Below are 110,681 nucleotides of genomic sequence, written 5' to 3' on the forward strand. Positions count from 1 at the left end.
CAAGATTTAATGTGCTTTGATCTTTTTTCCCCTTCCACATTTACAGAATGTCATTGACATTGGCTAAAACTTTAATTTAAATAGCCTTTTTAATATCAGTAATTATTGTAAATTCAGAAAAATCAAAACATTTATAAATATATTTTATATATCAGAGTATAGCATATCTAGATTCAAATAAAACTATATAGTTTTGAAAGGCATTCTGTGCAGCTTCTTCTATATGCTGTAAACTGTTTGAAAAACCTTTGCTATCTTGCATCAGTTTTTTTGGCTTTATTTTTAAGCCAACATACAGGAAAGAAGGGACTCTAGGGTTGGCAGATACTTTCACCTGGGCTGTCAGAGGAGCCCTGCTGCTGCACAGACTTACATTGCTCACTTAACGCCTCTGTCGATGGGTCGGTGGACGTGCAGGGTGCAGCACGTGGAGGTGGGAGCTCAGCCCTACACCTGAATGTTTACATTCCCTTACAAAGGTCCACACCGACCCAGACCGAGCACCTGGGTCTGTAAGTAAATGAGGAGTAAAAAATACCTTTCTTACAACTAACTCGCCTCTGTATACTTAGTGCATTATCAGCTGTGTATTATATTAAACACAGAGCTGTAGTTTACTGATGCTTTACGTTGATGTTTCCTTGCACTGCTCTTTAAAATAATCTATTTCCTCAGAAATGAACTACGTGCATATTGGATGTGTTAAATTTATTAAGCTCATAGATGACTATTTGCAGAGCACCACATTTAATGTAGTATTTTTGTACTGTAATGGAAGCATGCCTTCCTTGGGTTCTTTTCCACATACTGAATTGTATTTATTTACCTGTATTTATAACTGTGCAATTTTTAAATATGTTTTAAAAATAAACTTTGTCTGTGGCTTCAAATATTTCCAAATCTGTTCTCAGTTTGATGATGGTTTTGACTTTAATTACCTGAACTGAAAAGAGGGACCTACTTCTCCAAGTGAAATAAAGGATTTTTAATATGAGGTCTTCTTTCCTACTGTTTATGACATAATAGTGTTTCTCTGGTTAAAAATACAGCCCAGAAGAGGCTTTTTTTCCTTATCAAAAAGATTTTTAATAAACTCATCAAGTTACTCTGAGGTGAGGTTTTGGTTTGTTTGATTAACCTTATATATATATTATTTTTTACTTATTATTTTTTTTATTTTTTTTTTTAATTTTATTTTATTTCAACACATTGGTCAACTATACTTACATCTAGAATTTATACTAGCTGAGGACTGGACCAAAGGAGGTTGCACATACACTCCAAATGAGGAAAATGGAAAGAAGTATATGAGAATTTTTCCTGAGATCATGCAACTTCACACTTCAAAATTAAAGCACAACTAATATTACAAAACAATCTTCTAGGAGACAAAAAAAAGCCAACTATCAGTGATTGGCAGACTTGCAAAGGAAGAGCTTTTTATAGAAGTAAAATAAGCAGAAATCAAGCACATGCTGTAGAATTTGAATGGAAAAACTTCCAAATCTTGTTCTTCATAATGTCATGAAAGTAATTCTTCAGAAAACATATAATTTCCTTTATTCTGATAGTAGGAAGAGCTTTTCTATATAACTATATCCTGCCTAGTGCAACATAGCATGGTGAATGCATAGACTTCAAAGTAAAAAGTCAGATTCGCAGCCTCATCCTGAGTGTTCTTAAAGGTAGGTTACATCATTAGTCAAAGCAACTTCCCACAAACCACCGTGGGAGTTGGCAGTAATTTTAGTTTTGGCTTTCACACAATTTGCTGACAGAATAGATGTGACAGCCTGGTGCTTTTGCTGTATGTGGGACTGGGGGGGAGGAGGGGATACAAAGTTGGGATGGATCTGGAGGCCTGACCCCTTTTATTGCTGCTCAAGCATACCAACAAAGAATAAGCTGGAGTGCCCATTAGTTATGTGCTCTGTAGCAAACACAGACCAGGAGCACAGCACTGCAGTCCCGAAGTTAAAGCAAGAGAGAGGCTGAGAAGAAATCCTACACACAGAACTGCTCAAAAAATCAGTGCGAAGGACACTGGCGAAACAGTCTGAAAATATAATCACCTACTGCACACAGCTGTCAGCCATACACTATCTGTCCTCTGTATTTTTATAGCACTCATTTTTCATCACAGCTGTCAGTGCCTCGCTCACCCGTGTCGTGCTGGTAGCACACCTAAGGGACAGAGGTGTTATTTTCCATTCTAGTGATGGGGAGCAGAGACCAGGGGTGGTACTAGCTTGTCAGTTATCTAATACTGCCTTCCCCAAGCAGTCTGCAAAAGTCAGCGGTCACAACTCTGCACAGAAAATTCTCGCATGAAGTCTGAGCAGAGCCCTAAGTTTTGCCCCTTATCTTGCACAAGGAGCCACATTCCCTCCCCTCTATCAGTTGCTGTAAGTGGTGAGAATACGATGCAGAGTGACTTGTTGTGGTCACAAAGAACAACTGTGATAGAGAAGAACCAAGAGATCATTACTTTTGGACTTTGAGGGTTGAACCATCTTTACCTTTCCTGTCATCACTCAACTCTTCACATGGTCCCTACTTCCATGTCAGAAAATGTCACTCAAAACCTGGTAGGTTCACCTCTTGCATCTCCTCCGGCTCATGGTCCCATGATCCTGTGAAAAGATCAAAGGGTTGCCGTCCATCAGTCTCCTTTTTTGGCCTATTCTTGCATCTACCAAAGATCCCAGTGGTCACGCTGCAATGTGAATCCCTCATGCATGAAGAAAAACAATCCTTTACAGAACAGCAGGTCAAATTCCTAAATGAATATGAGGACTTACAGACCAAGATAAAGCTATAATTAAACAGCAGGAAACAGAGCGCAATGACAGCACTCTTCCATGTGAACATTGCCAACTCTCATATTCAAAGAACTTCAATTGGCTTAAAAGTTGCAAACAAAAAAATTAGCAATGGAAATCCTATATTCTGTTTTGCCACGTTATACCCATTCTGCACTTCGGTTTTTGTTTGTTTCGGGAAGCAGAGAGGATTTTAAGGTTTTTGTTTTTTGCCATCCAGAGAATTGCCACAAGAGATTAAGTCTGTCACAAATCTCTTTGTTTCCCCATGCAGGTTTTTAGGTAAAACACCAAACACGACCACAGAAAGTAAGAAAAGAGGCAGCATCAGAACATAGTCCACTCCTCTTGAGTTTGGACAGGAAAGAAAGAAAGAAAGAAAGAATCCACACAGCCACAAGAAGTGAGAATATTTCTTTTTAATTTAAAACAGTTGCAACAATGTCATTCACAACCTTGCTCATCCCAAATACTCTCCAAAATGTTAACAGTGCTCCAAGCAAACAACTCTGAATGGTGCAAAGTAAACCAGTACAGACACTTCAAGGATACAACAGTAAAACCTCTGAAGAGTGAACAGAAATCAGAAACCGATCTCAGCCATTAAGGTGGACAGGGATAGGAACAGAATGAAAAGTGATGTCCAGTTATGTATTTTGCATAGTCTTTCAATGCATGAAAACAGCAATGGAGATAAAAATGGCTGCTGCCAGGATGAAATACAAAAGGAATGGAGATGCTTCTAAAACAATCTAATAACTCCAGTTGCATCTGCATTCAGAATGTGTGCTACAACTCAGCGGAGGCTGCCTGAGCCAAAGAAACTGATCCTGGTTTCAGTTCCACCAGTGCAAGTCAGAAGTAGTCACTGAGCACAGCAGAATTAGAAGTGATGGGAGTCAAGAACCATCTAGACTTGTTTTTATGTCAGGAGTGGACATCCTGCTCCTCGAGATTCATGATGTTTCTCATGATATCTCATCACAAAACTGAAATGCCTTAACTGCTCATTTAGAAAAGGTGGAAAATCTCTACTTTGGGAAAGAAGAGAAGAATTCCTGAAAGCCCTGAAGAATTTCAGATATTTTCAAGTGCTAGGTTTTAGCACATCTGTAAACCTTTCCCCTGAACTGCTCCCCACACTTCTGACCCACTCACTCATTTCGGCAGGCAGTACATGAGAGTGCTCAACTGAAAAGAACTTCAGAAGCCGAGGTATTACCTCTCACCTGCTGCAGCCAGATAATGCCCTTCCCCTTTTATTTATTGTTTCCAGTTTGTCACCTTTTTAAGTGTGTCTCGTGTCAGCTGAAACCAGTATCAGTCCCACAGCTCTTCCTGTTTTAGGATGCACCAGACAAATGGTTTGCACAAGTCCAAGCTCCACCCTTAATCCTAAGAGACCAGCCACGTTTCCAGTTTAATAATGAACATGATAACAGCTCTGTTGGCTTCCACTTACCCGGAGTCTCTAAGTAAAAAGGTAACAGTCATCAGATCTTGTTAGTTTATAAATAGCCCTTTAAGATTATGAGGCAAGAGGGAAGCTGATGTGTTGAACTCCATTGGGATATAAATAGGTATTCAAAAAAAAAACATAAATAAAAGACATCTTTTTTTTTTTTCCCCACTACCAGAATGATAAAGCACAAATATAGATATATGAATGTTTTGTTCTTTCACTTTAAATTGAAGATGTGACATTTGCTGATCCGATTTTCAAACTTGTCATTTTCTGGTGAGATACACAAATACTCAAAAACCTTGAGGAAGGAAAAAAATTACTGGCAGATTTTATTTTGTCCAGAACTGGTGGCTCAATAATTACAAAGCAGCTGAATCTCACAGGAGCCACTTAATGCGCTATAGCACCATGCTTTTGTGTCAATAAGAGCGCTTAATGGAGGAAGCTTTCCCAGCAATTAGGCACCATTTACAGAATTATTGCACTAGGATTTTTCTCCTCTCTTAAGATCAGAAGCTGAAAAAATACACTTTTTTTTTTTTTTTGGCTCTGCATGTTGTTGTTTTTTTTCCTCCAAATGCTGGAAAAAATAAAATGCCCTGCTCATAACCAGATTTTTAATTTGGGTTCTCTTTTGTAGCTGCTTGAATTTTTCTATTAAACTCGCAGGTACTGCAGAGATTAAAGCTCCCTGTCTCTCATATTCTACAAGGTTTTTTCTTTGTTTTTTTTTTTTTTTTTCTTTTTTTTCTTTGTTTTGACCTTTCCAATTTACTTTGGAGGCTCAGTAAGATTACATGAGGCAACTCCTTCAACCATCTCTAAGCAGTGGCTAATACATTTTGAACTTTTAGTAGTTTTTGGAGTCACAAAAAGTATCACATTCACCGTTGTATTTTTTTCCTAGAATTAATGTTTTCAATGACAATTTAAAAACCCATATATATATAATCTTGCCTGTGCTGCAAACTGAAATAACACCAAAAAAAAAAATAAAACAAAAACAAAAAAGGGACAGGAAAGGCCAGCCCCTACCTACCCACCCTTCATTCCTGCCAGAGATATAAAACCCCTTTTGTGAAGGTGTCTGTAAAAGAGCAGATTATTGGTGTGATCGCAAGTTACAAGAAATCTGAAACATCATGAGAAAGTATTGCCTTTTTTTTTTTTTTGGGGGGGGGGGGGGAATCATTAAATAAATATAACAGAATTTTACTAAGCAATTTTCCCCATTCGCAGATGGAATTAAATACTTAAGCAGCCTTTGGCAGAAAGAAGAATGGCACTGCAAATACTTTGTCAGGGAGTTGATTTCAGCTGGAATGTGAGTGAGCTAGATGCAAATTTCCAGAAAGGAATATAATGGGACAATAACTCCTTCTTTACCTCCTTCATCAGAGAAAAAAAATAAATAAATAAAATAAAATAAAATAATAGGCTTTTCCTGAGAGCACACTATTTAATTTTATAATCAGAAAAAAATTCCTTCTTTTAGCCACTTGTAATCCTGAATCTGTTTGAAGAACTTTCAAAACAAACATTCAAGAGAGGATGAAGAAACCTACCTCTGTGAAAATAAAATCCACTATTTCTCTTTGGCAGAAAATGTACAGGGCACTGACATCTCCGTTAGTTTCTCAGTTTTATGCATCAAAAATGCAAAACGAAACACTACAAGACTGGTGTAACTGTAGCTGGCTTTTCTCACTGTAATGACAATAATCTCAAATAAGACATTTTGCTCTGAAGAACACTCACACACACCCTCCCTCCAACTTTACACGTGATATTTCCGTAAGTGGTCTGCACTCTGGCTGAAAACAGTGACTCCCAGTTACCACAGGTGCAAATATTTCTTCATGGTCTTCAATGGATGCATGGACTGAACACGCAGGAGTTGAGCTGAACTGGTCTGGTTTTGTCCAATTTTGAAAATCCTGTTTTCTCCATATACTAGCTGCAAACTCCACCAGTAATCTGCATGGTCTTAAGGTATCCTTTAAGGTGTATAAATTTAAAACAAGGTACTATACATCACCTGATAGAAATTTTTCCCTCTAATGCTTAAGAAGGCATCAAATAACTGTTTTTAAATAAACTATAAATATCCCATGTTTTCCTTTGCTTTTTGGTAGTCCAAGGGTTAGGGGTCTTTTGTTGGCTTTGATTTTTTTTTTTCTTGGATGCTTTTTTTGGCAGGTTAAAAAGGCTTATGGCTTCTTAAGGCCAGGTAATAGATTTGAGGCCTAACTTGGTATCCTGTGGTAAAAATAAATGTAGCCCTGGTCTTTCGGAGGTCGTTCTGAGGCACAGACTCTAAGGTCATTGTAGATCACCCATCTGAAATGAAAACAAGACTGATTACATTCTGTCTGTATAAAAGTCATCACTTTTCAAGGACTAATCAAATCCAAAGTTCAAAGAACTTAAAATCTAAATGTAGGCATTGCAACAGAAAAAAATGACCTGAGAAACAGCTAAAGCATCTTTACTGGCAATATCAAGAACCAAAAAGGAAGAGGGATGTGTAGAGGAGTATGCAGTTAGAGTTTAAATGAAGGAAAATTATGGATTTCTGATTAAAAAAAAAAAAAAAAAGCATATCAAAATCACAGCCAAGATCATTCCGCAGTACTATCGGTACTAGTGTTAGAACTAGCCTGTAGTCTGATGGGTTTCTATTAATGGGAAGGGAGAGGAAGTTGGGGGAAGCTCAGATAAACAGTCAGGTACAAAAGTGATGCCCCCAAATGAACAAAGATTTGAAATAACAAGGACAGAACATCCACTGGTTCATTTCAACCTAGATCTCAGCCGTATCAGAGTTAACTAATCACATCTATAATCTATAACAATCAGAAACTTCATCTCTTTGGTGGGAAATGTATACATGGTAATAATGTGTTTTGCATGCTATGAATACACATCCTGCTCTGAACAGATGCATGTTTCAAAGAAAACATCTGTACACCCGTGTGTCTCCCTCCACTCATCATCAACTCACCTTCCTTCTTTCTTGAGATGACAAACATAGTGGCCACTCATTGTGGATGTTCCCATGTGGCTGATGAACCCAAACAGCTCGTATCCTGTTTAACAAATACAAAGGGGAGCATAAATCTTATTGCTAGCATTGCAATATGAATCCAGGGGAAACTTTTCTTTCTAATCCTAGAGAAGCACCTGGGCACTCCTAACTCAGACTCTGCATCCCCAAGCACAGTATCTGTTAAGACTGCAGCATATGCTCAGTTTAACTAGTACTCAAATTCACTGTCAAACATCAAAACAATCCAAGCAAAACCCACATACATCTGTGCATGTACAGCAGGGCTGTGATCACAGCCCTGGAAAGAGAAAACAGCAGATTCATTCCCAGTTCACAGAGAGCACCACAGAAAGTGCTGGATATGGAGTTCATTCCGCACACAGATTAGCTATGTGTTTGAGCATGATCACAGATCCCCTATAAGTCAAACAAAAAAAACACGTAAGTTCTAAATTTCATCAGATCATAAAAGGGAGGACAGGAAAGAAACTTCTTCCTTTAATACAAAGGACAATTTTTGTACTTTGAGCCTCTGGAGAACACATCATTGGTTCTTGCTCCCCACCCATTCATGCCATTCACCCAGATTACCACCAAAAGTAAAAGGGTACCTTCTTTCAGGATATTGCATAAGGACAGAGGCCTGGATTTTGGTGGAGAGGGCTTTCTGGAGCCATTTTACAGTATCATGTTGGTTATCAGGATTTCAGGCACTCAGTAAATGGTCTCAGTCTATAAAGGCTAAGTACCACAAAAAATAATTATTCCAAATCTTTATTTTCTTTTTTTTGTTGTTGTTGTTGTTCTTTAATCTAATGATTATCAATCTTTCCCACATCTCCACAAGACTTAAGATTGGATTTTATCACGTTAGAAACAAAGAAATTAATGTTCTTATACAATAATGGCAACCACAGAACCAAAATCAAATTGGATGTTAATATTTTTTTCTAAGACCATTACAGTCAAAACCAGAGGGACAAGCTTAGAACATAAAACAGTTATTAGAATTGGTCACAAATGACCCTTCAATATGATCGCATTACATTGGAACCACTGAGCTATTGTACTCTAGTGCTTTTACACTTAAGTTGCTGTGTGGGTTTTTTTTTGCCTACTTCACAACTTTGACTGCTGTACATTTGCTCCATCTTGTGGTTTATTTAGCAGTCATATGACTGAGAATCTCAAAGAAAAAAACATAGCCCAAAAGAAAACATCAAAGCAGTACAAACAGGATGCTAATTATACCAGCCACATTAGAATAAGAAATTTGGTTGAGGGGATTTTATCAACCCACCCACCCAACCTCACCCCACACCATAGAAGGACAGAAACTCAGGTGGTCTGCAACAGCAGTGTTATCTTTGGGATACTCAGCCTCTGAAGATTTCGACATTCTAGCTTTTCTTTGTCCTTCTATCTTACAGCAACAACAAAAAAGTAAAACTAGGCCAGGAGAGACTTTTATGCCGTGGCAACAAAAAGCTGGGACTCAGGTTATTCAGTGAGTCCAGAGAAAGTTTACTGAGCAAACACAGACCACAGAAATTAGCCCCACAGCATCTGGCTCAGCCCCAGAAGCAGGATTAGAAGTAAGTTGTCTGCAAGAAGTACTTGGGTAGGTGTGATGCAACAACACAATCGCCAACTCTAAGCTGAAGAACTTACTTCCAGGCCCATCTTTGATCCTGGGTCCCTCTGATCCTGTCTCTGCAAGGATATTCGCGTTAGCATGGTTCTCCAGATCCATCACGTCCAAAGCAGGCTCACTCTCTTCTTCAAGTTCAGGGCGGCTGAAGATCCATTCCAGCGCACGCTCCAAATTATTGTTCTGTGAGTCAATCAAACAAAAAAGCAGTCCTTAATACATTCTCTAGAATCATGCTACCACTCAGATACCAGCCTTTGAAACAAATATGGATCATATGCAAAAGCCCTGAAAGCTTCTAAGATACATACTCTACCTCCATGGAAAACAGTATTCAACAAGCACTCTGCAGAAGCTTAATAGATGGAAAAGAAATCTTTCCACAAATATTTCCCATGGTCCCAGATTTCCCATCATGAAGACACATAGTCTTTCGGCATTCTGATTGTTTCTCAACAGATGTTTCACTACATTTTAACATTACATGTATGTAATGCACACTGCCCACCTTCTCCACTTTAACCTAACCAAGTCAGGCATCCCACACTTTGCCAGAATAGTTCTACACGCATTACCCACTAACTCAATTTTTATATGTATTTTTCAGAGCTACCTGAACACGCACACATACAGGGCACATAATATCAGATGAAATCCACATGCTACCACTAACTCAAGGAACTCACTGTTGCCTTCAGCGCTTGAATTGCTAGGTTCCTTTGGAAACCCATGGAAATGATAATGGCAACCATCTCTTCAGGAGGCTGGTTATCCAGCCCAACAGCCCCTAACCCAGCCGCTCCACTGGAAGTGGCTCCTCCAAACGCAGGTACAACCAGTGGCTCAGCAAAGTCTGGAACAATAAAACATTCATCAATTCATCCTTTTGCCCCACTGAACTGGAAAGTCAACAACACACACAAACAAACAGGACCTCAAAGCAGCCTGGAAATCAATGTGCAGTTTATTTCACTTGCCCGGTTGGGACTTAAATGTGTGGAAAGCCTTAAAAAACAACAAGTTGCAACAACTTGGTACATCACAGAAGTGAAACAACTGAAGGAAAGTAGCAAAGGTTGATGTAGAAGCAGTGATGACACCAGAACAGTAGACAATCCGGCTGATGTGCATATAGTTGTAAAATTAACTGATTCCATAGCTGAAATATCCTGCTTAAGCTCAAGTAAAACTCATTCTCCATTTACACAAGCAACACAAGAGTCCACAATGAAATGGGAACTCAACCAAATCAGGAGCTCCCTGGCAAGGGCGTGCTCAGCTATACTCAGTACCAAATCATGGGCTCAAACTTTGTATGGTTGAAACACAGAAAGTGGAGAATATCTAGCTGCCAATTAGGTGTCCATCAGTAGATAGCACAACTTATAAATATGTTGTGAATGCACTAATCTGAGCTAGAGAAGGCTGATATGGCAAAAAAGCATCCACAAAACAGAGCTCTCTGAACTTACGCTTGATCACAAGTCAGCTTTCCCCTCTGCAGCATAGACCTAGCCAAAGGCTGGAAAACAGAGAGCTAGCCCACACCACCAGTGAGGACAAGAGACAGTACTCTTGGTGTAACTTAGGTTTGTTGTTGTCTTCTAGACAGAGGATGCCATATGATGGTCAAGACCTGCATATCCTAGGAGCAGCTTAGGAAAATTCACTCACACCTCCAGGTTTCCTGAGGTGAGGAAGGGGGATGTTGTTTCTCTGTCACACGTTATGACATTTCAACTGCCATGATAGACATACCCAGGAGGTGAGTTTAGTTTGCACCTTCCAGTCACTAACCTGGTTCTTCCATATGTGCAATGATCCAGTTGAAAGCCACTTCAGCACCCAGGTTGCCTGTATAGTACACAGCTTTCCGACATGCTTCCAAAGGAAAACCCATCTCCGCCAGTTGCATAACTGAAGACTCATCAATATCTAGAGCTGCAAGAAAGGACCTTCTAGAATATACAAGTCTAATTTAATCTGTTATACAGTCATTCTTAATGTTATTTGTGGTGATACATATTACTATACATACTGCTAGGATTTGTTTTAGTACTAGTACTTAGGTTAGCAATAAAGCCATACTCATTAGAAAGCAGCCTTGTACAAAGCATTATAGTATTTATTATGATTTATTATGGACTTGGAATCATTTGTCTCACTAACCTACATAGGTCATTAACCTTGACAATTTCCTACAGAATTTCATTTATAAAAGAACTCACCGCTGAATTTTAAGGGGTGAAGTTAGATACTGAGCTTAGCTAGGGAAGGCCATCTAGAGCCATCACAGCTCTCTGAGGAAGGATCTTGCAGGCAAGAGGAACAGTGGCTGCTGGATCTAGCAGTCTCCAGCTGAGCTTCATCTCTGAATTACACAGCCTGACAGCTTCAGCTGAGGTCAGAGTCCAGAGGGAGCCAGGATCAAGCAGCTGTAACCCCCAGAACTGCAAGATCCTGCCGATGAGTGGCATCTTGCAGATGAGCCCTTGGCTCCTGCTCTGGTCTGTTCTGCATTGAACACCTGCAGAAATTCAGCGAGTCTTTCTTCCCAGGAGAGGTGGTACCCACCTCTCTTTAGGTCTCATACCATACCACTCGGACACATTGTCTCTTCTGGGGCTTTTAGCTTAGAGCAGAACTTCTGCTACTGCCTCTGCTGATGCATGGAAAAATCGATTTGTTCTGACAGCACTGCTGATACTATAAAGCACTACAAGGACCTTCTTGGTATTCTCTCTCTCATTAATAAGTTATTATTAGAAGGAGCACAGATAACATTCTGCTTAGAGATAACTGCAGGTAAAAATAAGTTTCCAACACAGTAAATATTAAAGACACCTCACAGATATTCATATTGCACTTCCACTTCCTTCATTCTACAAACCAGACCTGAAATAAGTCTCTGCTAAGATCATAACAACTTCAGTCTGGAAGTACAGCAGATTCATCAATGAAAGTAGCAACCAAGTCTTCTCTTTAGCAAGCAATTATATAAAACATAAAGGAACTTTCAAGCCTAGAGAGGTGCTGTTCAGCATTCAACATAGACAACTGTTAAGTTAAGGCTCTGTCCATAGAATCTGCATCGCATCCTACATATATCCAAACACATGTAATGTTTAAACCTAAAATATCTCCTAGTTCATATAATTAAATGCATGGGTATAAAATAGTAGTGTCTATTTTCTAATAAATGGCTGCATGCGTGAAGCAAAAATATTGTAAAAACATTGCATCCGAGTTAACATCTCCTGGTCTGTTCACAATTGTATTTTATTACACACAGGTACATCAGATTTTATATTCGAGGTTACTGCAGATAGAGTAGCAGCTCATATTCTGGCTACACTTATGCTAGTACAGACTCTTTTATGCAGAAGAGTCCTGCACGCATGCAAGCAAATGATGAACAAATACAGATGTCAGCTGCTACTTAAAGGAAGCATGCAGCCAGAGCTCCATGCATCAGTATGTGTACAAAGAAACCATTAACTGGGCAAAAGCATGGCAATTTAAGCAGATGAAATACCAGTCTCAGAAAAATGAGATACATACACTCCATGAAATGGTTCATCGTACGATCTGAAAAACAAGGGGAAAAAAGGAGGGAAAGCCACATATGAAGGCTAAGTAGATTCATATTGTTCCATATAACAAAAAATCCATGTTTTTTTTTTAAAGTCACAGAAACATTGGACCTCATACAGGCAGAGCATGATCATCTTTATATCCCTGATGTTTTGCCTTGAATTAACAACCTCCCTAGCAACTCAGAATGAGATGCCACTAGTATCATAAACCAGCAGGAATTATACCTGATGGCTAAACTTAAATAAGAACCTGTTCTGTTATAAGGTTCCATCACCCAAACGCGATAAAAACAGGTCAGTCCACTAAAAAGGGCTAAAAAGAATAGGTCATGGTAAGAAACTGCAGATAAGAGTCAAAACTCAAACCTTTAGAGAGCTGACTTTTGACATAGCCTTTGGTCTGGCACACAACCTCAGGTACTAGTTGTCTTTCATGGGGAGGATCAAGAGAACAGATGTCAGTACCTTTCGGATCATCAGGAATGATAATGGGAGGAGCAATGTCTGGAAGTTCCTCTTCTCCTGGTTGGAGACCCGTGGCCCGAAGGTGATTGATATCCAGGAAATCTGGCATGTCTACAGAAACATCTACAAAAACAGAGAAATGGGTTAAGTATATGAAACCACCAAGGACTCTGGTACACAGCTGACAAACAGCTAGGGTAACTTCACATGGGTTAGTTTAATTTGTCATAAAAGAAAAGAAGATTCAATTAGGATCTTCACAGTATAAAATTCAGAATGAAGTAATGTCCTCATACAGGAAAGCATGTATACCTTACAGATTATATTAGATAGAATGAGAAAAGGGAAGTATAAAAGGCACATACCAAGCTTTTTGGGTATCCAGTCAAGGCCAAAGGTGAACTTCTTTATCTGCACAACTAAGTACTCAGGAAATGAAGCAAAACGTGAAGTCCTGGGAAGCACAAGAAATTCAATTCAGTGAAGCAGGGCAACAACATCAAAAGCAGCACAGATTTTAGTACCTCATGCACACTGAGATAAGTAATTCTAGTAATTCTGAGTGAAATGAATAGTGATGAATTTTATAAAATATAAGTGAGAACCTAAATTTCACAGAAAAGTAAGTTTTCAAGTACAGTGAAGTATAGTAGCTTTCTATACATTTATATCCCAAATGTCAGCTGAAAACCTTGCAGATATTCAGCTTGTATGAAAAATACAGCAAACAACTAAAAGTAATATATTAAATTTGCTTGGTCAAGCAATTCTGAAATTGAATGTCAGAAAATAACTTTTCAATGATGTATTGGCTAGAACTTTAGGGCAAATGTTTAAAGCATAGTTTGGACAAAATGGGCTAACAATGGAATGTGCAGTTTTTCATTCTAACAGTAGCATAGACAATGAGGTATCAATCCACCTATAAAGCATTTCATTAAGATAAAGATGTTATTTTTGAATTTTTCATATAAAAATACTATTTAGAAATGCATTATATTCTTATTAAACTACTACGATATTTAACAAAAATAGAGATGACTCGAGGTGAAACAGATATCTGATTTTTGTCAGCTTAATGAAGAGAAAAAAGTTAATCTTGAACACAATGAAACATTATATGTATTGCTGTTCTCCTTCTCCGTGTTCCCATTTTCCTTGTATTTAGTATCCTGAACCTTTCCCCTTATCTTCCATTTACACATGCCATCCTTTCCTCTAGTTCAACTTATTCTGGGTAAAATACAATTAACCCATCCTCAATGAGGCCTTCTTTCCATATTACAGATAGTTGCTTTCTAAATTATTGTTAGCTCTACCCTGCAGTTTTAGTAACTTTATTATCTGCAGCAGAAAATTTTGAATTTTAAACATATTCTTCTTTATCTTTCAATGCTTTTAAATATCCAAGGAATGAGGAAGTGCTAAATCATGGTCAAAGTAAAGAGAGAGAGAGAAACCTCCACAATTTTCTGCTACGATTTTCTCCATACCACGTGCACTTGCCTCACAGCTTTCAATATGAGTGAAGCTGTACACAAAAAGAGGGATGAGGCATTGATATGTTAAGTGATCTAAAAATAGAAGGTATCACAGCAAATCAGTTGCAGAGCTCATTTTTCAACCACTCCTTGCTGCTGATATATAGAAATGGAACCTGATAAGAAACTAAGTCTTGTTAACAAGGAATTCTCCCCCTGCAAATTTCAGTCCTCTGCCTCCCATTCTTTATCATCTCAATGCTTTCTAAGCCCAAGAAGTTCTTGGTTCTTTTATCTACCTAAGTATAGGCACACAAGGTAGTTTTCTTGTTAAGCAATCAAGCTTAACAGATGCAACCATATCCTGTAGCTAACAGATGTGGATGGGTTGAAATCCAGACACATAAAAAACATAGCAACATAATTACAACAGCATTATCAGCATAGCATTTCACAAATTCAAAGACTTCCATTCATCAAAAGAACTTTTTCAAACAAGAAGTAAAACCTTCTCTTGCTTTATCTTGTTTTGTCTCCACACAATGCTATTCAGCATTTTTAGTCAAATGAAGACATCAAGGGACTAAGCACAGAGATCCAGAGTGTCTCTTAACACTCAGTACAGAGCATACTAGCTAATAATTCAATTTTAAAACATGGGCAAACAATTAAGTAATAAGCATTTAAAGTTCAAGCTCTTAAAAACCAACTAATTTCACCTCTTGGAGTTTGACAGTTTAGATCAATTTATTTCCTGCTCGATTGCTCATTACAGCTCTTGTCGAGCTTGATCTGCACATTGCATTGTGAGCCCCAACATTAACACGATCCCAGAGCCCATAAAGCCCTTTGTTTCTCACTGTGCCATGTCCAGGTAGGAAAGTAAGCAAAGAGTACAGGTTTTCATTAGGCACACAGACACTTACTTAACTCCTGCAGATTTTGCTTGAAGGGCACTGCTCCAGAAGTCTTCTACATTGTTCGGTTCAGAAAAAGCCTGCAGACATGCACTAAATGGGATCTTGGCACGGACAAGCTCTGGTGGAGCTCTCCTTGCAGCTTCTGCTTCTCGCCTCTTCAGTTCATATGCAATTAATTCATCTGAGAAATACACATCACATGGAAAGCTAAATGAACATTGTTGTGGTTTTGATGTGCCTCACTGCAGTCTTATCTTTGCAGGTCTTAGAAACAGAAGAACCTACCTACCAGTAAAACTCTTGTGTGGCTCAACAGACATCATTCATTGTTGGGAGAGTTTCCAAATAGTCAGTCAATAGACCTCTTTGTTTCCTTACCTTTGTTTGTTGCTGCTTCCATTGCAACAGGTAACTGCATGATATAGTCCACCCTCTCTGTGTAGCGCACCTTTCTGGACTGGCAGCATTGTGTGCGTTCTTCCACCAGGAACCGGAAGACATCACTGGGGTTTTCTGAACCTACTGGGTTCCTCTGAAAGGAATATTAACATTCACTTTAATGATCATCCCTTAGATGACCAAAGAATCCAAAGACTGATGATAAGCACAAAGACACTAATGTTGCAGCCAGCTCTGACAGCTCAGCTTGTTTCCTATTTCATGCAGAACTCAGAGAAGTTCTTGATGTCTGCATACACAGCAATATCTTGCAGAAAGATACTAATTTGCAGGGTATGCACAGAATGAATGTGACTGAGTCAAAGTAGACAGAAGAAGCTACGAAAGTAACAGGTTATAATAAAGACTGAAATCTCAGGTAAGTAACATAGAACATCCCTTCAGCAGACAGAATTGTTCCTACCGCTCTGAATCTGCATTGAAACAGAACGAGAAACTTGTAGCTCATTATCCAGATAGAAATGTCATACAAAGAATAATTCCTCCTCCTTATTGTTCATGTTAATATCTGTGACCAGGTTTAAAAAAAAAAAAAAAATAGAAAAAAGAAAAAAAGAAGTCTTCTAGCCACCCTGTAATCAGTAATGTGTTTTGTGACGTAGAATGTTACACATTCAAATGTGAATAACTTCATCCAAACTAACACATGAATAAACACCTTTGATTCTTGGGGAAAATAGGAAAATGAGGGAGGAGGGATGGAAAAGAAAGAAGTGCTTTAAATCAAAACTGGCTGTCTTTGTAAATTTCCTTTTCAGAAAGACATAGTTAAAATTCACAGCACTGGTTCTTTTACATGCAGCATTGAGCTGGAACACAGTAGAACTAACATTTTATATTCAGAAATATTCAACTGACAAATATTCACTTCGCCTTCATCAGGAGAGACTTTCTCCTGTAATGACTCAATGATGTACAGCTGGGATTTGTAAAAGGAGTTGGATGTGGTGATTAGTTTGCTCCCAATGTAGACAAAAATTTGCAATAATAATACCACCTAATTCATTATTATTCCAAGACAGACTTTGTTATGGTAAACAAATGGATAGTATGCAATCATAAATGAACAGCAATTTAAGGACAGACACATACATTTATAAATCTTATAGTTTGTTCAAAGATGCTTGACCTTTCTGTATCTCTTGCATCACTAGTCATGCAAGAGTCTGAAGTCATGAGAAAGGAGAATAAAATGAAAAATTGTTTCTAAATCAAAACACATTTAAATTGGTGCCATTTTCTACATATCCAACACTGTAAAGAATATATTAAAAAATGAACTATTCATATAACAACTTGGTCCTCATTGTCTAACACAACCACAGAACAGAAGATTTCCACAGAACATTAAGATTTTCTCACCTCTACGAGATTTATAAGATGTAGAAAAAACTCCTGCGCGTCTTGTTGTCTATTAGAGGAAAATTCTGGGTGGCCTTTACTTATAAAAGCCTTAAACATTCGGGGAGATATTCCATTGTGTTGTGGCTAGAAATAAATGAAAGAAAGAAAGCTTTTAAAGAAGAATTTTTGTTTATTCTTGGACCAAAGATCACTCCACTAGATCTATTTTTGACCCATTTCTATCACTGTAGAAATAATAATTTCAGTTTCATCTAGACTTCCATTTTAATAAAAATGAAAAGGAACCTGAAATGTTATTCGACTGTTTTAGAATATGTTTTCTGACATCTCCTGCATCATTCATTTCATCTGATTTTTCCATGGCATTTGCAAATTAAAACCAATTACTGCAGGTTTCATAGAAGCATAGAATGTTTGCTGAAGGCTAGTAGTTTTCAGAAAGGCTAAAAGTCTACACAGTTTTCTAACATTTGACATTCCTTCAGACCACTGTTTCACTTAAAGCTATGTGGGCATTGAAGCACATTGATAAACCAGCTGGCAGCTTTACTCAGGACAAAACCTTTCCAGAGATCTCTGCAGAGTGAAGCAGAGAGCAACTAATGCATGCAGGATGAATTCCCAGATGGGTTGCAAAGAACAGACATGAATCTGCAATTTGCAGGTGTTAGTTTTGTTGAAGGACCAGGAACATACAGCCTTTGGCCAGAAAACTGTACCATTTATGAAGATCTCTAGCTGCTAAGAGAGTCCTCATTTTCATTTTCACAATCTCTATACCACTGCAAGACGCTTTTTTTTTTTTTTCTCCTTGGAATTGTATCCTCAAGAATACACTAGTCATTATTCCTTTTACATAACACTTTCAAAAAGGTCAGAATCTTTTACTCAGATTTGCCCTCATCCTCCATAAGACCAAATAAATTTCAAGACAGTCCAAGCAAAAGCATAGCCTCTAGGACATACTAAGGGTTGTTCAATATCCAGCCAATCTCAGTCTCTACTACAGTTGCACTATCATTCTGGTATAAAAATAGAAAAAGCAGCATGAAATGGAAGATGCATAAAGCATACACTAGCAGAGCAAAATTTTATTCTTGGTTTCACCAGTGTAAGATAGCCCTAGACTCACTGAAATCAGAAGCAGATGCTCAATTATGTTTTTTTTTGGTTTCTGGCAACATACCAGCAACTTCATTACACTAAGATGCTAGTTAGAGGGTCTCAGAAAGAGAAAGGGTCTCAGTACTGTTTGAACAGAGAGATGTTCTAGGGATTTGTGAATCATGGGTTATTTATCACTTTTGTGTCCTCGACTGCCTTTCAAAGCCAAGACTGAGGAGAGAAATGCATAAAACAGCTCAAATTACTTCACATCAGGCTTTTTTCTATGTTGAAAGCAAGAATACTGCAAGGTGGCACATTTGCCCTGATGTGTAATGCAATGAGTTTGGACTTAAGCCTTGTTTCCATCTATATGCTTTTTACTCAGCCATTTGAGCAGGGAGAAATATGCCACATGTGACAATCTCTAGAAAAGGATCTCACACTGTAAACTCTTTCTACCTCAAGGACAAGAAAAATAATGGAAGAAATGGCAGAGCTCTAAGCAGAAAATTAAGTCCTAGTTGATGACCATTGAAGCTTTCAATCTGTTCTTCATATCAAAGTGGGTCCAAGTGGCTGCCATTCCCCGATAAAGCTCCTGTGGCAAAAAGATTTCAGCTCCCCAGAACCATGAATATTTATAGAATACCTGGCATACTTTCCCCATCAACAGTTGCAAAACAGTTTAGCTAAATATAGACTGTGCTGGACCAATGCAGATCTCACATGAACGCTTTTACAGGCAACAACTCCAAAAAACTTTGGATGAATTCCAAAGACCCAGAAAGCTAAAGAACTTCTTTGCATGTAGGAGGCAAAAAAAGAGGGGGGAGAGAATAAAAATAAAATGAATAATTGATTTTATAGACACAAAACTGAAGCACTTGAAAATGTTGAGGGCCTAAAATCCTCTGCAATCATATTAGTATATTTTAGCTATCTGGATGAGATGATTTTATTTAGCTATCTGGATGAGAAATATCATCTGTATGTATACTGGTATTTCATGGAAGAGCTGGCAGGGCAGGGAAACACCCCCAAGACCACAAAACCTACATTTGTACATCCAGAGTGAGGGAACAGAGGGAACAGCTATATTTATTTTTTCTAAGTAATTCTTCAATACAAAGAATAAAAGGACTAAAAAAATATTCAATAAAAAGAATAAATAAAGGCTAATTCAAATATTGGTAACTGCTAGGATTTGCTTGATAAGGAACTCACCTGATACATACAACTACAATTTTATTAAACTGACCTTATGAATAATACAGATATTCTTAAATAACAACACATGGCTGCTACTAACTACCTGACAGAAATATACTACTTGTCATTAAAATGCATCTCATTGCTACGAGTGACCGCTGGCCTAAACATGCAGATGTAGGTTTATTCTAAGAGTCCTGATCTACCAGCACGTAATTCTTCATTCATATCTTGTATGCGTTTAACAAAGCAGGTCATCAGTGTACAGAATTTAAGGTGAGAAGTCTGAAGGTGAGGAGTCTGTTGAAATTATTCTACTATTTCTTAGTTATAGCGATGCATTGATAGATTATAACTTTATTTACAGGAAACATAGGCCACGTGTGATTGGTTGCACCAAACCAATGACTATCTGTTGTACAAAACAATTGCTTTGAGACATGAAGCTTTCAAATCCTGCAAACTACTGTGTACCAGATGTTCGGTCTTTGTCCAGTATCCCCCTGACATTCTTATTTTAGGAGAATTTCCTTTATCAATAACTGATAGAGGAAGGTAGAGGAAAAAATCTATTTCCATGGAAAACATCATCATGCTTCTGTGACAGAAGCAAACGTGATTGCTATTATCTGTGAAAATATGACTTGGTAAGAGAACTTTTCCTCCATAAAGAAACCTCTTTCCTACAGGCATTATTTTCACTATTTGCTGCTAGCTCACCATTTGTTTCTAAATATCCCATCTATGGAGTCTGCGCTTTGGCTCCACGTGCTGCTTGGAATCACAATAAGAGAGGTTGGCAGGGACACAAACACATTCCAGGCAGTTTTTCTAGCATCACTCTAAAGAAGATATTTCAAAGTAGATAATTTGAATAGTAAAACAAATCTAAACTTCAACAGATTCACTTGGGTAGAGAACACTGACTAAATAACTAGGATTTTCCTCCACGCAGTTATTAATTGGGTGACTGTAGGGAAAACAGGCGAATCCAAATACATCAGTGTTCAAAGTGACAAAATCAGAACTGGTGTTATTCTCACTCTGAAATGTTGAGGGAAATTACACTAACCTGGACAAAGAAAATAATCTTTCCCAGCTCACCACTAAGCTGCTGACAGCTTTTCTTCACAAAAGTAAGAACAGGTACAAAGATTAAAAGGTGAATCAGGCAGTGCCCATGAACCTTGCTGACAAAAATATATCAGTCAGGCCTTGGTCAAAAATTATCCTTACTTTTAAAAAAATCAAAAGACTGTAAGAAAAAGAATATGAGGAGGCTTTCTGGTTATTGTGAAAGTATTCATTGCTGAATGAAGAAAGCATACACAGATAAAGGTGTAGGTGTATGGATGCCACTATGTGCCTTGATGCTTGGCTGCCCAGTGGTTACAGTTTCAATTTATATCCAAAAATCATATCTACTGTTCATTTTCTAGGAGAGACCCCACTGGCATAGGCATGCTTCCACATGTTTTTTGTAACCATAAAATACTCGAAGCAAGCCTCAGTGGATATAGCTCTGCATGACACCTCTTTCACACAAATGAAAGCCTCCAGCACCGCTAAATCTCGCATTACATAGACAGCTTCTCCTAAAATCAGGTGGAATATCGTCAGACACTTCTCAGAAGCACCTCTTCAGTTCTTTATCCTTCTTTCTGCAATTTAGAGAGGACTTAGACGTTTTCTTCTAAATACTCTGGACTCTCTAAATAACATTTTTTTTGTTCCTCAGAAAAGGTAAACCAAAAGGTAAACCTAAGCTCTGCTCTCATTACTGGAGCAGGAGAATGTTATTAGCAGAACCAATGGTAGCTTTAATGCTTTGCACAAATAGTCCCTGACTAATATATTCCTGACAAGAATCCTGCTCATTCCACCTTGCTAAGCATCCCATGCTGGATCCACCCATGCTCTCCAATGCCCAACACCTGTTCCCTTTTCTCAGGGTATCATTTTTACCTAGTTACCAGGCTGCACAAGCTCAGTCAAATACCTTGTGTTCTTCTTTCATCACCTGTTCAATAAGCTCAGATTTCATGGGTGGCTTAGAGTACTGGCCTGAAAGGAGGCCATGTCCCAGTTTAGCCCTGTAGGGAAGAAAATGGGGGGGAAAAAAAGAAAAACATGGGAAAACAGGTAAAGAATAGACAAATTTCTTCTAAGGAAAAAAGAAATACAGTGTCTTTGAACCCCAGAGGAAACATTATCTGTAATTACGCAGACAAGTCTTTGCATTCTACCCTATGCCATTTCTCACTTTCAAGCCCATGTAGACATGCTCTTCAGCCCTGCCATTCAATTATTCAGATTTTATTTAAATTGACCAAGTAAATCACTGAGAAGTGTCACTTACATCTGAGTGTTGAAATCTTGCGTTGGATCAAGAGGGGAGTAGTCATATATTCTTGGAAGGTTTCCCACATACCTGACCAGCAAGAACAAAACAGAACAAAACAAAACAAAAACATTCAAATATCACAGCTAGATTTACTCAGAGGTATACTAACAGATACTCAGTGTTCAGCAGTGATACATCTGCAAGCTCCCTCTGTACTAGGAAGTCAAATTTTGCATCATAGCAATGACTTAATCTGTCCCTGGTGAGTGTTTCTATCGTGGAAGAAATAGTAGTAAAGGAATTATGAAATGGACATTTAAGTTTTGCTTAGAAGCTTCTAGCCAGAGAGAAGGATACAGCAGTGTTGTTCAGTAAGAATTTAAGTTCTATTCCTTGATTGTGAAGTAGCTGCTAGATGAAGTTACTCAAAACTACAGAGAAACAACATACATTTACTTCCTAGTCTTGACCAACACTGCGGAATAAATTCCAAGGTTGTTTTTGTTTGTTTGTTTGTTTTGTGTGTTTGTTTTTGTTGTTTTTTTTTAAAGTCAGGACCTAAACATGTAAAATAATGGTTCTGTTGAGTTTCCTCAGAGAAACAAATGCTAACTCCTGACAATAACCACTGAAGTATATATTATTGTAAACAGTTTGTTGAAAAGTGCAGCATTTTGTAGCATGCTATCTATTACTTCACTTGAAAACAGATGTAATAACAGGCTACATGGTAGGGCCACAGTGAAAGAACACACCTAATTTCTGCCTCGTCCAAAGATCTTCACTGCTCTGTTAATACTGTATGCTTCAGGAAACTCCAAGGACAATGCTGTGGAAAACCACTTCCCTTAGTAAAGTCCATCCTTATGTTTTTCAAAAATGGAGATAGAAAAGCTGTCAATTAGACTCTACTCCATATGGCTAACAAAGTAAACAAACACAAGTTTTCTCCCTCTTCTTCTCCTGAAGGCAGTTGCTACTTGTAAACCTGGGAGGTGTTCCAAAATCTAAAACCTTACTTCCAGAACACACACTACCATAGCTGTGGATGGAAAACGCACCCTGAATTTATTGCAAACCATAGACTGTATACTTTTTATAAATATAAAAGCTTCTCTCCTTGGAGTGATGTGGTCTGTTTTGGTTGGTCAGGAGTATTTCACATTCTTCTGTTTTGCTAATTATGTATGACAGGCAGACCCAAACAAAAACACTGAATCCAAAGCAAGTTCCAATTTCAAAGGCAGATTAGGTTTGGGATTCCAACCTTATCCAGAATAGAACAATACAATCACTAAATCCTCTAACTGGCCACTGAACTGACTGAAAGACCTGCTTGGAGATAAGACATTAAAATACCATTTTGCACAGAAAAAAAAAAAAAAAAAAAAAAAAAAAAGAGATTGGGGAATACAACAAGAGCTAACTTGGAGCTACTTACGCTCTCTGGAACTCTGGGATGCTGAAAATGATTTGCATGACAGCATTGAGGTAGCAGCTATTTCCTAGGTTCTTCATGCCAGTATATCCTGGGCCATACATGGGCTTGAGTTTCACTCCAGATTCCTGAATCACTTCCCATTCTGAGACTCTTGGTTTTATATCATTATCTCTTAGTCCATTCTCTGTCTGAAAAAAACAAGATTTTTTTTTCCTTTTAATTTCTACCACTATTATATCGTTGCTTTCATCATCACCAAATTTGTGATCTAATCTAGATAAGAGCCAAATCATGGGAATAGGAAAATGAAGGTAACTTGTGCGTGTCGGGAAAGAGATCGGGGTCAAAAGTCTAGCAGCTTACTTATCCAATCCTTTGCAGCATCTGAGACTATACCTAAGTTTTGAAGGTTGCTAAATAAAACAGGTTTCCCGGAAAGACCATTGAATAAGAGAGATTTTTTATTCATAACATTGGTAAGGAAATCAGTATAATAAAACCATGTTTTATTAGTTACATGAAGTCTTTTGAAACTGGTTTAACTCTTCTCAGTTGCTTTGTGCTTATTTTTAGTTTTTTCTTCATTTGGACAATGAAATACCTGTCTTTAAAACCATCTTCCATTCAGACTTCTTAGATTATTTAAACAGAACCGGAAGCAACATCCGTCAAGATACAAATTAGTAAAAAGGACTTTTCTACTGCCAGGAACAGGACCCTGTTTGCCCCAGTCTCTTTCTGGTATACCACATTATAATCCATACTCCTACACTTCAGTGAAAGCATGTATTTATTCATTTTTAATGTCTGTATTAACAAGACCTAGACTGAAATTTATAGCTTCACATAAAGACATTTTCAATCACATTTTACTTGTCCATTAATTTATTTTTGCTTGATATTTTTATCTACTTACACAATTAACAGGCTTTCCTCCACTCATTGTAATTAAATATTCAAGATATTATTATCTAATTGAATGGCATTTTTCATCTTGAAGGAAAATGGCACAGAAGAAGAGAAGTGACACATATAAACTGCTGACTACAAAGGAACTTTTTGGAAAGGCAATTCTCAGATTTGAGAATAACGATTCACTCATCCAGACCTCAGAAAATATAACATGGACTGGCTGACTAAACTTTACAAAATTAAATATTATCATAACAGTCGGAAGCAATCACACAAATATAAACTACAAGCATCTTTTTTCTATTTCTTCCTGTCCCCAGCTAGAAGAGAAAAAGAAACCAAGAAGATTCATTTCCTACCACTTGCATCTGCAGCATATCAATCCCAAAGTGTGCCAAATGCTTTGCTATGTGTGGATCTAAAACTGGCTCCTCTTCATCAAAGGAATAGACATCTAGAAAAGCAAAGAGAACAGATGATCTATTGTATCAAATGTTATTCCTTCTCTTTGTTTACTAACATTGCATTCTCGGTACAGGCATGCCTACGCAAGATGCCTAATTCGTATTCTCTGGGTTTGGTTAGGACCAACAGGCAGCTGTATGCATACAGACCCACACAGCTTAGTAAATGTCTTAAATATTTTCAACACAATCACGTCAACTCTTCTTCTTAGAACAAATTAGATGACCTCACAGTATTAAAACCTAAGAATGTTTATAGCAATTACAGTATTTTCCCCCCAAAGTAAGTAAAAAAAATCTGTAGCAAAAAGAATGAACAGGGAACATGAAATTCTCGGATTCATAGACAGTCTACGTTTTGAACATGACAACGAGAGATTCTGATTTTTTATGGAGCTACTAGATACAGGCAATCGCATTAAAACTGAGCATGTAGAGCCCACTGACTACTGCCAGTGGTGTTTCTAGTACAGTTCAAGGAATCCACTGATTTTCTTTTCCTGTGGAGATGCAGGAAAAACTGTGCATGTCTTTATTAGATGAAACTTGGACCGGACTTAGAAGATTAATCTTGTGGTTAGGGAGAAAGGCTGATTTCATTATTGGGGTGTCTGGCTTTATTATATGAAAGATTTAAATTTCAGTTCTAGCTCTAAAATAGGTCCTTATGGCCCATAAACATTTAGGAAGGGCAAAGTTCAAACTGAGGAAGGAAACAATATGTCTAGTGATATTTTCATTATGAAACCAAGTTTAATAAATCCAACAGAGGGACAAAATGGAGATAAAAACTCATTTTTATCATTTACCAAGCAAGACTTGTAATGAAGCTGAGTTTTTACCTACTTGAGTAAAAAACAAAGCTGCAAGCATCATATAAAGATAGGCGTTATAAGACACTCACTAGAATGACTTGAACAGGCCTTCCATCTTCTTTCTCTCTTTTCTACCCTATGGCTCTGTAGTTTATGACCTGCTCTGGTCTCTACTCACACCGAACCCCAGAATCCCTCTACCGGTCTGCCTGCACTCCTCTCAGCCAAGTGTCCTTCACACCCAGCAGAATTTCTCTCAGTAACCTTGCTCCATGTGACTAGATCCAGGCTGACAGAGAAATCTGAACCAGTAGAAAACAGAAATAAACTTAGGAGGAGAGAGCAGGAATCCAGATAAAGGCTGTTCACAGCACAAATACCACCTCTGAAGGGTCATTATTCTGCTCTCTCCTGGCAACTACAGACCTTGGCTTTGCCTCAGCCCATCACATGTGTAAGAATTTAACAAGAAGGCAGTCTCCTCGAGGACTGCTAGTAGGAAACTCAAGCTGAAATGACAGCTTGAGGACTAGTCACCATTCTAAGATCTAAATGCAACTTAAAATTTGGCAGCCCTTAAAAAAACATTAACTCTCTCAAACTGAGGAATGGTGGTTTTGGGTTGTGCTGCTTTCTGCTGATCGGCCATCACACCCTTTATTAACATTGGTCCTCGTGACCCCTCTGGCATGTGTGGGGCTGTAGCTGCCCATCTGCTGGAATTCCACTGCATGGTAGCAAGCGTGCCCAGAAGACATGACACCTCATCCACACACATGAGATCACAACATTCCCATAGTCTCCTGGCGAGGTCATAGAACAGCCAAAATATCCTGTAAAGCTCAAACACCTTACCCAAGCAGGATTACACATCAACTGATCTCAGGTGACTTCTTTCAACATGGAAGCTTTGATTTTGTTTTTCCTCATTTCTGGTGAATGGAGAGAGACATCTGGGACTGCCAACCCAGAGCAACAGAAATGGAACACGTAACGTTAACCTTCCCTCAGGTTCAGCTCGTCTCATATATTTCAGTACTTTCTGCTGTGTAGCCAACTTAAATTCATGAGACAAAAAAAAAATCACATATTTCAAAAAATCAGAGGGCAGCAAATTATAGAAAGAAGACGACAGCCCCCAAACACAGGTCTGTAGTGCTCTCCTGCAAGAGTCTGTATACAAGTCAGCAAGTGTGACACACAAAGACTGATGTCAGAGTAAGAAAGTAAGAGGAATACAAGAAAAAAGCAAGAAAACATAAAAAATCTGAGATAGGCACCACAAAACATTATTAAACAGAGAATAATCATTGTAATTTGTACTGCAGTAAGAAAAAAAAAAAAAAAAAAAAAAAAGTGACCATGCTACCTTTACTTCCTTTGCTTCTCGAGCTCAAGATTTATGCCTGTACTGGCTGCGTGGACATCACACTTTCCTACTTAAAGCATAAAGGGGAATGGTCCATGAAGAAACAAGTTGCACAGGATTCCCCAAAGAAGTATCTGACAATTATTGAGACTGGGATCCACAAAGCACTTCATTCAAGAACCTGTCAGACAGGGCCTGTACTGCTGAACACCTGTTCCAGTGCTCAGAGCAGTTTCAAACACGTTACCTCACAAATACTTCAAATCAAACCTAATGACGCTGTCAAGTGAGCTAGCAGGTAGCACAGACTGCCAAGAAGTACTTAGCCTAGAGAAGAAAACTTGATTTCTGTGCATCCTAGGGTGGAATGCAGAAGTTTGGTTCAATTTCTGACCTGATCCCAGATCTTTTTGTTGACAGAACACTACAAAAGGGGGCTAATGCCCCAGAAATCCCTCACAGTGTATGCGACAGATTTCCCAAGAAAAGACAGGGAGCCGCTCTCCTCTGCTCCCTCTGTGTATAAACAGGGTAGATATAAGCAGAGTACTGGCACCACCTCTTTTTCCTTCTTACTGGTGTGAAAAACAATTAAGTTATGTCAGCAGAGGGACCAACACTTATTACTCCTCTACCATTACCTCTTCACCTCCAGCTCAGGGAAGCAGAAACCAGACAGACTTTACATCACGATCAGCCATGGGGCCTCTTTCCTGAAGCTCATCTGTCATCCAGCCCTATAGAGAGGTTATGATTACCATTGTAATATAGATCAGAGAGAATGATTACTGAAAAGGAAACAAGAAAGGTTGGGGGAGGGAAATCTTTTCTATAGGGACACCAAGTTAACATCATCCAGAAGAACAAAGGTCTGTGGAGAACAGCTGCTGCCCCTTATTCAGAGGGAAAGATGACAGCCTGTCCTTTGTTATCCCAAAGGCCACATGAGAGAAGAAGCAGCTGATCAGTGGGAGGCAGAAGTACAGCAGCTGTAGGAAAGAAGTACTGCTAGTAAAGATGCCAAAAAAAAAAAAAAAAAGAATTGAAACAAACACTAAAGCTTATTGTTTATTTTGTAGATGCAGTTGTAACCTACATCCAGGAAAATCCTAACCACCTTCAGTATTTGAGAGATTCAGATAGGAATCATCTGAGACCAGGTTCACCCAAGAAAAAAATTATTCCATTTGGGAGAGAAGAGAACTAATTTTGCTCAGTGTTTCTGTGGCACAGCTGGTAGAATCTGACTACAGTCTCCTTTTCCTGAAACTGAATAGGACTTAAAGATGAAAAATTCTCAACTGATGTGTGTAAATAAATAAATAAATGGGGAGTTGCTGTTCTAAAAAGCTGTTTTTCATCCATATGGCCACCAGCACTAAAAACCAAACATAATCATGCTGTCTGGTATTCCTTTTTTTTCCCCTCCTTACATCTGCAGCAAAGGGTCTCTTTGCTTATGATTTTTTCTGCTTCTCATGGTTTTATTCCTTGTACTTCTCACACCCCATAACCCTCTCCACAGCAACACTGCAGAATGTCACACAATGAGAATATGCAAACAAGGATACTCCTATAGCTTTTTCCCCCTACCAAGCATGCATCACAGCAGCCTCATGAAGGTTCATTACACTGAACAAAATGTTACCAAATCACAGAACTATAGAACACTTCCCAGTAGATAAAAAAAAAATACATGTTTAAAAAGAATAGACTTTTCTGACTTAAAAATCATTATTCTGTTGTTGTTTCTATGTTATACAAAATTGAACCATTTGCCCTACACTACACAGCAAACTTAGCTGAACTAAAAATATTGTTTCTCAGGACTACACTGGTTCCAAACAACACCCTTCTTCCCAATCTATTATGAATCTACTATTATACAAAACCAAAATAATGTTTATATCAAACACGAAACAGGAAGAGAAGAACAGATTAAAAAAATGCAAGAGCTCTCTCCAAATGGAGTGTGTCGTTCTCGTCAAATTGATCAAGATTCACAAACTCACAGGGCTTCCCTTTCCATATCAATTTAACAAATACTTGCACTGGAGGCACAAACCCAGTTGGTAATAGATTTACACTGTTTGTCTCGTGCAGACAAGACTCCCCATCTCAGAACCTGCCAAGTGGCTGACCTGCTCCATCAGGAGTGATGGTTCCCAACTTCACTGCCAGGGGATAGCCTGTCTCCTTGTAGTGCTCCACTGCATGTCCATTCCCTCCACTGCCATCAAAGAACCACTTCCCACACAACACCGAGCCATCTGTCAGGTTCAGCCACAGATTCTCCCGCAGGTCACATTTTGAGCACTTCCAACCACTGCAAGAGAAACAAGCAAGAAATGAAAGAAATAAGTAAGGCAGAAAACAGTTCTGGATTCTCAGAATGATTCCCAGTTTGACCTGGTAGGACAAACCAAACATACACAGCCAGCGTGGAGCTGTGCAAGAGAATTGCTGGCTGAGTTACTGGCATTAATTTTTATTTATTTATTCATTTTTAACTCTGGACTGTATTAGCCAAAAATGATTAAACCTTGCTATACTCACCTGGGGGGAATTCTAACACCATTGTCTAACTGTACAAGTGTTTTGGCATGTTTAGACGCCTGTAGCTCTTCTTCCCAGGAGTCAGGTTCCTGCTTCCTGTAGGGCGATTTTGCGCTGAGGAGTGCATCACAAGCTATCGTCACCTGGAAGGCAAAGGAAGATCAAACTCAAAACCTAACATGGTTCAGTGACTGGTGAGAACTTGACATCCAGCCTGGTTGCTAACCACATTGAACTGTGTATCAGTAAGACTTTTTATATGTTTGGGTACACCAGTATTTTTCTGGACTGCAGTTATTATTTTAGCAGGGGAGTAAGCGCAACATATAATACATGAATTTCCCTGGGACAAGCTGGCATCATAATAAGAGAAGGAATACAGCAGGTAAAAGGAAATCCAAGAAACGAAGACAAAACAGATTTTTAAAATGCCTGCCTGTATTAGAGTTGGTTAATATCTTTTTGTAAAAAAGAAGCACCATAAGTAAAAAAAAAAAAAAAAAAAAAAAAAAAAAAACACTCCATCCTGATAAGAATAAAATTCCTATCACCATTTGCACACACTCACTGACCAGTGCTGGTAACTCTTCTATGTTTGGCAATGAGATTTCATAGTGATCAGGAAATAGAACAAGTTTTGCTTCATCTTCATATTCAAAGTCATCACCGTTCAGATCACTGTTTGTCTCTAGATCTGGAAAAAAAGATGGGGAATGTTAGCAGATTGTTCCGAGATCAAGGTTCCTAAACTGTGACAGTAGTACTCTATGAGGCATTGCCTGCCTGGCATCAACCTAGAAACTTACACTGTCAGTAGTTTCTTCTGGCTAAAAATATTTGTGAAATCCTGATCTAAACTGAAATCTCACCATCTCACCGTGTGCTGAGGACCAACATTTCCAAATTAATCTGATCCTTAGTCACAATCACAGTTGATCTGGCCCCTTTCCAAGCAGTCTGCTATTACAGACACTTCATTCTGGGAGGCAGCTAACAAAATTTTGCTCACTTTGGACAAAATCAGCATGTAATACTGATGTGCATTTCACCTAGAATCTTGAAACATTGTCACAGTAGCTATGCCTAAAGTGAACAGCAGAAACAACACACCTCTGTTTCAGCACCCCATATTTTTGGGATCACAGACCGGTCTGAAACACACTGCGGCCATCATTCATCTTCCATCTGTGGCCTTTCCTCCCAGGATGTCCATGGATGGAAGTATTCCCACATCTCATCCCTAGCCTCAGACAGCTAAAAGCAAGTGCAGTTTATTTCTTACTGCAGCAAAATAGAGATAACCACCAACCTCACTTAACTCTGGGCTCCTTTCACAGTTTGTACTACAAGCTTGTGTTTTGATGAAGGAGAAAAATCTCAACAGATGCAGTCTGCAACTCTAAGCTCTTGCTTACAAAGCAAAGAAACTGAGCATCTCCATATGGCAACACATCACCAATAAATTTCATGTAATGCCCGTATAGGAAACTTGACTGGGCCAGCATGGCAAAAACAAAAGTGCTGACCACCTCCAAAACACTACAAAGATTTCAACCTGTGCAGGTTCCTCAAAGATAAAAATATGTTGGATGCTGAGGCAGGCTTAAAGGCAGCAATCGCCTCTTCCAGGGCTTGCAGTCACACACGCTTCCCTCTGCCACCAGAGGGAACCTGAGGACAGCTCACATCAGCGAGTAATGGTTATCTCAAGACATGTGTAAGGTCTGCTGGTATTTCCATTTCTTTATGAGACCAACATTAAAAGCTTGTAGTATTTACAATATGCTATACAGGAACAGCAATGATACAGCTGCCTGGATTCAGAATTCAGGCATGCTCTTCAGCTCACCTCACCAGCAACTTCTGCTACTGACCTGACCCGCAGCTGAGCTAGGGATCCAGAGATGAAGGACTGAGTATCCTATTAGCAATCAGCCCCTGCCATCTAAGGACATCGCATACTTAGGAGCATCAGCCTTTTGCTTGCATCGGGAAGAGAAAAAGTTCCTTTTTACCTTTTTAGGCTTCATACCATTCCCATTACTAGAAAAGCAAAACACGATGTCCTGTGAGCGTGGCATTCTGAACGTCTGACACAGCAGACGTTGCGCTTCTTATTTTACAGAAAGATACACACAACATCATACCAATTCCAGGGAAAATAAATAAATAAATAAATAAATGATGAAGATTTAACTTGCAACTCCACTTGTAATGGTGACCACATAAAGCTGGTACACTTCCATTCCACTTACCTACTACTTCTGAAGAAGGATGACAAGGACCGCTAATGATTTTTGGCAATTGTCACTCTGAGGCCAGTTTCTCAGTGTTTATGTCCAGCACGTAAGGGTGGAAAGGACTTCCAAGGTCACACACTCAAAGCTCTTGATACAGCAGACAGCCTCATAAACTAATCCCTTATGTTCACTGTCAGGCAGGCCCCTTAATGATGTCAAGTTGAAAATCCCCAAATAACTACTTACGCTTTCAAATCTTGGCTTGTATGCAGAGAGCCACAGCTGCTAAGTATGGTAAGAAGTTCCACCTGTATTATATTTTCTGTGTCTGTGCAAAGGCCAATGTAGCTAAGAAAGCACGAGCTTAGCTATAATAAAAGCAGATGACCAGTACATTGGGAGGCAGTGGAGCCCACACTAAGTGAGGCTGACCCCATAGCCACTGGGCATCATGCATAGCCTGCAGGACACTTCTAATGTGGATTTTAAAACCAGTGCAGAATTTGACAAAGGAAAAAGAGTAACTGTGGGAAAGAGGAGTGGGGGAATTCTACTTGCAGATTTGAGTGTATTTGACTATAAGATAGTGTAACAATAAAGGCACTAAGTTGGATAAACTTTCAAGTTCTGTGCTTCATACAAGGCTGTTTCTTAGGCAAGGATGATCTTCCAAGATACCCTGTGTGTAGAAGAATCTCTGGGCAACAAAAGGTTCACTCCAGTTCTACGACTGCCACAAGACAACCAAACACTACACTTTCTAAGGAGCTGACAGCTTGGTGGTGAATGTCTACATGACAACATTCCCATTCCAGTAGACGAACAGCTTTACAGAGCCCCGTCAGAGCCCCACTTAAACACTGTGGTCACTAAAGCAGAGTGCCCATAGGTCACAAGTGTTGTGCTGGGAGGCCAGGACAACAGGGAAAGCAAAATAACAGACACGTTAAAACAGAGGCTCGACTGACATTATTTTGGGCAAGCAGTCAGTAGAGTAAATTTACTCCAGCTCCCAGGCGTCATTTCAGTGACAGTGAGAAATGCATTGCTGCTGGGCTGACTGAAAACAGCAGCTGCGGGTGGAAGACGGGGTACTGTAAGCCAACCCACCCGAGGGGAAGGAGTGGACTTGCCCAGATCAGATTTAGACAAGTTACCAACTGATGGCACTAATAATAGGGGCATAAGGAGATTCCAGGCAGGACCTCTAAACAGGATATCCTGTGCGTATGGATGTGTCTGTGTGTATGAAAGGGAACACAAAGGTGAAAATTGAATGAAGATGTTGACTAATGAGACTGCAATTACCTCTGAAAGCCTAGAAAGACAGGAATCTGGGCTTGATCCTGCTCTCACTGAAAGTAATCAACAAATTTGTGTCAACTTGGAAAAGTAGGATTAAGTCTTTAAATCAGTAATTTCTTCCTGAAGCCTCTAAATAATAACGAATTGCAGCAGCACTTTGCAAACTACAAGGTATTCAGTTCATTTGTCTTCAGGCACGTCTGAAACACCAACCTCATCAGACAAACTAACTAAAAATGAAGAAACAGAAGAAATATTTTACAGCCATAGCATTCTCCTTTATATGAAAAGGAAAAGCAAAACATTCTGCTAGAATCATTCCCATTATTCACTGTATGTAAAAACCACATTCATAATGCTTGCTACATCTCCAAAGCATTAATATCTCACTCTTGTTGCAAGATAGAGACCTCGTCCATGGGATTTCTGGTACAGTCATGAGTTAAACAAGCAAAGCTCATCCACCAAAGTTAAAATTCTGGACTACTTTGCTAGCACCATTAGCCTTTTTTAAGCTAGCCTAATTTTCCACAGTTCCACCTAAAACAGCAGACTAAGACTTGATTAGTGTAAGGTATTTGCTCACTGTTTTATACTCAAGCCAGAAGGCAACAGGTTTACTTATGGTCTGATCAGTTTCCCTGTTACTGCTCAGAAGATGGTACAATTTTACTGGGCTAAAATTTAAAAATATTGTCAGGACATACTAAAATCTTCCTAAGATACTTTTTTTTTTTTCCATTCATGAGTTTGTATATATCTATGTGTGTTTACTTACATAAACATAAACCTCTTCAGCAGCTTATAAAACAGAAGCATCCTTACTGAAAACAGGGTCCTGCTATGGCTGCTACGAGAAATTAGAGAGCTAAGTGGAGCTGTGCTCAAACCCAGCGTGGTCACTTTAACAAATGGTCTTTACACTTGGAAACTCCAGCTTTCAGTACTACCACTGCCATTCATGGGCAGGTGCCAGGCAGGAGAGGTTTACATGTTCTCCTGACTCCCTAAGTGAAAGTTTTCCTTCCCGATGCCTTCTCAGAGACCAGCTGCGTGCCATGGATACTCCTCACCAGTGAGGCTCCTCTCATCAGCAATTACCATCCTCACAGATTGCTGACAGAGCTGTTCATTTGAGTATTTGAAAACTGTTTTAATTGATGGTCTAAGTCAGCCCTGACTTTGCTCAAAACAGAGCTCTCGCAAATTGCTGCACTGGCAGATACTGTTATGGTAACTGATCTAGAAGAGGACAGCTGTCTATGGACAAATTTTATGACAGCCACTCTGGCAGCTCTCTTTAGACGATAGTTTGGTGTCTGGCATAGGCCAACAGACACCCACGAAGAATGCACCACAACAAGGCAGAAATGCAGAGATACCATCCTCAGAGTAGGTATCTAGAAACTAGAAGGTGTAACTGGTTGCGTTTTTGGTTGGTTGGTTTTTGGACAGGGGTTGGCTTGGGGAAGGAGGAGAGAGGGGAAGGCACTGCATGCAGATCTGGTTTCTCTGTTCAAAAACCAAGATGTAATAGAGAACAAAATATAAACTATCACTCCTAATTTTCCACTTGATAACTGTGCCAACATTTTCACTGAACCACCCATGCCACCTTCCAGCCCTACCTTTCTGAAGAGCACTTCTTGTCTTTGCATTTTTCAACATCTACTTCTTCTATTATTTAGTTACTCAGTAACACATTAAAAATCACTTTTAGATTTAACCTACTGCCTAATTTTAAATCAAGCAGCACACTATTTCCTCATTTTTCAGTTCATTTCCAGATCATTTACAATCACATTAATTCTTCATAATTAGAAAATTATTAAGGATTCTGCTGATAACTTTCTCCTGTGAGAACGGAGTCTCCGGTCCCTTCAATACAAGGATCTTCCCTCTCATTCCATTCAGCCTTTTGACCAAGATCTTGCAGGGAAGATCACAGTACATTCTGTTAATCAAACTGCTCCTATGTATGTAGTGTCTGACTCTCCTCAACTTTTCTGGCAGACCCATAAGTATTATTTCATTTCAGAAAAAAAAAATAGTGCTTTTTTTCTTATTATATTTATATAATTGTCTATTAATTCTGATCCTTTTCTTTTTGTTCCAGATTGACTAATGGGAAAATCAAGCTTAGCAATTATATTTTTCCTGGTCCCATCATGCTATTTTTGTTTCTCTTTTCCTCAAAACTGGTGTCACATTGACCATATCATGGCCAATTTAAGCAGGAGGTCAAAGCGTCTTCAAACTTCCTAGCCTGGATAGTATTGCAATAAGGACACTCGTCCACGCACCATGATGTAGACAGTCTGCTTCACGTATCACCCCAAATCCTGACAGCTGGCAGCACCTGAGCTGAAGTTACCATACCCACACTGCCTAGCAATACCTAAACAAGCTGGATTGAAGGCAGTTCACACATTTTTATGCACCACATTGTTATGCTTCCTGACCACAACACAGAACTCTCACAACTTACACCCTCCAGCCTCCACCATAAGAAAAACAAACAAACAAACGAAAAACAACAACAATGCACGCACAGACAGTTTGCTACGGATCTTTCAATGTTCAAGGGAAGATGAAGCTTCCAGTGGATTGACCCAAGCAGTCCGTTTCTGTTGCATTTGCTGGACAGCAGCAGTGCTAGAAAGTAATCAATGAGCATCCAAAATATGTTTTCCTAATACTAAGGAGATTGAAAAGGGTTTAATATCCTTAATAGACTTACATCAAAGAGGCTTATTAGAAGCAATGCAACAAATGCCAAAACTGGATTGGCTTTGTACACAAAGCTTAATTCTCTGGGCCTTTGGGGAATTACTCAGATACACCTAGAAACACAGTGATGTTAGAGTTACCACTGAGCATTCTCTATCCTTGCCTCACAGGAAAAACCCAAAATGGCAGGGTACATATATATATGGGCTGATTAGAGCCTCTTTGGTACAGACCACTATCACAGGTGTCCTAGGTCACAATAGGAAAGATAAAACCAAAACATTCTTTTAAGGCAAGAAGACTGGGAGCTCCAAACCAGTGAGGAAAATGTAGTTTAAAAAGAAAAGATGCCGAATTTTGCTAACCATCTCTGCTACTGTCACATGCAAAATGATCAAACTAGCTGACCTCTCTGTGCTTACACTTCCTTTGAGATGAAATGTCCTATGAACAAGGACAGGAATAATTTCTGGATTTTTAAGTATGGCAAAAAAATAAAAATAAAAATAAAAATAAAAATAAAAATAAAAATAAAAATCTGCTAAGCTCTCAAGGATGAGAGCAGAGAGTTGATATAACAACTCTTAGGCAGCAGGGGCTGCAAAGAGGACTGCAGCAGAACAGACAACATGAGATACATTTTCACAACTGCATTAGATTCCAGAAGCACTGGAAAAAAAAAAAAAAATTATAGTTCAGTGGGCTAAATCCCCCCAGTGAACCCACTTTGCCTTCAGAAGTTCACCAGGACCAAGGCAGTTGGAACTGCTGCACCAGATCTATTCAGTGGGAACAAAATGCTCGTGCACATGGATGGAATTTAAGGACTCCTCCAACATGGCACATCATTATGCCATGTACACTGTGTGCCGGCATTCCACAGTGACAGGAGCCTCAAAGAGTTATGCAGTACATCAGCAAGAATAAAGTTAGACCACGTTTTTGCACCTCTTGTTTACGTGTACATTTCTGGTGCTGTACAAACATTGCTGCATTGCAGCCAGCTCTGGTTCTGAACCAATCATTTTATAATCATCCAGTGGTAAGCATTATTTTTGATGTAAAATGACTGTAAATGGCATCTGCAGCCTAACAGTCTCTTCCTACAAAAGAAATTTCATTTGTTTATGACTTATATTAGACTTTTTTGCTCTCTAAGCCCTCCTTGCAAAACTTAGTCCAGACATTAACAACAACAATTTAATCGATCATAATCTGCAAAGGCCTCTTAGGGACACATTCCACAGATCAAAGCAATTCAAATGGGGAACCATGCTACTGTTTCCACTTAGCCATAAGAGCTAGAAATTATAATGAAAACTCTTAACCTCTTCATTACCAGGAGAAAAAAATCACTATTTCCTATTAATACAGAGAGAATAAATAATAGATGAAACAGAAAAGTACCACAAGTAGTGGGAGGAGAGAGAATATAAGCATTGCATCAAATTTCCCTCATCCATATGTATGGAGCCCTCAGGTTTTCTGGGTAATCTGAATCAAAGGATATAAAAGATTACATGTTTCTGTCAAAAGGGGTGTGGTAAGAAAACTGCTTTCCATGAAACAAGGGAATGTAGTTGTGGGCACAATGGAATAAGAACTGTTAAAAGATGCTCATGATGTACGTACTGCAGCATTTACTACAGGATTGACCACAACAATCACTTAAAAGCATTTACCTGTTCTTTGAAACATAAACAACCCTTCCCATGAAAAGTTGTTGAGCAGAAAAATGCCACACTGAAGCCTTGTTGTATCTAAGCATTAAGTATTGATAAACCTTATAAGAAGAGGACATTGTGTGTATATCACAAAGAGAGAAAAGGGACAGAATTGGTCAAAATTGCCTATCAAAACCTATGCTGTTTGTCAGTAAAGGGGCTACTTTAGATTAAAATGTTTCGTTTATGTATACGTACACCCATCGCCAAATATGCACCAGAATTGGTGAGCATTACTTGTCTGAACCACCTTTAAAAACTAGAGCCAAAACAGAAAAAGAAAACCCATTAGGAGCCTCAAAACCAGACACAATGGTGGACAGAACCCAACTACACGCACAGATAGGGTCAGGAAAGGATTGTGCAAAAACAGCTGTTCACAATACCTAAAAATAGCTTAGCATTCCTCCTTTTTGGTAAAGCTCCACCAGATGCCCCCGGTACCTTCTGGAAAGAGAAAGAAACAATTAAAAATGCATCAAGTTAAACGACAGTAAATCAGCAACAACCACATACCATCGTAATTTCTGACATGTGTGTATTTGTTCACAGTCCTTCTATCAAACCATAGCCCTTGTTCAGCAAGAATGCAATTTTTTTTCATTCACGTCTGACAATGGGCCAGCTCAGCACTGCTTACCACCCTCACGGAGTGGGAAAGCACCATCTGAATCCTTCCTTTGCTCTGTTAGCAATTAAGCAGAGTGTGTCTCACCATCCTCATGGGTGACTGCTGTCCTATCAACAAGACAGGGACATCTAGCATCACCCAGACCTCTCAACGCTAGATTCCCTCCAGTATTTCTCAATGACTAAAGCTGAATTAGAGTGAAAAAGAAAAGGTATTATCTGCATAGAAGACTCAGTCTTTCATAACTAATTCCAGTATGACCACTTCAATTTGAATTATTAGCTCAGCTAATTTTCTTCTATTAAAAAAAAAAAAAAAATGCCCTTTCCATCAGGAACTAAGACTGCTTACATCTAAGTCAATCCAAGTCACCACCATGTTTTCTTAGTATTAGATAGCATGGAGGAAGCCTGACAATGCTCAAGCAATTATTTAGAAGGGATTTTTATGTTTATTTTTTTAATTAAACTCCACAGCAAAGAATAGTAATTTCCTCGTGACATTCACTTTCAAGCACTACTTTCCCAATTCAAAAGTTTTCAGACTACTCGGGAAAATGCTAGTGGCTAAGGAAACAAATTAATGCACATGCTTCTTAAGCCATTTTTTAGCAGGCACCATTAAATGAAATCAAATAAGCCTCTGCAACTATAATGCCAACATGCTGTATTATGTAGTGTATGACATTAGTGTAATTGGTGAGGTTGTTAGGTTACTTTTTTGTTTATTTATTTATTTTAAATAATACTGGGATGCAACAGGTGGACAAAAAGCAGCCAAGAATCTGTCAGCCTAGGGAAAGCTCATGTTTGCCTCCCATGCCTTGGTAGGTGAAAGGGTCGCATATTTTGGGTGGTTCCCTTCACCATGTAAATAAAGCATTGACCAAAGCAAAGGCTTGAGTCATCAGCTCAATCCTGTACATCATAGATAATTTTTCCATTCTTACTACCAACTAACAGTCATTGGCTGCACTTCAGAACAAAACGTGTTATTCATATACATGAACCTTAGGGAAAGGGAGTCAGCGATGCAACTCCAGCATTCAAAAAAAAAAATAATAATAATAATAATAATAATTTTAAAAAAAGAAAATCCTCAATGAAGTAAAACAGCAAGCAGAGAACTTTTTTTCTTCATACGACTGGCATTTAACAAGTGGAAAGGAAGTAGCCAAGAATCTATTTTACAAAAGCAGCAGCAAGATACAGAGTAACCTGACTATAAATATATTAAGAATCTATTACACATATTCCCAGGATCACAGCTTCAGAACTAAAAAATGCTTCCAATAGTGAAAATCTCCATTTGAATTCAGATGCCTCCAAGTGGGACGTTGTGAAAATCATTAAGACTAGAGATTTAAAAGAAGAAGAATTCACATGCAGCATTTCTGTTACTGCCAGTCTAACATTTAGCGCTTCTGCTTGGTTTTCCCAAGCTGTTGATTACATCTGAACTAGAACTGCAGGTGTTCAATACTCCTGCAAAACTCAGAAGCCGACAGTGTTTGACTTCACTTCTCCACCTGTCAGAAACTACTGAAAAAGTTCCCCATTCACAAAACAACTTTGTCTTCTAACAGATGTGATCCCAGCAAATGGGAGCTGAGGCAATGCACCAGCAGTGGCATTAAATTCCATTTGCAGTGTTTCTCATACCGGGCGTCAACTGGCCTATTCCACATTTCCTTTGACTGCACCACTGCTAGATTTTTTATTATTTTTATTTATTTTATAACAGGACTGTCCCTGAATAATATCCAGGAACCCATCACTGTAAGAAATTTCATGCTTCTCTGTCCAGTGTTTTCAACAGGGCTGAGGTATTGCTGTAGCACCAAGCTAAAGCTCTGCCCTGTGCTGAATATTACCCAGGCAGACCGATGCAACAGTTACATGCTACGGAAGAGCGGCTAGTTACAAAATTCTGAACAGTTGAATTCTGGAGGAAATAAAGAAAAGGAAAAAACAAGAAATCAATCTTGGTGTTTTAATCAAAATTTTTCTGATGATTCATCAGATGCCTCTGTTGCTGCTCTGCCACTGGCAGATATTCGACCTCTGCTTAAGCCAATAGACTAAAGACCTGGCCCTTGTCCTCTAACTGAATTATGAGGAGATACATGACTGATACTTATTCCAAACACTTTTGGAAGCAAACAAGGATTGCTGCAGCAATGCAGTACATTCTGCAAGGACAATGCCAAGGGAACCACAGGCAAGAATAGCAATCTCCCTAAAAGAACCTTAAGATAGTATAACCAGTGCCTTTGGCTTTACTGTATCACACACTATCAAAAGCTTGGCTTAAAAAACAAAACCACAACAGAGCATGTGCCAGACACTTCATAAAACTGTTCCGGTGAAGGCCTGATGTTTCACATTGCTCAAAGGAAAACGTGCATAGCACATAAGAATCAAACAGCCATGGTAAACAAAATACACAGCTAATGTACGAGGAATCCTATTTATGAGCCTTGTATTAGGTTACAAAGTCTTCACCTGTACAGTATGGTCAAACACTGTTTCTTACTGCATGATCCAGAGTGTCACCACCTTCAAACATAGATGCCAGGCCCCTCTGCTACTCCATCAGTCACAAGGAGAAAAACAGGAACCTCTGAACTATTGAAGGTGTATGCAACACCGAATAACCGTCAGGCTAGCTATTTCGCCAAGTTCTTCAGCCAAATCCTTATCCAGGGAAGGAACCTGAGGCCTCATTTTAACCTTAGTGTACCTTAATATTGAAAATTCCCAGACCAAGTGCTGGAAGAAAGTTACATATAAGCAATGCTGATAGATCTTCTGCTCAGTTTTCTCTAGTCATAGACAGCATGTTTCAAGAGCACAAAATTCACTCAGAACTGTTGCTAAAACTAGACTAGGTGGTCCATAAATTTTAACGGTATGAGGTGAAAATGTAGTGATCAGCCTCACAAGGGAGAACAGTTCTGAAATATAGCAAACATCATTAATAATCTCTGCATGGGAGACATGCAATCCGCCTCTGTAATTCTGATAAAACATGAACAGTTTTCTACAGGAAATAAAATAAGCAGTCAGAGCATTTTACGTAACTCGGGGCCTTCATCACCCAGGGGAAACATTACTGTAGAATGAGAAAACTGAAATATTCTGTCCCACTCAAAGCAGCTATTTTAGGCCCTCTAACTGGCCGGAAGAGACAAGAAGCTATAAGCAAAGCCAGTGCCTTCCATATAGCTCATGTCAGAAGTCATCAATGGCCCTTCAAAGACAAACCACACAAAAACAGATGTTACAGAACACTGGTTATAAATTACTGTTGATACACAGCGATATGGAAGAAGAGCAAACAGGAAGTTTATAAGTGCACATCCATATGTGTGTGGGTGTAGGACTGAACAGCATGCAAGAGCATTAATTTAAGCTAAGCTTAAGATCACAGGCCAGCTCAGGATTAAGGCTCATGATTTAATTGCACAGAGATCTTTGGATGAAAAGACGTTGTGTCACCCTAAGCTAAAAACTTTAAATAAAAAAAAAAAAAAAAAAAAAAAAAAAAAACAGAAGCTTCCAGACAAATCTGAGCTTAAACTGGCCATTTGACATTTCAAAGGCACATTTCTAAAAAGCATTTAGTTACCCACAATATGTATGTAATACCCACACAATACATATGCAATATGTAGAAGCATGTAGTGAAAGATCAGCAAAAGCCAGGCAACTACATGCATCTCTGGGCAACAAGCTGCCTTTAAGATCTGACCCTCTGGGGCTCGTCATTCACCTTAGAATGGAAACAGTAGGATAGTTTGGGATCCAAGCACCTGAATTTGATATTGAGCCCCAAATATGAACAGCTTTACTTCTGTCATTCAAGGTTTGGCCTATGCCTAAAATGCGTTATCTAAACAAGCAAGAGACCCAAGGACTGCCAGGCTAGTTAGTTGGGAAGCACAAGTCTCACCTCTCTCACATGTCGCTTCAGGTGCAAATATACACACTGTCCTGTTTTCCGGTAATGCCTTTCAATGTGTTCCCTTCCAAATCCCAGAAACGTGTTCATGCACACATAGAGACCTCCTTCTGAATCCTAAAAGGAATGACACAAACAGTTACAGCACAGAAGGAACTGAACAGGACAGCAAGGACTCAGCAAGCAGAAAAAGCAGAGAATTGCAAACCCTTCCTGTTATCAGGCGAGCACTGAAAATGTGGCTTTCATACCACGTAATAGCATTTACATTTCCAGCCCTCTAAGAACCTTCCACACCATATCACACACAGAAACCCACTGAAACAGTTTACATTACAATTACTGATTGGTGAGTGTACAAACTGGAGGCCTACAAGTCTGTCCAAAAAAAAAATCCACTTGGTTGTCCAATCCACAGAGATTTGTAGGCATAGAAGTTAATAAAACATAGAAATAAGGACACATTTTTGGTTTTGTTTTTTGGTGGTGCGGGGGCATTTGATTGCAAGAACATTCTGAACCAGAAGTGTGGCAGAGCTGGTAGCGCAGGGATTCAGACACAACTTCTGCTGTTGATCACAATCTTGTCTGAGGGAAACATCTCAAGTGAATTTATAGCTCTTAGAAAGGGCTAACAAGAAAGTCGGCAAGTGTTTTGTGAACACTGGTCAACATCTGTAAGGGATTCTCTCTAGCCATGCAATTAGAGTGCTTGGAGATGAAAGCACTACAAAGGAAACGTAAGGACATATTCCTGGTGCTGCTTACAAACACCAGCACTTCAGTTATAGAGCCTGGCGGGAGTCCCATCACCTTGGGCTCTCCCAAAAGCTGGGTGTTGACTCCGGTTGGTATCAGAGCCTCACTCCATTGTATCACTGCTGCCAGCTCTCTGCTACGTCATTCAAAGCACCAGGAGGACTTTCAGTCACCTGGCTCGCTGGTGTTGGATCAATTTTTCAAGCCCTCTCCAGCTGACATTGTTTTGAATAGGTGGTGCATAACAAAGATTGAGCCTTTCAGAAGCACTGTGACCTTTCTGCTATTGAGAATGTGTTTGTGCTAGTAGATGGTACAGAACATCTCGTGGTAAATTCCCCAAGGAAAACCGGAACTAAATTCACTCATAGGCACCTTGGAGGAAAATAAATAAATAAATTAAAATCAGTATCTCTGGAAGCAAGTCACCAATCGTTCCTAAAAGTCACATTAGGCTTATACATATAAACAGGTATTGACTGAAAACCTTTACAGCAACAACTGCTTTGACAGCTACCTGCCTCCAGTCCTGCGGGCTGCTACAAGCCCCAGAGGGCCAGTCTGGCAGAGCACGGCTGATCCCTTGTCCTTTCCTAGCCAGCACCGGGTACGTACACCTTATTCTCTTCCAGAAAAGGAAGCTGAAGGGCTAGTAATGCTGGTAGTGCTAAGTAGTTCTTACTCATTTAATACCTGGCACAGAGCATCTGGGCCCAACAAGCCTCTCCCCTCCCACTGCTGCCCCAAAGTCAGGCTTGAACGTGCCACTCCAAACCCTATCAGCTCCCCCAGCCCCTTTCAAAAATTAGTACTGAATATTTCCGTGAGACTTAAAGCATCCCTCTGAGACTACAGCCCTCATCCATGAATGAAGTTTTAGCCCAAAGCTTTAGAAAATACCTGTCTGCTTCTCTTAATGTAAAGCCAACAAACAAGTCTCGGCCTTTCAAATTTACCCAAAAGATGAACGTATAACAAATGCTCCTGCCCTTGCTTTGCCTGCCTCAATAGTGCAGGAAGTTGAATTGAGCACTGCAGGATTTAAGTCTGTGATCTGAGGCAGGGGTTTAGGCCATCTGCCATTCAAACCTAACATATACCATGAAGTCACTCATTCAGCATCTAGATACCACAATGATGGGCTCTCTGCACTGGAAATAGTAAGCTGGTCAGCCATCTCGCTTCAGAACTGCGTAAACACTACCTGAGATTTCATTTAAAATAAAATAAAAGTTCATTGAATTTGGAAATATTCATAGCCAAGGCAAATATCTACAATTGGCCAAGAGGAAAAAGAAAAAAAAAAAAAAAAAAAGTTGAAGAAAACTAAAATTCAATGTCTAGTTTTCAAAATAGTCATAAAATGCAATTATATTTAAAATGTAATACATTGATTTTTAAATTCCACGTGTTCATTCACAGATTCATCTACTTCAAGGCCCATTAAATCTTGGCTGTCTGGTTTTATAGACTGTATTCCAAATGCTTTTGTATTATCTCCTCCTGTGAAAAAGTCAAGGATGTGTCCTCTATAAGAGGATCCTATATGTAGCCAGCCTAAAAAAAATATATTCTAATGTCAAATCCACAGTTTCTGGAACATTGTTTTCAATTTTGTTTTCTTGGAGACTACTCTCTCCTTTTCTTCAGGAAACCCACAGGACTGATAAGCTGCCTATGACAACAATGTGACACTTTCAGCAGCTGAGCTAAATGTAGAACCTGCGTAAGCTGGCTGTGGTTACTGACAAAACAGCCCTTTCTCCTGGAGAACGCTGGCAGGCTATTCCCTCGTGAAACTTGGAAAAAAAGATGACAGGATGTGCAAAAGCCTAAAAGGCCACAGGAGAAGAGGGACACAGGTAAGAAAGCGACCTTTGCAGAGTGCTGCGTAAAGGATTAGGCCCCTGTTTGGCACTCAAAGCACACTCGATTGCTATAAGCCAGGCTTTGTGCTGGTGAATTTAGCCCTACTGAAAACACAACCAGTGCTGGAGGAACGATGTTTTACATAGCTGTGGCATGTAAATCCCTGTAACTGACATTTAGCTTAGACATGTGTGAAAGTTCATGCTGGAGAAAGGCTCTAGCCTCTGGTACTGACGACACTCTGTAGGACTTCATACGTGCCCATGGCACCAGATATCAACAGCTTTCAAACACCACTAAACATGATCAGGATTTGAACTAATGACCTGCATCCCATTACCGAACTCTCTGAAATCCATGGTTTAGCAATTTTAGCTCCTGAGGCAGCTTAGACAATAAGGAATTTATAAAAGCACAGTTGGTGTGGTGGCTCTACTGACTCGGCAAGCAGTTACATGCTTGGGCACAACACCTACTGCACAGCCGCTCACTTCAGACCCACTAGGACAACAGCAACAGCAACACTCGCTGTGAAGGTGTCAGAGAAGAGGAAAATGAAAAGAGTAAAATGGAAATTCTACTTCTTCCAAGTCTCCATATCCCAAACACAAAGAATGAAGTTTGTTCACCCTATTGCCTATGAAGTTCCAACCGTGGCAGACTGTGTTCTTCCCTGTCTCCATCAGTGTTTCCCTACAAAAAACACAACTCTGTAGGACTCTTTCAGGCTCTGTTCAGAGTGTCTGTTCATCAGTAATTGCCATAATTAATCTGGCTGTGGCTGCGAGACTCCTGTTGGATAATGGCAATCCAACCTCTAATATATCTGGAACAGTTACAGTAACATTCCTTGCGTACACATGTTGCATCGAGTCCCCCTACAGCACAACTAAATGACACATCTTTCATTTCAGGACAGGCTTAAAAAGAATAACAGAAGTTTCAGTACTGAATATTCATCTAAACATAATAAGTTACAATGAAGAGTAAAAAGAAAGCCTGTCTCTGTCATGCACCAGTACTACCAACATCAAAACAAGGAAAAACAAAGCAGCCAACCCGCTGAACACACTGGCACAGAGAGAGGGCTCCAGCAAAACAAAAAACCCACTTCTGAATTTCCATTTCAATAAATATGGCAACTGCCTTGGGGCTGGGGAGGAGTGTGCTGAAGTCAAGGAATATAGCAAGTGACTTTCAACAGGAATATGGGGTATGAACACTGGCATCAGTCTGCCTGTTAGGCAACTGTCCGCTATCAGCCACAAGTGAGAAGCAAGCAGTGGTGACAAAAGGAAAGCAGAAAGTGAACGATAAGAAGAGAGCAAAGTTGGGCATCTGGTAAAGAGGAGGAGGGAGAAGGAACCAACAATTAGAAAAAATGAACAGAGCAGCACAGACAAACTGAGGCACTGATTGTGAACAAGGAGTGGAGAGGAGCTGTGTACTGCTGGAACTGGGGAAAGATGAGAAAGATGGGAAAAGAGCTGTGTCAGCCAGAAAAAAAGGACCAGAACAATCATCCAGGAGTAGGAAATAAAGAGTAGGGCTTGTAATAACTGGACTTTAAGCTTCAAGCTTGAAAGAAATCTCTCCCCTCTCCACCTTGAAAAAAAGGGAGAAAAATATCTAAGTCATTTTTTTATCCCACTTTGAGAGCAATATGCAAAACACTGACCAGCTTGAAGAAAGTACAAACCAATTCACTGCCTCAATAATTTGGAGGCAGCGAATAACAATAATTTGCAATAAATAATAAGCTACAACTAGGCCATAATCATTTGTCTGGAGTATTCTGTTTGTCTCGGTGTGTTGTAAGCCAGGTATATAAGCCAGGCAGGAGGTGCCCATTTCTAGACAGCTGCACGCAGCATGGTCACAGATGTCTGTTGCATGCTGCAAACTCTCAAAGACTTCAGTTTCAACTACTGTCTGATAAATTCTTTGGGAATTGTCCTAACATTACCATTAGAGTTCCCAAACCACACCAATGTCACCAAAATTCACAAAGGAAGCTGCTGTCAGCAGCAAGGTTTTCCAGCGGAGAGAAGCCAAGTTTTAAGCTGCTCAAAAATACACAATACAGCATCTACATCTAAAGGACCGAGCCATCTACAGAACCAGGCAGCCTGGTCCTGTAGCTCTGTTGGACTCATGACGTGTGCTGCAGCTGTAACCAATGCCCTTTGCGGAGAATGCCTCTGAGCACATCCATCTAGGACACGCGCAGACTGCATGTAAGCTGTTCTTACAATCCTGTTTACATCCTTTTTCTAGCAGTCATCTCCCCCTCTGATGTCTCTGGTCTAAAATGATCAGAGGTCATTGAGACAGGGATCCCATTAAAAGGTGGGATTTTCAGCTGAATACTATACTTCTGTTCAAGCAACAATAAATAAGAGGACAAAAGATTAAGCAAACATAACCTTTCTGTCTCCTGTGTTCTACTGAACAGCACAAAGTCAAGTTCATCTGCCAGAAGAGGAAGAGAGAGAACTGCAGAGAAAGTGAGAGAGAAGAAGCCTTCATCTCAGGAGCATGGATACAGAAAAATAGTCACCAGAAGGGGCTGTGCATCAGGTCTGGAGACTGGGAAGTACAGGATTTCATCTTTCCAATTGTTTGAAAGGGGTATGAAAGGCTATTGCAGCTTCTGGACCAGTCACTGGAGGGAGTGATACTCACACTGGGCCTCACTCGCATTTTGTAGACAGCTTTCCTTCCTGTCTCAATTCCTGTATAAAGAATCAAAGGCTAACTCGAATAGGAGCCTTCATGAAAGAAACGTTTTTTCTAGAAGCTGCCAAAAAAAAAAAAAAAAAAAAAAGGTAATTAACAATTACATTAAAAAGGTATAGTTTCTCATCTTTTGAGACTAGCAAGCTAAGAAGTGTCACTAGTGCTCTCAAGTGCACAGATATTTCCCTTGTGCTTCTGCTGACTTTCCTGGAAACTAACCCTCGTACATTCTATTGGAAATAGGCCAAATCTAAAGATGTGAATTTAGACTTCAGGAAAGCATCAGGCTGAACTTCTCACCCATCTGGTGATCTTCCTACCAATAGTACCTGAGAAGATCATCATGCTAGGGTTAATCCACAAGGCAAAAGTACACTGAATATCCACTTGTAGCTCTCCTGTGCTCACACTTCTGAAATCTCTAAACTAATGACTCTCTCTGTAGCACAAAAACTCCATTGTTCTCAGATCTTCACCCAGGGAAATAAGATTTAAAACTCAAGACAAGAGAACAGTGAGTTAACAGATTTTGAGAACAGTCAGTGAAGAGCCTGCACCCACTAGAACATGCTATTCAGTGAGACTACATTGCTTAAATCCAGACAAGAAGAGACGACCAACAGACTGACAAACAGGTCTGTGAAAGCCTGGTCTTGCAGCCATGTTAAACTTTGCACAGCTCTAAGTATAAGGTTCCCCAGCACCTCATTTTCTTCGGCAGCCTCTACCACAAACACCTCTGGTTCTGAACATCTCACCCCTCCTGGTCCTTCTCATAATTCCCCTCCTAGTCCTTCTCATAATTGCCGGAGAACCTTTCTCTGTAATAATAATGGTTTGTATCATAGTGCTCGTAGATCTGATGGTGTTTAAAAATTGCGTTTCCTTTCAGGGATGGTAATAGTAATCAATATGGAAGAATACTGACGAAACTTGAATATAGAGATGCCGGATAACTGTATGTGCTGCTTTAAAAGATACCTACAAATACTCAGGAAGTTTACTTCTTCAAAGAAGGAAAATAACACAAATAAAGCTTGAAGACAGTCTTATGGCATTAACTGCTGAAATAGATCTGATATTGAAGAAAAGTGACAGAAGAAAACCTTTTGCATTGAGTTAACTGCAGACAGAGGCATGCTCAAGTTAGAAGTGTAACAAGAAGCATATTTGAAACGGCTAAGTGAGAAGGTGTGAGGAAATACCAAGAAATTACAAGAGGAAAACACCTCCCCCATCAAAAATGTAACCTGAAATCAATCTTACCATAGATAATAAAACCCAGAGGACATGTTTTTAAACATTGACTATTTGCTTTAACATTATAGAAAGAATAAAAAAAACACCTGTGTACCATCTTTCAAAAAAAAAAAAAAGAGGCTGGTACATCAACAGGGAGATGCTCACATAGGTCACACAAAGCTGACCTAAGAAAATAAGTCACTGACCAACCCAACACAACACACACAGAGATCAATGCCTTCCTTCAGCCAAGTCAGCAAGCTATCTGTGTCCTTCTCGCACTGTGAAATAAGACTAAAAACAAAGTCTTGATACTTTTAACTTTGTGCATGAATGTATTTTTCCTGAGAAATTACACATTTGCTCTTTATAATTGTCATCCTAGAAACAATATCTAAGTATCTGGTAGAGTTTAAAAAAAAAAAAAAAAAAAAAAGGAAAAAAAAAATCTGAGACAAGTCTTTGGCCCAACTAAGTTGAGGAGCAGTATGTGCTGAAAAGCTGTGGAAAACAACAGAAACTGAGCCCAATTTTACACAATTTTATTTTTACTAGTACTGCACAGGCTCAGTGTAGCCTTTTGCTCAGTGAATGCCTATAATCCATTTTAAACCAAAAGACTCTAATGGCTGAGGGCAACACTTTCACAAATCTGAAATCTCTGCCTAATGAAGTCAAAAGGATAAAACATTTCTGGGAAAAAAAAAATAATAAAAAATAAAAAAAAAAATCACACTGCGACTCCAGCTCCCTTTTGGTTAGGTTTATGCATAGCTTTTGTTAAGCATACCTCGGTCTTGCTCAAGTGTTCCATTTTGTTCATTGTTTATAAACACAGTTTTTGCTGTGTTTGTTGTGGGATCAATTGTTTTAGTTTTTTGATTTGTAGCAGTATTTGACATCCCTTCCTACTGGTAAATGGAAACTTTCTATAAACCATAACGTTCGCCTGAAAGTGACATGAAGCATGTGCTCACCTGAGCAGAAACTTGAAGGAAAGATTGTGGCAGACCGATTCAACCCCCCACCCCGCCCACAGAAAAAAAACTTATTAAGCATATAATGCAATTAGTGCCTGTGCAGAGAGTCTGATTTGGCAGTTTTAATCAGACCGCCTCCTGGTACAGTCAGGGCTGCTGGGCGACACTTGAGATCTGAAGTGCGCGGGTAAAAATAACCTCCGTACAACAAGATGTGATGAACACCAGACAGCTGAGTCACCTTTAAAACCAATTTCGATTTTCTGTGTTAGGAGAGATTATCAAAAAGAGGTGGATAAAAGATTCAAAAATCTGTCGGAAATGTTTCTTTAGTTGAATGTTCCGTAATGTAAACCCCAAGCTTCCCTGAGGTTGCTCCCGATGACTTTGACATCAACATGGAGCGCTCAGTCGCCACTGGGAAACCTCACCTTCACGTGGAGAAGCAATTTTGAATAAAACTTCAGCTCCACTTAAAAAGTGCAATTTTTAAACACGTCTTCCTCACACATCATCAACTATTATCATTTATGAAGGCTGACAGTGGTTTCAACAAAGGGAAAAAAAACAACTTTGGCCCCAAATTTGCCACTGAACGTGTGTGATCTGTGGAGGTGGTGGATGAGTCGCAAGCCAGCTGAACCATGACAGAAAACGAAAGCCTGCCATGCACCACACGCTGACCCAACAGCCGCCGTAGGGGCCTGTGGGGACACACAGTGAGCCCTCAAAGCCCAGTGGTGTGCCTGAAGCAAACCCTGGGCGAGGAATCAAGGAAGGACCTCCTCGGGAGGATTTCCCTGAGGATTTCCAGGTTGACCCTGCACTTTGGAAGCTTTCTCACATCTCAAACGTGAGGATGGAGACAGCGGGCGAGCAAAGCGATCGGCGTTTGCCAGCCAAAACGCCCGAGCGAGGAGGCCGCCCGCTGCCCCTCGCCACCACCTCGCTGTGAGGAAAACGACGGCTCCCGGGGCTGCCCGCGGCCCTGACACAACCCGCGGCCGGTGGCGAGCGGGAAGGGGCTGAGGGGGAGCCGGGGCAGGTGGCGACGGCCGGGGAAGGGACGAGGGAGGGGACCACGGAGCCTGAGGAGGGGCAATGCGGGAGGCCGAGGCCTGGCGAGGGGCAGCGGGGCCGGGCTGGGGCCGGCTGGCCGCAGGGAGCCGGCGGGGGGCAGCTCGGCAGCGGGGCGGGGTGGAGGGGGGGTCGGAGAGGGAAACGGGGAGCGGCGGCTCCGCGCTGCACTCACGGGCGAGTCGTAGGAGAAGGCGCACTCCGTCTTGTAGACCCGGTCCCCTGACTTGGGCACCCGGATCGTGGGCATGTAGGGGACGAGCAGCTCGCCCAGGTCGCCGGCGGCCATCTGCGCGTCGCCACCGCCGCCGCCGAAGAGCGCGGCCCGCTGCATGTTCGCTGCCTGCCGCCGGCCGGCCGAGGGCAATGGAGGCGGAGGGCACCGGGCCGGGGCCGGGGCAGGGCGCGGCGGTGGCGGCGGCAGCAGCGAGAGCCGGGCCCGGGGGAGGAGGGGAGGTGGAGGAGGAGGAGGAGGAGGAGGAGGGAAGCTGCTATTTTTAACCCAATGGCAGCGGCACCAGCTGCGGCGGCACCGGGGGGTCCCCTCGGGCCGGCCCTCGGCCGGGGAGCGCCGCCAGGTGCCTGAGGCGGGGGCCGCCGCCGCTCGTCAGGCGGTGCCGGGGCCCCGGAGCTGTCCGCGGCCCTGACGGGACCGCCCTGAGCCGCGCTGCCCCCCTGCGGGGTCTGCCGGGGAGAGGGGGGGGAAAGGGAGCACTGCCGGGTTCGGGGTTGGGGTGGTTTTCATCAGAAAGCCGTGATTTCCAGGGGGCGGGGATGGAGACTTCACCTCCTGGCGTCCCTGCGGGGAAGCTCGTCATGGGTAGCCTGAAGCAGGTTCCTCTTTGACCAGTAATATAAATTTTTAAGCAAGGAAACGCTATATACATATAAACTGGAACGATTTGTTGATTTCATGTGCCTAAATACAAGGCTTTTGACTTCCAAGTCCCCAGCCTATAATTAACCTTGTCCATCCACTACAGGTTTCTCTCCACATGGACAGCGCACCTCTCACCGCCCCGCTACAGGTGCTGAAGGCGGCAGGTTTGAGCACAGCCCCTGCCAGGAGGTGGTGAGGTTCAGCACAGCCCCTGCCCTCTGTTTGTATTCATCCTGCCCTGCTCATGGTAGGTTAGAGAGGAGGATCTGGTTCTTGGGGTGCTGGCACAGTAAGGATGCTGTAGGACATCTGTGAGAGCACCAGGAGCCAAACCTAGATTCTCTGTATTGAGGGTCAGAGCCCTGAGCTCAGAACGACTAGTTTTTGGTTTGTTGTGTTGCTCCTTGCCTTTCACTTTGAAAGAATACTGATAGGAAGGAAGAATAGCATGAAGCAACTTTGTACAAATATACTTGAAATAGTATCTTTTTTTTTCTCCAAACATTATCCAATAACTATTACACATGCTTGACAGCAGCAGAATTAAAGAAATGGCTGATTCATTTACAATAAAGACATGAATAGTTCTCCACCTGGAGTCCACGTAATACCTAAGGATACACAGACCACTTCCAAGTGATGTGACCTTTTAAAGAAATTTTTAACTCAAAAACAAAAGGTTCAAAAGATTGTTCTAGTAAAATTTCAATTAGCAACAGAATTGAAAAATCATGTGTGCATCCAACTATGAAGAGGCAATTTTTCAAGGAAAAAAAAAAAAAAGAAGCGTTAGGAACTGTGTGAAATACCAAGGGCAAAATATGATCTCAGTGGAAATGGTTTAGACAAGAAAAAAATTTACATCAAAGAACCATACCCATCATTGGATGCTGGATAAAAAAAATAATAAACGGTCACCAGAAAGATTTTACCTGGAAAGGCTTTGTGCTTTTTAATGGTCTCTCTTATAATTAACATAGCATTTATAAACAATGTGAGCCACAATGAGAAATACACGCTAACCTGAAAGATCAATGCAGACAAAAAGGACAAGTCAAAGCATTGATGAGAAATCAATCCAAGTCTTTCTAATGTTTGGCAGTGCTTAGAAGCAGCTAATGAGGCTGTCTTTGTTTAAGATAGCCAGTGAAATACTGTTTAATGTAAATAAATTAGTTTTTAGTTTTAACAGTTTGAAATCACAAGATGATCAGGGTTTCCTAAAGGATTTCGGCTTGTTTCCATTAAAAATTGGACACTGCATACGGACAGATTAGTTCAGGGTTGCAGACTGTAAGATACATTATCCTTCAACCTCTTGAGGTATTTAAAACTAGAGGAATACCTTTGCCATTAGAACCAAAGGAAACACATCCCTCTAGTGGCAAAAGTCTGCCAGATAAAAAGAGCACCGTCTTTATTACCTATATATTTCTTAAAAGTGGTATAGAGGAAAATAGAAAACAACGAAGAAACAAAAACAAACACAAAACAGTAACAAAAAAATCCATGTAGAAACATGTTCTAGAAAGACCATCTTTTCAGTGATCTGCACACATAAAGGTCCAGTTTGGAAGGCGAAAGATGAGTCTAGCTACAGATCATGAGAAAGAAAATACTTGTCTAAAGTGATAGATATAACTCCAACATTCCAAAGACCTAAAGGTATTTTTCTTTCTTCATTTTCCACAAATAATCTGACACAAGGTGCTGTGAAAGAAAGGAAGTCCTACCGTTTCTTGTACCGTTATTTTAAAACTACTAGAAATCACATGATAAAGACTAACCTTACCAACTTCTTTCGCATATACTAGGTCACAGAGGCCATTCTACACCGATGCCCTGGAGAAAAAGGGTAAATGTTGGCCACTGACAAAAGGCATTTTCTCTGATTAGTAACTTCAAAAGCTATGAGACAAACTGTCACACAGTTTCTTTCAAGTTATCAGAATCAATACAAACACTTTTTTTGTGTTTTGTTTTTTATTATTATTATTTCCAACAGTACACAGCAGGATGTATATTCCATAGTTAAGCCACAATTTGCTGGTATGCATTTAAAACTGTGCATACTATCTTCAAACTGTTCAATTGTCAGGTGTGGATTTCATAGAATTGTCAGTAAGATTTTTATCAGGTGTTTCATAATGATACCATGGTCCATCTCCCCTCCGCCTCATCAGTCTGCGTGCCTCCAGCTCCATCACCCTGAAACAAAAAAAGCACCACACACAAATGACGTGAAGTCTCTTGGTTTTGATCAGACTGTTTAACATCTGGGCATTACTGACAGCAGCAATAAGTTTAGCATCTACTGTTTATTCATGCTATTGAAACATAAGTAATACCAAAATATGAAGGGTTCAACTAAAACATAAACTACTAAATCCTTCTATTTCAATTTTTTAGCAAGTCATCTCACAGGAGAGCCATAAAAGTATTTACAGGAGTTCTGTTATAGGTCCTTACTTAGTAAGTCCCAAAAGCAACAACTTGTGAAACTTGGACTTTCTTCTATTACTACAGTTTACTCTGAGTAAGTCTAGAATAAACCTAGAACATCGCTATTGCTGCCCACAAAAATTTCAACAGCAGCAAGGAACACGACCAGTCCTGTAAATTGTGTCATTTAACTTCTCAAGCCACAAGCATTAGCAGAGGCAGAAAGAGCTGTCCATTTCCTGACTCGGAAAATGTACCTATAATTTTATAAATATGAACTGTTCAGGGGAGATACTGCTGTTTTGCCCTTGGATTGTTCCAGTTCTTAATACTGCAAAGGCAGGGATTACAACTTGCAGTGGGACACCAGCCAGTACAGCAAGCACTAGGGTGATGTACAAGCAACCGAGTACACTATGTCAGCATTCAACTCACTGTTAAGCAAAACACAATACTCAGCTACAGTATGTACTAACATTTAAAAACACCCTAACAATACAACATACCTCAGGTCAGTTTTCTTTGCTTCAATATCGAGCAAAGCCATATGCTTCTCATAGTCCTTTTCAGGAGGGTCAAAGAAGTAACGAGCTATCCAGCGACTTATAGGGTGCTGGAAAACACAAAAGCGGAAATTATTCATGTAATTTCCAAGTAGAAATGCCATCGTACTTAAATCATATAACATGTTTCCAATCCTGAAGACACGATCAACACTATTGTTATTGTTAGAATGACAGCACCCGTAACGTTAAAAACATGTTCAACTACTTGTTAGAACAGAACCCTAAAATGTTAGATTTAATTTGCTGTTTCTGTTATCATTTTCTTTCTGTTGAAGGAAAGTTCTTTAAACTGCCACTGTCATCACAGAAGTGGATTCCAAATCTCTTACTGTAATCAGTAACATTTTAAATTATTGCTTCCAAATAAAAGTCATTCTAATAGAACAAAAGGTAAATGGGTTGAAAGAGTCATAACAGTATTGCTGGGTTCAGTTGCTTTCTAAGTAAACCAATAAACTGCTTGCAGTAAGAACACTGAGCTTTCTGATCATAAAAATCTTCAATTCCAAATTTAAGAGCACAAGAGATGGCAGACTTTGAAACAACACTAGCAAGTCATACAGAAGAAAGTAACACCGCTTCAAACTCCAGTTTCTTAAGAGTTGTAGCTCAAAAGCTACAAGCAAAGACAAAAACCGGATACTAAGTATAAAATGTTCTGTATGTGACACAGTCAGACCATTCTTACTATTTAGGAATGTTATAAAAGAATTCTTGGCATATAGCTTCAGCAGTTTACTTGCATAAAGTCAGAAATCATTTACATCTACCTGTGTCAACAACCAGATTTCCTACAGCAACACGCACATTCCATAAAACTGAAGAAAAGCAAGTTTGCCAAAATTACAAATGGACAATTCAAATTCTATTACTCTGATACCCAATGGCAGGGGTGTCTCCGTTCTCACTACCAGACTCCACACAATTTACTCCCAAAACTAGCATCAAGAGGAAAGGCGTCCCTAAAATATCACCCCTTTACACGTTACACTCACCTTGTAGTATTCCCAGTATTCTGGAACATAACCTTCAGGAATCTCTGCAAGTTCAGCTTCACCTGATAAGGAATGATCATTATTACTTCATTTACTTCAAGTATTTCATATGCTGCCTTTCATGTTAAAACAAACAAAAACCAGCAACAACAAAAACCAACACTATTTCATACAGAGAGTACCTAATCCCTTATCTTGAACTCTACTGAGAAAAAATCGACTTCTTATAATTTCCCCAGATATTTCACACATCCAGCTCAGATTTTAAGCCATGCACCAGAAGGGTGAAATGGGCAGCTATAAACAGCTATATAGAAGAAATCATTAAGATCAAGTCCACAGAAATGCCCTTTAAAGTATATGAGATGAAACCATGTTTTTTTCTAATCTGTTTAATTAGTTCCATATTATTACAGTAGATTAAAACAAGTATAGTCAAGCAGAATTTGGATTTTTTTCAAGATAAAAAGTTACAATTGCAGTGTATGCAGCTTTCTTGAAGAAGTATGCAAAACAAAGTAAGAAAGACTCCTTATTTGGATATAGAAGAACTGTTCTTTAAACCTCGCTGATGTCTGAACTACTGAAATATGGAATTTGTCAGTTTTTAAAAATAGAGAAAGTTTTTAGAAAAATCGACAACTACAAAAAGAAAAATACTGAGAATGTCTTGTATGTACTTACACAAAATTACAGTATTTCTGAGACCTATTTCATGGTCTTCCAAAGAGCAAGTCTCAAACATTTGTGTATTTTTTTCTATCCAGCATGCTTAGCTTCCATTTGACCATTTAATGATCATGACTGCGTACTTAGCTTGGTCATGACAGAGCACTCACCAATGAAGACGTTGACATACGTTATGAATAGCGCCACTGGTATCCCTGTCAGAAATATATAGAATCTCTGTAAAAGGAATAAGGAGAAAAAAAATCAGTGTGGAAACTCAGAAGCCTGACAAAATTCATATGAAGTTATTTTGCAAATCCAGTAACACAAAGTAATTCTTAGTTTTGCACTTATAGTTCAGATAGAAACGTTGTATGTAAAGTTACATTGCTGATTAAAATAACTTAATTAACAAACAAATACAGGAACTGTGGTGCTGTATCAGTCCACGGACCCATTTACTTCAGCACTCGATCTCCCAGATAGGTCAGTGTCTGAAGAAGCGTTTCCCTGAATGCCACCTCAGCATCTAATGAGGACTGGCTTCAGCACCTAACTGTAATGAGGCACTAACACCAATGCAATATAACCCAACGTGAATATAACCACTGCTAGCTTCAGTAGCCATGGAAGACAGATAAAGGCAGCCTGAGCGCACAAAGCGAGTACGATCATGTTAGCTGTTACCGAGCATAAGGGGTGCTTCTCACAGGTCGAACTCAGGTCAGGCTTCCTAAGTCTAAATCTCTGCTGTTATTGGTCTAATAATTGAAGGCAAACCCAGTAGAAGAGTAACCTCATATGTTTTAAAGAGGAGGGTGAATTAGAAAGCATTTGCAGGTTATGCATATATGAACACAGACACATAAGAATGCTAATGATGTCCACCTAGTATCTTTTTGCTTCATCAGGCTTTTATGACATAAAACATTATTTTAGAAGGACTGGAAATTCTTGTTTATCTGAATAGCACTAACACATTTCAGATGCTTGACATAAAAAAGGAAAAATACAATTTTAGAGACTCTTAGACACATTCAGAATAACAAATCTGCTTGCATATTAAGCTTGTTTTAAACTCACCAGCAAATTTAGAAATCGAGAATCATAAAAGCTTGTTGCCTTGATAATAAACATTCTCTTCCCATGGCTGCTGTGTCGGACAGGAGCTGAAAATTGAACCAAAGCGTTATGGTTTTTAATCCACTTGTTGGTTGGACCAGGACAGAGACAGCAATGCAAGCAGAGGACAGAAGCGTACAGCAGAGGCCAAGCAGCTGCGAGTTGGTTTTCTGGAGGGTAATGATGCTCCTAACGCTTCCCTCAACTAATTTGTTGTTTAGATAGAAAGAACTTCATACTTTATAGACTGGTTCATCCCTATGTGTACATCCCAACAAACTTATTACCGAGCCCAATTATTTCTGCACAGGACCAATTACAGGATCACAGGATTATTTCTCTTGGAGACCTGTTACCTATAACTTGGCACCACAGACCAGGCGGGGAAGCCCACAGGCGCTTCACCACCCACCACTTCCAACCCCTTGGGCCGGGCCGGGCCGTGCCAAGCGCCCCCCGCAGCCGCTCGCTGTCCCCGCGGCCTCCCGCTCCCCGCTCGGGTCACCTCCGCTCCCCAAGGTCACCTCGCCACCGGTTCCCTCCCCTCCATTTCCCCCGTCCCCGCAGCCCCCGAGGCCCTACCGACGGTGCCGGGCAGGCGGGCGGCCCCAGCGGCCCAGGGGAGCCGAGCGCTGCCCCCCGCCGCCCGCCGCGCTCCCCAGGCAGCGGCCGCCCGCAGCAGCAGGCTCATGGCCGCCATGGCTGGTGCTGGCAGCGGGGCGGGGCCGGCGGGCGGGCGCGAAGCCAGGCGGGCGCCATTTTGAGGAAGGGCAGAGCGCTCCCTGTGCTTCCGGCGCCTTCGTGCGCGACGTCCGCGGCGCCGGGGAAAATGGCGGCGGCCGCCGCGATGGCCGCCCTGAGCCGGCGCCTGAGGGGAGCGCTGCGGCTCGCAGAAGCGCGGCCGGGCCGGGCGGCTGCCGGGCTCCCCGGGTAGGCACTGGGGGGCTGCGGGGCCGCCTGAAGGCGGGGGAGCGGCAGGGAGCCTGGGAAGCTGCCCGTAGGCTTCCTCGCTGGGCAGGGGTGCGGGGGTCCGCGTTCAGGGACCTCCGCTGAGGTGCGGGTTTGTGGGGCGGGGTGAGGGGAAGGAGCCGGTAGGTGTAGGGCTGGGAGCTTCCACCTCTGGTTTTTGCAGCCCTTATTATGCTGTTAGTGTGTGGTTTTCATTCATGCTCCTACTGGGTATTTACTTAAATTCAGTGTACTTAAACACACCTTCTGCTTATACTAGCTATTGACTTAAGCTCACCATTCTGGATGGTGTTGTTCATTTACTTATTCTTTTATTAATTTTAAAATCTGTATTTGTTTTTTGAGTATAAATAAATGATAATTGAGACAAGGGGAACACAACACCCAGATGACACCTTTATGAAGAACTGAACCCACATCTTTTGCCCCTAGACCCTGGTGTTTCTCAGCCTTTAGGGTCGGTGCCTTCATGAACGAAACATTCCCATCTGTCTGGATGTTATTTTTTTTGTGTGTGTAATATAGTGCTGTTACTTTAATCGTTACTCAGATTAACACCAAACCTGTTCCACAAGAACCTGGCAAAAGTTAAGCCCCCCCATCAGTTGAAGTTCCTGCATACTACTCTGTCTCGGAATGGTTTGGAGGAGTTCTTTGATGATCCAAAAAACTGGGGAGAGAAAACAGTAAAGTCTGGTGAGTTATATTCAGTGTTTCTAACAGCAGCCTTTGAGCCACTTCAGCTCAGCTGAAATTTGTCCTATTTGAATTGTAGAAAGCCACGTAACTATGGCTACAAGCATAGCTAAATATCCATAAGGATAGCTTTGCAAGAGGTATTATATTTTTATAACAATGTACTTGTTCTGTTGAATCAGCTGAGACAGAAAAAGCGCACTTTCAGAACAAGCAAACTTTATTAAATTAATATTTATTGACTTTTTTATATACAGGAGATGCATGGAATATAAAACAGTTAAGGGGCAAGAGCAGTGAAGACTTGCACAAACTTTGGTAAGTTTTAGTGAAGTAGCTGCTGTCAGAGCAGGTTTTTGTTGTTTTTTTTTGTTTGTTTGTTTGTTTGTTTGTTTGTTTTTTAAATAAAATGGGTCTGTATTAGCCAGTCAATCTATTCTGCCAGCCAGCTCTGCATACATAAGCGTGCTTTGGCCTTGAAGCAGCCCAAATCCTGATAGTGCTCAAAACGTGGAAGCTGTTCTGCAGATAGTTGTACTGTAGGTATGTCCAGTATGAAGGGTTCAAGTTCAGTACAGAGGTTAAATTTGAACCCTGTGGGGCTTATGTGAATGGCAGAAAAGATTTGATTGGAAGGGGCCTGTGCTGAAGCTAACCCCAAAATTAGGTCAGGCTGCTCAAGTCTGTATCTATTCAGAGTTTGAAAATTTCTGAGACTGGAGATTACGTTGTCACTCAAGGCAACCTTGTGTAGGGGCTAAGCTAGTGAATAATTGCTGGTGTATCTGAAAATTATTTTTGAAATACTGTGCTTTCTGATTTAGGTATGTCCTATTGAAGGAAAAAAACATGCTTTTGACTTTAGAACAAGAATCAAAGAGACAGCAAAAGCCCATGCCAAGTCCAGAACGATTAGAAAAGGTAACTTTTTCATATTAGCTAAAAATTTAAGCAAAATAGCTGAGTGAAAGGTGAAGCATTCTCAAGCTTGTTAAAAAACATTTTTTAGATTATTTCTACTTTTTCAGTGTGAGCACAAACACTGTGCTTAAGTGACACAGGGAATGGCCTCTCCACCTGTTAGTCCACAGCTGTGAGAATACTCATCATGGAACTCACTACATTTGACCTACCATTTTCTTTTAAGCTTTGTCAGAGATCTTCATTGGGGGTCTTAAGTTGTCAGCATCGTGTTTTATTGGCCCATCCTGAAACTGTTTCTTATTTCTAGGTACAAAAATCTATGAAAAACATTGACTTGGTAGTCAAAGAAAGAGAAACTGCTTTGAGACTCTTACAAACTGGCCATGAAAAACCAGTACCTGGCGAGTGGAGAAATGACTTCTTAGGACGCACCTACTGGTACAGAATAGAGAACTTTTCTTTCATATATTTGAAGTTTTCTTATGGTATCTCTATTGATTAGAGCAGAAGATTTTTCTGATCAAGAAAGGGCACATATACTCTATAGAAATAAGTATATTTTCTAGTCATCATTCAAGGGCTTATTGAGTTATTAATTTTTAATGTGGTTGTAATTGCTGCTAAATAATTCTGTGGGTAAACTCAATCTTTAACTGTAACAAAGTTAGTTCTGTGCTGCTGCTAAAATTTCTGCAGTGGGAGAATGGCTGCTGCTGTGGTGATTGTGTAACACATGAAGGAACTAGAGAGTACGGTTCAAGCTGAACTGTCTGGACTTCCCTCGTTATAATACAAAATCCATCTATTGAGGAACCACATGCAGAAACTCAGCTGTACACCCAACAGTAGGTCTGATGCAATCTGAGTGCACTGGAGGCTGCAGATGGGTCTACACAGGCCATCTGTGCAGCCCATATGCAAGAGAAACCCCAATGAGACATAATAGTCCTATATTTAGAGGGCGAGACTTAGGTTGCTCAGGCAGATTTGCACTTGACATGGCACTCAAACACAGGCATTCAGAAAAAAAATGTAGTAGAAACAAAGCTCTCTTCACAGTCTGTTTACAACAGCTCTTGAGAATTCTCTTATGAAAGAGTAATGCTTTTAACTATAACTGGAAAGAATCACTCTCTGTTTTGGGCCCGCTCTTCATATGTTTACAATTCTTAAAGTAAGACTACTTTCTACAGGAAGATGCTGAGCTATGCTTGAAATGTAGAGTTACAAACCAAGCCAGCAGAGCTAAAAGTAGATAGACAAATACAAGTTGTGTGATATACTGATCAGACCATGCTGCCTGTCATCCAAGAAGTCTGGTAGAGTTCAAGAATGGAGATAAAGTATACATCCTAAAATCACTTATAAATCTTTAACAGGTATACATACAAGGAATGGCCGATACCATGGTACCTGAACAAAAAATACAAGAAAAGGAAATTCTTCTACTTACCTCATGTGAATCACTTCATCAGGTAAAATGAACTTTTTGACACGGAACACTTTCATGTCTTCCTCAGTCTTCCTCCTTCCACTGTGTAGGGAAAAGTGTGATCTGTGTTTTTTTTTTTCTGTTCTTATCTTAGTTATTTGGAGATTTCGCTATCTATCACGTTGTCATTTTAAATGTGATTTAAACAATTCCTCCCAGAGACTAGTTTTTATAGCATTCAAAAGCAGAAGACAATAATGAGTCTGCTTTGCAGGCATTTTTACCTATCAAAAGCAAATTAATACTGAAATCATTACACAGTGGGGGCATCTACTTGATTAGGGTGTTGGGCTCATCAAGGAAACTGCCTGGAAACTAACTACGCTTTCTTTATTTCAGGCTCAGACATGAAAAATATTTACGTGCAAGGGTAAGACGACAAAACCTAGAGAAGACAAGGCAGAAGGTCTTACAAATGAAGTTTCCTCATCTTGCTGCAAATTCGCAGAGCCAGTAATATTTTTGAAGAGTGCTGCAAGCACTTAGTTGAGTGTCTTTGCACGACTGGAACACAAAAACAAGTTCTGAAACCAGTGAACAACTTGACTGAGTGTTCTGGACAGTTTTCCATCTTTATTTTATCCCACATTTGGACCTAAAATAAATTTGTGATCTGAAATCAAAGAGCAGCTTTAGTACATAACTCAAAAATTAATCCTACTGATTTTTTTCTAGGAACACTTGAGAAGTAACACTAACCAGCTGTTATGAAAGTGAAACATGTTATGAACAGTGACAAGCAGCCAGATGAAGGCATACAGCATAGGGGTGTTTACCTGCTTTACTTTAACAGATGTATATTGAAACTGGAGAGAAACATGAGAACCTCGAAAGCTCACATACCACACTTTGTTCCCTGATCATCTGAGACAGTTATATGTCAACATAAGTTACGTGTGCATTCTACATAAGTGCAGGGGGAACTGGGCTGTTAGTGAGGTGTGTGCATGCTGGTACTGAGCAAGTGCTGTTAATAAGTGTGGCAGGCTGCTGCAAGGAACTCTTTCCCTAGTTTGAGTTTTGCTTGTTAGAAAGCATTAAATGTTTAACACGTTAGCTTTTAACAATGCAGTCTTAATACCTGTATTTCTAGAGACCAATGACAAATTCAAATACTTGTGCACTGTTTTTTGCAGTGCACAGAATGTTTGTAGGTAGACTGGTAGTAGTCTTCTGTGGAACTAAAGAAGGAGGCAAGGAACTTTTTACTCATCATTACTGCTCTCTTTTGGTGGTAAACATTAAAGCTTTTAACCTTCAAAGGAGATTATTCTACATTGCTACATGAAGTCCCCATTTACACAAATAGTCTCTCAGGAAGCAGGTGTGCTATGCTATATAATCTGATAAGACACCAGAAACTCTAAGGGAACAAAAACTGCATTAGATACATTCATCTCCATCATCTTGACCTGCTCTGCATCACATGAAATACCTTCCTCCTAGACAGAGGCTCTTAACAATGGTGACAAAACCCCAGAACTTGTTTTGCTCTTCGTATGGTACTAAACCACTCACAATTGTTACCATTGCACTGTAATTCTTTTGTTTTATGAGGACAAACAGAATATAAAAATTGACAGTCAAGGAAACGTAAGTGTCTGATGTAGAAGGAAAACTCTGAATTTACAGTCAATTCTCCAAGAGAAACAAAGTAAAAGCCTACTTTATCTCTTCACCTCTAGCTACAAGCTGTCCGATCACTTAGTACTTCACTGATGCCATAGTAACTTCATCCTTGAATGCAAACTTAAGTCTTTCTTCCAGTGTAACAGCGGCAGGTGATTGTATCGTGTTGTAGCTTACTTAAATTTGCCTCCTTTTGAAAGAGAAGCATAGTTTGTCAGCAACTTTGAAAACAACTTTGTCTCAAGAGCCACCTGATTATCATGGTACAACAAAAACAGGTTGTTTTGATAAATTACTTTATTGCTTGGAGGTAACATGAAACTGTTTTCAACTAGAGGCCCCAGCATTACCCACAAGGTCTTTTAGGATACTGAAAACATAGCAGTATTGTTTATATTTTTTAAATTAGTTAAATGCTATTTGGTTTTCCACAGCTTTTAGAGTAAGGAGCAAAACTTCACCGTGTCACAACACAGAACATCATACCGTTGTAAATTTGAGTTGCTTCACAGCATTGCAGAGCTGCATTTTGATAGCCAGTTCCTGCTGAAAAAGTCATCCCACTTCCTCTGCCCGAGTGCACGCTCCCCATGCAAAATGCAGGCACTTACTGACCTCGCTATGAGTCAGCCAGAGCTAAACCAGCAATAAACAAACAGCGACTGCCCCTCTCAGTTACAGCTCACTGAAAAATGTCAAGCCACATCCTGAGGTCTTCTCTGACTATTATTCCCCTAGTCTTGGGGAAAGGCAATTCTCTGCTTCACTTTCCCTGTCTCTAAGAAGTTTTGTTTCTCACCTACAAAGGCATTCAGCATATTATATACATTCTTTAGAAATCTAGTGGAGAGAAATGATTGTTTACTGAAACAAAATTGCTCCGTAATAGAAAATTAGCAACCAGTGCATAATATAACATTCACTAAATGGAATGTAACACTCCATTAGACTGTAAAAGTTTACCCTGAACTGACTGCCCTATAGTAGATTAGTAAATACAAACTTTCCATTTTTAAAACAGAAGAGTAACTGTTTCTCTGCAAGTACTGTCAAAGTTGCTCAAATAAAAAAAGAGCAAGTTTTATTAGGAGAGAAGTAAGCAATTTAAGGCCAAAGTACTAGCAAAGGAAGACTAATATATGAAAGTACGCTAGACATTTTTAATAAATTTGTGCAGGCATTTGTAAGGTTATGCCCTATCTATTAGCTAGCCTGTAAAGCTGTTCCCAGGAAAAGATACTAGAGAAAATAGACATTTATACAAAATTATAAAATGCTCATTATATGAATTATTGCTTTACAAAGGACAAACATCCTTTTTCTATGATAGTACCAATTAGGTTTCTTAAAATTTCTAAAGGTTTGTTAAAAATGGAACTTGAATTATGCAAAAAATCCAATATAAATTTTCTACAAAAGAGTCCATCCCATTCCTGAGTATGCTAAAGCTATAAATCAGAAGAAGCACTGAGGAGGCAGCAGTTTTCACAGTAGGAGGTTCAAGGGCATTTTCTTTCTACGCACTGTTTCCCTCCTTCTTCATATTCTTGTTTAGAAATCCACATCTGTTGAAAAGTACCCTACAAAAACAAAACAGCAACAAAAAAAGAAATTAATGTTAAGTGAAATATTAAATTCTCATAGAAGAAAAAACAAGCAAGCCAAATGATGTAAGAAGAGTGACTCCACATGCTTCATAATCTTTTTCCTTTGACTTTCATAGCACTAGTGATTGAACTAAAGATAGGAAGTTGCAGTAGCAGAAGCTGATTTCAGTTGCCCTTTCTGATACTGCTAAACGAATCCCCACAAACCTTGCCAATACTCAGTAACTCGGACAATGAAGTTCATGCATGTGATGAAGGAACAGGTTTGCAACTTTCATGATATACTCTATGTGTGTCATTTTTTATGTACCATATTTCAGGCCTGCACCTTGCCATTAGAAATAGGAGGCAAATTAAGTTTGGATTATCAGAAACACACAGATAATTATTGCTCCAGTAGCACAAACTCTTCAATGCACACATATGTGGAATTAAGTTTGCGGGTAACAGTGCTGCATAACACAGTAACAGAGGTTTACTAACCAAAGAAGCCAAAATTGAACCGCCAATCCACGAGCTGAATCGCCGCTCCACTGTGGTGTTGTTTGCTATCAATTTCAGGCGCATGCTCTGAATAGAAGAGGAGGTAAAATGAAAGAACAATCAAGTCCAAGGCTGGTGCCCTTTGGTCACATGAGAAGGGCAGCACAAAGAACTTTGTGTGTATACCAATATGCAGGTGGAAAACACCAGTTTTCTTTATCTTGCAGTAGAGCTTATCTGCCCTGTATTTAGAATCCCAGAATAGCCACAATGCAAGAGAACAGGAGTATATCTGGCTTTTATCATGTCTCCCAACAGTGAACAGCAGCAAATGCTCGAGGCTAAAAACATAGCAGGTAAAGAGCAATACTACTCACAGGACTACTTAAAATGTATACTGGGTCCAAAACATCTTAGATGTCATTGACCCCAATTCATTAATCAGTTTTGTACCTGTTCTTTCTTTTTGCTTCCAAAATGCCTTGTAGCAATAAGAGCTTTGAATGTCAACAGATTTGCTCCATGGCTATTATGAGTGAGTACCTAACTACCTTTCCCAGTTTCTCGTAACATTCGTGATTTCACAGCTGCTACAAGTTGAACATCTTTTCTTGAATGTGGATATTCAAGCTCTCAAGAAAACGGAGTAGTATTAATACTTTCTCTGACATCATATGACTCAAGAAATACAAGTATGTTAAACACCAGTTTTTATCTACAAGTAGGTTTAGCTGTCTGTAACACCCAAGAAGAAAAATTTGTGTGACAAAGTGACAAGGCTTCAGACAGAATGACTGAACATGCCTCAAGCTAGCCAGCAACACTTCAGGAGAGAGGCCATCCAGGGAAAGGAAGAGCAACTGTTGCTTACGGACAGTTACAGAACATGGAATCATAATGTCAAATGGTGCAATACATACTTGTGTATTTATGCAGCAGAAAAACAAAGTGATAAATGCAGTGATTATAAGAGGTGTTTTACCGGTGGAGTTTTCTGAGACAGCTCTCTGTTCAATCTATCTGTGAAACTCTGTATTAGAGTGTTTCCTCCTGCTACAATCACGCTGCCATAGAGGCCCTAAAAAGAGTAACGTACGTTAATCCTGAAATCATTCTGAAAACAACTTTCATAGAACATATTATCAACAGCAATAATCCGTCACTTGATATCAACAATATTGCATCTCCCAATCCAATTAATTGTAATCATGTGAAAAATATTTCAAGAGATCTTAATGATGAACTATACAAGGAAGACAGAAGCTGTGTGATTAAGGATTCTAAATGATTTCACAGACTATTTTCTTCTGTACAGAGCCCTACACCTACAGATACCTTCTCTATCCAAGCTGATGGTTTCCTTTCAGCCAGATATTCCAATCACAAAGAAAATGTTTGTGGCACTGGAACAGTTTTCCATCTTATTAATGCTGCAGTTGGTGAACACAAGTCATGGTCTGGCCTACACAGCCAGCCTGACTCTCTATTTAAGAGGAAAAATTTTTGAACTAACCCCCAAGCAGTCCACATCAAATTGGAATCTTTTCAAATTGACACCCAAAAATAGGAAAACACTGTTTTAAGTGTTCTCTAAAACCTCTTCCCTTCCTTCTACTTGCCCCCAACTGTCCCATACGATAGATTATGTTTTAAAAGTACAAGTTTCAAACAGCCCAGAAATCTGAAGATAACAAAGGTATGAGCACAAAATGCTCATCTCATCTGAAGCTAACCCACATTATGCACTACCAGCCACAAAACCCAGACATTAGCTACATACTCCGTGTTTCTACCTATATATAGAAGTCAAGAATCCCAATTTAGCATTTTGTAAAACAAAACGGGAATCCTATATGTTCTTATATACAATTATGTAATACTTAAGAGAATTATTCAAATGTGTTTATCATTTTCCTAGGAAGTCTGTATTTCTTTATCAACCACTTTCTACCTCCCCCCCCAGAACTCTGGTCAGCACAAGAAGCATCTATGCCTTACCCAGTACATCTAACACTTACCGGCCTGATGTCTATATCACACATTCCAACACTCGTTGTGACAACATGGCTCACACCCAGCATCGTGTTACCAGACAGACCCTAGAATTAAAATTAGTAATTCACACATCACCACTTCAAAAGGCCTGATTATTTTATTACTATTTAAAGGCCTGATTTTTTTATTACTATATATTACGTTATTAAAGAGGGACCACATTGTTAGGGAAAGAAAAAATATTTCTATTTTTCCATTCAGCTAGCTCATCACTGCCCATTTTGAACTACATTTCCTCCTTCTCTATCCTGACCCTAATAAAACAACACAGGCAAATTTTACTGCCCCAGGAAGTTAGGAACATCATACAAAAGGAAGCCATGGGATAAACTAGTGATTTAAAGCCTTCCAACTATTACAAATCACAGTTGTTTTACCTTTACATTAGAAGGGTCAAATAATCCCTCAGGGATTTTTAGACGCTCAGCACCAAAGTCACAGTTATAGCCATTAGGGAACTCATAATGAACCGTTGGCATCTGTGCTGCTACCCTGGAGCAGTCAGAAAATGACACATTAAAGTACAGTGCAGAGTACAATGTCACCTAAGTAGCATTATAAACTAAGGTTTCAATGACAGTATTCTGATTCATATGAATTACACTTTTGATAATATTATGATGCCATGCATCTTGGAATATTAAATCAACAATCACCTGTATGTATATTGTATCTCTACTTTCAGAAATAAACAGATTTATCTAATTGGCTTCTGTAATAAAACAAGCTAACAGCAATGAACAAGCAAAGTTCATTGAACAACTGATAATTTTACAAGGACAAAAAAAAAAAAAAAAAAATAGCGACGTACTGTTCATCATAGGTTGAATCTGATACTTGGAGGACAGAAGCTTGGAAGTCCTGAATGACACACTATGGAGATAAGAATTACACGGTTACAAGAACAGTCTATATTTCAATAGAATTTATAGAATCAATACTGTCCTTAACATCTTCCATTTCTTTAAGAGGAAAATCTGATGCACCTGTAAACAGGAGTTCTTCACGAGACTGCCCAGGGGAGTTTTAGAGTTGGAGAAGTGACTTACATTACACATGTAGTTGTGCCAAGATCTAGTGACCTGGGGTAACTTCTCTTTTCTCTTCCAATTTGCTGGTGATCCCTCACGAACTGCCTCCTGAGATTGTAGGGAATATGACCATCAGTTCACCGTTTGAGCTCAGACGAACACTTACTAAAAGAAGTTACCTTCCTACCTTTGAAGCAATCATATATGGAGGAATTATCTCAATATTCATTTCCTGAAACAGTTCTCGGCACTGCATAGTAATAAAGTCTCCCGCAAGTGGTGATTTTACAATACCTAAAAGACAAAAAACAAAAAAAAGAACAAAAACCTGAAGACATCCCATCAACCCGGAATGCACTGAAATCACAATGAACTCTCCCAACAAACTCTTACTTGTCATAAGGTACTGTTGGGTGTGGTTTATTGTTGTTTTTCCCTCCCCCCCCCATATTTAAGGGGATAAATATACATTTAAAAATAATAAAAAAAAAAGTAAAAGCAGAAGCTTGAAAAGCTGACTTAACTTTGATACTGCTGTGCTATTATCCATGAAAGTTTTTACCTTGTTGAAGTACATATCCATCATGCACTGGAATAGCAGTGGTGTGTGTTGCCCCACTATCCAAGATGAGACCTGTGGATCTCCCATTAGCAAAACTAGCCACAAAGATTAAAGAAAATACTGTAATTTTCACCTTAGACAAAAAAGCCATACAATTTGAACATAACCAGGAGTAAGGACTCCGATGTTTCATTACTTGGCTCTACAACTAGACTTGCTGTTTTTCCAGGCACATCACCTCTCTATGAAGTGCACAACCTCATAGAGACAACATTTAGCTTTGACCTGTGAACTAACTTGAGCTTTGGATGCACGAAGATGACAACTAAGCTTACTGCATAGTATTGACTTCAAAGTATATCCAACTCATTTAGATTCTAAAGGTAAAAATCTGTTACTAGTTCAAAATAATTAGGAATATTCATCTTAAGGCTATGGGAACTTGAAGCTCTATATTACTGTACCTAGTAGTCTGGACAACACCATTTCAGTTCTGTAATATTTTTACCAACGGTATACAAGAACCAAAAAAAAAAAAAAAAAAAAAAGAAAAAAAAAAAAAGAATTGCCTCCAAGGACAACAGTCAGAGACTGGGAGAACTTCAAATCAGAGTTCTAAAGTTAAGAAATGGAAGTTGTTTACTTCCTCCCAAGATGTTTATGGAAAAATTAATTTGAAGAAGAAAATTTAGACATGCTGTTAAACTAGGAGTTGCCTAGAATAGCTTTACTGTAACTTTCCAGGGAGGAAAAAAAAGGCAGTGCAAACTTGTAAAGGATACGCTGTTAGAACAGCGGTTTTACACAAGAAAAATGCAGGGATGTTGTAGTGTTCGAACATCAATTCGGTCAGCTTTTCACGCTTTGCTCTAGTATTCCACTAGAAGGAAAAAAAAAAAAAACACAAACATGTAAACAAGAAGAAGGTATGCTCATTGTGCAGATCATTAGAGCACACTAAAAGAATGCTGGCAAGATGAGGAAATAATTAGTAGTTACAGAACATTAATGCTTATCCGGTATCAGTCCTTCAAAGAGCTTTCCAAAATAACTGACATGCCTATTTTACAGGGGGAAACAGTAAATGAAATAACTTGCCCAGCTGAAAAAACAATAAATCTAGGTTTCCCTGTTCTTGAAACATCTTCCTACAGTTCTACTCTACCCGTGATTAAGTCAGGATATATCTCAATCTACACATTACTGAAAAAGTGCATTTTTTCCAAGTCAATAATGAAGGTTAGTACTGTAAGGGAAGTTACAATGGAAGCCTCTATACAGACATCACTGAGCCATCAAACAGGAAACAGCCACTGCAAACTCATCCATACTCCACCACGTACAATCGCCCTCTCAGAGGCAACATGAAGGCAGTTCTGTTTCCCTGTTAATTTAGCGATTTTTAAAGCTATTACAGAGAACGCAAGAAATCACCTCACAATCATCAGCCAGATACGATTCAACACAAGGGAAAAATGAAAGAAAATCCTATTCATAAAGACTTTATTGAAGGTATACAAGACTTTTGCATGCCCAGTCTATCTTACGTCTTCAGATTTCAACATCTGCCCTTTGAACATTGAACGTTACTAACTGACATAAATTGTGTCAATATTTTATTCCTGGAATTTGTATTCATCCACCTCTCTTACCCTACACAACCATTTGCAGAAAGGAAGACAAAAAAATAAAACTTCTCCACTCTACGTATTTATTCTCTGTCGTATAATAAATACTAGATAGAAGACTGAATGCCCTGACAAGTTTTTATTAAGTGTCAAGTACAACATATGACATCCACACATCTTTTTGCTTTTACTTTAGGCAGTAAACTAAGACTTAATTTTTTAATTATTGCAAAATAGTAGTGCATTGAAAGTACTTTCTAACTCATGCCAACTATTTCAAATTGTTGTCTTCTTAAGGTATTTTTAGTAATGCAATTATTTCCCAGAACCTGCAAAGTATTTTTAGATTTGTTGCTTCTGTAATTGAATTTTAACACTTCAAAGCTACCAACCAGTATCAGATTTCTCCAAGACTAACGTTTGTAGATTCAGCAAGAAGATACAGGTAAAACTTCTCAAAATGCAAAGCTGCTTTTACTCACTGGTGCTTCAGACATAAGGACAGGATGCAGACTTGCTTCAGATTTAATATGCATCTTGTAAGTGTGATCCAAAATTGCCTGGAAACTATCCCAGTCTTCAACTGTAATGACATTGAAGCAAGCAGATTAGTTACTTCTAAGTTCTGATCCACTTAATAAATACACAGAGGTTTTCTGATGCCTTTTTCTTTTTTTTGCATGGAGCTCTTCACTCAAAAGCTGTCCTCAGCAGACCTACACCTCCTGTAGCACTTTCTACTTTGAAGAATTCTCTTCCTCTCTGAGCATTACGACTGAAATTCAGAGTTATGATAGAAGTCCACCAACACAACAAACCACCTGCACTTTATTTTGTAAATCCAGTATCCGTTCTTACGGCCTATAGACTCTGTTCACACATATTACAGTAATAAGCTTAAGAAGCATCTCCAAAAAAATAGCCATTTATCAAAGAAGGTGTCTAAATCAAAGCTTAAGAAGAACTCTACAAGTTTTCTCTTAAGACAGGAAAACGCCCAGTATCATATTAGAATTTCCTTAGTGAAAGCAGATCCTTTTCTTTATGGTCCTGTTCTTTAAACCCAAGATTAAAAAAAAAAAAAAAAAAAAAAAAAAAAAGAGTTAACTTGTATAGCATCTGTGTATATGAAAGCTATGACTTTCCGCAGCCTAGCAATGCAACTTCTAAAACAGATAGAAAAGGACAGAGCACCATACTCATTCCATTTTTTAAAGGTGAAATGGCCTCCATATTTTCCCTTGGAACTCTCAGGGCATTGGTGTCTATGTAGTAAGTCGGGCCCCCTTGTTTGCCCTTGTCACCATCTATCTCCATCAGCGTGCTGCCATTGTCCCTTTCCAGCACCACACCAATCGCTGTTGGAAAATCAACCTGCAACGCAAAAGGTAAGCCAGGTATGAAAACGTGTCATGTTCTGCTTGGATTTTTTGCTCAAAGAATTTAGTTAATTTATTGAATACAGTAAGAAATATATATATATTCTGAAAACTCATAACTAATAATGAAGTTCTAAGTCAGTGTTACGCCTCGGCTGAGTCACGCAGCTCCTCACCTTTGGACAGTCCTCGCCTGCATAGCCTGCTCTCACCGTGTACGAGCCGATATCAAAAACAAGAGCGCCGACTTCATCTGAAAAGACCGTCAATGAAGAGGCAGTGAATGGTTATTGCACCCCACCACAGTCCTGCCTTGAGTTTTCCCTGCCCCGTTTTGCTGGCAAGAAAAGAGAAGCGAGCTGAAGCATCTTTCCAGAGGCACAGAGCAAGTTCTGTGCTGGAGACACCAGACAGCCAGCTGAAGGATGCTGAGCGGCTTTAATTGGGGTGAGGACAGGCTGGAGCCGGGACAGCGCTACACCTCAACCATATACAAAAAGGAGGGTGGTTTTAGGAGAAGGGGAGCGCAGTGCCACCCAAACACAGCACCACACGCAGCCTTCGCCTTCTCGGCACGGCGAGGCAGACAGCTCGCACCCCGGGGGCCGGCCAGGACCGCGGAGCAGGGCCCGCAACCACCCCCAGCGCCCCTCAGGGCTCCCTTGACCCCTCAGCGGGGCGCCCCACACACCCCAAAACGCCCCAAGATACCCCAAAACGCCCCAAGATACCCCAAAACGCCCCAAGATACCCCAAAACGCCCCAAGATACCCCAAAACGCCCCAAGATACCCCAAAACGCCCCAAACCCCCAGGGGCCGCCTCTTCTGCCTCAGGAAGCAGCGAGGGGGGGGTCGGGAGGGCTCGGACCGGGCCGCGGCCCCCTGAGGGAGCGGCGGGGGCGGCCTGAGGGGGGCGCCGGGCCGGGGGGTGAGGGGGGGGCTGGGACTCACCGCCCCCGTACACGCCGCCGCTCATGGCTGCCGCTGGGCCCCGCCGCGCCTCGCCTCACCGCGCCGCCCGGCAACAAAAGCGCCCCGGGCCCGCGCCCCGCCCGCCAATGGCAGCGCAGCTCCCGCCCGCCCTGCCCAACGGCCCCGCTCGCTGGCCAATCGGAGGAGGGGGAAGGAGGGGTTTAGGAGAGGGGTAGCCAATCATGAGGAGGGGAAGGGAGGGAAGGGGAGGGCGGTGCGTGAGGGGAGGGAGGGGTAGAGGGGTGCTGAGGGGGCGTTGCTGTGTGAGGGGCGGATGGCAGGTGGGGGGCTTGGCCGCGAGGGGCTGGCTGTGGAGAGGCGCGATGGCTGCTGCCGCTGGCCCTTCACGCTGTCGTAGAATCATTAAATCATTAAACACAGAATCATTAAGTCGGGAAAAGATCTCCAAGATCATCTGGTCCAACCAAAGTCTCCCACTGTACCGTATCACTAAGCACCACGTCCAACCTTGGACACCCCCAGGGATGGTGATGCCACCACTTCTATGGACAACCCGTCCCAACGCCAGGCTTCTCCTTTTGAGAAGAAATGGCTCCTCATTTCCAACCTGAGCCTCCCCTGGTGCAACTTGAGGACACTCCATCAAGTCCCTTCATCAAATCGTTCCTGTGCCTCTCTGTTGGGTGCCCCCACTGGGAATAAAATAAATGTGGGTTTGTTTCTTACATCAGGTGTCTCTTGGTAGCCTAGCCTTACGTTGTTCCCTTTCCTCTCGGGACACTCCTTTGCATGTCAGAGACCTCAGGACAAAAATTAGTGCTAGCAGTCTCACCTCATCTCATGTCTGTAGGTATTTCGGTGCTTCCTACAAAGCTTTGTTTCTAAGTTGTGACCTAGTTTCAATTATATCTTTATTTACACTGAGTTTAATCAGTGAAGTAAGAAGAGAGAGAGAATTAATGTTTGGTGCACCCAGTAGTTTTATTCAGCAGGTTCTGTAAAACTGTTGCGAGTAGAACAAGGACTACAACAAGTATAAGAAGTTTCAGCAAATGTTGTACCAGTGAAGGAGAGAAGCAGGCTAGATGTGTGCGTTTGGACTCCAGCTCCGAAGATACTGTAATTAAAGTTAAACTGATCACCAGCAGTCTTCCCTTGAGTTTTGGCCTGGACCAAAGCACAGAAGAATAGAGAAATCGAAGAAGAATGGACAACCAGTTGGGTGGTTTTATTTTAAGCGTGGTTATGGGACTGTCAGGATGTGGTTGGACATATTAGCTCTCAAGGGTAAGGAGTTTAATTTGACATAGTCTGATTCTCTTTCTTGAATGAAAACTTCATAATTCTATCTTGCAATTAAGAAATGTGTAGTTTTTACATAAGTTATAATACAGTAAAACTACAAAGTACAGATGCTAGTATTAAGAGAATAAATACAAATCTTGCTTTTTCACTACCACATGAAGTCAGTGCACGTTGATTTTGTGTTATGAAAACTTCTAATGTTAATGTGTTATCATGATTTCCAGTATGTGGCACTAATACTCAAGGCAGAGTTGTCTGAGAAGGAGGAGTTAGTTGCAGTTGGGAAAAGCAGTTCAGAAAATTTGGAATTAGAGTTCCAGAGGACCTTGATTTATCTTGTGCTTGTACTTAGGTTTTGTTGTAGCAATGGTTCATCATATTCATACAGTAATTGACACTTTTGACCAGATCTTGCTTTCTCCACAACAGCTGCTTATGATTCATCAGCATGCCAGAAACAAAGACAATCTTGTGCTGCTTTATTTTTCTATAGTATTCAAAACAGAAGAATTCCCAGTGATGCCAGCAGAACGTGTGTGATGGAGTAAAGAGGTGCGTGGCTGCATAAGGCATGGAAAGAGGACATTCCTGTGCTTGACTAATCCTTCCTGCTCCAGTGGCTGCTCAGGACCAATGGTAGGAATTGCAATGTAATACACACTGGACATCACATTGGTATCTAAAAGCCTCAGGTTTTGATAAGCATAAATCTGTGTACAGAACCAAAAGAAAAGCCAAGTCTGTTTACAAGAAGCCCAGAGAATCTGGGGATGGAAATTTAGGCTGTTAACTGCCTTGGTCTTTCTTTTTGCTGTCTTGCATTTTTATAGGAATTTACATCAGTGAAAAGTGTGCAGACCATCATCACTCTGTTTTGATAACATTCGATGTGACTTTGCATCTACTTTACAGCAGTGTGGATAGCCTCACAAAATTTACTGATTTACTGTATGTGACCAATTTAATAACTCTAGAGTTGGACGTTAACATAAATTGTCATCGGGAATAAATGGAAGAATCATTTTAAAAGTCAGGCATGAATTAAGGTACCAAATGTTGATACTTACTATGAAGCAAAAGTTAATTTTATCAGTGGTAGTCAGGAGAACGTGGAACTTCCTGCTTAATGCCCTGAGTGCTTTAAAACTTCATTTAGATGTAATTGTTTCAAGCAAGTGCATTCACCACATACTCACCATGTATAAAGCAATGTAGATAGTGATGTATACAAGAAGCCAAAACTGAACAGAATTATATTTTGTTTCTCAACAAGCTGTAGTTCCCCAGTGGGTTGCTGATGGCCTGGTTTTGAGCAGTACCATACAACTGATGGTGAATCTCCCAGACTGCAGTGCCAACTTTCAGATTGTGGCAGCAAACTGGCTGTGACCATGGTTTATTCATAATGTCTGTCCTTCTTTGTTGATTGCAAAATGCATGTTAAAGGTTTTATTTTTCTTGTTTTCTGAAGAGGTCTTAAATGTTTATGTGAGCTAAAAAAGTATCTGTATATGAAAAAGCAAAACAATCGTTAATACTCATTCACTCAAGAACTTTGTGTGACCTCTTAACTTTCCGCTTTTGTTGCTGAAGTATTTGGGTACTTTGTTAGTTTTATCAACATCCCTGTAAGGAAGGGAAGTATGAGAATAAACATGCTATCATCCTCCTGCAGAGAAAGAGCTAGGACACAAACTAAATGCTATGTCTAACTAACTGGCCTCAACTTTGCCACACTTCACCTTTAGGTTCTTACCTGAGACTGGAATCCAAACACTGAGTTATGTTTCATGTAAAATGTAATACAGACAGACACTTAAAAACTGTGAGAGTGTAGCCGCTGTACCGGATCTTTGGGCTTAACAGTTGAAAATACTGAGGAGAGGAGCTATGTCTGAAGTCTGTTAACTCCAGCAAGGGGGTCACAGGAATATACATGTATGTCCTAGCTCTTTTGGAGCTGTTGTGTCCAACTTGTTCGTTTGCAAAAAAAGACTTCTGACTCACTCTCACTGTAGAACGTGATTGAAGGAAAGGTTGGTGGTGCTTGCTTTTAGTGTACTAAACTTTCCATCACTGATAGATGGCCTGACAATTTTTTTTTTTGAGGGGAAAGGGTAGGAAGAAAAAAAAAAAAAAGAGAGAAGGCATGCTAAGATGCCACCTGATTTTGGCTGGAATAATAGGAGCTAAGATGCACTGGAGAATAGAGGAAAAAATAATATTAGTGCTGCTTTATTCTTCACCAAACTGGAAGACTCTTTCCTTGTTCTCAGCATGGTACAAATTCACAGAGACAGCTTAAATGTGAAGCAACACTCGCCTGGAACTGGTCCTGAGATAAAAGGTCTGCTGTGCTAAGCCAGTTCCAGCCAGAACCAACTTAATTGTACCTGTATTGCCTTTCTCAAATGAGTCCCTTGTGTATGGATGTCTCATTTGGCTCAGATCTGGCAGCACTCTCTGTTTCAGGCTTAGCACTTGGTCTGTATTCACTTTGGATTCTTGCAGGGCTTATTAGCTTGGCAGCTGGGCCAAACCTGAGCTGGCTTAGTACATCTCATCTGCACAAACAAAGCTACTTAAAATTGAGCAGCCAGCTCAGGCTGGTAAACAGCAGATCTTTGTGTCAGCTGAGCCTTACCGTTATATGGGGCATTTTGATCCCCTGGGCAGAGTGGAGGTTTGGATATAACCAAACAGGTAGCTTGGAGTGCAGGTCTCCTGTTTCTTGGGCAGGTGTTCTGTCTTCTGCCTCACAAGGTTCAAATTCCTATTCCCAGTGTCCCAGGAGGGTGCAGGGTTGCCTCACAAGTAGTTTTGAACTATGACACTGTGCAGCTAAGAATCATGGCTTTGTGCAGCCGGAGGTAAGGAATCAAAAAGGAGAGACTGGTAATCAATCTACTCCTTTTCGAGGCAAGGGCCCTATTTCTGCGTATACATTCTTGATTGGGTGAAATAAGGCAGTCCTGGGAGTAAGGCTGTGTGGATGTACCAGTCAAAGATCTCATAGGAGTTAGAGCACTTTCCATGTTACCTTTTTGGAAACAGTTAGGCTTGGATTTTTGGCCTGTTTTATAGAAAGCTTGATTTTCACCTGACATCTGAAAACATTTCTCGTGAGGGGGATCTTCTGGTGTAACCATGTCTGCTCTGTGCTACGTAGGTTCTGTCACCAGAAGAGGGCATAGTCAAAGCAGGGGGCAGAGACTCCAGCAATCAACATCAGTGTGGCAGGTTTTGGAATACAAACCAGGATTGCATTATTTATAATGGGTTTCAGAAAACAAAGTATTAGCTTCATTTTCTAGATCTACGTATTTCATCACAGAGATTATTACAAACTTAATTATTGAACAGTAGTTCAGAGAGGAAAAACTAATAGTTTACTTGCTGAATGGGCATGTTTTCAAGAGTTTATCACTTTTTTTTTCCCCCCTAAATTCATTCAGGTAATTTCTATGACAGGTATGTTATTTATTGTACCAGTCATCCAAACTGACTATACAGAACTACGCGACTGCATAGTCTGATGCAGAATAGTGTGTGCTTTTTTTTTTTTTTTCATACACTGATTTATACAGGGAAGCTGAGGATTGCAGTGCTTTGTCCATTTATTACAGAAAATCTGTATTCGAGGGCAGTCATGCTCCTACAGTTCTAAAGTATCAGCTGCTAAATTACAGATCAGCAGACCCCTGTATTAACATGTTCAATTTTTAAAAGACTTTGGGGTGTTAGATAAAATCTGTGCATTATTTGATGATGTTTATTGAAATTGCTGTAACAGATATGTTCATGGCATTTTTAATAACTATAATGAGAACTCTGATTTTTATATCGTATGCAAATTCTTAGTTCTTTTTTCTTCTGTTTATGTGGTTATCATGGAGCCTGATTCTCCTCTCAGCACTTTTACACTGGCACATTGTACACAGCAGAAAGTACGATAGAATTGTAGCCAAGGGGTGCATCAAGCCCAAGACATCTTTATTGCAAGTGAAATTGAGAGGAATCTGTTTCCAAATGTTGTCAGGAAAAGGTGTGGCACAGTGCAGAACTTGACAAGATCTGCAGATGGTGAGCTTTCCGTGAGCACTGAACGTCAGTTTACGCATGTGGGTATCATTCACATCTACTCCTTTATATGAAAATTAGGTAGGGCTTAGGGCATACTGGCTAGAAGGGTAGTCAGGGATGTTATTTCTGGCAGGATATAAGCAGCATATAAGATCACCATTCCATGACAGTCTTGGTATTTTCTATATTCACTTTTTTCACACCTTTTCATTATAGAGGGATTGGGGTGAGGGGGAGAGAGCTTTATTATCAGTAAGTACTTGTTGGTTGGTTGTAGGTTTTTTTTTTGAACAACCAAGAAAATTAGAAGTGGAAAACTGTCTAGCACTGTGGAATGCTGATAGTAGGGCAAATCTCATGTATTTTTAAACTAGTGCCTTTAGGAAACTGGCCTTATGCTACCTTTTTGACTGCTTCCACAGTTGATAAGGTTGCAGCATAAGCTATATTATATGACAACAGATAATCCACCTAGAGCAGACAGTATGAATATCTCTATCCTAGTAAGAGCTCTGATCAGATTTTGCTTTTTGAGACACAGAAGGATCCAAACATGAAGCACCCAGCTGGAGGAAAACAGACCTTTTAAGCTCTATTGCTCAGAAACTGCTTGTTTTCAGTGGCGTGTTTACATCTACCTAAAAGTTGTAAACACAGTTTCTCCTAGCATATGCCACTGCTTTCATGCTCACAGGTGGAAGCACAGGGAGAGCCAGTCCTAGGTGCTTAAAATATGTATTTATCACTAGTAGTTCGAGGGCTGTATGGATCCTGAGGCTGTGTCAAGGATTAAATGTGTGGCTGGGCTGACTTGGTAGCTGCTGGTTAGTCTAAACTACCAGCTTTGAAAGAAAGCCAGCAGCAATTGCAGGTGTCACCATCACTGGTGGCCTGTATGACCTTTCCCTCTCTTGTGTTGGAATGATCAGATTCGCTGCTGTCCTCTCTTCTTGGAACTTCTCCAGTTTTCCTTCCCTAGGGTTCCCCAGCTAAGGTGGTTGTCACCTCTTGGAATCGTTTGGTGCATAGACCAGTCTCCTGTGACCCCATAAACTGAGTGGCAAAAGTGCAGGACTACAAATGGTGGAACAGGGGAAAAAAAAAGATGGAAGGAGAACAATGAATTACTAGTTTTGAATTCATCTGTGTTAAAGGGCAGACTGTGTCTGTGAATTTCATTAAAACTGAATACTAGTGGGTGCTAACAGCAGTGTATTCATATTCAGATGTTCACATTTTGAGTGTTGGTACTTTCTATTCCTCAGTTTATCTCACTGATTTTCACTGTAATGTTCTGAAGTGGCTGGATTCTGCAACATGAAGCATTTTACAAGCATTTAAATGGTTGGTTCAGAAAGATGATGAAGACTTCTAACTCCCACGGGCTTGAGTGAGCTGATTGTTTCCTAGGACAATCTACTTGGAATAAAATCAGTAATAACTTATCAGATTATTTGTCTTCTTCTTTTTTTTTTTTTTTTTTTTTTTTTTTTAATGTACTGACCAATTTAATTTAATTTTCTAATGTATTGGCAAGTTTTATCAGTGTATGGAGAGGACTGCCCAAGGATTTGCAAACTGGTGTTCTGTCAGGTACTACGTATGTTAGACTTAGCAGCATGGCTGACACACAGTCATGAAATGTGCTTAGGACTCTGTGACTGTGCTTCCTTCCAAAACCCCATTAGAAACCGTTCCCTGACTGCAGCTCTGGGCTGGTGTCTTCCCCTTTTTCCCATTCACTGACTGGATTTGTCCCCATTGTGCTGCCCAGAACATTCACTTGGGCCAATCTCACATGTTGAGTCAAAAGCTAGTTGGTATGGATAAGCTTGGATTTGGACCCTCAAAGAAAAGATTTATGGGAAGCACGGGGTATGCATTGGCCGTCTACATAGTGGTGAACTTTGCCTTCTGTGGTTTATAACTATGAAATAATGCTTCTTCTCCTTGTCAGGAAAATGTAATAGCAAAGGCAGTGCTGTACTGAGCCTTCACTTTGCTCAGATCAAGATATTTCTGTAAATTTTAACCCAGTAGAACATTTGCTAGTATAATGTCAGCATTTTAAATAATTAAAAATGAATTGCATTCAGCAAGTAAATAAAGTACATCTAATGGACCATTATCATCTTTTGAATATCCTTTCTTTTCATTATTGTTTTGTCATAAAGTTCACTCACTTGCAATGGCTCATTCAGCCTTTTTGGAAAATTATCATGGTACAAGTGTACTGTCATCTCCCTGATTGCAGGGGGGGAGCTGAAAATAATGAAAATGAGGCCCATTCTTCTATAATACTTTTCAGTGAAAGCACTGAAATCACTTTTTAAAGGATTTAGGGTCTTTACTCACAAACTGTTTGCCAATTTGTGCAAGGTATCAGCTCATCCATCAAGCCAGTAGTACAGCTAAGAATTTAACTTGAGTCTCCCTAAATCTTAGCTCACTGTCCTGCTCATGAGGACAACCACGGGCCCTGCTGCATATCTGGTCACATTTTCTCTGTGATAGTGATTGTGTATCAGGCTAACACTGATTAGGAACAAGTGGAAAAAGAATGAGTGAAGTTAGTCGCCTTCCCTCTTGTTATTCTGCTTTTACATTCTGGAGCTGGACAAGTTTCAGTCAGATCTCCAGTCTAACCAGCAGAGAGGATCAGACTGATTCATGTCAGCAGTCTTCCCAGGTGCAGAGCAGAGGTGCAGCAATGTCCTGCCTTTGCCACATCTTAGAACTGAGGGCTGTGTCTGTTATGTCCAGAGCAGTTCTGGTAAAGATTTTTCTTTTACATCAACTTCAGTATTTAGTGAAGTAGAGCATATGCTTCTCAGTACAAGTATCAATTCATTTTCAATCTTTTGCACTTAGAAATCCTGTTAAAAATGTGATTTTCTATTTTAGAAATGTGTATGCATGCTTAACATGCTGATTTTTCCTGCCTTTATAGTTTGGTTGCTTGTGGAAGGACCTGGATGTTTTTTTTTGTTTGTTTGTTTTGTTTTGTTTTAACGGAAGCGTTGGTAAAATTTCTTGCCTCCATTCTTGTATGAACAAGCTGGAATTCTAAAGCCTGTCCTCTTCTTCAAAGACACCTAGACTTGAATCCGTCTAAATTTCAATGAGTGCTAATTTTTACTCCAGAAAGTATAAACTAATTGAATTTAGGCAGCTAGGTATAGACATATCCTAGTTGCAGCTGCTAGCTACTTCGATTTGTCTTGTTTCAGGTTTGGAGTAGGGCAGAGTTCAAATATATCTAACATGTTTTCATCAGTTCATCACAAAATTCAGTTGTCATGGTAGAGCCGTTCCCATCCAACTTCTACGTAATAGCTAAGTGGTTAGAGCAGCTACCTCAGTTCACTTACTGCTTCAGCTCTTATTTCATCTCAGAGAAGTGTGCCCTTTCCTTGAGGTTATAAAATGATCTGAGTGCTAACGCTTTCCAGTATGCTCTTTGAAAATTGGTTTGTGTGCATTTAGGAATCCAGAAAGTCTCAAGTCTAAAGAAGAGCGAGCGTAAGGGTGCCTGATCCTGCATTGTAGTTGGTAAGATATTCATACAGGGGTGGAAGATGCTTTCCTTCAATCTTCTATCCAAAATTCCTCCAGTTTTATTTAACATTGTAAAGAAGAGCGGTGCAGATGTTAAAGAATCTCCAAGCAGATTACTTTCTTACCTCAAGATTTTTTTTCCATCTAGCTGTGGAAGGATTAGCCACACCCAAATTTCTCTAGCTCTGTGATGTACACATCGCAGTGATCACAAATTCACTGTGATCATTCTGTGCAAAAATAACAAAATGCCTCTTCATTTATTTTGTGATGCTTGGCTGGAATCAGAGGCATGTCATCTTTAGGCAGAATGTGTTGAATAACACTAAATGTAATTGCTAATGTGTTTATTTCTAATGGCATAAACACAAGATCTCTTGTACAATTTGTACAAATGCATTATTAGGGAAAAATCAGGGTATGAGAGCTAATAGGAGCAAATGCAATAGTAACTACACATAACAGTAAATAAAGTGAAAAGGAATTGTGAAAAATACATCCACTCTTGTCTGAATTCTACTGTGAGCTATTCTAATAGGAAATTTTAACAGAACTGAAAAAGAGAATAAAAAACAGTGTCTGAATTATTAAAGTCACCAGCAACCAATTTGCTTCAATTAAAGACTGGAAGATGTTCCCAATGCTTTGATTAAGAAAAAATTAGAAAGTTTCTTATTCACCTCGGCAGGCATCTTTGCAAAATGGAAGGTCCCTTGTGCTCCTCTGAAGCCATTTAATGCATATATGAGCATGGATTCTCAGAACTATCTATAATGCATATAGTGCTTTCTGCTCTCAGTGGCTTTTTTCCCACTCTCTTTACGTCATTTGCCATTTGTGAGGGTTGCCAGGGTAATGACCAATCATCCCTGGAGAGATGCCTGCTAGTAAGGACAACATAGGCTTTCTCTTTTTTGGTATTCTGCAGTATGTATTCGAGAGCTATTCTAGCATCAAGATTGCAGAACTTTAGTTAGTAGGGAGTGAAAGTTTACAGAGCATGAAATAACAGCTTACAACCATTGAGGTAAGTGAGGATTTTTCTTCTTTTCTCTTTCATTAACATCTCTGTCTGGATTCATTCAAAACACTGAGCATCATTACATTTTTTTCCCTATATGTATAGCTGACTTTGATATTAGTTATAGCAAAGGGGTTTTGCCTGATTTGAACAATGAAATCTTAGTAGTGCTATGTATACAACAGGTCTTGATTTTATTCTTTTTAATTATGACTCTCACAGCCTTTCTTGCCTCTACATTCACCAAAGACATCCAGTCATCCCAAAAATATTTTCAGAAGAATTAATTCAAAACAAACAAATAAAAAAAATCCTATGTGTTGTAATACAAATTACACAGCACTAACTGTGGGTGCCTCTAAGGCAAGTGGGAATTTCTGAATGGTCTGTACTAAATACATCTATGTACACATATAAAACACATAACAGGACACATTAACTGGAAAACTGAAAATCCAGAGTTGAGCCGTGGTCTGTAAGATGTTGAGGATGTTCAACTCTTGTTTTTATTTTTATTTTTCTACTAGACACTTGCAGATTTATAGGCTAACTCTTTGCTCACCTGTGGGCAATAAGAAAATAGAGCCTCCAGACTGCAGGTTTTTTTCTGGTTCTGATGCTACCAGCGGAAGGTGGTGATAAATGCTTCACAGACTGGGTTCAAATCTTGTTGTTTTGCATGTGAGGGCACATGAAAAAAAAAAAATCTGCTTGGAAGTTCCCAGTGACCTTAGAAGCTTCTGTGAAGCATTTGTGTAATCTGAGTAATGACACACATGACTCTAGTGGTTGATTTGGGGTGGTTGTTTTTGTTTGAGTTTTAAACGAACTACACTGAAAGTATCTTGAGTCAAGTGCATGTATGTTGGTGCAGATACCTGTTTGCGTGCTGGCTTCCTGGGAGAAAGGGGCACTTGGAGAGCTTGTAGTGTTTTTCTGTAGAAATATTAAGGTATTGAAGCTCAAAATAGTAATTCTAATCAAAATATCTATTTGCTGCTTAATGTATTCATACCCATACATAGCTGCCATATGCTTTTACCTCCTGACATTCTTACATGTCATGATGGGCACAACATATGTAGTAAACAGAAGAAAGCGTGGATATTCATTTCGCTCTGTTTTGTGCTTATTACAAATACATACAGAGTGTGAGCTTGACTCATGTGGTCCCCCAGTGGAAATATACATTCAGGACATTTCATTTAGCATGATATGTTACAGTTGGTAAATTTTAGATGTTACTAAGGATTCAGATGTGTTTATGGTAGCTTTGTATTACCAAAACAACTGGAGTATAGCAATGAGTCTGTATGTTTGTATATCAGAGAGAAGAAAATTGAGTAACAATTTTAGTCTGAGATGAAAATGATCTTTTCATCAGGCTGTAAAGGAAATACTTTAATTCAGAAAGGAGACCCGTTTCCTCTTTCTAAAATTGTTACTGTTTTTTCTGGCTATCACTTTTAAACAGTTTAAAATGCATAATATGTAAATGGTTACACTGAAAGAAAAATAAATCAGTAAGTCCATAGACAGTGCAATATCATCTCTATCTCTAGTTTAGCAGCATTCCATACAATTCCACCATTTCTTAGTAATCTAGGAAACACAAATATATATTTTTTATTATTCTAGGTAGTATCTTATGACAGAAAAGTGACATGATTACAATTAGATAATGTTAATTAGTGAAGTAGGTTGTCAAATGAGAGATTCAGAGAGAAACCCTTCTGGAGAAGATGGTGGGTACCAAGCCTCAGCTTTTGTCTTTGCCTTTTTCATGTCTATCTGCTTCTCTCTCTGTCTCTCTCTAACTTGAAAATGCTCTGTGACTGTGTTATGCAGAGAACAGCATTCACTTTCAGACAGTGTGATAGAGAGATAGAAGGTGAAAGGCGAAGAAGGGAATAGTCTGTGACGTGAGTTATTCGCATTATCATGTCTTTCAACAACTGAGGCAAGATATTTGTGGCTCTGAGGAGTTGAGTGATGCAGAAGACAGGAAATTCTGCAGCAACAAGTCTGAGAAAACCTGTGGCAAATATGCTGGGAGTAATGAAGGAAAGCCACAAGGGCAGGTGGAACTAGGTGGTTTTACTTGTGCTTGAACTGGAAGCACAGTAAGCTAAGCAATTAGTAGAGAGCTCCAGGAGGCAGGCTGGGAAGAGACCTCATTCCTGGAGCATGCTGATAAAACTGGGGTGCAGGATTTGTGGTGGAAAGCTGGGGACGACAGGCTGAATAGAGCCAGACACTACAGCTTGGGATACTGGATTTACCCACCATACAGTATAGGTGCTATTGAGCCATTTGCCCCTTTTAGTGCCATGTCTATTGCTGGAAGCTTTGGAGAGGTGAATTTCAGTTGTCTCTTCATCTTCTACTTTTGAATACAGAACAAAGAGGAAGAATAATTAACAGCACATTGATTCACTGTTGAAAAGTCAGGCCTCAGACCAGGATGGAAAAAATATGGCACAGGCTAGAAAATGAGTAGATACTTACAAATGGGAAAGCAAATTAGGATGGTAAAAGAAAAGTAGGGCTTATCCTAGAAAGACTGAGACGTGCTGAATAAGTGCAAGAATATCTGAAAACATCCAGTAGCCCAAATTCATCATCCCATGAGAAACAGAAGGCAGAAAATAAACGAAGGCAAATAAATCAGTTGACAATAGTTTCCAAACACAGTGTACAATAATACAAATCATTATTGATAATATGGTATCATTGCAGTGGGTAACTCAGCCTAAACTGTAGCTTTTGCTCTTAGAGCTTAATTATCCTGAGACCTGGTAGATTATTTTTTTTCTGATAGGCATCAGCTATAAATGATCTGTCATTATTATTATTATTATTTAATGAACAGTCTCTCTCTTAAAGAAATGCTGTGAGATTTAATTAATGACTATAGTCATTAATAAGACCATCTGATGAAAAGTTTACTAATTCTTTTTTATTTACCCAAAGCCGTATGGTTCTGCATTTTGTTGCTGTTGTTTGGAATCCAAGTTCTTATTGCATTACCTGGCCCTGGCCATCCACTGCTATGAATAAGCTTCGCTCTATTACTTCTGGGATCTGGTGACATAACTCCAAATTTCTGATGTGAAATCATAAAATGCATGTATTCAGGGCATTAGAGAAATAATTTAATTGTGTGGACTTAGTTAAAGTGGCACCAGAAGGCATAGAAATAGTTACAGGAGAAATGACTGATTTTAAATTGCCATTTACTGGTATTTTTTGAAAGAGAGTGGTTAAAATGTGCTTTATCATCCAAAGCTGCAGGCCAGGACCACGTTCTTACATAGGGACAATAAAGGCATACAAAAGGAAGGTTACTGTTATTTGACCAGAAGTATGCATGGTTAAGAAATTTTGAAATTTAGGATGTCTGACAGTGCTTTTCAAATTCTCTTTTAAATTGCATTTTTAGGTTCACTTTGAACAAACGATTACAGAGGAAGTGTCTTGTGGTTTAAAACAGAAGCGTTTGTCAGAAGACGGGCATCTTTAAGTCTTTTACTAAAAGCTTCTAATTCATACTTCTAGTACTATTTTCAAATGATTTAGCTTGAGTTTCATTGCAAGGCTGTAGGTTTCAGGTTTCAGAGAGACATACGTGCATTCCATACATGAATATAGGATCACCTATTCCAGAATTGTTCTGTATTTACTGTGTGATGCTGGATGAGTTCATTAAACGCTTCAGGGCTCACTTCTCCCATATATAAGCTGGTAGTATTTACCTCATAAGACTATGGATGTTATCTATGATTCTTTGTGTAGGGTTATGAATAGCCATGGTGTTCAGGGCCTAACTACTTAGATATGCGAAGCCTTACACAGCCCTCACAGATCCCCCTGTTCATCTTGTTTTTCTATTGCAGTTACAAGGTCAAGTTGAAATAATCCATATGATTACAAGAGTCTGCATGACAAACTTTCCTGGAGAGCAACATCTGTTATCTGGTGATAACAGTGATTCAAAGGAGCGCTCCGGGAGGAGAGCACTGTCTGTCTCAGATGAGCAGGATGACTCAGTAGTTCACATTTGGAAAGAGAAACGTTTTCCAGGCCTTGCGAACATGGTTCCGTATGCTGTTCCATGCTCTGGTGAAGATCTTGGGCATGATGTGGAGCGAGCGCTCCTGGTGGCCATGATCTTGTCTTCCCCGGCAGCACAAGGGACACTGAAGCAGCCGGCTGCCGCTCGCCCGCTCTGGTTGCTCCTCAGCACGCGGCTCCTGCTGCACGTGCCTGCTGATACGGCCGGGTGAGGGTGCAACATGAAGGGCTCTAACAACTGCCAAAATCCCAGGCCTCGTGTATCCTGATGCAATTTTCCTTCGCAGAAACCATCTTGTGACAGGACAGGACTCTGTGTTCATGGGTGTTTAACAGCTGAAGGTGTAGCTTGGGTTAATGTGTTTAGAGAAATTATACTGTGATGACTCAGAACTATGGATATACACATCAAATCTCACAAGGATTCAAATTTACTTCCCATTTTATCTAAAGTTTTAATCAAATTCAGCCCCAATGTATGATGGTTGACTTTGCTGCGTCAGGCACAGCGGCCTTCAAGCTTCATTGGGATGGCTGAATAGGCCTCCTGCCCTGACGTGCTGCTGCCTTATGGCAGTTCAGCTCTGCTGACACTAAACCAGCTAAATGTGGGTGTTCCACACCAGGCTACTTACACAGAACCTTGTACCTTGCAGACGTTGCCTGCTACAAATAAAACTGCTCATAGGTGCTATGTGGTAACTTTATGTGAAATGCTATAGACCTGAAATACTGTACAGCTTAATTGAGTGCAATTCCTATCGACTTCAATGGGTGTTTTATTCAATTAGGGTCTGCAGAATTTAGATCATTGCCTTTGGCTTACATCATTGCAAATATTATTGATGGTTATAAAGCTTTCAGGGCTCTTTCAGGCTTTTAGTCCGCAAATTGACTGCAATGTGAAAGTCTTGCTTGGGGGTGAGTACTTATATCCATCTCATCTTTCATTTACTTATTCCTGAGTCTTTCTCTGCTATTCCTTTGGGAGTGCTCATATAAAATATGCAATTTAACAAAGAGGGGGAAAGGAAGGTTGTCTCAATATAGCCAGATTCAAATTTCAATTTTGCACATTAGATGTATGCCTTTTTTTTTTTGGCCTAAAATGTAGAAGTGAATCTGATTAATTTTAATTCTCATAGAACAATGAAATTAAGACACGGTAAATTTGGAATAGGTATTGAGGAAAATTAGGTTTCCCAGAGGCAAGGATGGATACAGTGCTTGAAACTTTAAAATTACCTTCCATGAAGCAAGAAAAATTTTAACAAAAAAAAGCAACCTCTGTTGGCAAGAGGAGGAGCTGGATGGTTTAAAATATTTTTTACTCTTCTAATCTGCATGCAATATACTACTACTGCAAACACTATCCCTCAGGACACTGCCTGAATTGCTCCGTGTGAGTAGCACAAGCAGGGCTCATATCACATAGCTGTGACCACGCAGCCTCTGTTTGCCTTAGAAGATAGGCAGTGTGGAAATCCGTATACTGGCTCTGCAGTAGCCACTGAGAGAAATAGGATGCAGTCTCTACTCTTTTTCCATTCATGCTTTGGAGAAAAGTGGTGAATAAGCCTCTTCGTGTACAGTACATGTAACTGCATCTCCGTGCTGATTCTAGATCAGCATGTATAAATATATATATATAACTTAAGTAAATGAAAATAAGAGAGGTTAGTAGAGATGGGCACAAGCAGTTTTAGGAGATGTATTTTTGAAATCTGATTGCATTTCAGGTAATATATTCTTTCTATTGATCTTTCCAAAAGCATCTGCAGAAAGAGATACGAAGTAACAGAACATACACATGAATATTTTTAGGTCTAATTAGTAAAATTTGATAAATGTATCCATGGGAAAAACAATGTGTGTACTGGCTAGAAGAGGTAATTCTGTCTTAGGAGAAATGAAATTGAACTAAAATAAAAAAGTATCCTCCCTATACAAGGCATTTTTTTCGAGCAGAGAGCACAATAAATGTTATCTGTCAGGGAAAGAAACAGGCTGTTTAAATTCAGGCAGCGTAGCATCTTCAGGCAGAAGGGCTATTTTTAACTTCAGATGTAGCTTAATTTAGAAACTGAGCAGTTGAAGTCCCTTTTTTTTCCCTACTCCTCCGACTGGAGATTTTTTATAACGATTGTAGATATCCTTGTGTGAAGATACTGAATAGAATAAAAAATCCATTATCCTGAGCTTCAAGGTCATGAAAATACACAGCTAAAGAAAGCAGCTGTATGGCAATATTGTCACGCGTATACACACAGAGATGAGATTGATGCACTGGTTTGTAAGCATAAGGGCCACTTTGGCAATTTGCCACGAGGTTGCATATAATTTTTATATCCCTTTATGCAAGATTTTACCCAGGTTTGTATTTTATGTAGGAAGTAGTGTAATTGCATATAACCATATACAACACATGGTAGAGAGTAAATTTCAGTGGTTTCTAAGGGAGAAATATTTATGAGGGAAAAACTGGCACTGCTTCCCTGCATTGATTTTTCTGAACCAGCTTCTTCTGTTTGGCTTTGTTTGTAAGTTAATCACAAGAACTAAGAAGCTCATCTTGCCAAGGAAGATATTCACAATTTAGAATTGCAGACTTGACTCTATTAACTGATTACAGGCTTTTTAATGTATTCAGTTTCAGAATATGAAAAAAAATCCTCTCTCAAATGGAAGTACTTCCAAGATGGCTTGTTGCAGTCTTCTTGCATAATTGCATACTCTATGTCACTCAACAGTAATCTACTGAATTTCAATAGCATTTCAGCATAGAACTTGATTCTTGCTGAATTTTATAGTTTACCTCTTCAAGCTCAGCCGAAAGTGATTCTGAAAGCTCTTCTAGTTGCATAATAATAACAAAAAGCAAAGAGAAAGATGTGCCATTGCGACAGAAGTAATTGGGTTATTAATAAGCTGAATGTGACATGGAAAAGTCGTTTCTGTTTCTGAGCATAGTGACACCTTCACCATCAACTCTTAAATACCCACAAGCACACACAACTTCTTAAAGTCCCTGAAATTTTGCTTGAATGTTTGAGCAATTGTTCACATACAGAATAGTTAACATTTTTTGTAGCTACCTAAAATCCTGCAATTATAAATGAAAGCTTCTGCTGCCATTTATTCTTTAGCTTATGACAGTTAAAATTAGAGGGTTTCATTCCATTGTTTTTATACACAGGGTAGCATGATATAATGTAGTAAGAACATCGTAAAACAAGGTAAAAATTTAGAGCTATAGTCATTAATATTCAATGGAGGTTAAAAAGAAATGTCCTCTTCTAAAGCTGGGCTGTTCCTTCCTGCATACATTGGATGGGGATTCTTTCATCTTCCATCAGAGTATTTGTTTCTGCAGAATGCTCCTTTCCCTGGTTACCTTCTATGTGAAAGGAATATAAGAATAAGCATAGAGGCTGATAGAGCTGTTAGGCTCTGCTAAGGGGTTTCCCTAATCCTCTACTGGCCAAACAAATCAGAATTTATGCTGAATTTGGTCTCTGGGAGGTATTTTAATGGTGCTATCAGACTAGGAAATTCAGACTATGACGCACAGCTTGGACTGGGAATTTGAATCAGAGTCTTTCCTGAAAAAGGATTTTCTTTGCAATAAAGCAGATATATTGCACCAATATTTGCTGAAATGTTTCAGCTTTATAGGGAAGATGTTTTTTTTTCACATCAAGGGTTTGATCTGAAGCTTGTAGCTAAAGAAACATTCAGAACACATTATAATTTCTTGTTTTGGGTATCTTGGTATGCTGTCAGGAGACAGGATTCAGTTTGCCTATTAAAGTGGTTTAAAAAAAGACTAAAAGGAGCCATGGAGTTGTCAAGAAAAAGTTGAAATCTTATGGAACTGAGGGTAATATTTTTGTTCTTACAGAAACACAGGATATACTTTAAATAATTTTCCAAATGGCTTTATAAAATCTAATCAGCTTGAAATGATAGATGTCTATTTGTATTTGCTTTGTTTTCATTCAGTCTGTAGCAAAGAGAAAAGCAATTGTTTTGAGAGCAAATGGGATTTCTATTTTCAGCTATTCCTGCTTTTAAATAGCAAAACGCAGCTATGACGAGTGATGGTGACATGTAGGTAAGGCTAACTTTGAAACTTGAGCTTGAAGTAAAGCTAGGGGTTCTAATAGAGCAGCATTAAAATACTCTGGATTATTCTTAGGAGATTTCTGCCATTTTAGGCCAAACTCTTCTGATGAGATTATAATTATAGTCGCAAGTGAGGCTGAACTAGAAAACTGACTTCTTTTGGTTCTGGATCCAGCCTAATGATAATAAGTAGTTCTTATTCAGTCCTTTTCATCCAGAGATCTCTGTGTTTTATAATGAAGGTCAACATCATGGCCTTATTTTACAGAAGTGAAAGCACAGAAAAGCAATTTGAGTACCTAAGATTCACAATTAGATTAGTAACAGACCTAGGAACAGACCCAGATCTTATAACCCTGGTCTGGTCTTGTGTTGTCCCCATTAATCAAACCAAAGCAGTATTTATATTTTTCATCTGAGCATCTGAAACCAGCTTCGTCATGGCTTGGACTTGAATTTCCAGTAGTGTTTCAGGTGGGGGGAATATAATCCAGAAAGGAAATGTAACGAAAAACAAAATAAACAAGGACAAACAGCAACAGAACAACAAAAAATGCCTTTTTTTTTTTTTTTTTCTCTCTACCTTGTGATTTCCTGCAAAATCTCTGTGTAAATGTCCAGGTAGGTTTGTGTCCCAGAAGGATGAGTAATCAGAGCAGGGATTGGGGTACCACCCTGTGAAGGATGACAGAATCCCTTCCATAGGAGGGTGGCTGGATACAATAACCCCAGGGTTCCATGTGGACCTGCTCAGTACCTGTGCAAATTCTTCATCTCTAGAGGGACTGATTTAAAGATATTCTTAAATATGTGTTATTCTGCTGTATATTATGTGCCTTTACCTTGTTACAAATCCTTAGCATGACACGTTTCCCCCTTCTAAAGGCACTGTGGTGGAGCTGGGAATGTTTTCTGCAGCCATTTACTTCTCTGTGACCTCCCTGCGAGGCATTGACATCTGCTCCATGACAAAGCAGGCTTGGTTTCCCTCTGGTGGAAATCTGCAGGCTGGATCCAGACCTGATGTGTCCAGTGGGGTCTGTGAGAGAGGTAGAACCCAGCTGCTGGAGCCTCCTGATTTATATTTGTCCGATCCCAGAACAGTGATTACAGTCGTGATCTCCACCCTTCCTTGCCAATCTATACAGTTTGTGTTTTTATTGGCAGGGAATCACGTGCTTCATGTAGTGGCTGTTCGGTACAACTTTTATTACAATTTTCATGCTTCAAAAAGTTTAATCCTTCTATTTCTCGTGACTTGTTCTTACAGAACTTTGTCACTCAGCACAGAAAACACATTAATGCTTTCCATGCCCGCAAATCACAAGAGGACATGTAGAAGATGAGTTTTTATTAATCAGTATGCTGTCTTCTCAGAAATGGGAAATTGATTTTACCAAACTGTGACAAACTACAAGAAGTAAATGAATTGATATTCAGGTGAAATGCGGGAGACTGTAACAGACATATTATATTTCTGATTAATTATACAAATACACTATGCTATGCCTGTGTAGGGGTTTTCACACACCAGTGTGTAAGCAGTTCACAAACATGTAGGCATCGTTATTCCATGTTATATAGATTGGGACATCCTTCATCTTGGAGAAGACAGTCGTAGATGAGGTACTAAAAATAGGCAGATTTAAGAATGTCTGCTCACTAGAGGGGATGAAAGACCGAGATGTGTTTAGATATGCAAAGAATCAGAAGTATCAGAGCAGGAAAGAGTGTGGTTGAACCAGTTAGTGCACTGATAAAATCTGCTACTTCTAGCTTCAGCAAAATTTGAAAATGTGATAGAAATGGAGCGCAGAAACACAAGGAAGGAGATGTGTAAGTAGCTGTGTTCCTTTTGCCTACCCTTGCATGCCTAACTTAGGTGCCCAGATGAGGAAGCCAGTTTTCTTGGGCTACGGAGAGTTTAAATGCAGAGGAAGTTCTTTCAGAAAGTAATTCAGATTCCACAAATATGGCTCCACCTCTGAGGCACCTCTACAGGAGCCCAACGCGCTTCACTGTCTTTACCAGAGACTTCAGGTAACTAACTGCCTGCCTTAAGCTCCTGAGATAGCTATGAAACAGGCAGTGGTAAAACCCAGTCCCTGTAGGGTCACTGCAAAGACAATTCTGTACCTGGGACTACAAACCTATTATTGACAAGGTATGCTTTGTATGCCATCCCCTTGGGAAAACTCGTATTTCCCCTCAGTCTTCTCTTTCTGGTCTTTGTGTGGCATTCAGGTCCCATGTGTGGAGGCTGAATAGTTTGTCTGAAAGGAAAAGAAAGTCAGTGAAAGAGAGTACCTTAGACCTGCGCGTTGCGTTTGTAACAGAACCTGAAGTCAGGTAGACCCAAGGACCGTTCTCTTCTGTGTTCTCTCCTAGAGATGGGAAGTTATTTCTGTAATCAGGATCGGCTTCTGTAAAGTCCCTGACAGAATCATAAATTGTGCTGTTTAATTCAACAAGATCTATTTTTTTTAAAAAATAGAGAGTTCATAATCAAAGCGGTACTTTTTGTGCTGAATTTGATGTACTAAGAAAGTAACATTTACCTGAAAAGAAATGTAAGTTAAATCTGGCCGTTCATTATTTATGGTTAGAAATATTTTTTTCAAGTGCTCTAACCAATTTTTATTTTTTTTTTTGGCTAAGGCCTAGCTTCCAAAGATCTGTTGAATTCTCTGTCCCTTGCATCTGACTTGCAGCACTATTAACACTTTTCATGTTTCCCTTTTGCACTTGTGTTGCTTTAATACAAGACACGAAGGCATGCTGGTGACAGCTCTATCCCAACAAATCCTGGCAGACAGATGCTACGATTTGATCCTGATACTCACTGTATGTTTTACTTACTGCTGTAATATTTAAAATACAAGCCCTGGCTTTTTTTCCTGTATATATCTGCATAAGAATCCTGTTCTGATTTAATATAGCATTGATAGGAAACTATTTAAACTTAAATAAAACAGGGGGACAATAACATTAATATGTTTCATGGTGCAAAAGAAAGATTTCCTTCTTTTTGGCTGACATGCCACAGGCTCTTGCACGAGCATTCACCATACCTACATGAATGTTCTTCTTAAGAGAAACTTTCTCCTCCTATTAAGTAGCCCTTTATGTAGAAAAGATAAAATTCATCTGATAATGTCATCAGAAAATTTCTCTCCCCCTGGTGCTTATTGATAAACAATGAATTAATCCAAGCCCTTAAAAAGCACACGGCCTATCTCTGTTGGCACTGAACTCTTCTAATGACAGAAAATACGTGCAGATAGAAACCTACTGATTGCACCATTGTTAAGCCTTAATATTTTTTTGAGTGTTTTCTTTAAGTATTTTTTGACCGTGAGGAAAGAATAAATGATGGTAGCTACAAAACTCTGGGTGAGCGGCGTGCTCCCACATCCCCGGTCTCATCGCGTTGTTTCGGGAGCCAGCCATTCCCCTCTTCACATCTGATGTGGGTGCTCCTGCACGGCGGCTTGGAACAAGCCTTTCAGCTGCGTTTAGACATTTAGAAATGTCCCTCTTTGATGTCCGCCCAGCTTTGGGGAGTATTTGGTGTTTTTCATGTGACTCATAACAGGAGGCTTCCTGATATAGCCTTTCAAAGGAACGGGCAAGAGAAGCGCAGTGTGATTCTCCAGGGGACATCAACTTTGATAGTTGAAAGGGACCTTTTCATCTTGGGCTTGAAGAGACAGTGCACCCTACATGCTAAGGAGATTTAAAACATCCTTGTTTAGATTGTTTTGCCTCGGGAGATTGCTGTCTGATAATTAAGAATGAACAAAATCCAAGGTAAATTCTAAGTAGTTAATTGTTCATGGAGGAAAAAAAAAATTACATGAATTTCAGCCATCTGCATGAGATCCCGGGTGCTCAAGGTGTCAAGTGCACTTAGGAAAAAAGTAAGACTGTTAAGGAGGTATTCCTGAATGAAAATATCACTCACAGTTTCTTCAGTAATTATACTCCTGGCTAGCTCGTTGTATTAATGCTTGCCATTTGCATAAGCAATTATTACAACTTCTGTGCACATACAAAGCAAAGTGGATTATACTGCATGTAAAATTTATATGGAATCTAAAGTAAGAAGGTGGGGTGCATCCCATGAATGCCAGGACACACATTAACAGTTTGGTAGTTGTGATCCACATGTCAAATTAATGTTGTGCCCCAGTTATCAGTAACGTTGATGGTAGTGGCAAGTAGTGGGGTTATTCTTGGGACTTGTATTTAGTGTATTTGCTGATACGTTGAGATGAAACTCCCACATAAGAAAATGTTGGGAGGCGTTGCCAATACTGAGGAGAAGTAGGTTGTCATTCAAGAAGAATTAGACTAACTTTTTGACTAGCTTGCTGGTAATTTGATGTAACCAAGTAGCACACAGTGCAAAGCCATACAATTCAGGCTTAATAATAACTTAATAATAACCTGTAAGGTAAGGGTTTATGAACTGGAAGTAACAGAGGAGGAAACAAATTTGAGTATACTTGTCAGTGGAAGATGGATATAACTGGCCAAAGGGGTGTAATTATGGTAGCAAATGCAGTGATTATGGTAGAAATGTATGATGCAATCCTGGAAGGTGAGAGCTTTTTAACAGAGAGAAGGAAGTATTAGTGCCATGTTACAAGGAGTGCTAACTCTAACTCCTTTGACTATTTCTACAGTGGCATTTTATATATTCAGACAAACTGTGCGAGGTGCAAAGAAGAGCTACTAGGAAGAGCAAGGGAACAAAGCTCCATCTTGTGAAGGGAAATTAGAAATGCCTCGTTATACCCAACCAAGCGGAGGTTGCTAGGGAGAAGGATCATTAAATGTGATGAGAGCAAATATTGGTACGTGGATAGGTTCAGTTTCCACGCTCACGGAGTGCGTAGCCTCTGCTGAGATCTCTAGCAAGGCTGCTGGTGGCTGCCTGCTCAGAGGGTTACTGGTGTGATGGGAAGAGCTGACTGGTGTAAAGTCCAAAAGAGCCCAGGACTCCTGTGCGTGGCACTGGCAGGAGGATTGCCACTAAAGCTGTGTTTTCATTAGTACCGCAGAAAGTATTCAGCAGCCTTTAAAGAAAAAAAAAAAAATCATGCAATTTTAAAAACCTTGGCTGCAAATTGGTTGCAAAAGGGAGAGCTCTCCTTCATTTGAGATCTTACTGCAGTTCCTCCCGGTTGGTCCTTTGAACTCATCTCTGGCGGTGCCACTGCCTCACCTCGCCTAATGAGCCGGCTCAGCGCCGCGACAGCCGCTGCCGCTGGCTTGGAGAGCCCCGCAAGTGCGAAGCGCGGTGACATCACGCTACCGAGGGTGTCAGCTATTAGCTGCTAAAAATAGGTGCAGGCAAACACAGAATAGAGAAATCAAATGTCTGTTGAAGCCACTGGTGAATGGGAAGGTGAGGAGGGAGAGCTCGGCTGAGGGGCTTTTTGCTTAACTGCGAGGGCAGCGGCGCTGTGCTGCGATCCCGGCTGCTGTCGCGGATGACGCTTCAGGACTGGTGAGCTGGGGAAGCCCACAGAGACAGGCTCATCCCTGGTGTAATTCCAGCACTGTAATGGTAAGTGAGCTTTTGTGTTGATTTCCCACTGGTTAGGTTATCTGATCTGAGTAATCCGTGTTCTGCGGTTCTTAATGAAAGTGCGGCTATGGGATGCGCAGCGCTAGGATGATGTCAGTGTTACTGCCAATGTAATCACTGCTCTATGCAAAAATGAGGCACGAATCAATATTAATATTGCAAAATGAAGCGTTCGGAGGTTAAGAAAGAAATAACACACAATGCAAACCACATGCAGGCATAAATGCCTGTGCATCCAGTTTCCAAGTTCAGGTAAATATCCTGCTCAGCGTGTGTTCTGGGGATCCTCAGTGCAAGTTTTTCAAGACTACTTGCAACCTTTAGGCCTTGATTACAATCTGTGAGCTAAGACATGCTTAAAGACAGAGGCATGCCTTCTGTTTAATGTTTCTGTGTTTCTGAGAAAAATAGCAAGCAAGGTGTTTCAGATAAAATAAAGCCTAAGCTGCTCCAAATTAAAACCTATCTAATAAAGCACATATAAATACAGGAGCAATATAATGAAAGTTAAGATTAAAGTAAGGCTGGGTGTCTCACAACCTTTGAAAATTGCATCCTGGAGTTTTGATACTCATTAGACCATGAACAGACATGTTCACCTAGGCTCATTAGTGTGGTCAGAGGTTTTCACACCTGAGCTACTCATCGCAGTCTTTTCTGCGCTTCTTAACTTACTGTCTAAGGGCAGAACAGATTTAGAAATATGAAGACTGGGACTCCAGCTGTACACCAGAGATACTCATGCCAAGTTACAAAAGCTAACCCATGGGCCTGAAACTCCCTTGGCCGAAGTATAATCCTCTTCTCATTTGTTTGGAGTCACCTACAACAGCTTCATGGTGATTCACAAACATCAGCATCCACTTGTAAGTAGCTCCAGTCCCTTTTTCAGGGAGAACAGCTTGTTCTCCATCCAGCTTTTGCACCCTGGCCCCCAAACTGCTTGGTGTTCTTATTTGCAGCCGGTACAGAGGCTGAAAACACAAGTCTGCTGATCCTGAGCCTGACTCACGTCTCTGTCAACCACTGGCAGCAACCTTCCCCAGAGGGACCGAGGAGCTTGATGGATGTTGTACTGCGGGTTATCAGAGCGCGTGCTAATGAAGCAACAGATCCATTACAGTATTTATCCATTTTGCAAGATCCAATTACGTGAACTTTGCAAGGAATGGAATAGTTTGATTTTACCCTGTGTTCATCCTGTAATGATGTCTCTAAAAGATATTCCCATCCTATCATTATTTCCTGGTGCCGATTCATCTGTGTTCAAGATTGCTTAGAGCCTGGATTTGATTCTGCTTTGTTTCTGATAATGTTTTTTTTGAAATCTGTTTGATAATTGTCATGGATAAAGCCGAAGAATCCCTGGGTCCTTCACTTGCTCGGTGTGAAATGGAAAGTAGAAGTTCCTTGCTATTACAGATCACAGGCAGGGGACTGACGTCTGATTTATTGTGTTAAATTACATTGTCCCTGTTACGTAGGAATTAGACCGTGATTGTCATAGTCCCTTTTGTCCTTTCAAAATGAGAATTTATGACTTAAATGACTCTCCTCTGTCAGCCACACAATTTTTATGATTATAGTGAATCTTATTTTTAATTGTCTGGATTTTAGTTGCAAGTTTGGTGTTTTGGATGCAGTTTACCGTCATTTTCTTCGGTCTGCAAACAGACCAATAAAAAAGATGGAAGAAATTCTATATTTGGTGGTGGTGGCTGGAGGGTCAAAACAAAATAATACTAATAGACTGTTATTGAAGAATTTTTCCTCTTTGAATGAGTTTGCCTTTTTTTTATTGTTATTATTATTTTAAGAGGACTATTTTTGGCTACTTAAAAGTAACGGGAAGAGTAGTGTCTGAAAGAGATCATCAATAAGGAACAGAAATACAGGGAAGTTTTTAAATCACAAAATAAATTTTTTAGCAAGTGGCTGCCTTCTTGTTTAGCAAGATTTTCTGCTGCATTATATTTTCCTTGCTCTATCCCCCAGAAGGCTGAACATTGCTATCTCCTGCAGACAATGCAGCAACGCCCTTATTTTGTACTAGCAGAAGATTTTTCCATTCACAAGCTGTTTTGGTATTCCAGAGCATCTCACCGCTCTAGCATGCATTTATCTGTATTTAAAGTAATTTTATTCATAAAAAGATTATTCTCTCTTGGTTTGGAGGATGCCGTCAGGGATAAAGGTACATGCAGTAGCACAAATAACTGAGATCTCCTGGCAGACTTTTTGTCTGCTTAACGCTTTCACTGATGGCCTTGATGCTGATAATAATGACCATAGAATAAAATATCCTCTACAAAATATAATTTCCTGTTGGAATGCTGGCAAAGTAATGCTGATGTGACATACACTTACTGCATCATCTTTGGGTGATGGTACCGCATCTTGCATGTTCTTTTCTCAAGGTTATACAAAGATGTCCACACAATATTCTCAGCAAGAGGTAGAACTACCTGGGCCTTAGATTTGATTTTAGCTGAGCCTTCAAACCCTTGTGCTATGCTTTTTGTGTGCACGTGGACCTGATATATATGGAAAGCATCTTAGTTTAAATAGAAGCAACGTAAAAAAACTGAACTGTGTAAATGGATGTGAATGGATTTACCTGCTTTTTTGCAGAAAACCTAAGGAAGAAGGACCTAAACCATCATAAAAATTAGGGTAAAAGTCTTTTGAAAATGCCTGTGGAAGAACGTATTTATCAGTTTTACATATCCCAAGCTAAATCCCAAGGAAATGATGGACAATTCAACAAGGTTTAGTGGTAGACTTGGCAGTGCTAAGCTAACTGTTGGACTTGATGATCTTGGAGGTCTTTTCCAATCAAAGTGATTCTCTGATTCTAAGATATGTGCCTGGAATATATTTAGATCCAATAGCAGGAAGCTGACTTCAGACAGATTCAGACTGGAAATGAAGCACTTGTATTTATTAGCGTGGGTCATTAAGCATTGGCATATCTAGATGACAAACATGGGGTATTTCACGTGCACAATAAATTGAGTGTTTGTCTACATGAGGCTACACACGCAGTCCAAATTAACTAACACTGACAAGTTAAAGGAGCTGATGTAGAATCTGCTTAGGGAATGAAGTTGACTCTTTTGCTGTAAAATGTCAGACTGAAAAATTAGTATAGTCTATCTGGCTGGAAAACAGATGAGGCTACATCATTAGCAATGTCCTGTTTGTGCACAGCAGACAGAGAACAAGAAAAGTTTTTTCTTCTGTTGCATAAGAAGATATTAATGGCAGTGTCTAACCATGAATTTTCACACAATTAGTGTCAAATGTTGGCTCGTCACTGAGACTACTTGCCATAAAATTTCTGACTTCAGAAGAAGGACATCCACATTAAAATGAAATGTGAAGATTGTCTGATGTGTGAGTTTGTGAGACAGAGTCCTTACCCACAGAAACAGTGTTGTCAGCAGCACTGTTTGTTTGAATTAAAGCTGCAGATTGGATCTAGTCATTCATGCTGATCTCAACTTTTATGTAGGACATAAATTGAATACATTACATCTTCTAACACGCCAGGCCAGCACTCTCTGACGCAGATACCAAAGCTGAAGTAAATAGGAGCTGGCAGTGTTTTCCAGCTCGAGGTGTCAGACCATTAGAGATTTCAGGTGCCTAAATGTAAATGCAGTATAAATGTCCAAGTTGGAGGATGGCTCGAGAATATATCCAAAGATATTATTAATCTGAGAACTCCTTCTGGAATCAGCAATTACTGCTGGCACTGGGCCAAGCCAGTGAAGGAGTCTTGTGATGTATTTTAAGAAACGTGAAAGTTCAGTGCCCTGTAACTGCGTCTTAACTACCAGACTCTCAGGAAAAGGCTAAAGAAGGCTTTTTTTTTTTTTTTTTTTTTTTCTTTCTCTCTCTCTAGTCGTTAACTTTGCACTCTTGTGCCTTCCTTCCTCTCTAAGCTTCCTTTTTGTGAAGATGAAACCTAGCGATGCAGTGTTTGCCTACAGGCGTCCTTTTTCCTGTGAACACAGAGAACCCTGAAGAACAAATAAACTTTTTAAGTTGCTGATCCTGCACGTTTGCAAATTCATTGGGAGATTTGGCTCACATATAAGGACAGAAGGATCCAGCTCCTAGGGAATAAACGTCAAAGAACATGAAAAGAAAAGTCTTAGCGGGCACTGGGACTATAAGAACAAAGAGTGCTTCCAAACTGCACTAGTGAAAACCACTGGGAAATGTGGAATAGTCTGACAGAAGCAGCAAGAATCATGGTACTGAGTCAGGCACTGAATCAGAAAAAAAAAAAAAAAAAAAAGGCTTGATCCAAGTGAATTAAAGCCACTTATATTCCTGGAAATGAATTATTTCCTCTTTATCAAAAAGGAAAAAAAGCCAAAGAGGTTAAGAATGTAATTATATGTTGCAGAAAGAATTATATGGCAATTTCTGTCTCCCAGGCTCGCAGTCAGGGTACTAACCAAAACCCTGACATGCTGCCTGACTTTTTGTAGGGAGTCTCAGCAGCACTGCTTGCACTGCCTATTTACTTTTCAGTACTTCCTCTTGGAGGCTTTCTTTTACTTTATGCTCTCAGCAGGCTGTTAGAGGAAGCTCGGGGTATTATTTTGTGTCCAGAATAAACAGAAGGCGCAGTAGTGTCTTCTGTGCATAAGTGCTCTCCTGTCTTTGTGAATTTACAAACACTGTAGAAAAACAAAATGAGCACGGAAATAGTGTTTTGATACACGATCCTTCAAAATTGGTGCTGCGGTCTTGGTCCTTTGCTTTGCCAGGGAGTTCAAGTGTATCAGTTACATAATTTACTATTTATGTCATGAAGGCCTTCAGTGAAGTACTGAAGCCTACGAACCATCTCCCCCCTTTCCTATCTGAGGCTGAGAATATTTTCATTCCATTCATCTCTGCTTGGATGCGGAGTGTCTGTAGAGCGTTGCAGAGTATCTGTTTTCAATGCACGCTGACGTTTTGCCAGTCATATGTCATGAGGGAACGTCCTCCCATCGGTATGAACAATATGACCATGAAAGAAGGCGAACAATAACTGCATTATGTCCTCCAGAAGATGGAGAGAAGTTAGAGGGAATATGTTTTCGTGCACTGTATTTCAGGGCCTTGCTCATCCGTTGCACAACACTGCTGAGTTTGTTTCCTAGCATTTACAAATGAAATTAAATCAAGGTTGTAAAACAGAAAATTGTATTCATATGCTTTGTGGATTGATGATGACAGACAGCAAAAAATGCTAAAAAAAAGAGGTCAGCTGAAATGATTTGATAAAAAACCTAATCACCAATACAACCAAGATGCCAAATAATTAACTTGATTCTGTCCTGTGTACTTACTAAGAGTCTTTTTTTGTGGGTTTTCTTGATGGATGGCAGTTGGTTGGAAATAATTCTATTAAGATTCAGTTATTCGTAAACCTTTATCATTTAATAATGAAAATCAATTTGCTTATGAATGCATTTCGGTTGCTGTACTGAACATCAGCATACCCAGACTCCTGTCCTCCAGCCACTGAAGAGGGTCTCTGTCATTGGTAATTGGCTGAGGAGTAGAAAAGGGCTGGGGCAGTGTCCTACAGACTTTTTTCTGGTTCCCCTGCTATGATGTCCTGATGTAGATGAGACACTGCTACATCACGCAAACCACCAGGTTAAATGAACCAGAATCTAATTAAGGTTAAAAAAACAACCCCAGAAGTTTTATGGGGTTTCAAGTAGCATTATCCCTCCTTATCCAAAAGAAAGAGCTTATTTCTGCTGTTTCCCTTAAGAGAAGAGTTAAAAATGGTCCTGTTAGGGATGAAGGCTGCCCAACAGATAACTAGAAAAAGCAATCTGAGAACGAGCAAGGCCAGCTGGAGCCCAGCCAGCGTGGCTGTGAGCGGTGATCCCCTGGAAGAGAAGTGTGCTGCAGAAGGGGCTGCTCGCTGCCGCTGCAGCGTGGCCCCTCGGGTGCTGCGTAGAGAGCCGGTGGCAGCCTGGCCCAGGACAAAACTAGAGAGTCAAAGACAAAGGAAGGTGAATTGGAGTGAAAGAAGAACAGGAAAGGGGAGCAGTGGGAAAAAGAATTAGCCTTTGTTTTGTGTGCTTGATCATAGAATGGTAGAATGGCTCGGGTTGGAAGGGATCTTAAAGATTGTCTGGCTGCAACCCGCTGCCATGGGCAGGGATGCCAGATCAAACAGCATAGCTCTGTTCCAGTGTTTTGAAGTACATTTTGTCTTAGGACCTGGCTCTCCTGATGCCAATTTAAGTCATCAGTTTAATACACGGTGATGCAAACAAAAGCATCAACCACTTGCTTGTCTACTCGTACAGACAAACATTTATGTTGGATGGTTGCTTTTTAGCACAGGAGTGAACCAACAATGCTAAAATACCATTTGTTTTGCTGTGTCAAAGGAACCGGCTATCACAGTAGCCGCGTCACTAAATCACATTACAACCCTTGGTCTAATGACATTTGTATAGATCTCCAGCTCTCTACGGTTTGTCACTAATCACAGTAGTCTGAAGATAATCATGCAGGGACATTATCCCATTTGATGTTCCTTACCTCTACCTTGGCTAATAGCTTCTAAAATATACACACAAACCAGCATATTCTGGCTTCTCCAATTGCTTTTGCTATCTTTAATTTTCTTTCTTTTAGCAGAATAATTGAGAGATCAATGAGGTTATTGTGCCAGCTCTGTTGCTCAACTCCCCAGCTTCCCATTGCGGTGGGATCTAGCAGGAAACTTCAAGAAATCCAAAGAACAGCCAAGCTCCTTGGCATACTTCATCTCAGAAGCCTACCCTAACAAGGAGAGCTGAACAAGAGTTAGTCTCAAAAGATTAAATATCTTTTAATTACAGCATACCTTGTCCCACTGGACATACTGTTATGGTTCATATTAGCATTGTTGGGTGTTCTTTGTTTCTCTTACTGCTTTAGCAATAGAAAAAAAATAAAAATAAACCTCTTCCTTGCTACAGGTACTTCAAACTGCGGCAAGTTTCATGAAGTGAATGGAATTGTTCAGGATTTTAATCAATGTCACTGCACAGTTCAAACAAATATCTTAAAATCAATGTGTGTTTTTTTTTTTTTTAAGATTCAAAATGTTATATTGGTAATTTTAAACAATTGTAGGGAATATCTTGTTATATTGACCTTGAAAGTGTTGGTAAACAGAAATACAGCATTTGCTTGCTACAGTGGAAAGACTAGAAGCTCAGTCATTTAGTGCTTCATATGGTAATCATCAGGAACACAGCTCCTTTCTTAATGTAGCTGTCAGACTGATGGGTTACAAAAGAAACAGATTCCCAGCTATTCCGTAGTTATAAAAGATCAAATGATCCAGTTTCATCAGACCATCAAAGAGGGAGACTCAAATTCATTGAATACAAATATTTTTTTTTCTGTTTGCTCACTTAGGCTGGTCCTAACCACAGGTTCATAATAAATTTGTAATTAACTCTTGAGCTGTTACTCATTCCAGGATGGCACTGAGCATCAAATAGCTGTCACTTATAAGGCAGCAGAGACATGAATAAAAATGCAACTGCCTTTTTTGAGAACTGCTTTGGGTTCATTAAAAACATACTGACAGGAGATACAATTCTCTCTAAGTGCAGACAGCAACTGATTCTGGCATTTTCCCTATGGATTTTTTTCCAGGGGTATTTGATGTGAGCAAATGCCTCTGAAAGTCAGCTATGGATGCACCAGGATCTTGTCTGAAGTCTTGTCTGCAAAAGGCACCTGTGTGTGTGCTGTGGCTTAGATAAGATGGTATAACTTTGCTGATTCCCAGCCCTTTGTCCCTGTCTGTCTCTCAGCCTCCACCACTTTAAACCAGTCTTTTCTTCTTCGGAGCTGTGGAAACCGTGGTTTTCCAGCTTGCCAAGAAACTAGGGGCTTCTCTGCAGAGGTGCCCCTGAGCTGCGGATTGGCGTTTGGCATGGGCAGGCAGAGTGGGCCAAGGAAAGAAGCAAGAAGCCAGAAAGGAACAAAACCCTTCATTTTCTGAGTTCTTATTCCAAATGTCTTTGAATCAGCAGCTCTGGGCCCTCCCCAGCTCTTGAAGGAATGCCAGTTCAGTACTGTGAGTGAATAAGGTGTGTGCGGGGGCGACTGCTTCTCTGTCACTTGAGAGAAGCTTTATTTTAAAAAATGCCTTTTTTTTTTTTTTTTTTTTTTCCTTTCTTTTGCTGGTATTACAGAGATTTGAATGGGTCAAAGGAGCTGGAAATGGTTTGGTTTAGGGAGGTTTTCTTGTCTGTGGCCTCTCACCCAGGCAAATCCAGCCCAGGTCATTAGTGACTAGAAACAGTTACCATGTTAACACAGGCTGATGGATGATGCAAACTGTGCCCGAGTCCAGTGTCTAGCAAAAAAAGCATCACAGACACCGGTGTTGCTGCTGTCCCTAAGTGACACTCGTGCAAGCACTGGGGATGGGGCCGTGCCAGCAGGCTCATCGGGGCAGCGTGGAGCTGAGACATGCAGCAGCAAGCATCCTCCGCGCCGCGCATCCTTCCCTTCTCTGCGGAGAGAGAATACGAGCCTGCGAAGCTGTCAGGCTGATGCTTTCACCAGCACTAAAATGACACGCAGCAAAAACAGGCAGGCAAAATGAACAAAAGTAAGGAACACCTTGGCTAAGGAACACTGATAGCTCCTGGTAAAAGACACGCAGAAGAGCGCGAATGGTTTCATTCAGAGTTTTGGACTGAAGCCCTACGTATATGAGGAAAATCATTAGCACACAATTAGCAGTTGTGCATGAAAATGGGAATTACTTCTTTATTGTACTCCCTAATTTATTTTATAATTCTTTTATAATTTGTTCTTACTGTTTATTTTTTTTGCATTTTGCTTATTTGGAGTCTCATACAGGTCATTTTCACTCCGCTTAGCTTTAATGTCACTCCTTTATTTGCTCATTTGTTCTGCGGTCTGTAAAGCTCTCGTGGAGGGTAATTTGCTCAGCAGCAAGGGGAGCGGGAAGGCAGGTGGGCTGGCAATCTGAATTCTGATTTTGGCTCTGCCACTGGTTCCTTGGCAAGCTGTGTACGCCACTCCATGCCTTACCTTCCCACAGAAAGAGACTCATAGCTGAAGAACAGTTTACAGTCTTCAACTAAATCACTGCATCCACCAGTGCTATTTACTAAAGGAAAACACAAATGAAAACAAGCATTTTATGCCATGTGCTCCTTGAAGTGTGTATGAGTTCATTAAGCCCAGTAAGCCTCCGTTCTCCATTTTCTGTTCCTAAATTAGACCTAAATATTGACTCATCATTGATGTACACATCCAAACTGCTATAGACATCCCAGCCTTCGAGTTTTATAAAACCTGAAATGATCTAGCTTCTTCAGCCCGTTTAACAGCTGTGATATGCAAGTAGTGAATCCTGGTGACTCGTGGAACGGAGTTAGCATTCAGATCTGAACCAGCGCTGCGGCGAGCAGGTGCTGCTCCCTCCCTCACCATCAGCCTTCTCCCTGTCCTCCCCTTCCCCTGCTCCCGATTTAATTTGGATAAAGTGCCCACCACCAGGGTACAGTAGTTTGTTGAGGGCATAGTTGTATAATTTCATATCATTTGCATTTTTCTTTAAAGCTGTTGCAGTTGACAATAGAAATAGTGTAGTTTCTCTGTCTAGGCCACAGTGGCATTTCCAGCATCATTAATTCGCTGTAACTGAAACCCTTTTGTCTCGGGAACAACTAGGGTTATAGCAACAACGTCGGTGCAGACGCAGGTTAAGGGCCAGTAGCAGCAACATGCTGAAAAGCTTATTAAAAATGGTCTCTGTCTCTCTGTAGACCTGGAAACCCAGCCTCTTATATCAGACATTCTCATTTATGGCCACAAAACTCTTCAGCTACCAAAGATTCTGTAAGTTAAATGGCAAGACTTAAAAATTGCAAGGTTGAGTAATATTCCTGACAACTCACTGTAAGCTCAGCTTCTTAAAGTTCAGGGGAAGGTGAAATACATCTGTATGCAACACTTAACTGCAGGGAAAATTTGCTGCACCGCACCTGGAGCTTACATTTCAAAACTGAAAAATAAATGGCCTTGGCCATCTTAACGCAACTGCAGCTCGGGGAGTTAAATACTTGGTTCATTTCATGATCCCCTCCAAAGCCTTTGCCTGCGTGACACCTGAGAGCTTGCTATTCTGCAGCCTGCAATTAGCAGCTGTGTGCAGGGGGACACTGTTGCATTTATGTACCATGGGCTCTGGCTGTGTCGATGCATTCATTTATTGGCGGCATTGTGTGCATACGCATACTGATAAATGTTACACCTATTATTTTCTAAGAGACTGGGTAGCAGTGGAATGCAAGGATCTCCCATTGTAAATGTGAAAAGGAGTTTGATTTTGTTGTGATTGGAAACTAGCTCATATTTGTACGAATTTCTAAAGCTAATTAATGGACATGATTATGCTTCGTCAGTTGGCTTCCTGTCTTCTTCCACACAGGGGCCAAACACTCTGAACAAACTGAACAAAATGCCACTCTAATACTTCTTTCTTTCTTTTTCCACACACTTTTACTACCCAAATCATTACTGAATATTCTGTTAAGCTCCATTCATGACTTTTCACATCTTCTTTTTTGTCTCCATTTATTCCATTTTATACCTGGAACACAACATTAATGCACATTACACTCTCGCTTGTTGAAGTAAGGGAAAACTCACAAAAAAGTGATCACCTGCTGTTCTGCGTGCAGCTAACCAGTCCTTGTTTGTTCCCTGTTGCACACATCGTGAGATCTTTGGGGAATTATGCTAGGTATAAAGTAAAGTAATTGTAATTTCCAAAACAGGATCTCGAAAATACCATTCATAATAGTCAGAAGTACTGTTTGACTGAAGAGAGTTGGGAGATTTTTCAATCTGAGAGTTAAAAAGGGATCTTCATTGTTTCTGCCCCTCCCATCTGCTGTTCTCTGCAGCTGAAAATGGGGCAGAAAGCCAACATCATGACATTTGAGCAGACAGCAGTTTATGGAAGCGTCTATTACAATTCCACGCCCACACCCTTGGTAGAATGGAGCCTTCTCCCCGGCCATTTCAAGCAGAGCTGCTGCCAGAGTTACAGCTGATTGAGGCTTCATCCCCTGAGTCTGGGATTTGTAGGCACACTCATAAATTTTTCTGTGTAGGTTTTAAATACAGATTCCCCTTCCTCTGCTTGCCTACCCTTCTCTCCCCACCCAAGAAGAAATCAAAAGAATTTCCAAAACATGCCATCAAAGTTTGTCAGCCCTCACGTGCCAGCATTGCTAGTGCTAGGACTGCAGCATCAGAGAACAGAGAGAAACACGGCGATGAATGTGAGCCCTGCCTTTTGCCTCGCTCGGTGATCTTAAACACTGGTGAAACACCTCACAAATTACAGCAAACACGTGAAACCTGCTAGTGATTTCTCAGTTTTGCAGCTGGTCTCAGAAGGGAACAGTATCATTTGAATGGCTGCCTTTTCTAGCCCTTTTTTGTTTGTTTGTTTGTTTGTTTCTCCCCTGTTCTTTCATGATGAGCATTTTCAGCAGTTGTACACGTATCCTTCATCATCTGTCTGAAATAAATATTAATAGATATTTTTCCTAAATACACACATACATCTAGGCCATATGTAAAGCAGCTATGCATATGTATCCACTCTCCTTTCTTCTATTTAAATTGTGTTCAGTGACTGTTCAGTTCTCTCTAAAGGATGAGTCACCTGGCTCATGCTGGAGTCAGGAATCTAGGCTCCAAACCGTAGCTGCAAAATGATCCAACTGTGTATCTTGATCAGTTGTTTTAAAAAAGTAACCAAATCTCTGTCCTCTACATCTGCGTAAATCTCTGTCTTCAGTCTCCTAAATAACAAGAAAAATGTTATTACTGTTTCTCCTTACATTCTTTTTCCTTGTTTTTGTATCTGAATTAAAAAATAGAGAATAAATACGTGAATACAAGAGGAGCTGAGCTATTTTGGATCGAAAGCTCTAGAAACTGAAGTTTACTGTTTCTTGGTAGCACACGGATGCTAATAAAAGAGCAGAGGTGGTACCCTCCCTCCACCCAGTTCAGCAGCGATCCAGGAACCAGTGGCGAGCCCCTTGCGCTGTCGCTGTCCTCATTCATTCTTGGGCTCCTGGAGGGACTGGTGGGACACAGAGGCAGCGTGAACTAAGCTGCCACCTTAGATACATGTCACGGAGAGCATCAGCTGGTGTGCAGAGAGGGCACGGCTCCCTGGTACTGTGAAATGTTGCCCGTATGTAAGCAGTCACTGACAGGGTGACAAAGGATGATCAGTCATGCTCTGGTTGTGCGGCCGAGCAACTGAAGGGGTCTTGATGTGAGTGAACACTACACTCAGTAAGAGTCAAAACAGTAAGTTGTAGGTAAAGCAATGAAACTTTTGCTTTCATATTTAGGCAGACATTGAGGAAGGAATATCTGAAGGTGGACATGTTTTCCCTTCATGATAGAGAAAGCAAAGACAATATGTGTAATCCTTAACAGAGTAATTAAACTTTATCAATAAATCTAGTGAGCTTTCAAGTCCCTGGATCTTCATAAGGCTTGAATAAAGAATATCATGAGATGGCTTACTTGTTAGTAAGGGGTTAATCATTCTAATTCCTAGGTCTGAGAGGAAAGATGGAAATGTAAGAGGAAAAAGATGTGGACTGGCGTCTTACCTGAATAGTAGGGATTGCAGAAGTAGAAGTGCTGTCAGAGATAAACAAAGCATGAGGACAGAGTACATACATACTGTGGGAGAGTTCTGATTTAACCAAGTAAAAAAAAAAAAAGATGAAAGATAAAGACAAATAATTTTGCTATTACAGAGGTGTCAAGAAAGTGGATTGCTACACTGATAAGTTAATTCTGAAGTTGGAAGGGGCATTTTTTTGTTTGTTTGTTTTCCTAAATTCAGTCAAAAGGGTTGTGTGATTCAGTCACACCAGTGGAGGGGATTCCCTCTGGATCTTTATCTCTTCATTACCTGGAGTTTATTGTTGTATTTTTTTTTTTGCTTTAACTTGCCTCTCGAAGAAACATGATTACTTCTTGTACATCCTGAAGTGTTTTGGGAAGGAATTAGATAATGGGCTGAAGAAAGGTGGGGACTTTCTGGAACACGGAAAGTACCAAGCTGATGATGAACTCAGTGTTTTTCTGGAACTGAAAAAAAGACGTACATGGATTGTAGTGGTATTTTTAGCTATTTAGAGTATATGTGTGCCTGTCTGTCTTTTGGTCTCAGGCCCTGCCAAGACTGGGGAGTTTTAGAAATCATCTCATCGCTTCCTAATACCAAATCACAGTGTTTCACAAAAATTCCATCAAAGGGGTGTTTAGGGTGCTGCTGGAGCTTTCTTGGCAGATGGTTTTAGTTCCAGCTGAATCAGCACAATCTCTGAACAGGTTCCCTTCCTCTGCCTTCCCATCCAAGACGTCTCAGACTCATCAGGCAGGTGTCCAAGCAGTGGGGACCTCCAGTAGGGCTTAATTTATCAGAAACTGAATTGCTGTGTTGGCTGTAGTAACTCATAATTCAAAGAGAATGAGTTAGAGAAAGTGATCTAGAGATTGATTTTAAAAACTCATCTGGCACTGTATCTCAACATTTCTTGATCACTGCAGAGCAAATTGATTCCTTTTATAAATTCTGAAATAATACAAAGCATATTGCTGAACTGAACTGGCATAAGGAAAGCTCCATTGGGGTAGCTCCATTTTGCAGAGTAGGGTTTGGCATCTGAAACCAGTGATGAGAAACAAAAATGGATAAAGGCTGGCTGTAAAATATTGCCACTAGCAGGACTGGGGATTTCTGTTGTTTCATTAGGAATTCATAACTTCTTTCTATAATAAATGACTAAGCAGACTTATCAATAGGTGAGATGAGTTTTATAGGGAGAGGCAAATTCTTTTATTTGTACCAGTTTGTCTAAGAAAGGATATTCCTTCTTGCAAACCTTGCTTTGCTTCCAGCCTTGGACCATCACAGCTGCAGCAATGCCACTCCTGCAAGACTGAGTTCCCCTGCTGAGACCCATGTCCTGTGTGCATCATTTTC

At 40.1% G+C, this 110,681-nt stretch overlaps 4 protein-coding genes across 4 annotated transcripts; 1 reads left to right on the forward strand and 3 right to left on the reverse strand.

Annotated features, from left to right (window-relative positions):
- Nucleotides 1–3,226: 3,226 nt before the first annotated feature.
- On the reverse strand, nucleotides 3,227–51,201 carry USP13 (ubiquitin specific peptidase 13). The gene is made up of 21 exons (XM_084292263.1): nucleotides 50,925–51,201; nucleotides 42,075–42,200; nucleotides 37,876–37,936; nucleotides 30,063–30,184; nucleotides 29,491–29,633; nucleotides 29,076–29,260; nucleotides 24,646–24,740; nucleotides 23,375–23,562; nucleotides 21,949–22,020; nucleotides 21,589–21,682; nucleotides 17,271–17,396; nucleotides 15,828–15,981; nucleotides 15,456–15,630; nucleotides 13,414–13,502; nucleotides 13,049–13,171; nucleotides 12,549–12,575; nucleotides 10,785–10,928; nucleotides 9,674–9,840; nucleotides 9,008–9,170; nucleotides 7,292–7,376; nucleotides 3,227–6,627 (listed from the first exon to the last, which is right to left on the reverse strand). Exons 1-21 carry the CDS (start codon nucleotides 51,081–51,083, stop codon nucleotides 6,534–6,536), a joined length of 2,592 nt encoding a protein of 863 aa, XP_084148389.1. The 5' UTR covers nucleotides 51,084–51,201; the 3' UTR covers nucleotides 3,227–6,533.
- A 2,392-nt stretch (nucleotides 51,202–53,593) lies between these two features.
- NDUFB5 (NADH:ubiquinone oxidoreductase subunit B5) lies at nucleotides 53,594–58,165 on the reverse strand. Its single transcript, XM_084291635.1, has 6 exons — nucleotides 58,006–58,165; nucleotides 57,385–57,470; nucleotides 56,472–56,538; nucleotides 55,633–55,694; nucleotides 54,578–54,684; nucleotides 53,594–53,837 (listed from the first exon to the last, which is right to left on the reverse strand). Exons 1-6 carry the CDS (start codon nucleotides 58,121–58,123, stop codon nucleotides 53,717–53,719), a joined length of 561 nt encoding a protein of 186 aa, XP_084147761.1. The 5' UTR covers nucleotides 58,124–58,165; the 3' UTR covers nucleotides 53,594–53,716.
- Nucleotides 58,166–58,236: 71 nt separating this feature from the next.
- MRPL47 (mitochondrial ribosomal protein L47) lies at nucleotides 58,237–62,128 on the forward strand. Its single transcript, XM_084292365.1, has 7 exons — nucleotides 58,237–58,353; nucleotides 58,943–59,088; nucleotides 59,346–59,406; nucleotides 59,913–60,009; nucleotides 60,320–60,450; nucleotides 61,392–61,487; nucleotides 61,844–62,128. Exons 1-7 carry the CDS (start codon nucleotides 58,253–58,255, stop codon nucleotides 61,959–61,961), a joined length of 750 nt encoding a protein of 249 aa, XP_084148491.1. The 5' UTR covers nucleotides 58,237–58,252; the 3' UTR covers nucleotides 61,962–62,128.
- A 1,306-nt stretch (nucleotides 62,129–63,434) lies between these two features.
- ACTL6A (actin like 6A) lies at nucleotides 63,435–72,929 on the reverse strand. The gene is made up of 14 exons (XM_084291655.1): nucleotides 72,831–72,929; nucleotides 72,055–72,131; nucleotides 71,699–71,873; nucleotides 70,982–71,082; nucleotides 69,654–69,751; nucleotides 68,872–68,966; nucleotides 68,497–68,603; nucleotides 68,328–68,417; nucleotides 68,090–68,151; nucleotides 67,656–67,770; nucleotides 67,242–67,322; nucleotides 66,206–66,301; nucleotides 65,224–65,310; nucleotides 63,435–64,713 (listed from the first exon to the last, which is right to left on the reverse strand). The coding sequence occupies exons 1-14, from the start codon at nucleotides 72,853–72,855 to the stop codon at nucleotides 64,633–64,635; spliced, it is 1,290 nt and encodes a 429-aa protein (XP_084147781.1). The 5' UTR covers nucleotides 72,856–72,929; the 3' UTR covers nucleotides 63,435–64,632.
- Between the last annotated feature and the right edge of the window lie 37,752 nt (nucleotides 72,930–110,681).

Source organism: Netta rufina (genome assembly GCF_964035555.1).
Source record: "Netta rufina genome assembly, chromosome: 9".
NCBI lineage: Eukaryota > Metazoa > Chordata > Aves > Anseriformes > Anatidae > Netta > Netta rufina.

Bases quoted from the DNA above. Each gene is read 5' to 3' on its own strand.
- USP13 (XM_084292263.1), bottom strand. From the start codon at position 51,083: ATGCAGCGGGCCGCGCTCTTCGGCGGCGGCGGTGGCGACGCGCAGATG. The intron at 13,172-13,413 runs GTATGTGCCTTT...CTGTTTTTGTAG, and splicing joins CTGGATACCCAAAAAGCTTG to ATGTTTCTGTAGACATGCCA. The intron at 9,841-10,784 runs GTTAGTGACTGG...TTATTGTTCCAG, and splicing joins TGCACATATGGAAGAACCAG to ACTTTGCTGAGCCACTGGTT.
- NDUFB5 (XM_084291635.1), bottom strand. From the start codon at position 58,123: ATGGCGGCCATGAGCCTGCTGCTGCGGGCGGCCGCTGCCTGGGGAGCG. The intron at 56,539-57,384 runs GTGAGTTTAAAA...TTCCTTTTACAG, and splicing joins CTCGATTTCTAAATTTGCTG to AGATTCTATATATTTCTGAC. The intron at 53,838-54,577 runs GTATGTTGTATT...TTTTTGTTTCAG, and splicing joins GCAAAGAAAACTGACCTGAG to GGTGATGGAGCTGGAGGCAC.
- MRPL47 (XM_084292365.1), top strand. From the start codon at position 58,253: ATGGCGGCGGCCGCCGCGATGGCCGCCCTGAGCCGGCGCCTGAGGGGA. The intron at 59,407-59,912 runs GTAAGTTTTAGT...TTTCTGATTTAG, and splicing joins GAAGACTTGCACAAACTTTG to GTATGTCCTATTGAAGGAAA. The intron at 61,488-61,843 runs GTAAAATGAACT...TCTTTATTTCAG, and splicing joins CATGTGAATCACTTCATCAG to GCTCAGACATGAAAAATATT.
- ACTL6A (XM_084291655.1), bottom strand. From the start codon at position 72,855: ATGAGCGGCGGCGTGTACGGGGGCG. The intron at 69,752-70,981 runs GTGAGTAAAAGC...TTTTCCTTCTAG, and splicing joins TCCTTATGTCTGAAGCACCA to TGGAATACTAGAGCAAAGCG. The intron at 68,967-69,653 runs GTATCCTTTACA...CTTTGTGGCTAG, and splicing joins AAAACCGCTGTTCTAACAGC to TTTTGCTAATGGGAGATCCA.